The 126,107-nt window shown below is 38.9% G+C and overlaps 1 protein-coding gene and 1 pseudogene across 2 annotated transcripts; both read right to left on the reverse strand.

The window, feature by feature from the left end:
- Positions 1 to 28,401: 28,401 nt before the first annotated feature.
- Positions 28,402 to 34,812, reverse strand: LOC124982932 (nuclear envelope pore membrane protein POM 121-like; annotated as a pseudogene).
- A 20,815-nt stretch (positions 34,813 to 55,627) lies between these two features.
- Wif1 (WNT inhibitory factor 1) lies at positions 55,628 to 120,547 on the reverse strand. 2 transcript variants are annotated; one of them, XM_047547965.1, is made up of 10 exons: positions 119,983 to 120,542; positions 119,364 to 119,503; positions 83,254 to 83,362; positions 73,358 to 73,498; positions 72,379 to 72,474; positions 71,276 to 71,371; positions 66,343 to 66,438; positions 60,515 to 60,610; positions 59,457 to 59,552; positions 55,628 to 56,487 (listed from the first exon to the last, which is right to left on the reverse strand). In XM_047547965.1, exons 1-10 carry the CDS (start codon positions 120,128 to 120,130, stop codon positions 56,366 to 56,368), a joined length of 1,140 nt encoding a protein of 379 aa, XP_047403921.1. In that variant the 5' UTR covers positions 120,131 to 120,542; the 3' UTR covers positions 55,628 to 56,365. The 2 variants fall into 2 exon arrangements, with proteins under 2 accessions (XP_047403921.1, XP_047403922.1); XM_047547966.1 differs by lacking the exon at positions 71,276 to 71,371 and having other exon boundaries at positions 119,983 to 120,547.
- Between the last annotated feature and the right edge of the window lie 5,560 nt (positions 120,548 to 126,107).

Here is a 126,107-nt window from a genome sequence, read left to right on the forward strand (position 1 = left end):
GGAGGGGAAGGGTGGGAGGGGAGGGGGGGAAGGGAAAAAATGGCAGAATGAATCAAACAACATTACCCTATGTAAATTTATGATTACACAAATGGTATGCCTTTACGCCATGTACAAACAGAGAAACAACATGTATCCCATTTGTTTACAATAAAAAGAAAAAAAAAAAAAAAAAAAAAAAAAGAAAGGTTAAGAAACCTGCCTACCTTTGTGTGCATAGTAAGAGGTAGAGAGAACAGGTTCTGCCATCTAGTTTAAAGATAAAATGTGTCTCTTTCAAACAACACACACACACACACACACACACACACACACATACACACACTCCAAGCCAACAATTTCTGTCTTCGAACTGGCAATTTAGTCTATTTACACTTAGTATAAGTACTGATATGTTGAATTTATTGCTCTATCACTTTGGTTATTATTTCAATTCATTCCACTATTTCTATATTTCTTTTTCATCCTTTTTCCTTAAGAAAATAGACATCTATGTCTTCCCCCAACAAGATGAGAAGTCTACATACTTTCATGCTCTTAAAACTCTATTCTTACTGGGTGTGGTGGTGCACGCCTGTAATCCCAGGGGCTCAGGAGGCTGAGGCAGGAGGATCACAAGTTCAAAGTCAACCTCAGGAATTTAGCGAGGCCCTAAGCAACTTAGTGAGACCCTGTCTCAAAATAAAAAATAAAAAGAACTGGCGATATGGCTCTGTGCTGAGCACCTCTGGGTTTAATCCCTGGTATAACAACAATAACAACAACAACAACAACAACAAAAAGCAGAGAGAGCACTCCACTGACCAGGGATATAATATATACCCCAAGAGCACACCCGGTCAAAGACCCACCTCCTCTGGCTACACCCTACCTGCCTACAGTTACCCAGTAACCACCTAGTTAATCTCTGTCAGGGGATTAATGCAATGATTAGGTTAAGGCTCTCATAATCCAATCATTTCACCCATAAACTTTCTTGCATTGTCTCACACACGAGCTTTTGAGGGACACCTAATGTCTTAACTGTAACACCGAAGCAGAATCTCTCAGATTTTTTTCTCTTTAAAGTACTTCAAAACATTTCTTCAATGTGTCTTAGTGTATCCTTCCTTTGAGACTTTGAGTGGTTGAGCGTTTTTTATCTTGTCCCTATATCTGAAAAATAGGAAATTCTAGGGTCTTTTCCTTCAATATTTTGAAAAGTGTCCTCTATATGTCTTAATTGGTCTTTCAGTTCTTTTTTTTTTTTTTTCTTTTATCTTCAGGTTGAATTTAGATAATTTCTCGAGTTCTGGTTTCCAATCCATTAATTCTTTCTGTAGCTGTGTGTAATGTGCTGTTGAATCCACTTATTGCATTTATTTCAATTACTGAAACTTCCATCTACACAGGTTCTGTTTTGTTCTTTTTAAAATCTGCTTGCTGATTAATCATATCTTCCAGGCTGTTCTGTTTACTGAACTATATTAAATGCACTTATTTGATATTGTGATTCTTATGATTCCCGTATCTGAAGTCACTGAGGAGCTGATTATGCTGACTGTGGTTTCTTTTGGCTCTTGCTCATAGTTCCTTGTTTTGCGGGGTTTTTTTTATTTGTTTGTTTCTGTTTTGTTTTGTTTTTACTGGAAGCAGCCCAGTTTTATAGGATAAAGTTCTCTGAGGCTCTTCCAATGTGAAATCACACTTGTTTCTATCACATAATTGAGGGCACTACAAATCTGGTCTCCTGTAAACTAAATTCTTACTTTGAGGTTCTTGAGAAAATTTAGTTGGAATAAATTTGTACTCAATTTTACATGACTGACTTATATGGATGATTTCCCAAGAGATTTTTTCCCCTGTTCTCCCCCTCTACTTACACTACTGTTCAAAGGCAATTTCCCTTTCAGTGCTTTGGAGTGGGGTTTATTGTTTATGTTTCATCCTTATACCGAGGGTATGCCTTTGGCATCCTAGCTGGATGAGCAAGGTCTTCCATTGTCTCATCTGCCTTGGGAAGGCTCTAGGACTTGTGTTTTGTGGCCTCAGCCTCCTCTGGGCTTCGATAACAAATGCGCAGAGGGAGCTCATTTCCCTAAGCTCCATGGGGCTCTCATGACTAACACTGATTTGGTAAATGTTCTCAGGGTAAAAACCCTTAACTCTCTGGGATGCTACCTTCACTTCATTTCTGTCCTAAGTATGATTTACATTCTTGTTAGGTCATGAATGCACTTAAGGTATTTTTACTTGTTTTCCCCAAAGTTTTCATTCTGAGTGGGAACAATGAAAGTCTGAAAAAGATATTTTAATTCCTGTTGGTGGTGGTGTTTGGATTTACAGAGTGACCCCAATAAATTAGATGATTTTGCCCCCCTACACTTGAATTTAAGTTGTGCTGTGTCTGAAACACCGTTGATTACTCTTAGGACGTGTATGGTCTTTTGGTTCGAGCATATGCCCATCCAGGGGTCTGATCTTTGCATCAAATTGAACTGAAGGAAATTAAAATTAGCAATGTTGACTTTGGTATAGAGCTGCCAGAACCATTTTATTGGTGCTCTACACACAATGATATTTAGAACAGGAAACTCAGACTTTAGGAACTGTAAGGCGGTCTATTGTGAAAGTCTTACTGCAAGGGAGTGAGGTGATGTGTTTCTGGGGTTGGGCAAGATTGTAACTAAAGGTGATGGTTGTTCCTGCTCATTCCTCCTGGAATATAAAAGATGAGTGAACTGGGAGGGAAGGTTCTACCCCTGCCCCATCAATGTCGAGGAGAAGGAGTCCTGGGAAATATTGAGCTGTATTCAGAGAAAAGGAACAGTGATAGATTATTAATGCTCAGTTATTTTCTTTGCTTTTTAAAAAAAAATCTGGGTAGCAATAACCGCGATTATTTTGTACTTTGCTTAATGCTCAGTTTATCTGACTTACATATCTAAACATAATTTTTAAAATATATTGTAATTGTTTGGTTCTTGAGGTTGAACCCAGGATGCTTTAATATTGAACCACATCCCCAGTCCTTTTTGTGTTTTATTTTGAGATAGGGTCTCACTAAGTTGCTTAGGGGCTCACTAACTTGTCCAGGCTGGACTCAAAACTTGTGAACCTCCTGCCTCTGCCTCCTAAGTTTCTGGAATTAATGGCAGACACCACCTAAAAACATACTACAGCCATGCTGTGCTAAAAACATGGTACAATTTAAAAAACATTTTATTCAGTTTCTTATAACTTAGGGAAACCTTTAGAAGTTTCATCTCCTGGGAGATAAGACATGATTCTACAGTTTCCCCTCCTCTTTGAGACCTTGGATAATTTATCCTTTTGGAACACAGGGATGAATGTTCTTCGAACTTGGTTATTGTTTGTAATCTCCATGCTGATTAACTGTTAGCCTGTCTCTCTTCCTACCTAGCAGTAAAGAAACTTGACCATGAGAGAAACGTAGACTAAAAGGTGTGTGAAGGTTCAAACTTAGTTTATACTTGTACAAAAATAAGTGCATCTATCAACTGATTAATTGATGGCTTATGATATGACACTTATCATTGTAGTTTGGGTGTGAAATGTTCCCCAAGAGCTTGTGTGTTGAGGCTTGTTCCCCAGCGCTGCCATGTTTAAAGGTGGGGATATGGGAGAGTGATCCAATGATCACCAGGGCTGTGACTTCCTCAATGGCTTCATCCCTTGAGGATTCACAGCTAAGTGGACAGTTGGGAGGTGGTGGAAACTGCAGGAGGTAGAACTTCATTGGAAGGAGTGGGTCCTTGGGGGGTTGCCCTTGGGGACTGTGTGTTGTCCCTGGCTCCTTTGTCACTCTCTGCTTTCTGGTTGTCATAAGTTGATTCACTTTCCTCTGCCATGTCCTTCTACCATGATGTTCTGCCTCACCCCAGGCCCGAAGCAGAGGAGCCAGCTGGCTTCCGAGAGCAGAGACAGATGATGACCCACCTTGTTGTGATAAAGACATGGAAAGAGAGAAGCCCGTTTGCAGAAATCATAAAATCCAAGGGGTCAGCTGGCCCGGTGATCATGACTAGGTGTTTGGTGGAGGGATGTTGAAGATAGATTCTATCTGCTGCCCTGATGTCAGTTAAGCGTAGAGGGAGATTTTTCAAGTGCAGAAGGCAGAAGACAAAGGAGCTCAGGGCCTCGTTATGTGTAGCTGTGGACATTCTCATGCTGGCTGTGTTCTCTCAGGTCATGGCTCCCTGTGCCCAGAATGCTCTTTGTCCTTTCAGTTTCCTGGTGACTCCTGCTCTTCCTTCAAGATTGTTCAAAAGTGTCGGCTTTTTCCCCATCTGACACCTTTAGACAGTGCTAAATGTCCCCACCTCGCCCCCGACACACGTCTAGACCATGTGAAATCCTAGACAGTGGTTGTTGCAGAATTTCTTTCTTTTCTTCTCTCTCTTCAATTCTGGGGGTCAAACCCTTAGCCTTGTACATTCTAGGCAAATGCTCCACCACTGAGCTACATTCCCATCCCTGTGGCAGAATTTCTGTTTGAGAGGAGCAATAAATAGCTTGAAAAGAGGACTCCTCTCAAAGTTGTGTCGTTGTAGCAAAGGAAGGAGTTTTTACCAAGAATCATTGCTTGTTCAGAGGAAAATTCAAAGGATGACAGAATTTATGGGGTCAGTCCCTCTTTGGCACTCTCTTGGCCTCATGGGGAAGGATAGCATCTTAACCACATTTGGGTTCCATTGAATGAAAGAATTAATTATAGAACATATGAATAAGTGGGGGGAGTGCAGAGACCCAAGTGGGACAAAAAGGAAGAAACAAGTGTGTTAGTCAGACTTTGTCACTGGGACAATACCTGAGAAAAACAACTGAGAGGAAGATAGATTTTGACTTATAGTTTCAGAGGTTTCAAGCAATGGTCATCTGGCTCCATTGCTTTGGGCCTGAGGTGAGGCAGAACATCAGGGTAAAAGGACGTGGCGGAGAAATGCAGCTCAGCTTATGATAGCCAGGAAGCAGAGAGTGAGGAAGGGACTGGTGACAAGATATAGTCCCAAAGTTCATGCCCCTCCAAGGACCAGTCCTTCCAACTAGGTTCTTCCTCCTACAGTTTTACCACTTCCCAATCATTCATTAAATCGTTATTATGACAAGGGGTTCCACAGGCAATCACCAAAGGGTTGCATGACACAAAAAGCTTTCTATGCCAATTTCCACGTAGCTCTTCTTAGACCAGCTTCTTTCAACAAATCCGCTTGTTTCAGCTGCACCACCAGCTATTGACGAGAAAGGATCACTGTCTACATTGAAGCAAGAACATTTATCAAATGGATAGGAATATACCTGCTCCTTGCCGTCCCTCTGGGTGTGAGAGACTCTCAAAGGAAAGTGGATCTGGAAGAGGAGGGAATGCTAGAGGTTGCCTGGTCTTCTGTGCCTCCGACACAGAGATTGTCTCACAAAGATCATCTTATAAAAGATTTGAGTTTTTATTAAGGGAGGGGAAAATTTTCACTTAGTAACTCCACATCTCTCTCAGGAACTTAGTGGGGCAGGTTTTCCTGGAAGGGCTTTTTCCACTGTGAAATCTTCCACAGGGCCAGCATCACTAGGCAGTTGCAATTCTCTTTCCTACTGAGCATAGACTCTCTGCCTCCAGATGCCTTTCAGAGCAGGGCTCTGGGCAGAAGTCCACACTAATTGCACAGGGCTGGCCCGGCAGCTTGAGTGTTGGCCACCCTCTCCACAGCCTTTTCCTAACTTCCCTCCAGAGGGAGGAGACTAGTGCCCGGTTGGCTCCCTGAGTTGCTGTCTTCCCTAAGGTCTGCTGCTTGTTAAGCACCCTCATGTTTTCCTTCTAGGTAATATGTTTCTGTTTAATATGCAGAGATGGCTTCAATGTGGAGGAATGACCCTAGTGTTAGAAGTTTTAATAAGTCAAAGTGAACATGAAGGCAGCATAATATGACAGAGACACAAGTTTTGGCATGACAGACACTCAATAAATGTCAGTTCCACTTCCTGGGTTGAGTGCCTTCTGATTGCCTAGTACTGTGGTAAGTACCCGAGGAACTTGAAGACGTCTTTATAAAGGTTTCGCCAATACGGATGAGATGATGCGGAGCAATCTTCTGATTTTTCTGCAGATACTATGAAGTTGTCAGCAGCAATCTGGCTCATACAATTGATGTAAAATTTAGAAAAGTATAGCTTTCCTCTGCTGTGCTGTCTCTGCGATCCCAAAGTCACAGCGTGGAGTGTTTTGAGCTCTTCTGGGTATTGGAAGGCAGACTGAATACTTTACTTGCTGCTCAGCAACGTGAAGATGGAAAACACATCTTTTGATTAATTAAAAGCAAAAGGTTGGAACTACTTACCTTTCCATTCTTTAATTAACAAAGCCCACAGGCCACATGAGGAAGTAATAACACTCATTATGTTGTGATGAAGGACTGCGATGATGAGTTAAGTCAGATGGGACTCCGGGCACGATTCCCTTCAAGGCTTCCCCAAGATGTGCCCGAGTGTAGACAGATCCTTACTTGTTGAAGGACTCTCTCCCCAGTCCTGGCACATGCTCCTTTCAGAAAGTGTGTTTCCTTTTGCAAGGGAAAGAAGAGCCCTTGATACAAAGGGTTATATTTTAATTAAGCCTCAGCATCCTCTCTGGAATTTCCTTTATTGAAAGAACACCTCCTTTGATTTCTATCTGTTGGTGTCAGTGTTTGGCACAAAAAAGGATTGATCCCTCGCAGGCAGAACTGTCTCCTCCGAATGATCAAAAGGTACGTCAGCTGACTTACAAACCAACAAATCATTTCCTTATTGTCCCTCAAATCTCTCTGGAAGCACCTTTTGAAAGATACTCTTCATTCCTCAGACTTTGCTCACTATCTTCAGGCCTGAGGGTGGTCTCAATGAACTTGAGGAAGTGACAGACACCCACTCTACCTGTGGGTGGAAGTCCACTCTCCCCTCCACTACCACTACCTTCAGGGTCCTTGACTCTGGTGCCCAGAGTCTGAGGGTTCCCCTTCCTGCACCAACGCACCACTGAAATTTGTTAGTCAAATAGCTTCCCACTCATGGGGAAAGTGACATGACATGAAGAAGAATGAAATAGCAGGCTCACTTTCTGTCCTTACTTCCTCTTGGACAGGAATAGGAAATGACTGCATAGCATTAGTATATATGGTACATTGGGTGTCAAGATCTTTGCTCTCATTTCTCATTCTTTTGGGAATTCAAATCCAGCACCTCCATTATCTTTAAGAATCAGAGATGGGGATGGATTTTTTTCCCCCCAGAAAGAAAATAAGAACCTGTATAAAAGACTTTTTAATGCTTTCGTGGGAAACCCTGTATTGAGCAGCACTTGGGTTTTCAAGAAATTTTAAAAAATTATTATTATTTTTTTTCTGGTCCTCTGATGGACTGCCTGTAGAAAGCCCTGGCTTCTTCACGTGAAAAATTTCCTTCACCAAGTTTCATTGTATAATAGAGGTTATCCCTTCTTAAGTTAAATGAATGCTAAACAAACATACTTAGGTTTCCATTCTTGCTTTTTAAGAATGGAGTGATTGAGTCTTTGCAGGAAATTTAGAAAATTTTTGTGGCTGACTTTGCATGTCATGTTTCAGCATGTTGTAAGTTTTATAGCTCTTGAAATACGATGTTAGCAGTCGCAAGACTGACCCTTCTATCATTATAGTGGTACAAATAGCAATGCTATAATCTCTGTCACTGAAAAATCTCATGCTGCTAAAACCTTGAACATGAGCTGAATTATACAATGTTTTAAAACTAGCTGAAGGAAACTATCCTAAATTTGATGGTGTCAGTGCCTGTTTTCACCAACTTAGGTTAGCTGCAGATATGGAAGCCCTCCAAGTATACTTTCTGCTTCTTTTAGCTTCTGAGGTGCTTTGGTAGGCTGTAAGAAACTCTATCCCGAGCAATAGTCAGGTGGGATCTGAAACTTGAAATCCCTCCTTAAGTTTAGAATTGGTTGTGTTTAATATGAACCGGGGTTGACACACCCTGATACAAGCCACCACTAACTCTTACTGGTTTATCGATATTGCCTCCTATCTGGTCTTCCCAAATTTACTCTGATGCTTCTCTAATTTGTTTCCACACAGCATGCAGAGTGATCTTTCTAAAATGGCAATCCAAGTATGTTTACTAGTTGTGTTAGTGTAGATCTTCTGGGAAATACCTGCCATGGTAGGATTAGATATGCAAGGGATTTATTGCGGGGGAGAGAGGGAACTGAAGGGGATGGGGAGGATTTTCTGCAGAGATGCGGGTCTGGCTCTGGTGAAGGACAGAGGGAAGGAACACAGGTTGTGTGGGGAGAATCTCAAACTACAGTGTAGTTCTCCAAAAGTTCCGTGTTCCTACTTCTAGTTTCATCTTGGGTTTCCTCCTGACCATCTGAGCTCCAGTTGCATTGGTGACCCTTCAACTCTTGGAACTCTCCAAACTGCTTCCATGCTTCCCTATCTTCTTTTATTTGATTAGAACACATTCCTCCCCAGTTCTCCAAAAGGAGAACTTTCAATCTCTACTGTTGATTCTCCACTCTTGCTGCCTATTAGAATTACAAGGGAGAGATTTTAAAAATCCTGATGTCTAGACCACACCCCAAATATATTAAATATCAAATACTCTGGGGAGTGGTATTCAGGCTTTAGAAGTTTTTAAAGCTCAAAAGGAATATTTCAAGGCAAAGTATTATATATAAAACGTCTCCCTTGGTGGGGCCTGGTGCTGAACTGATCCGTGGCACTGTGGATTGAATATGTGTCACTCATTTAGCCAATCAACCCTGGATGCAATGCCGTGAGGGTGGGGTTACTAGCTGTTTAGTCTATTGCCACGGGGCCTTCCTCATAAGCATTTCTCAAGAAAGTTTTCTGTCTCATACACCATCCCTGGGTATTTTATTTGGTCTGTCTGCAACCTATCTTACTGCTCTGGCACAACTGGCTGTGTACATGACAATATCAAATCCTAATACAGCACTGTCCAATAGAACACTGTTGAACAGTTGAAAAATGGTTCTTGTAATGTAGGAAATGAATATAAATTTTATTTCTTTTTAATTAAATTGAAATGACCAAACATGACAGTATAGTGACTACTCTATTGATCAGCATAAATGTAGACTAAGTATTTTCATGCATTGTTTTATTACTATGGCATATGTAGCATTTAAAATTAGTACATTACTTAGATTCCCTGTCTCTCTTGTTCATTGATGGGTTGTTGATGCTTAGAGGAAAGTTTGTACTTAATAAATATTTGTTTGATAAGTGACTGAATACTTCAATCTTACTTTGACTTTCAAATTTAGATCTCTAGCATCCCTCTCTTTCACACAAACCTGCTTCATGTCAAAGAAATATGTAAGTATTTCCTTCTGAGGACCAGTCTTCCAGAGCAATAAAATCAGCAGGCAGGCTGTATCCCCAGCAGCTATAAAACAGAAACTGTCTTATAGAAAGTGACCAATGATTTGTATTGAATAAGTGAATGAATGGTCATCCTATGTTTTAATGGATGGAAAAAAATCTTTTGATCAGTAACACTGGCCAGCATATGTTGGTTGTTACTGTCAGACACTGTTCTATGCTCTTTACCAATAGTACCTCATTTCATTCTCACATCAGTCCTGTAAGGTGAGAAAACTGAGGCACAGAGTGGTTCAGTAGCTTGCCCAATTCGTCACAGTTGGTAAGAAGCAGTGTCAAGGTTTGATCCAGAAAATCCAGCTTTCAAGCTGAGATTGAATTGTCTCATAATGATGAGGGTCAATCATTACATCGTGTGGCACATGATAAGTACTCAAAGACATTTCCTTCCTTTTTTCCCTTCTTTTGCTATTTCTCCCTTTTGCTACTTTCTCCCTCTGTACCTTTCCAGTCTCCCCCTAAGGCCCCAGTCTGCACTTTAAGTAGGAGTTGGTTGCTCCACAGTGTCACCCCACTTCTGATGCCTCTGCTGGGAATGTAAGAGCTGATTCTTTACATAGCCTACACTCGCTATGTAAAGAGGCTGTCCAAGGGTCCCCTAAAGGAAAAAGGCACACTCGTACATTGCTGGTGGGGTTGAAAATTGGTGCAGCCACTCAGGAAAGCAGTGTGGAGATTCCTCAGAAAACTTGGAATGGACCCACCTTTTGACCCACTTATCCCACTCCTTGGTTTATACCCAAAGGACCTCAAATCAGCACACTACAGTCACGCAGCCACATCAATGTTTATAGCAGCTCAATTCACAATAGCTAGATTGTGGAACCAACCTAGATGCCCTTCAACTGATGAATGGGAAAAGAAACTGTGGTGTATAAACACAATGGAATATTATTCAGTCATAAAGAAGAATAATACTATGGCATTTGCAGATAAATGGATAGTATTGGAGAATATCATGCTAAGTGAAATAAGCCAATCCCCAAAAACCAAAGGTCGAATGTTTTCCCTGATAAGTGGATGATGATATATAATGGGGGTGGGAAGTGGGGAGTGAGAGAAGAATGGAGGAACTTTAGATGATGTAGAAGGAAATTATAGGGAGGGGGTATGAAAAATGATGAATGAGACAGACATCATTACCCTATGTACATGTATGATTACATGAATGGTATGAATCTACAGCATGTACCACCATAAAAATGAAATGGTGTACCCCATTTGTGTACAATGAATCAAAATGCTGTCTATAAAAAAAATAAATAATTAAAAAATAAAAAAATAGAAAAGGATAAAATAAAAAGGGTCCCATAAAAGGAGGTGCATGTCAGAGTTCCCATTTTGGATCAGACTGAACCAAGCCTTTCCTTCCCCTATTCTACAAACTGAAATGAAATTTACTAATCTCTCAATGATTCATTGAGCTTCTCTAGTTTTTAAGCATTTTCCAAAACTCTGAGAGGGACTTCTACCACTCGAGAGCCAGATATAGAACTTGACAGATCTAAATTTGGGAAGAGAGAAGAGTAGAAGTCGAGTGGTGGAGACAGCATAGGAAAAAAAGTTTAAATAGGTCACAAAATTTTGGTCCAGGAAATTTACAAATCTTAAACAAGTTATGTAAATCAAAAGAAAGGAAACATTGTTTCAGCACATAATGGACTGATTGAGAGCAAAAACCAAACCAACCAAGTGTCAAAGCATTTTATGAAACTTCACTGAAGTCCCTTTAAAGGGGAAGTGCTGTTCCCTTATTCTCCAGGTAGCAAAACTCTGCCAAAGAGCAGTCACTCTGTCCAAAGTCCTGAGTCCAGTCAGCTTCCTGCCATCGAAACAACCACTGGATTTCACACCCTATTGACATGGAATCCAGAAAGGAGAAACCATAAAATTCCACAATCTCCAGTGTAAGGCAGTATTTTCAGTCCTTAGCAATGAAATCATTGCCTTTGGTTATCTGTTAATTCCTCTGGCTAAGCATTAAGCCTGGAAAGTCATCAATTACAAAAGAGAAGGGGCTGTAGTAAGACATAAAAATAAATAGAACAGGAGAAGTTGAACAGGCATGAGGCAAAGCTCTCCAGAGCTCAGGATGCTGCTTCTATGTAGTAGCCAACTCTGGCCTGTAAAATCCAGTAATCAAATGTAAGAGACTTGGAGGAAATGCCAGATCAAGGATTGATCAGTGCCACGTGCACATTGCCACGCAACCGTCAATGTATGGGAACTGCATGAAGCTGCTTTCTGGCTAGAGTGGTCTATGGACAAAAACTCCTTTTGTTCAAATTGGAATACTCAAGGAGGAAAAGACCGCCACCTGCTTTTTGCAACGATGCTCAGGGGGCTGTGAAGTTGGTGGATTTGGTACATAGGACTTCTATGCTTCATGTCTTCTCAGTAGCTTCCCTCAAGATAAAGCACTCTACAATCTGAGCAACAGATCCAAGGGGACACAGGCATTTCTAGGTTTTTCCAGACTTGCCAGAGATGGTAGAAAGGTAACCTGAGAGTGGTGGAGCCTTGCAAGAGTTGTTAAAGGAAACACCAAATTCAGCATGAAAGAAAATATATATTAGGAACGACAATTAATTAAGGGGAAAATGAGTTCCAGAATCCATGGGTCACTCATTGAATTGACACTGGTTTGCTTTCTTGAATCTAATAAGTAGAGAATGATCTAGGAAACCAGACCATAATTGATCTACTGTCAATTATTATATAGAATTTAAGTTTAAGAACAGATTCCAATAAGAACAGAAGAATGACAAGCATTCTTAGGGCAACACTTAGCTCTTCTCCCATCTCTCTCCAGAACTCCACTTCCTGAAGAGAGAACCTCCGCTACAGCTTCCCTTTGGGGCCTTTTCAGACTCGGCCAGATTGAAGGAGTGGTGTGGAGGTTTCCCTGCATCCACCTTCCTTTCCACTGTCTCAGTATGTCTCCATAAAGTCAGCTGGTATGCAAAGGGCGAGGGAAGCAAGCACACCCATAGCTCTGGCTGGGCAAAGATTCCCTGAGTGCCTGTCCACTCTTCCCCATGTCTACCCTGCTCTGTGCCTTGGGAAGCTGTCATCTGTGGGCTCTGTCAAGCGAGCTTTCTTGCTCTGACATCTAGTTGAGTTCAGTGTCAGGAGCACTGTTTAGATGGTGGATGTGGGAAAAAAGAGGTTTTGAGGTATGTGTGCTCCTACTTTCTCTGTTGAAGGATATCAAAGGAGATATGGTCAGCCTAGTGTGGTCAGCACAGTGCCCCCAAGCAGAGAAAACCCCAGATCTTACATAGGGCTTTGAGAAAGCAAAGAACTCGGGATTGGCAGACTTTTAGGGGCTCACTGTAGGTTGGCAAGACTGTTGATGATTGGTGACTCTCAGAGGCATGTGTATAGGAGGGATTTCTGCTTGACTGTGAAAATGAAGGACTGATGGTAGTTGACTTGCAAGAAACATGTTCACTAATGTGAGTTTTTATTGATCATTTGATTAAGTTCTGATGTCCGTTTTTGTGTCAGGACTACAACAATTAGTCTTTTTCTAAGTTTGTGAGGACTTTTTAATTTTCATCTTTCTGATCTGCTGTGGTTTGCTTCTTCAAGTCTCTGTGGTGATAGCTTCCTCCAGTGGTTGGGCTACGGTGCTTTGTTACATCCTGGTCATTGAACTATGTTCAATGCTCTTGAGCGTGTTGTCTATTCCTTGGAGAGATCCTGATACGGTTTTTATCTTCCTCTCCTGCTAGAATGTAGGCTAACTCTAGAATTCATATAAGGTGGAGCCTCTTACTCATCCCCTATCTCCTCATTTCTCTTTCATATTTATTTTTTCTTTTGTTGGTGTCTGTGTAACATTTCTCTGTATTCTCTCTCCATTTCTATTTCTCTCTTAAACTTTATCCAACCTGGAATTTATGACATCTATTGACTTAATTCAATGACTGTATTTTCATTCCGTTTCTAACTGTTCTTTTTCTTATTCATTTGTCTGGTTTCATTTCTGGCCCCTTAAGAATAGTATAGGTCAACTGTGCACACTAATGAATCTCTTAAGTTTGTGGGATGTGGTGTTGGTGATTTACAAAGGATGTCATTTTACCCTCTAACTTGGTAGCAGTGACTTACAGTAAACTTCCCTTTTTCCTTTCTTTCTTCCTTCATTTCTCCCTCCTTTCCTTCCTTCCTTCCCTCCCCTCTTCTCTTCTTTCCTCCCTTTCTTCCTTTCCCAAACATCCACAGAACAGAACACCTTACTGAATAGTCTTGCACTTATCACCCCTGTTATCCTTTAGTCACAGATGGACAGTATCAAAAGTAGGCTCTGAAACTGGAGCATCTCCATCCTCCCTCCATATTATCTCTTTTTAGGATGAGAATGAAGGGCCTGTGTGGAGCTGTAATGGATTTTCTATCTAGTATTGTCAGTATTTCATATTCATACCTGATTCACTCAGGTCATGTCAAAAAATTGTTGTTAATTTAAAAAACCAATCCTATAATTTAGACCATGAAACAGTTAAACATGTGATTTGTTTTCTCTGTGGTATTGGAAAAAAGCATATTGAATTTAGAATCAAGTCAACTCATTTGGGAAATAATTCCATAATGGATAGGTGCTCTTGGGAAAGTCACTTGAACTTCTTTGAAATTCAGATTTTTCTTCTTTAAATTGGGATCATGTGACTTCAGAGATAGTAGAACTGAAGCATTTAAGAACAAGTGTACCCTTCTCCAATCTTTTAATAAGGGAATATTTATGTTCCAGATGGTGGAGCCTCCAGTAACCCATGTCCCCAAGTGAGGATGTTCCAATGGCCACAAAAAAGAAGTCCTTTCAAATTTGATCATTGAATTTGGGGGTTTGTTTGTTATTATGACATAACCTAGCCCATACTAACTAGTAGAGAGGGGAAAAATAAGGAAGAAAATGTAAGATTTAGGGAGAATGATTTCAGACACTTGAATCTATTTATAAGCCTGAATAAATAGAGTAAACAAAAAAATAAATTGAATGTGTAGGAGAGAGCGTGGAAGATCACTGAAAGATCAAGATCCAGATGCAAGAGGAGAGAGACTTTTCTTCTGAGTATGGATGAAAAGAAACAAGGATGAATGGATGGAATGCTTGTAGATTATGGAATGAAATGTTGAGGGGATTCATTCCTGACCACTCATTTTCCTTGGTTAATGCCATGTAAGTCTGTTTACTAAGGAGGAGGAAGATAGTTGAATCAAAAGTACTTGAGCAATTAGGCTTGGTGAAGTATGTGTCTTTATTCCCCTGCATTAGCAGCATCGAGCACAGTGACATACTAGAAAGGCTCAAGAAATTCTTGTCAAACACATGACTGCCAGTCATTGTTATTTGGCCCGTTGTTTTGGCATTAAATGACTGGGATTTTCCCCTTTCCCTTAAAATATCAGCTTGCCCTAGACCTACCCTTACTTGTTCCCTATAAAAGTTGTTATTAAAAGAAACAAAAACAAAATCCAGTTCCCTCTTGGAACACCAAATTCTAACACACCCAGGAAGCAAATGCACAAATATAATAAGACTTTGATTAGTTGGGTTTCTCCCGTTGGATCTCAAACTCTTTCATCGGTAGTGGCAACTTTCCAAAAGGAAATTTTTAAACTGCAAGCTTTCATCATGTTAAGTTCTCATCACAGGCAGGTAGCGGAGGAATGCCTCTGCAGTATGACCTACAGTTTATGTCCTAAAGAGACGTGTAAATTGCAAGGGTGGGTTGTGTGGCAATTAAGCTCTGGAGGAGTTAATAATATGACTCCTTTTTAGTAAACTGTATACATTTTTTAAAACTTTGAGAGAATCACCAAAATAATGTTTGCCTATTGTAACTAGTAAACCATGAAAAACAGGTAAAGGACAAGTTAAAGTTTTCTACCTTCTCAATCCCCATCCAATGGAGATGATGTTCATAGCTTGACATATATTCTTTTTATGCTTTTCTCTATGTTTGTAGAAATATCTGATGCCCATGAGGAGTTTTAGTTATTAGCTTTCATTTTACTAATACTACATGTGTTACTCCGCAACATGTTTATCTAATTGTGTAATGTATCATGGATATTTCCCCCAGATTGATGTCTATGAATCTAATTGTATACTCCAATGTATTAAACTATTCCTGAATTCATGAACATTCAGATTTACTCATTTTTTTGTTGCTTTAAAAAACATTGCAATAGATATGTCTTTTCACATTCTTTGGTTTATTTTTTTTTTTCATAGCATCCACAGATGTACTCTTTTGGAGGCTCTTATGAGAAAGCCCATTGTAGGTTATCAGGAGGAAAAATGTTTCCAACAAAAGAGAAAGTGTGGCATAATGCAGCAAACAGGAAACAAAGCGATGGGAGATCTTAAGTGGATTTGAAATCTTGTTTTGTATTTGCCATGTGTTGGGAAAACCTGTGATTTCATTCTTTCCTTGAAATAGAATTATTAATACTTTCCCTGCCATCAAGACAATGTCTCATTATTTCTGCTACACATCCTCTTAAGTTCACTGAATAAGATCTTGTTTATTATATAAACATGTATATTATGTGTATAATACAAATGACTGCTGGCTCAATAGACTCTATTCTCATTCCTCCATACGGTTGCTCTTTGGAATTTCCAAAGGGATGCTTCTTTTATGTCCAAAACATTGTCTGAAGAAGGTTTATGTTCACTATTAAGTATGAGGTAACAATATTCTTGCTAAAGTGTTGGCTCCAAATGCTTCACTTTCCAATCCTCTTGGGCTCCAAAAGGTCCCAAGTCCTGCCTCTACCTCTGGAGTCCCCAGATATCTCTGCTTATGTCCATAGTCCTGAAAAATTGTTCCTGAGTTGTCCCTCACTTTCTGGCCTCCTTCTCTCACCACAGAGAATCAAATTCCGTCCATGAGACTGGATGGGAAGCAGACGCTGAATAACCTGTGTCATTATCTACTTTTTAAAATGAGAGCTATGATCTTTTGAGTGGTCTTCTGATTACCCCTTCCCACATTCCCATTCCAAGACATGTTTGGACTAAAGTTTCCATGGATATGAGAGAAAGCAAATGGATCTATTTAGAGGAGGGGGCAGCCTGTTCCCAATGTTCTGCTACATCTGTACCTTTGAGGTATAGCTATATTCAATATCCTAAAACTCAGTATCTTGTTAATTGGGTGTGAGGGCCTCATCAATGAAGGATAATAAAGGAAAGAAAGAAAAAGATAAATTATGACTTTCATTGCACTTATACAGTGAAGGCCTCATTCTCAAATTTGTTGGCATTTCATATGAAAATACACATACAATAAGGAAAATGTAAAGAAAAAAGTATTAGTAACGAGTTTTTTTTTAATGAAAGTATCTTTTAAAAGACTGATCAGACTGTATTAATTATTAATCAGAGGGAAAGAAACATGTTTTCTAAGTTTTGTCTTTGGTCAAGTTTAAAGCACTTACAAAATTAAAGAAAAAATAATTCTATGTCCAAGCCTTGAGAAGAAGGAAAATTTGTATTTATACAGACAGTGACTCCTCAAAAAAGTTTAACACAATTTTCATTTGCATTCTAAAACTTAGATTTGTAGGGACATGATTATAGGGTTCAGGCATAAGTTTGAAAAATAAATGGGAAAGAAGCAGTCAACGTTGGAAAGCACTTTCCAAGACTCTTTGGGAAGCAGACCTATTTGGGAAGCACTGAGCTTACTGCCAGGACAGTTTTTTCTAGAAGCCCATCCTATACTCCATAAAACTCTATGAACACTGACCTTGGGTACTGGATGGGCGCTCCTTATATCTGGGCAGATGGGTTCTGTTTAGACTTCTCCCAGGAGTATGTTACGTTGGTTTTAAAAAGAGGCTAAGTTGAATCCAGTGCCCTCTTTACCCAACTTGCAACAGATATTTTCAATCTTTCACAGACAGAGTCCTTGGAAGAACACTGGGGTCACCGTACTTCTAGAATTGTAAGTTTGTTAAATAATAGAGTATGATACGTGTCCTTTCCCACACATGCGGATATACAAGGAGGTCATATGTCTTTATTTTATACATCAAATTAAGTCTAGCTCAGACATAGCACTTCCTCCCTAATATGTTGGATAAACAGGAAGTTTTCTTAGTCAAGTGGACTCCCACATACTTTCTCCAGGGTTGTGTGAGAGTTTTATGTGGTGCTCAGAAAATGGAAAATGTATCCCTAATGCGGAAGCCTGTCATTGCTACTAATATTTTCACCATCCAAATTGTCATGGTCTTTCAAGATGGGTGGCTTTGAAGGCGGGTAGAGAAAAATATGATGACAACAAAATACAAGCCAGTGTCTTAGTAAATGATCCTGTCACCACAGGGTGAGGACATGGTCTTGCTGATTCCACTGTCCTTACTGTTCCTGGCAGAGCAAGGATTGGAACTTAGGCAGTGAGTTCACAGCCCACTTGGAATGAATTTATTGATCCATTCACTACATTGTACGTATTGTGCTAGATGCTGGGAGTATGGCAATGTGCAGAATAGATATGGGCTTTTCCTCACGAGGCTTAAAGTCTAACTGTAAAGACAGACACAACCAAATGCAGCAGTTTTCACTTTACACTTAAGATGTGCCTCAGAAAACTTGGAATGGAGTCACCATTTGACCCAGCTCTCTCACTCCTTGGTTTATAGTCAAAGGGCTTAAAATCAGCGTACTACAGTGATGCAGCCACATCAATGTTTATAGCAGCTCCACTCACAATAGCTAAACTATGGATCCAACCTAGGGGCCCTTCAACAGATGAATGGATAAAGAAAATGTGGTGTATACATACAGTGGAATATTACTCATCCTTAAAGGAAAGTGAAATTATGGCATTGGCTGGTAAATGGATGGAGTTGGAGAATAGCATAATAGCATGCTAAACGAAATAAGCCAAACTCAAAAAACCAAAGGCTGAATGTTTTCTCTGATATGCAGATGCTAATTCACAATAAGAGGGACGGGCACTAGGGAAGAATAGAGTTACTTTAGATTAGGCAGAGGGGAGTGAAGGCAGGGCGGGGGATAGGGGTAGGGAGGAGAGTAGAGTGAAACAGACATTATTATCTCATATACATCTATGACTGCATGACCCATGTGACCCTACAATATGTACAATCAGAAAAACGAGAAACTATACTCCTTTTATGTACGATTTATCAAAATGCATAAATGTATTCTACTGTCATTTATAACTAATTAGAACAAATAAAAAATTAATTAAGAAAAAGTGTCAAAATTAAATTTGTTTATTTTTATGACAGGTCATATTTCTGCTGATAGAAAAATCCTTAAAGTTATCAATCGATAAAAATAACTCATGCATTTAAATGACTTTAAAATATCCCCTTTTGATCTACTTCAGTTTCTTTGGGGGTATTTGCATTATTTCTCAGCATTTCTTGCCCCTTCCCTTTCTCCTTCTTTAGGCATGGGGAGCCTAAGAAACATGAGAGGGTAGAAACATTGAGAGGCTAATTTCCTATGATCTGGGAATTGTCCTGGGATCTCTCCACCAGGCCTTCCACCTCCCCTTGTTCTCTTCTTCAGAGGGTTTCAATCCTGAGGGACAGCCAGGGTCCTCTGGTCTGACCTCTCTGCCTTGCTCCCCCTGTCTTTTCCCTGCAGGGAAGGGCTTCTACTTCCTGTTGGAAGAGAGCTCCTAAGAGATCGTATTTCCTCCTCTATGATTATCTCTAGTATGACTGTTTCCTGGGGCCATTTGCTTACACATTCAACAGATATTTATGGAACACCTATAATAGCCTAGGCACTATTCTATACCCTCAGAGCTGGCCACTTAGATTTCTTGGGGATGACCACTTGAGGCACAGGGACTAGCAATCACTAAGGCCACATGCCCGGAGTGGCATGAGACAGGGGGAACAGCATGACTGCAGTAAGAGAACTTAGGAAAGTGGAACAGCATCATGTAATAGTCAATATTTTTTTTTCAGTGCTGAAGATTGAGCCCAGGGTCTCATGCATGTTAAGCACGTAATCTACCACTGAGCTACCTCCTCAGCCCTGTAATTATTTTTTATGGATTGTTTTCCATCAAATTTTTAGCTCCTTTAGCCGAGATGTGTTTGATGCTTTTTTTTTTTTTTTCTTTTTGTCTTGGCATTGAAGGCACTGAATAATTACTGATTCAATTTTTTAAAAGAAAGAATTATTGTAAAACTTTTGGGGAGTTATTTGAACATGATTCTATCTAGTGACAAAGTGGTCAGCTAAACTCCTTTCTGTAATTCTCAATTCCTGACAATGATTGCACTTAGTCCTGAGTTGTGAAACATTTCCAGTTTACATTCAGATCTATGCATGTTCTGTTGGCAGAGTGTCAATCAGTCAGGTTGGAGCAGGTGATGTGCACCAGTTCAATAGAAGATCAAGTTCCAGGAGAGAAAAAAAAAAAAATCCTCAGGGTTAATCATAGAACTTAGTTCAAAAGCACAGGGCCTCATGGGTAACAGATGTTTATGGCTAGAACAATGGCATTCTGATTTAATATATAGGTTAAAGGGGCAATAGTAAATGGCCATCCTGGAAATGTATTGCGGGAATTTGTCTGATATACCCTGCAGAGGCACATCAACTCAGTGATAGATATTTTATTTCTTTGAACTTGAAGTTTTTATAGCAAATCTAACAAGGAGACACTGAACAGGGGCCGCTCCTGATCAATCAATTAATATAATCTTTGCCCCCAAATCTTATATCTTATAAACTTTATTCAAACAGAACTTATTTTCTGAAGGGGATCTGGATACGAAGCCGGGAGCTGAGCATCTAAGAAGTTACTTTTCTGTGAGCAACTAAAGAAATGTGAGGAGCCTGTTGAAAAAAAGAGACTGCTCTTCAGTGTCTGTTAAAAATTAGCTGTCTTTGTATTGTACACAAATACAATCTGTAAAATATCACATTCCTAGAAGGTGGATTAATGAAATTCTGAAACCATCTAAACATGATACACCTCTTGGGCAATCTCACATATGTTAAAATTGTTACAGACGTTTTCCCATCCCCACAATTACACATTTTGTGTGGGGTGGAGGGAAGGAAAAGAATTCCTGAAATTAAAGTAAGTCTTTCTTGACATGTGGCAAATCCATCAGATACATGATAAATCTTTCTTTCGGAACTGCATTCTACAAGAGTGTTTGTTCTCCTTCAGCATGTCCTGGACCCCAATAATTCATTAGCCAAGTGTATAACTAAACTTTGCATCAGAACAAAGTTCCAAAGGCCCCCAGTGAGCAGTTTACTTCTTGCTGAGCACATTTTAAGGTTGTATTTTGAGTTGTTTGCTTTTCCCCTCTTTGAATGCCATGAAGCCGTTTACTGGAGCAGAATTGCTTTTATGTGTCTTTCTCCCTTCTCTTTTCATGTCCATTTCTGGCTGGCTGTTCTGTAGTGTGGCCATTGGCATGAGCTGTACACTCCGGTAACTGGGTAAGCAATTAGGAGAGCTGGACAAATCTTCCCTTTTACAGCAGGAATTTCCTGGCTTCGCTACACACGGTCTGCCAAACAATGAAGATCATGGGAAGAAAACGAACAGTAAGACCCTTCTTTCTTGAAAAGAAACAAACTCAAAATATGACTTAAATAGTTGCCCTTTTTGCAGCTGAGGACAAGATGCTTCAGGAAGTAATGGCACCAGGATCATGCTGGAGGGGATGACTGGAAGCTGACCTAACCCAGCATCTCCAGCACGTAAGGGTGACTCTTTGTACCTCCCCACCTCTCTCGCAACACATCATTTTGGGAGCAAACATTCAGACTCTAGATCGATGCATGGTTGATGGCAGAAGCTCCTCTAAATCTCCATTGACATTCCAAGTCGCCAGCTTGCAGGATAAGAACTAAGTGAGACACCTCTTCAAACGTCTTGGAAACAAATGACAGATTAGTGATGGTACTGTAATTAGAGACGGAGATGAGATTTCTTCCATCCTGGAAATGAAACAAACTGAAAAAAAAAATCCAAATATAATTTATTGAAACAAAAGGGAACAATTGAATTAGTAAGACTAGGCAAAGGCTCAAAGGTAAATCTGAGCGTGAATTCTGTAGGCACAGGATCAGATGAAATATGTTTTTTAAGTCTCTCAAACTTCTGAATTTTGCTGCTCTTGAAATGCAGTTAAGAAATGGAAAAAGCAAGGCTGCAAGTTCTATTGAAGCCAGAGGAGGAGAAATTCATGGGTCTAGCAGGGCTGAACTCATCTCAGAGATGAGAAATAAAGAGCAAAAGGAGTCATGTTCCCACATCATCCCTGTAGAGAACACAAGAGCTGCGGCCTCACCCTTCATCTTTGTAGACACCATATGGGATCAATTTTGGTGACGATGATAAGTCCTTGGTGACTGTGATATTCCCCTTTAAGATCCTTTGGATTTGACGTGGGACTAGGGTGGGGTAAGAGGGTGGAGGAGGGAGAGGGAGAGAAAGGGATCATTGGGGATGAAAGAGGATAATGAATATCAAACAAACCACAAGAAGACAAAAAGATTGGATTCCTCAGAGAAGTTTCAACACTTTCAAAACAAGTAAGTTAGGGAAACCTCACTAAATGTGCCGCCCTTAATTTAAGGTAGTAGAGAAGAGGTTTCCTTTGTGCTTTCTGAAGGCTGGAATAAGTTCTGATGGATACTTTTGCAAATAATACTGTGATTCTTAATTTCTCAACTTGCTGGAGCTTGCCACTTAAGCAGGACACCTAAGATGAAGTTGGTATGTGTGTTATTCCAATTTACAAGAACAATCAAGAAAGAAAGAGTACAGTATTAGAAGACTGAGAGTGGGGCCCCTGCCACTGACCTTAGACAATCAAATAGCATCTCTGGACATGCTTTCTAACTTGTGAAATGTGCATATGGGTCAGATAATCTATTAGAATTCTCTGAGCTCTGCAAACTCAGATTTAACATTTTAGAGTTTTATATTTATGTTTATCTTTGTTAAGGTTTGGATAGGAGGTGTCTCCCCATCCCAAAGTTCATGTGAGACAGTGCAAGAATATTCAGAGGTGAAATGATTATGAGATATGTAACCTAATCAGTGGATTTATCCATTTGAATGAATTAATTGGATGGTAACTGTAGGTAGATAGGGTGTGGTTGGAGGAAATAAGTCACTGGGGATATACCTTTGGGGGTTTATTTTGTCTTTGCTTTCTGGTTGTCATGTCCTGAGCTACTTCCCTCTGCCATGCCCTTCCACCATGATGTTCTGCCTCTCCTTATGCCTCACCTGGTGTCCAACCATGGACTGAACTTCTGAAACCATCAGCCAAAATAAACTTTTCCTCCTCTAAGCTGCTCTTATGGGTGTATTGGTCACAGTATCAAAAAACTGACTGAAACAATCTTATTCTACCCCCACCCCCAAGCTAACTCTTAGTACTGCCTTCTGCCAACTTCCTCACAAATTCCCTTTAAAAGAAAAACCCCATGGAGAAAGCTTCCTGTGTAGCAATGCATGTCTCTTGTTTTCATTGATTTAAGGCATGCAGCAAACACTATCATGACTGAATCCTCCTCTTGTCCCTGCCTTTCTTCTGGGGATATATCTTCTTCATTTCTTTCTGTTATTCATTCATATGACTGCCAATGAGACCCAAATGGAGACCTTGAAATACAGTAAGGGGAAATAGGAAGGAAGGAAGGAGGGAAGGAATGAGAGAAGGGAAAGGAAGGGAAAAGAAGGGAGAAAGGAAGGAAGGAAAGAAGGGAGAAAGGAAGGAAGGAAGGAAGGAAGGAAGGAAGGAAGGAAGGAAGGAAGGAAGGAAGGAGAGAAGGGAAGGGAAGGGAAGGAAAGGGAAGGGAGGAAAGAAGGAAAGAAGGAAGGAAGGAAGGGAAGGGAAGGGAAGGGAGGAAAGAAGGAAAGAAGGAAGGAAGGAAGGAAGGAAGGAAGGAGAGAGACAAGAGAAAGGGATTCAGGTCAAAATGAGAGGAATATGAGGAGGATATGAAGAAGGAATTGGTGAGGGAAGAAATTACAAGCGTCAGCAAGAATGGACTTCACCCGTTGGGCAGCCCTCAATTCTGGGTTCAGCAGCTCTCCAATGGCTCAAAATTTCTAAAAGTCATGACGAATACTTTAGCTGGCCTAGGTGAGAATATATACCTACTTTTATTTCTTCTTTTTTTTTTTTCCATGACAATCTGCAGGGTACAACTGGAATCAATTGACACAAGTAAGCAACCCCAAGGGAGCAGCAGCACTATAAGAAATTGAAGAGGCATCCCTAAGGCCTCAAATGAAAGATCCAGGGACTGGGCTCCATTGGGGACTCCTAAGAAACATGAAAGTCCATAAATTGTCACTGGATCCATGGGTGAAACCCACAGTACCAGCATTTCACTCATTTTTCCAACTCAAATAACTCTCGTACTCAGGACTGCCACTAGGCCCTGGTGGGAGATGGACACACATAATCCCACCATGTTGCATCTATTCTGACAAAAGGGGTGAGGTTGGAGTTCAGTGGGGTCCACCTGCTGGCAACTGTATATGCAGCATCCCCGCTGAAATGCTTTCATACGGAATTACTGACCCGGTCTATACCACGTAAAGCTCAAACTGCCACCCATTAATCAGCAATTCAGCACTACAAAGAAACTGACGAGGTCAAGCTCGCAGAGATCACATTAGCGCTGTGTGATCCTAGCCACTCAGGAGGAGCAGTGCCATTCTGGAAGAAACAGTACTTAGCTTTCTCCATTAAATTATCTTTAAAAATGAACCACTTTCAGCAAACTTCAGCTTTGTTAAAAGTCAGGAGAATGGTTGACCTTGGCTGGAGTTGAGAAAAACAAGGAGGCTTCCAGGCACTGGTGAGGTACTCTTTTTTAAAATTTGAGTCCTGGTTACACAGGTGTGTTTGGTCTATGAAAATTTACCGAGCAGTATGATTATGATCTGTGTGCTGTGTGTGTGTGTGTGTGTGTGTGTGTGTGCGTGTGTGTGTGTGTCTACTATAGTTCCATTAAAAAGAGCAGTTTTCTTTAAAAAAGCACCTATCTTAAAGTGAGGAATTGTGCTTTTATTCACTGCTGTATCCTTGACCTGAGCACAAGTTCTGCCTCCTAATCACTGTCTTAGATCAAGGCACTGGCAGATTCAGCAGCTGGTGAGGGCTGACTTCCTGGATCACACACAGTCGACTTCTTGCTGTGTTATAACATAGAGAGGGGCGAGAACCCTAATTAGTATCCAAGGACACTAATCCTGTTCATGATGCCCTCACCTTCATGACCTAACCACTTCTCAAAGACCACACCTCCTAACACCATCAAACTGGGGATTTGGGTTTCACTGTGTGAATTTTGGGCAGACACAATCATTCAGTCCATCATGATTCTTAATATTTGTTGAATGGAGGAAAAGAGATAGAGAGAATTACTTTTCTGTGGTGTCCTGGCTCCAACCATCTGTCATTGTCCTTCAGAAATGTTGGCTTTCTGAATAAGGAGCCACAGGACACCCAGTTTACAGATATCAGCTGGTGACAATGTCTCAGTGTGTTTCCCTGACAAGGAAGCTCAGTGAACAGGTGCCTGGCCTTTTGTGTTTTAAATTCTCTTATGCATAGGATAAATTTTCAAACCTAGAGAAACCATTGCTAATGAAAAATGCGAATCATCTGGGCCAATGCTTCACGGTGGAGAAAAAGCAGAAGTAGTGGAAAGGCCCAGCTGTTCTTGGAAGGGCTGAAAGAACTGCCCAGATGGGGCTTTCTTACCACTGTGGAGAGAGCAGCCAGACACCCTGACATTTCCAGGGGCTCTGCTTTCGGTGTTCTCTTGTCACTGCTGGACATATTTGCCTTGATTTTTAAAATATGCTTAAATATTTTCCCCAATCAAAAACTTAGAGAAAAGAGGCTGTACTGGCACAAGACCTTTTTTCTGAATCATTTGAGGGTAAGTTGTTAACCTGATGGCCCCTCATCCTGAATACTCCAGTATGCATTGTACACAAGAAGGTCATTCTGCCACATGGCTATAGTACCACCATCAGATTCAAGAAATCAGCAGGGACACTCACTACCATCAAAACCTTAGCCCCACCCCCTTATGGTTCACCAGCTGTCCCAATAATGTCCTTTCCTGCAAACAAAGGTCCAACTGAGAATCATGCATTGCAATGAGTTCTCATGCTTCTGAGGCTTCCTTCAGTCTGCACCAGCTCTTGAGTCTTTCCTAGACTTTCATGACTTTCACACTTTAAAAGATCATAAGCCATTTTTTTAAAGTAAAATATCCCTCAGTTTGAGTTTCCTGCTGTTTTCTCATGATTAGAGTTTGGACATTCTTTTTTGGTAGGGAATCACAGAAGTGAGGCATGTTCCTCTTTGCATTCTCTCAGAGGACGCAGGATTTTAATTTGTGCCATGACTGGTAATGCTCACTGGGATGGCTTAATAAAAGTGAAATGTTTTTCCACTGTATCATTTTTTTAAGGTCACAGTTTTTTATTCTTAATGACACAAACAAGGAGAAAAATCTCTAATTCATACTAAAAAGTCCAACTAGACTCAACAGGAATTGTCCTTATTTGTAATGGAAAGTCCCAGCCTCCTGTTCTATCCAGTGCACAAACATGTACATGTACACACTCATTCCTAGGCTGTACTTTTCAAGGGGTTCCTGGGCTGAGTGACCTGTCTATGGAGCTAAGATGAACCAGCTCAAGTTAAAATTAAGAGGGTCCACTTTGCATCAGGCATAGGCAGAAGCTTCATTTCTAGGCCTGTGCCCACCCCCACCCCTCCAATCCTAACAGGTATTTTGGACTTTAGGGCCGGGTTCCTTCCTCAGCTCCACACACAGTCAAGCTAACACAGGTGCCCAGCTCTCCTTGGGGTGGGAGCAGTCTCCTGCCACAAGACATTCAACCTCAGTCACAAGGAGGGGACTGATCACATTATTTATAAACTAAGAGTTACATTTATGTAACAGGTCCAGAAGGAGCTCCAGCCCCTCAGGAAAGCTTCCTGGGATAGCATTTGAGCCCCTTCTTCACAGAGGCATAACCCAACTGTACAGTTAAGTCCTAGTCAACAGCATTTATTCTTAACGACCTCAATGAACCAAGCTTGAAGAATTTAAAAGGCAATTTAGCTTAAATACAAAAATAAATTTTTATCTTGTTAAAAATGTTTAAATATTTTATTTTAATTTAGACACACGCATTCATACTTCTTTCAAGGAGGATGAGCATGGCAGCAAGACTCTGGGGCCTGGGGAGTATGGTTTTGGAAACAGGAGAGAAAAGGGGAGGGAAGGGTTGGAGAGGGCCAGGTTTAGGAAAGAACTAAGGTACAACCTCAAGAAACAGTTCACTGGTGTAGATTGGACATATTGGGGGGCATCCTGCTTAGTGAGGTCAAGGAGGTGGGGGAGAAATGGTGGAAGGAAAGGGTCTTTGCTTCTTCAAGGTTACATCCCCCGGGCTGCCAGCCCTTATTCTAAACAGCATGGGAAAACTCAGGAGCCAGCATTGGGGCTCTCAAGTGGTGCCACTTTGAATTAGCCAGACCTGGAGACGGCACTACCAACATGCTGCCACACAGATAATTCAACTCTTCTTCCAAACTGGATTCAGAGAGCAACAGACATGGACTTCAGACAGAGTAACACAGGACAAGGCATGGGGCATACAATCTCGGAGAGGCAGACAATGGCCAGTGAGCCCAGCGGGTGGGAGGAGGCAGCTGAAGGCAGCAGTGGGCATCCTGCCCGCTCCAGGAGCTTCTCTCTCCTGGAGCAAGGGTCTTGCTTCTGACTCTGCCAGCCTAACGGTCGTGAACCACCAAGCTTTTAGGGGCCGAACTGGCAGAGCACTGGAGATGAAACTTGACTTAGGCTTGGAAGGGCGAAAGGGGGCAGTAGGAGCAACACCTACTGGGGTCTCCAAGGCAAAGCTAGATTCAAGGTCTTTTAAAAAATACATTCTGCAGGGTAGGAGTGAAGGACAAAGCAGCAAGAAATGGGGAAATAAGAGTCCCCAAAAGGCACCAGAGGAAGAGAACAATTTCTTACAGCCTAGCCAAGTAGGTAAAGCTTAGGGATAATCCATTTTCCCCAATCCTGCCAAATGTAACCAGATTCAAGTGGGTGTATCACCCACCCTCTGGTAAGAATGGCTCTCCAGGCAAAGGTGGGAAGGGAGGCTGCTGGTTAAAGGAGTCAGGGAAGTGAGCAGACAGTATGTACAGATGTTTCTTTAGTTCTCCAGTCTCACCAGTACAACTGTTAAGTACAGATATCTGGGCTTCAGCCCTTCCACCACCTGCCCCCTTCCTGAGGCCACTGCTTCCTCCTGAAGAGAGAGGCCCCAGGACTGCTGCCACCACCTGGTGGCTGAAGCCAGAAATCTGGGTTAGTTTTCTTTATGGAAACTGGGGGTTCAGAGGCTCTTCCTAGCAGGTGCGGAAGTCCAGATTTGAGCAAAGGCAGGGGTATGGAGACAGGGACAGGGACAGAGGCTATTTCTTGTGGGTGTGCTGCCTTTAGGCCCACAGTGCTGTCGAGTCCCTGGGGTCTTAAATCCAGCACCAATAGAAAAAGAAGGGGCTGCAACGGGTGTTGAGGATGCCCAAAGGAGAGGCTGCTGCCTGCTGTGCCCACTCCAGTGGTCAGAGGAAGCGGGGTCCAGCCCCAAGAAAGTGCCTATGGATTTTGAGTCTGAAGAGATGCCTGGAAGGGGCCCTGGTGATGAAGAGCCAAGAGAGGCCAGAAAGCTGGGTGTCTTCAGAGGTGAAGAGGCCATAGTTGCCACTCCAGCAGACTCTGGGAGGGACAGGTCCAGGAGACTCTGCATCTTCTTCAGGCTCCCTAACAATGGATTGGGTGGTGCCTGTGGTTCGTGGGGAGGCTGCTGAGGAAGTGGTGCCCGCCGCAGGCAGGGTGAAAGTGAAAGGATGCTGAGTGGCGGGTGGGTCACACTGAAGGAGTTCGGAGAAACTCGGAATTGTCCTCCAAGATCTTGTTGAACTACTGGAGCGAAGTTTTCTTCTCAGGTCAAGGTCCTCAGCAGTAACAGAATAACCGAGCTGAGGAGGCCAAGGAGAGGTCAGCTGGTCCCTGAGCCTGGGGGGCAGTGGCGGAACCTTCCCTTTCTGTTGCCTGTAGCCGCCAGGTAGTCGCCCAGGAGTTCTGAGTGATGGTGCAGCAACCCTCCCTCCCTGGGACTCCTTGTCCGCCACCAGGGGAGTCAAATAACTGGAATGCTGACATGGTTCCTCTTCTCTTGTTTTCTTGGCAGGCCTCTCTGGTGTCTGGGAACTGGAGGAAGCTGGGCTAGAGAAGGGGGGACTAAGTGGGACCACTCCCCTTCCACAGCTGTGAGATGCCTCCGGTGGAACTATAGGAACTGGTAATTGCGTTGCGGCTGGAGCTAGGTGTAATATAATATAAAGCTGCTCCCTCGCCCTTTACACTGCAGTCATTTCCCCACCTCCCAACTTCTTGTCAGTCTGTGAACATCCTAGCTAGCTATTGGTTCATCAGTCAGCTTGCAAGTATTCTTCTCCATCATTGGTCCCCTGTTAACCCGCGGAATTTGACTGCTTAAGGATAGCTCCCTGCCATTTTCTCTCTTCTTCCCCTCACATTCATGCTTTCTCTCTCCTACTCACTTTCTTTCTCTCTCCTCCTCGCTTTTCACACTCTCTTGTGCACGCTCTCTCTCTTTTCCTCTCATTTTCTCTCTTACCCTGCAGGGAGACACTCTGTTTGCTTAATAAACCCTCTTATGTGAGTTCCCCTGTCCAGCGTGGTTTTCTGGGTTCGTACATTGGTGCTGTGACTCGGATGGGCTCTTCCACTGTCTTTTAAGCAAGTGGAACCCCATCTGACGCCCCACTGCCCCCTGGACACAGCCTCACCTTCCATTCACCCAGACGCTTTGCTCTGCTCTGCTCTGCATCCATCACCGGACTTCAGATTGGTGAGTTCCCTAGGCGGGTTCCCCTAGGCCGACTTAAACACTCCTCTGCTGACCTGAGAAGCGACCGTTGAGTGTCCAGGGCCCTCAAGGCAGCTGAGGGGTGGGGGTACCCCCAGCCACAACTTTTATAGCTACGGCTGGCCCCCCTAGTCGGTCTCATCTGCCAGGTGAGTTCATGATTTTATTGTGGAGATTCTCCCTCAGGGTTGAGGCCCCTCTTTATACTCGCACACGCTCTTGAAAACCCTGATGTCAGGTCCTCAACCCACTTGGCTTTTGCCTAGCCCACATTGATGCTTGTGTGACGACACCATCGATGTGCTGCCTTCTCATCTCCAGCCGACTACTGTGGCTCAGGATGCCATGGCCACAGACTTGGCTGTATTAGTCTCCACCATGGGATCTGGGTCCTCCATTCCGGCAGATTCACCCCTGGGATTAGACAACTTTAGAACCCTTCACCTGACGCCTGGCTTAAAGCCATCAAAACTTAATGATATCTGGCCACAGTACCCTTTAGATTATCAATCCAAAATGGCCACATAATGGCACACAGCTTCTGTGAGCAAGTGGGCAGACGGAAAGGGATTCCTTATCTTTAAGTCTCTTCTTTCTTGCTTCTTGGCACTTCCTGCAAACTCAAACACTTACTTTTGGCTTCTTCTCCCCCTCTTAATCCCTCCTCCTCCTCCGACTTTGACTCAGCTCTGTTTCTGCTTCTATTCCCCTGCCCAGCCCACCTAGTCCTCCTGCCACAAGGTCCCGCATATGCCAGTGTGGAAGGAGTAACCAGCCCAACCATCAATGGTATGTCCCAGTAAGGAGTGTGATATAGCAGCCCCATTCTTCAAAAATAGTGGGAGATAATGTTTCACAATTTTCTGCATCCAAACCTGAATTAATTACTAAAAGGGTTAAAATGCCCTAGGCATCAAGTTTCTGCTAGAACCTGTTAACTCCTTTCAGATCTCAGTCAAGGCTTAAATTGAAATGTAAATAGAGGAAGCCAGAAGGCACAACGAGAGACAAGTCTCAAACCCAAGAAAAAAAAAAGTGTCCATTTTAAATTTCTTCTGGGCTGCAACACAGAACACTTTATCTCTCCCTTTTACTTCTTCTCTCTGCCCTTCTCTTTCTCACTCTCTCATGCTATAATTAATGTCCATTATAATTTTTCTCCTAGGATTCTTGTTTTTCTTAAATGCTATATTTTTTGAGCTCACAATTTTGATCCTACATACCTAGGTTAATGATTTTTGATCACTTCTTTTTATCCAACTCTAGAGTTATTTTTGAACATCTGTTACACTGCAATGGAGATAGACATCACACAGCCTTTGCTTTGGTGTTAAATATAAGTGTGCATAAAATTAAAATTTTAAAAATGTATCCAAATACTTTTAATTCACATGATTTAAAAAGGTTCAATTTAAATTGGGTGAACTAATAGAAGCAAAATGTCTTTAAAATTAACTCACAAGTCTCTAGGTGGTCAAACTAATAAAATGTTGATGCTTATAAAATGTCTAACATCAATTTTTCTAGGACTTTTCTTCAACAGGAAAGAGACGGCAAATACTGTTGGTACACTTGTCTGTTATCTTGTTTTTTTTTTACAATAAGATGAGTGAATTAGAGTTGACATGTATGGGATTACTCAAACGTGTTTGTTAGAGACATCTGATTAATTTACAAAGTTATTCCATGGAGTAACATACTTAAACATTATTCTTTGTATATTAAATGTGTTCATATTTTCCAGGTATATAAGTCTTTAAAGCATAAAATCTATCAAGCTATTCTCCAAATCAAATTTGTCTGTAATGGTAATTTTAAAAAAATTTAAATGTAAATGTATTTCTAAAAGTTAGTGAGAGCCTGATTTGTTTAAAGGTTAATATTGTGAAGCATGAAAGCTTTTTGCCACTTTGCCACACAAAAGGGAAGTTAAAAGCTCTCTCACCTTTCTTTAATTCATATTTTAGATATAATGTTAAATTGTGTTAACTAATGTTCATATAGACTCAGGAATCAATATATGTAAACTTTTTAAAATGACATTTAAGAAAGGAGTAAAGATCAACATCAGAATTAGAACACTTCACTTAAGATTTGTAAAGAGCCCCACCTTACCTGAGATAAGGTTCTGCCTCCCCTCCCACCCTGCTGCATGTTAGAATGGCTCCAAAGTAAGCCAGACTTTAACTCATTTAAAGCTGTGTTCAAAAGTTTGATGTTTGTTGTAAAGATTACTGTGATCTCAAACAGGGGATATAATGAATAACTCAGCCAAAATTCAAGATAGCTATTGCACAAACTGAATGTTTTACTGTTGGTGTCTATTTTGTATTTTCCTTGTAAACTCTAACTATTGCCTGATTAATATTTTGCAGAAGTACTGCTTCAAGAGCAAACACCATAAATTAACTTGAAATAGTAAGCCATCACCTGTAGGACAGATAATGTAGACCCCAATTAGATAAAAGGGGGTAAATAACTATAAAGTCATAGACATTGAAATTAAAGTCCAGCACTCTTACTTTATGACTGGTGAGACTGGCTTGCTGGATGGTTAAGATCAAACTTAGAGATTGAAATTAAATACAGAGGCCAAGAAAAACCAGTATCTTGCCCTCAAAGTCAGGCTGAACCCAGGGAACAAGAGGACTTCTCTAAGGAGCTTTGAAACTCTGGGTCACACGACCTGCCAATCAGCAAGGTTGATGAGACCACTAGAGGATAAAAAGCCAAGCAGTGTACCTGCTGCAGAGGAGGGTCATTGGAAAAGGGAGACATCCCTGATGCTTCCAAGGGAAGCCACCTCATCGAGGAGACCCTGCCTAACGAATGGCACTAAGGAGTTAAGAAGTTGCTCTCAAGTTCCCCATGAGTGACCCCTGTGGGAATTCAGCTGACTCTTTGTTTGTTATTTCCACAATCCCACAGTGCTGGGGACTTGAACCCGGGCCTCCAGCATGAGAGGCAGGCACTCTACGAAGTGGGCTATATGGCCTGCACTTTAGCTGACTCTTTAACAAGACAGGAACAGGTCAATTTGACCAGCATGATTTTGGACACCTAGCAAAACAGTTAAAACCAAAATATAAAGACTGGAAGCTACAAAAGAGAGATTCTTAGGCAAATGTGTCTGATAACTATCAAGAGAAACTGTTAGAGTCAGAAGTTTTTAGTCAGTTTAAGGCCTACAGACACAGGTAGGCTTAATCTGTGTTTGCTAGTAACAGAAATATAGAGATCTCTACTAAATGTTGTGTTTACATTCCTGATAACTTGGACAATGTTAAAGTTCCCAAATAAAGGCCTTGTCCTCTCCAGCCTTTGTTAGACCTTGTTATGGGAAAAACTTCTCAGTTCTTCCACCCCCTGGTGAGGGATTACTGACTTCTATCATCTTCATGATATTTATTGGCATGTTCCAGATTCTGCAATATTTATCTTGTACTAATCTCATTTCAGTACTCATGTCTTTTTGTTCTTCTCTCATAGAAGCACCCACCCCCAGATGCCTTTACAACCCGCTCTTCCCCAATAAGACTTCTACGATGAACCCCTTGATTGACCCAATTTCTAAAAAGGGAACTCCAAACTGCTTGCCCCATGCTGCCTGCTTCCAGCTTGAAGAAACCAGAGCAGTCATTGTCCCCCTTTCCCTACAGCAGTAAAGAGTTCCTAAAACTAGAGGGGGGAATGAAGCCAGAACTGGGGACAGGCAGTTAGTGTAGAAATAGGGGATCAATTAAATCAAGGAAATGAAGTCCATGAAAGCCATCTGCCTCTGGAAGTCTGGAAGTTGAAGATTGCCCCTGGGAGAATGGACTTTTCACATCTCACCTACAAAACCAGGCCTAGTCACGTAGGCAGGAAGGAGAGAGAAGGCAGGAAAGAACTGGAGAATAAAAGATCTTCTTAGAAAAACAGAAACAGGGGAATGTAATATAATATAAAGCTGCTCCCCCGCCCTTTACGCTGCAGTCATTTCCCCACCTCCCAACTTCTTGTCAGTCTGTGAACAGCCTAGCTAGCTATTGGTTCATCAGTCAGCTTGCAAGTATCCTTCTCTGTTATTGGTCCCCTGTTAACCCACGAAATTTGACTGCTTAAGGATAGCTCCCTGCCATTTTCTCTCTTCTCCTCACATTTCATGCTTTCTCTCTCCTACTCAATTTCTTTCTCTCTCCTCCTCGCTTTTCACACTCTCTCTTGTGCACACGCTCTCTCTCTTTTCCTCTCATTTTCTCTCTTACCCTGCAAGGAGACACTGTTTGCTTAATAAACCCTCTTATGTGAGTTCCCATGTCTGGAGTGGTTTCTGGGTTCTTATACTAGGGATGCCACCTGTGCACGTGCTTATCAGGGAGCTCACAGAAGAGGTGCATGAAAGCTTGTTAAAGTGGTTGTCTGAGCTCTGGGCCGTGAGATCTCTCTTCAGAGACCCAGGCTTAGGGACAAAGAAGTTGGGACTCCATTGGCCACCAGGGGCTCCCTGCTCTCATAGTGCCTTCTCTTAGTCTCCTGGCCATCAACAAATATTTGGTCTTCTGCCTCCACAGTCCGTTTCTTCCTCTCTTTGAAGGTGTTCAGTACAGTCTCCTTTGCACATGGGTCTGGGACATTGCTTGATGGTGAGGGTAGTGTTAAGTTGATAAACCCTCTGGTATTGGAGAACACGTTAGGAGGGGCAATCCTCAATCACTGGGCTACACCCCATCTTTGAGATCTGAGCAGAGAGCACAGTTTCTTGTGACAACCATTCCAGCACACTGCGGGTAGTACCTCCAGAAAGGAATATTGGGCCTGCTGAATTGGATAGAGTCTTCAAGGGAGTATTACAAACCAATTGGATAAAGTCCCACAATCCCTGTGCTTAGACCTCCTGGCGGGTTGGAAGAGAGGGGTGGGGAGAGAGGGACAAACGTGCTGGATGTGCTGCGCAGCCAGCAGGCAGGCGGCAGCCACAGGTCCCTGCCCTCCTGCACAGCGGCAAGCTGGAGCGGGCGGGCCTTGCCCAGGTAGCTGCCCCTGAGCAGCGGCCCGGCGGGGTCGGGTCTTTCCAGCAGGGTCAGAGGCTCTAGCAGGGTTCCATCTACTGCCGATTTGATAGGGGGCCAGAGAGCAGTGTTTGCTGTCTCCGCGCGCTAGGAGCGAGTGACAGCAAGGCGCGGGCCTCCGGGCTCCTGGCCCAGTCCCCACCAGGCCGCAGTAGCCCCCACGACCAGCCAGGCCCGCGCCGCTGCTTCAAGGCATCAGGTACAGCACCAGATGGAGCAGCGCCGCCCCCGCCAGCCCCCGCAGCTCTGGGCCGGTCCGGGTTGGTCCCCGGCGCTAGCTATGGGGGGCCGCCACCGTTTACCTCTTCCAGCCGCAGCAGCCACCAGAGACATCCTGTTTCATTGTTACTTGTAATAATAAGCATTTGGGGGGGGGGTAGACTGAAACTGTGAATATCCCATTATTGTCAAACTTCCACTTTATTCATCTATTAAATAAATCTGCATGGGCCATGGCTTCCTTCCTGCTTATTTGGTGGGCTCTCATGCATTGCTATCATGCACTGCTATCATTCTTTCTTGAGACGCTTTAATCATTGTGATGGTTCATCTTGTCAACTGGATTGGATTGAGAAATACCTAGGGAGCTGGTAAAGCACACTTCTGAGTGTGTTTATGAAGGTTTCCATAGGCGACTGGCATGTAGGTCAGTGAACTGAACGAGAAGATTGCCCCAAATGTGGATGGCACCATGCAAGAGTCTAGAGGTCGGGATGGAACCAAAAGCAAAAAGGGGGACCCCCACATCCACAAGCTCAATTCTTGAGCTGGTGCATTTTTTTGCTGCTGCCATTGTAGGGGAACAGCAGACTCCAGATTCTTCAGTCTTTGAACTTGAACTCCGATTGGTCCAGGTGACTTACAGGCCTTTTAGCCTTGGAGTAAGGTAGCATCATTGATCCCTCTTGCTCTGAGGTTTTTTGGACTGAGCAGCTACTGATTTCCCAGGGTCTCCAGCTTCTGACTGTGTAAACCAATCTAATAAGTCTCTCTCTCTCTCTCTCTCTCTCTCTCTCTCCCTCTCTCTCCTCACACATACAAAAGCATAATGCCCACGTGCACACATCCTTTAATCAGTTCTATTCTTCTAGAGAATCCTGATTAATACAGTTGTCCCCTAGTTTGGCTAGTGGCTCTCTTTTGGGTTGAATTCTGTGTCCTTTTGACACTTCCTCATCACTCTTGAAGTACGTCTTTGTTTTTCTGACAGAAGGTATTCCAGGCTTATCTTTTTTTTATTCCTGTTGGAATCGGTCATTTCTCCAAGAAGTCATATGCATGCACACGCACCTATGTTTATTTCTGTGTCTTGTTTTGTATATGGAAAACCTCAAGTTCACATCCATAACTCTGCTTCTAGGTTGATACCAACATCACAGGGTTCATATATGTAACTTCTTTATCTGACAGAGACTCAACTTCCATTAACTTTAATGTATTGCTTATTTTGATCTATTTGCCTATATGTAATGGATCTTATTCTCCACTGCCATCCCCTCCCCAGCATGGGCATCTTGCTCTGTCCTTGACTACCCTTCACATGGGTCCCCACATGTGGATGTCTTCTCACCCAGTTTGGGTGGCACTATGAGTTGGGCTGTCCTCACGTGTGAACAAGCCTTACCCTGCTCAGACCCTGACAACCCACTCTGAGTTCACCTTCATCTGAACAAACTCATCACCCTGCTAGGGCTCTGACATTCCCTCAAAGGTGCCCCCATGTATGGATTCCTTCTCATCATACTTGGGCTCTGACACCCAGTAGTTCCCTTCCCCTCCCTCTGCTAGTGTGAAAGCCCGCCCTCTGTCTGCCCTAACTCAAGACTTTAGGGCTGAATTCTTCAGAAAGAGAAGGGAAGAGACCAGAATGAAAAGAATAGGGGTAAGGAGAACTTCCTCCTTAATTTTGGCCCAGATAAATATGTTTGCCATAATTATTTTAAGAGCTCATGATTTTCTGTTTAGATGGTTCTTTCATACCTTTTGATTGATAATGAGAAAGAGATGTGTTCTCAAACCATTCGGGAGATATATCTGATCCTTCTTATCATAGTTTTTAGAAAAATGTTCACCACGTAAGTCTTCTTTCTGTTTCAAGCAACCCTGGCCAATCCATCTAGACTGAGAACAGTTGGAGATTTGGGTAACAATTTCAGGGATGGTAGCAGGAGGCTCTGGCTTTGGCTTGGACCTCCTCATCAGGAGGATCACTGGAACCTGAGTTGCCACTCTTCCTTTTACTCAAGGCATCATGGTTACACTCAAGGGCCTTGGCTACATTGCTAATGCGGTGGAGGGTGGGGTGAGGAAGGGGGTGGAGTTCTATGCCCATGGACCCCCAGGGAGGACTGCAGAACATTTCAGAGGCAGCTTCTCTCTATCACACCCACATTATCACTCCCTCCTTTTCCCAGTATTCTTGATCTTTTTTCTAGCTCAGAAAGACCCTCCACACCTGAAGGCTATTCCCCAGGAATTTGGGACTCACCTGGATCTCTCTTTCTAATTTAGACATTTAATCTAGATCCTAAGACAAAGCATCAATTTCAATACCATTATCAATTTTTCTTCCAGAGACCATTCATGCCCTAAGTTCTCCTGGAGGCTTGTCCTAGTAAACCAGAGGTTCCAGCTGTTTCTGTAATTGTCCCTACACTTAAGAATTAACAGTTGTGACTTCATCCATACTTATTAGTTTCTCTCCTTGAAGCCTAGACTTAAATAAAAATAGGATTCCTAACCATATTATGAACTATGCCCCTAACCCCCATCTTTAGCAAGGTTATAATTTGGCCCATCAATTTGGACTTTTGTAATATAGTGATTCCTCAGATCTAGTTAGTTGTCTAGTTGCTTAGTTAATGTCTGTACTTCCTACCATACCTTAGGCTCCAGAATTATATAAATTTTCTCAGATTTACTTACCACCTGTAATCTCAGAGTTTAATAGAGTGCCTTGTATACTATCAGAGCTTAAACAGATATTTGTTGGATCAAGGGTGGAGCCCAGTAGTGCTTGCCCATTCTACACAAGGCCCTGGACTTGACCCCCAGCACCAAAAAAAAAAAAAAAGAAAGAAAAGAAAAGAAAAAGAATAAAGAAAAAATTTTATTGAATAAATTTCTGAGGACCTATCATGACCTTATCAGCCTCATAATATTCAATCCTAATAACTGGGAGATACATTCTGGGAAATCTAGGAACTTGTGTAAGGGTACATAAGTTTTAAAGGTTAAAGCCCGAGTTCAAAATCATTTAGAGAAAAAAAAAAATAACTTATAGTGGTTAAGAGCACAGACTCTGAAATTAGACTGCCCAGATTTGGTGGTTTTATAGGTTGTATTGGGACCTGAAGGAGATTATACATACAAGTTCTTAGAAAAGAACCTGGCACTCAGTAGTCCCCCAGTAAATGTTAGAGGTTAATATATCTGTGCCTTTCAGCCTATGTCCTTTCCACTCTCTCATGCTTCCTCCTCTCATTAATCAACTGACCTTTATAATAGAGTCCCTGTTGTCTAAAATACTAATCAAAATTAATATACTGTATCAATCAGTTTTGTATTACTACAACAAGGTACCTGAGACAGTTAACTTGTAAAGAGAAAAAGTTTATCTAAATCACATTTTGGAGATTCAATGTCTGAGATAAGGAAGTCCCAGGCGTTTGACCTAAGGTGGAGGGTAGACCATCAGGGCAGGATCACATGTGGGAGTACACAGTTACATCTCCAATTAGAACAGAGAGAAGTGAGCAGGGCACCCCGGGTTTTTACAACAACACTTGAGAGAACTAGCAGGGAGTCCCACAAGAACTACCTTCCAAGGGTATGCCCCTAAAAACCTAAAGACATCCCAAAGGTTCAATCACCTCCCCACAGACCACTCCAGGGGCCAAGCTTTAACCGCATGCACCTTTGGGGGATATTCAACATCTAAACCATAGCGTATAACACTTGTGTACCATAATAAACAAAAATCAAAGTCTAGAGGGACAGCCAGAGGATGACAGAAGCTTTGGTCTCTAAGTCACTATGTGAAATTAACTTATATGAAATTATGTCTCCAAATGTGTGGGTTTGCTAGTTACAGCAGCTAGTAATACCCTAATACATCTTTTCTGAGGAAACAACTAGGTGTGTAGAGTACAGCTGCTTTGTAGAATTTATAATCTCTGTCTCTCTCTTTTTCTCTCCCTCGCTCTCTTTGTTGATTTCTTTCCTCTAGAAGCCACACTTGAACAATGTTTATGTTTTGAAGGGGACAGAAAAAGAGAACAGCAAGTCCAATGTAAGCCACCAAGTCCACACCAGTCCTATACTGAAGTGTCAGGGACTTGAATAGGTGTTAATAAAGTGAAATTTGGGTTTTAATTCATCTATTATTTCTTATCAGTTTGGTCACTTCAGAAATTCTGTGATGTGGAAAGTGCTTGGGAAAAATTTGAAATTCCTGGATCTCTATTAGTATAAAAAACTCACGATTTAACCCTTCAAAAGAAAAAAAAAAAGATTCTATTGTCTTTTTATTCAAAAGTGTGAATTTAATATAAAATTTCATTGTTTTCTGTTTCAGTTAACCACACCTATAAGAATCCTTGAACTTTTTTTTTTTTTGGTACTGGGGATCAAACTCAGGGCCTTGTGCTTTCGAGGCGAGCACGCTACCAGCTGAGCTACCTCCCCAGTCCCTAAAAATCCTGACTGTCTGAGAAAACCATGAAGTGATCCTACCCGCAGCTGAAACACAGATTAAGACCTTTGGAACATAAGACTTATTACCTCAAAGAACTTCATGGTCAGTATGCACAACATTATCGTTACAGGAAAAAGCTGTTTTCATAAAAACAAAAGGACACAACAATGACAATAAACACCAGTGGCATTGGGATGATTCTGTGGGACACTGTGAAAACTACTCTTATAGCCTTTTTCTCCACCTGTGTGACTCCTTTAGAAATTAACTTGAGGTATTTCCTGAAGACGGCAACTGTAACCACTTCCACCCTGGCTCAGGCCAGAATCAGGTGCCTCATCACTGTGTGCCCACAGTACCCTCTGGACCCTTGTATCCCACAGAATGCTGACAAATTATCTGCTTTTCCTCCTAAGTTATTCACTTTTTTTTTTTTTTTTTTTTTTTTGTAGCGCTTGAGACCAACCCAGGTCCTTGTGCATTCTGGGCAAACTCTCTACCACTGAACTACAGTTCTAGACCTTCTTATTTATTTTTACTTTTATTTTTGTGACACAGGGTCTTGTTAAATTTCCCAGGCTGGCCTCAAACTTGGAATTCTCCTATCTTAGCCTCCCAAGTAACCTGAGCCACTATATCTGGCTAAGCCTTTTATATCTTTGATGGATGGATAGATTGTAGTACCATGAATTGAACCCCAGTCCTTGAACATGTTCAGCAAGCACTCTCCCCTGAGCTACATCCCCAGCACTTTTTTTTATTTTGAGACAGAGTCTCACCAAATTGCCCAAGCCAGCCTCCAATTTGCATCCTCCTGCCTTGGCCTCCTGGGCCACTGGAATGATCGTGGTGTGCTACCATGCCTAGCACTAGTCACTTATTAATCCAGGTCCTCATTCATCTTCAGACTTGGCACATGGTAGGAACTTGATGACTATCAGTTACATGATTAAATAAATGAGCAACAATGTAATTTGGCAGCCACCTTGAAAGACACTTTGAGGATATAGTTGTCCAGGGCACCCCTCAGCTCCTCAGGGAAGAGTGAACTCAGAACCTTTCTTTCAGAGAGGAAAAGCAGATTTCTGAGTGGGAATCTCACTTTTGGTTCCCTTAAAGGGTGCTGTTGTTCATCACTCCCTATGCCTCATGGACTAAATTACCACATTTTTCTGGTGGTTCAACATGTTCTTGGCTACGGAAGGCTGAAATCCTGCTACAAATTGAGCCTTGTAGGAACTTACAAGGAGATGTTGTCTCGTGGGAAACCTGTCCTCCGGCATGCCTTAAGAGAGCCTCAGGCACTTGAAGACAACAGACCCAGACACCAAAATGAAATTAACAAGGAGCTTCCAGGAGGGGGATTGGGCGCCTCCCATCCCAGCACGTAGTCAGTTGAGTCCAGTGAGGGTGCTAATGAGCTGTTTTACGCGATTCTGGCTAACTTACACTGCACTCCTAATTTTCTCTCAAGGTATCATTAAAATCAAATGATTCTCTTATTTTGAGTATCCATTTACACTGTAATTATGTTGGTCTTTTGTAGTGACTTTTGTGGTTAAATTGGGCAATTCTTCTCCTGCCTGTGTAGATAATGTAATGACTTTTTAATCATTTGTTTTCTACCAGCCACATTGTTTCCATGATCCCATTAGAGATTCTTCTGTAGTGATTCCAGTGGATTCATTGAACTACTGGTGACAACCACGCTGATGACCTGCAGGCTGCCTGCTGCAGAACGCAGCCAATGAATACCAAAGACCTCCCATCGTCCCCGGAACCCAGAGAGCAGCTGATGATTCTGATCGGTGGGCACATTTCCTGACGTTCGCCGTCCAAGTCATAAAGCATGCCATGTGGGCACGGTAGCTTTTTAAAGAATCGAACTTATTATTTTTGTTCTGAAAAGGGAAGTCATACAATTATTATTATGGGAAATTCACATGTACACAAAGACATACAAAGTATTATCACAAATCACCCAGAATTTAACAACTTACTTAAAATCATTGTTTCAGTCAACTTTTTTGGTTGCTGTGACCAAAAAGATCTGACAAGAACAATTTACAGGAGGAAAATTTCATTTGGGCTCATGGTTTCAGAGGTCTCAGTCCATCAACGGTTGAGTCCTTAATTCTTGACCCGAGGTGAGGCAGAACATCATGGCGGAAGGGTGTGGCAGAGGAAAGCAGCTCAGGATGTGGCATCAGAAAGCAGAGAGAGCTCTGCTCACCAGGGACAAAATATAAATTCCTCCAATAACCTACTTCCTCCAGCTATACCATACCTGCCAACAGTTACTGCCCAGGTAATCCATATCAGTAATTAAATTAAGACTCTCACAACCCAATCATTTCACCTCTGAAGTCTCATACATGAGCTTTTGGGGACACCTCACTATCTAAACCATAACAACCATTTTGTATTTGATAGTATTTCCTTATAGTTTTTATCTATTTCTCTTCCTGTTGTCTTTTTTCTACCTTGACCTAGTTTGCTATCCAAAATTGAGGCTATTAGTTACATTTAATTTTTTAGCCAGAGTTTTTTCATTTAATAGGTATGAGAACACTGAATATTTTTGAAAGTTATAACTTTTGATGATTGCATACTAATCCATTATATTTATTTGTTCTCCTAATATTTTCTGAGCTCCTGCTATTTATCCATTTCCTATATTATTTGAACATTTAGATTCTTTAAAAATATGTCACATTGTGTCCTGCTCCGGCAAATGCTTTCCATTTTGGGAGGATGTTCAAGTCCTGACAATGGCCTTTGAGGCTTGTTCCCAGCCCTTGCCTTCTCAGGCATCATCTCCCACCCCTGCATCTCCTCCTTCACCGTCTCAGGGCATTCTAGCCACGCTGATCTCTCTCTTCTTTCTCTAATCATCAGCTGGGCTGGTGCCCCAGGGCCTTTGTACCAGCTGTTTCACTTGCCTCGAATTTCTAAGCACCCACTTTCAGATATCCTACCTCCTTCCAACCCTTGTTCAAGTGTCACCTCTATAGTGAGGCAAGCTGCTCCTCCCCATCTTGGCTCCTGCCACTCCTGATCTCTTTCCCTCTTTCTTTTTCATCTCATGTGAGTGTCACTTATTTGTGGTGAAAACACTGAAAATTTATTCTTTTAGCAATGCTCAAAAATATACTATATTGTTATTAACTGCAGTCATTATGTTGTCCAATAGAAATTAAAAAAAAAAACATTTTTAGTTGTCAATGAACATTTATTTTATTTGTTTATATGTGGTGTTGAGAATTGAACCCAGTGCCTCACACATGCTAGGCAGGTACTGTACCTCTGAGCTACAAACCCAGTCCACAACAGACATCTTGAACTTATTTTTCCTAACAGAAGTTTTCTTGCTTTGATTTTACTTTTTCTCATCTCATCTATTACTTTCTCCTTTCTCATGTCCTCTTTACTTTTTCTTTGTTGTTGTTGTTGTTATGGGGATTGAACTCAGGGGAACTTAAACACTGAGCAACATTCCCCAGCCATTTTTATATTTAATGTAGAGAGAGGGTCTCCCTCAGTTGCTCAGGGCCACACTAAGTTGCTGAGTCGAGGGTTGAACTAGCAATCCTCCTGCCCCAGCCTCCTGAGTCACTAGGATTAGAGGCATGTACCACCACACCTGCACTCCTCTTTACTTTTAACCAAGTTTATTGTATATTTTCTGTTCCTCCCACAATAATGTAAATTCCATGAGAGAGAGACTTTGGCCAATTTTGTTCATCAGTGTATTACGGGGCCCAAAACACTACTTGGAAGATAGTAGGTACTCAATAAATACTTCTTGAATGAATGAATAAATGTTTTGCATTTTTGGTTTTTAGGGATAATACTGCATTGAACCTAAATCTTTGGCTAAAGCTCTCATAATTTTTTAAGGATACATTCTTTTTTTATTTGTTCTTTCTAGATATACATGACAGTAGAGTGTTTTTTGGTGTATTATATGTACATGGAGTATTACTTATTCTAATTAGGATCCCATTCTTGTGGTTGTTCACTGTTAGGATGCATTCTTAAAAGTGGAGTTACTGAGTCAAAGAAACAAATTTTAAGACTTCATTTTATATCTATTGTTAAGCAGTTTTTTAGAAAAGTTATTCCAATTTACGCTTTTGGCAGTAGAGTATAACTGTTTATCTCACTGTATTAATACATACATTCAAAAGTATCTCTGCCACTCTGATTAATGAAAATGTGATTCATTTAAAATTTTATAATAAAATTTTAAAAATTAGTTGATTACTAGTAAATTTGAAGATCTTTAAGTTGATTTATCAGTCAATGGATCTTTTCTTTGGAGTACTGCATTTTGTAAAGGTTAGGATTTACTTTCACTTTTTATTAGAAATTATTTATGCATACAAGAGAATGTATTACAGAAGTAAACACTCATGAACCCGCCACCCAGTTAAAGAAATGAGACAAAACTGATTCTTTTAACACCCTGATGTGTGCCTCCCAATTTCATTCTTCCACATCTTTTCACTGCTTTTTTAATGTGTCCCTAAAAGTGTAATGTTTAGTTTTGCTTCCTTTTTAAAAGAGTCAAACTGCTTGGAGTGTCTATACTTCAACATTGAGTTGTAAAATCCATCAGTATTTGTTCCCCACAGTTGTTGTTCTTTTGTTTTTACTGCTGTATAGTATTCTTTTATGCCACCATTTGTTTATCCAGTGTCCTGTGGACACAGTACTATATTTTGCTTTTGATTCCTGGGACATGCAAAATCTCTCTGGGATAAATACTTAAGGGTGGAATTGCTGGGTCATAAAGGATGTTTGACTTTTCAAGTTAATATGAAGCTGCTGTTCACTCTGTTCTTATCAAGTCACATTCCTACTAGCGGCAGATGAGTGTTCTTATTACTCACATTTTTCTGAAGCTTTGTACTGTGTTGGAGTGACTGAAAAATGAGATCTCATTATGGTTCAAATTTGCATTTACTAATTACTGATTACTAATGAATAAGATTGAATACCCTTTCAAATGATTGTTGACTATCTCTCCACTTCTTTCTTTCATATTTAAAGAGTAATGACCACCATCACCACAATCACTTGTTGGGTACCATTTTCTGTGTGCCGGTCTCTACACATTGTGTGTTATTCCCTCATCAACTTGATGCAGTAGTTGCCATCAGATTTTGGGGCCCTACAGAGATTATTATCAGAGTATAGATTGCATTTCCCCAAAGGATGGGCTCCACGTCTTTGTAACACAAGACTGGAGACCCAAGACTAACCTGTAATCCCCTTAGTCTGTGATTTGACTATAGACGCTAAGACTGTCCTAAGATCTTTCCAAGACATTTTAACAGTCACTAATATTTATATGAAAAAATTTTCTAGAGTTTGTCTCTGGAGCCACTTCTTTGTTTTCTTAGCAGAAAGGATAAGGACAGTGGTATTTTTGCTTGGGTCTAGAATGATGTAAGAAATCATTTACATGTGAAACACCATCAGAAGAAGGTACAAGTCTCCTCTCAGAAGGATTGTCTCTTGAAGGAACCTCATCTAATTTATTCAATGAATGAATAAATCATTGATTAAAAACAGAGTTGACTGGTGATAATATGAGTCTGAGATTTTAACAAAGATAATGTAGTTATTGGTTCTTTTGATGAATCAATTCAACAAGTCTTTGATTTGAGTCTGCTTTATTGCAAGGCCCTAAGACAGAGATAGGAAAGAGCAAGAGGAATTGTGTCCATTCCCACTCTGTTCCTGTTCCTGTTTAGATGGAAGTTTTCATACTCTCAAAGATCTTCTTTTTAACTTGTTACAAGTAAATTTCCAGTAATTTATGTGTAACCCTGATATTTGGGTGGTTAAAATACAGTTAGGTTGGGGTATTTGGTTAGTTCCTAAATACATGGAAAGTTATCATTTAAGAAATGTTTTCTATAATGTTGATGGTATATGGGAGCCAACAAACATCCCAAGACTTCCTGTCAACTTTGCTGAGAGAATACCCATAGGAAATATTATGCGGAGGATACAAAGGGAAATGGATAGTTGTTATCATTCTGCTTTGGAAAGTTGTAGTAGACCACTGCAGAATAATAGTTGCTGTCTCCCAAACCCTCCCTCACCTGATGGAGGGGGCCACGTGGCAAGTCTAGCTGAAAGCTGTGTGTGCATTTTATCAAGGAGCCAAGTTAGGCTCAGAATCCATAGGACCCTTAGGCCTAGGCTGTTGACCAAGGGAGAGCAAGCAGCTGGTCAGTGGAGGGGGTGGGTCACAGAGGCTGGAGCTGAAGTTGACTTTTCTGGTATCCCTGGGAAGGTCTTCTCCCTATCTGTACTTGTCTACTAACTCAAGATCATACAATCTGATGACTTTATATTTTAGTAGAAGTTGGAATATAATAAACTCTTAGTTCTGACTCACACACATGCACACACACACACACACACACACACACACACACACACCACTTCACATTCAAATCTTTTCATTGACCTTTCTCTGTTTCACTTGACCCATAGCATATGTGGAGTTAGGCTCTTAGTCACTTAAAAAAATAACTTTGTTGAGGTATAATTTTCACAACATGAAATTCACCCATTTTAAGCATACATTTCAATATTTTTAAAGTTTACTGAATGGTACAATCATCACCAAAATCCAGTTTTGAAACAGTAGATCCCTCATGCCCATTTTCAGCCAATCCCTGCTCTCCCCATAACATATCCCTCTGCCATAGACCCATGTAACCACTAATTTGCTTTCTATTTCTGTAGATTTGCCTTTTTTGTACATTTTATATTAATGGAATCATACAAAGTATGGCCTTTAGCGTCTGCCTACTTTTATTTAAACATGAAGTTTCCCTTTGCTGTAGCATGTATCAGAATTTCATTCTTTTATTAAACTTTATTTTATTTATTTTTATGTGGTGCTGATGATCAAATTCAGTGCCTCACATGTGCTAGGCAAGTGCTCTACCACTGAGCCACTACCCCGGTCCTTCATTCCTTTTTAAGACTGAATAGCATTCCATTGCTATTCATTGGGTCTAGTATATTTTGTCTATCCATTCACCAGTTCATGGATATCCACTTTTTGGCTGTATGGATAATATTGCTATGAACATTCCTAAGCAAGTCTTTAAACAAACATAGGCTTCAATCTCTTTGGGGTATATACTGAAGAGTGGAATTGCTGGTTTACATCATAAATCATCTAACTTTTTAAGAATCTGCCACGATGTTTTTCAAAGTGGTTGTATCATTTTGTCTTTTCCCCAATGCACTTCTTGGTATGAGTTCTATTTTGGTATGAATTCTATTTTGATTCTCTCTCCCTCCATGAGCTGTAGGCTTCTTGAGGAATCAATGCTGCCTGAAGCCCTAACTCTCCTCATAGAACAGGTTTGTGGTTATTGAGGATGATGGTGACAGTGGGCTGAGTGGTGGCTCCAAAGATTGGTCCACATCATAAATTTATGGTAAATATCACCTCATAATGAAAGGATGTGGTTAAGGAGCTTGAGAGAAGGAGTTCTTTCTGGAATATGTGTGTGGGCCCTAAATGCCATCAATAATATCATTATATAAGAACAAAGGCAGAGGGAGGTTGTACACAAACACACCAAGGAGCAGGCCATGTGAACACCGAGTGGAGAGAGAAGTATCCATAAGCCATGCAGTGCCAATAGCTACCAGAAGCTGGGAGGGGCAAAGGACAGATTGCCCTCTAGATCCTCCAGAGGAAATACAACTCTCACGACACCTTGATTTCAACTCGGCGGCACCATTTTCAGACTTCTCACCTTCAAAGCTGTAAAAATAAATTACTGTTGTTTTAACTCTCCAAGTTTGTGGTCATTTCTTGCAGCAGCCACAGGAAACAAATACAAATGCTAAAAATGGTAGCTGGATGGAGCAAGAGTGAAAGTTGAAATGCAGCATGTCTGGAGGTGATAAACCTGGTCCTGGATCCTGGAGACAGAGAGGTTTTAAGTTACTCACTTGGTAGTTCATTTTCCACCATTCAACTCTAGCAGCTCTATTGACCCTTTCCATATTGTGGATGTGTTCTTTCCATCTGGAAGGAAATGACATAGGTCCTTTGCTTGATAAAACTTATTTTCTGTTGCGTATAAACCAGAGTTCCTACCTGTAATTATCAGGAGTACAAGGCTCTGGAAACAGACTGCCTGTATTCAAATACCAGTTTTGCCTCTCGTAAGACATGTGGCTCTGGGCATATCAATATACCTTATTGTGCATGGGGTCTCTTATCTACATAATGGGAATGATAATGATATGCATTCCATAATGTTTTGAAGATTGAATAGTTAACATTTAACAACTAGCAAATGAGAGTCTTAATTTTAACCTTTGCCAATTTCTGTGGTGTAAATACTTTCTCTGTGGTGCCATTTTAAGCTATCAGTGTAGCATCACTGAATGTAGAATTGGGAAACAATGCAGAGTAGCACACCATGTTATTTTCCTCTAGATAGATACAATAAATACAAATAACCTCAATAATGTGGATGATAGTAAAATGTCATAAAATAATTAGGAAGAGGTTAGTTTTAAGTATTTGTTATTCCTTTTAAAAATAATGAATTAAATTATGTTCACATAATTTTTAATATTTACTGTGTTTAACAATTTGTCCATTAGTTTCCTCCCCAAATTAACAATCAACTCTTTCCTGAGAGTTGGTATAAACTGAATCTTCTCATTTATATTACTGTGTATAAAGAACTTTAAACAAATCCTTGTAACCAGCAAATGGTGGGTATCCATTTATTACTGCTTCTACTACTGTTTTGATGAGTGAATTCCATTAAGGCAGAAAGTAGATAGATTTCCCTATTCTGGAAAGGCCTGGGATCAACCTAGACCACCCTGTCTTGTTCCCAAGGAAGATTAATTACTATTAGAAAATATTCAAATCGTAAGGTCATGAGCATCCCAGAACAACGCTGAATTGGTAACACAATGAAGGAAATGGTAGCTCCTCCATCTCCAGCAAAGTGCTTGATATATTCAGACTATTCAGGGGATGGGACTAAAGACAGGGCCCAAAGAAGGGGACAGGTAGGGTCATAACTTGCTTAAGAGGCACCATTTGGGGGATCTTGGATAAGAACCATTAGCAACTGAGTAGAAGAATTGAAGGTTGGGTCTCTTCAAGCCCACTCTACTGTTCCTCCCAGTACACTATGCCCCCTACTGTCTTTAGATGGTGAAATTTTGTTTTCTGCCCATGATTTTCATTCTTAATTTAAAGTTGAGTAACATTTGAGAAGCAATAGGGAGATCAAGAATTGATGAAATGACCATAAACACATTCCACAGGCAGTTGACAGAAGTGCTCTAGCCAGGCAATTCACATGACTCCTTAAATGCTGAATGTTACCTAAATGCCTGGAAAATGAACTTGTTATAAGGATCCATTTATCCTTTTGCTGATGAAGCCAATTCCATAAATTGTAAACTCACATCTAAGTTTTAAAGTTCTTAAAATAATTAAAGAGTTTTCTTTTGCTCCTAAACATGGCAAAGTAGAATAAAACAGATCGATTTATTTTGGAATACATGGAGGGAAAATAAGAAAATGACCTAAAACCAACTCATTTACAATTCAAACCAGAAGTTCTTTGTGTTATAAATTAACAAGATTCAGTTATCCTTGAATTAGCATCAAACAGGTAGTATAAAATTAAAAATTCTGGAGAAGAAAGTATACTAAGGACCCAGTTTTGGGGATTGCATACTACTTAACTAGGGGTGTGATCCCCAAAGTGGGTTGTGTGAAATTTTATTCCTTGGAAATACTTTAAATGTTTTAGGGGAAAAGATGCCTTTGATCAAATAAGTTTGGGTAATGTCGCACACCAGTCCTCTGTTGTACACGCACAGAGCACAATTGCATAACAAAATCTCTGGGAAGGGCTCCTCCTCAAAAACGCCCTAACTTAAGTGTGGCTCCTCATCCAGACATTTCTGACCCCAGAACCCTGATTTCACCTAACTCCTGTCTACTAACATTCGGAGCAAATGGTATTCTCCAGGACACAGTTTCACTCTCCACACCAGGGCTGCCCCTGCTTCTGCACTGTTTTGTGACTGCAGCAAACCTTAACTCTCCATTTCTCCTAAGGATTACTTAATCCCCTCAGAGAGAAGCTGTGAATCAAAATTTCCATAGAAAGTTTCTCTAAAAAAAAGTTTTTGAAAGCTGCTTTGTGCTGGGATAGCATTTGTTAGCTGAAAGTCACCTTATTAATTTTGTTCTTACTCCATTCTGCCAGGAATCTCAATCATGCACATCGGTGGAATGGCGGCCTCAGCTTGGCACCCGCGTAAAAGCATTGGTGGACACTGGGCCAAGCTGAAGAAGCACCAACTCGCTGCAATTTCCACCTGATGGTCTGCTTCAAAGGTCACTTTTTTCTTTGAAAGGCACAATGGCCACAGTCATTTCCTTTGTATATTACTAATTGCTACTATTTTTAGCCAGTTACTTGGAGACTCGTTGTCAGGGAATAACCTATGCTCCCATCATGGTTCCAGGGTAGCTTACATGTGGAGCCAGGATGCCTGCAGCCTAAGGCTCGCCTCGGCTCGTTACTCCCAAGCTGCCTAGTCAGTCTGGTTTTGGTTTAGAAACAAGGCGGTATGTAATCCAAATAAACAAGCAGGGGCAGAATATCCAAACCACTGAAAGCAAAGCAGCTTTGAAACCCCAGTAGAACACTTGGGGTTCAGTTCGTGTGGTACAAGCCAGGGACTAACTACTCAGCAAGGTGCCAGTGGACAAGGTGCCCAGGGCTGGCTTTGCTTCTGTAGAGGGAGCTCCTTCCCAAAGTTGGTCATGTTTTAGCCTCAAATGCAAACTCTCAGCAAATCGTCATCTTTAGAGAATGGTGTGGGGCGGAAAGTCTCAGACTTGCTTTTTAGTTTTGGGTGTTTCCTTAAAGTGAGGCAAGACTAATTTGGGCTTTGAGGACATTTGTTTTGGGGTTTCTGGAGAGTGTCATATGGCTCTTCATTAAATTAAGCTTCCATGGGTGGGGTTGAACTTATTTTCTGTCACAATGCATAAGATCCCAACTCAGCCAGGTTTCTGTGTTTTCTGTCTCCTAATAAAGAACAGCAGCCATAAGTTGGACTAACTCAAAATGATCTTTTTTGGTTATAACAGATTGTTCACAGGATTCTGAAAAATATCTTTCCCTTGTGAGCTATAAACTTAAAGCTACAAATTCTTTCTTTAACAGGAACTGAGGTTCAAAGAATTTGACTGGAATGAGACGTAAAGCAAACACATTTTTGTCCCCTTAATTTGCCCTCTGTGTCCTTTCCTAATTTTGTATTTGTAATATTAATTCAGAAGAAATTTGGTAAATGATCACTGACTCCACTGGTTTGCTGGTTAATGATTCTTCCCTTTCCAAGGACTGGGTTCCCACAGCCAGTCATGAAGTTGAGGGAACTGGTCATTTGACCAGGGCCTAAGTAGAGGAAGATATTTTGTATTTTACTTAAATTTCCTCATATGAACTGAGTATTCCTTATCCAAAATGCTTGGGATCAGTTTTCTGGATTTTTTTTTTTAGGTTTTGGAATATCCATAATGAGATATCTTAGCTAACTTTAACTTTAATATTAACTTTATGTTTCATATATACTTTATTCACATAGTCTTAAGGTACTTTTGTACGATATTTTTAGTGTACTTGTGTTTTGACTGAGACCTGTTACATGAGGTCACTTGTGGCATCCTTTGGTGCTCAAATAGTTTCATATTTTGGAGGATTTAAGATCTTGGATTTTTGGATTAGGGATGCTTGACCCATGCATGGCCCTGGACAGGGCCAGCTTCAAGAGTATGTGAACCATGCATTCACACAGGGAACTGTATTAAGAAGGATCCCCCTGATTGCTGCAATGTTCTGTTGTCACCATCTTGAAATTCTTAATACTTTTTGAACAAGGGATCCATATTTTCACCTCTCAAATTATATAGCCAGTTCTTTTCCTGGATTATAGTTGGTTAGCTCTCTCTGTTTTCGTTTTTTTCTTCTTTCCCAATCATAGCTCCAGGTCCAGGCTTTAGACCATGCTCAATGCTGGACTGCCCATTGTCATGGTCACTGCATCAGGAAGCCGACAATTTATGCTACACGGAATCAGTTTTCATTATCCTCCAGTGGATTTGGGGGATTATTTGTCATCTGAGTAGTTTTTTTCCTTGTCACTCATGGAGTTCCAAGAAATGCCAGGTAATTATAACAGCTGAACATGCTTAGAGAGGCAGATCTGTTACCCAGGAAAAATCTTGCAATGACAAGGCTTAATAAAAATTATTTTTCATTTGTAACTTCTATATACTTATCAACAATAAACCACGAACAGGTGCAAAATCAATTGAGATGTGGAGTTTACTTTAGGATTTTAACATCTTACCAAAAACCTGAATACTTTGTTTTATGATGTGAGTTTCCTGTGTATGGTTTCTAATTTTTTATGTTGAGCCATATGGAGGACATTTATATTCAATATGCTTATTAAATTTTTATATTTGTGCCACTTGCATAAGTTTATGGAACTTAAGAATTATTGCAACAAAACTCCTGTCTTTGGATAGTCATTTGTTTTCTTTTTCCTTTCCTTTTTACGACCTTAAGAAATCCTTTTGAAATGGCAACATTTCTTCTGTACCCAATTTAAAAATGGCTCACCTCACTATATACTCTTCCCATCTGCTACCTTGGTAGAAATGCTTTTATTAAACTCTACTTTATTGAAATTGTTCCTTCTTAAGAATATGAAAAGAAACAGGCATGTTATTTCTCTTTATATTATTGAGAGGATTGTGTATTAGATGACACTCTGACCTCTTCACGAGAATCCGTAGGAGGCAGTTTTCTCTGCTCTCAATTACAGCTGGCTGAAGGACTAGCTCATCTGGGGAAATGCCTTGCGTATCGAGCTAAAATTGTGCCATAAATACCACTGAATATGGATTGAGATGGGGAACATTTAGTTACTAACACTCCTTTTAGGAAGAGAATGATATATGGTTGATGGGAATACCCTGAGAAGCTATTTGGAATGGTGGTAAGAATTTCAAGGGACATGATCAAGTAATAAGATGCTCAAAAAACTTCCCTCCCAGTAGCTTGACTGGAATTAATTGGAGAACTTTTGTTTGCTAACAAGGGCACAGAATTTTAGGGTCACAAACAAATGACCTGGGATGGTAGATGAGAAACCAAAACTTGTCAGCAACCCTTCTTTTCCACCTTTTCTTTATGCAGTATTTCTATAAATAAATGCAGAACAGATATTTTAAAGATCGTCATCTTGAAGAAATGCCAAAATAGATCTACACCTCTTGATCCAGCCCCAATGGAAGCACCTTCTATGATTTAACTTCTGAGTAGCTAGTTTGTTTGGTGTTCATGGTCTTCCGGACTCATAACCAGCCATGGTTTCCTTGTTGAGGTGGTTAGCAGAGCCTAGAGCTGAAGTACGGTCCACCTCTCACAAACAAGTTAGAATTCATGTGCTTACCTCAGTCCTTAGCCCATGTTATTATCTAAGCTTTACTTCCTTTTCCTTAGCTACTTCATCTTGCTAAATGGTATGCATCTCTTTAGACTACCCTGACTCCTTACTAACTTAACTTTTAAATTTTTGTTTAGAGATACTTTTCGTATCTTCTTCCTCTTCCTTTCTTCCCTCCCCTTCCAACTATCTTTGTATAGTAACTTCATAAGAGTAACAATAATGATTTCATAGCCCATAAAGTAACAAGTATTGGCCTTTGTTTTAAGAGCTGGTTTCCACGGTTGTGGGCCTACATATATTAATAAAGTCATCAAAGGATGTATTTTGGATGAAGATTCCTAATACATCTGGTGACCAGGGGTGCTCAGCACTCAATCAATTTGCCAAATAATAAAGGCCACACTGTTGTATAAATAAACATAAGCCTTAAGTTAGTGGTAAAGGATGTTAACTGCATATAGAATCTAAAAACACAAAACACAAGTGAATTATATTATGCCTTACCAAATAAAATTCTTATGTGTATTTTTATTAAAAGTAGTTCAATCTATAATTAGTATTAGTCATTTATGATATGGTTAATGAACAAATTATCGGCCTTAGACTCCTAAATGTACTTCCTACCAGGAAGTTTCCAACAGGATATCCCTATGACATTTTAAACTTGACATCTTCACCCTCACCCCTGCCCTACATTTATTCTTCTTGCATTTCCCATTTCAGTCATCAGCATCACTGTCCAGACACATCTCTTTTCTGGACTCTACAAACAGCTGTTCATCTAGTTCCCTGCTTAGGTCAGTACTCTCTCTCCAGTCCAAATTCTCTTCTCTGACCCTAAAGTTATTTCAGATCCTGTCATCTCTCTCCTTTACCTGAGGTGTCCTATGGGTAGGCATAAAACCATCTTTTGGGTAAGTCAAGAAAATGTTAAATTTCTATAGATTGTATCTTTTCCTTTTAACATTTCTGGCTTTTACAATGCATATATTAGTACAATTACCTATATAAACAAATAGTCATCATATATAGGACTGTGTGCTCTCAAATTTCTAATGCAGTATGTAATTAAACGGTTTAGATTAATAACTAAAATAGGAAACACAAGGACAAATGTGGGGCAAGGGTGAGGGTGAAGATGTTGAGTTCCAAAGGCTATTAGGACACCCTGTTGGAAATGCCTGGTGGACACTTGGAAATACATTTAGGAGTCTAAGGCCAACAATTCATTATTAGCATATCATAAATGAAATACTAATTATATATTGACTTCTTTATTTTCGATACTGGGGATTGAATTCAGAGGCACTTTGCCACTGAGCCACATCCCAGATCTTTATTTATTTTTTATTTTGAGACAGAGTCTCACCAAGTTCAGGCCCTTGCTAAGTTGCTGAGGCTGGTTTTGAACTCAGGATCCTCCTACCTCAGCTTTCTGAGCCACTGGGATTATGGATGTGCACTACCATACCTGGCTGAATTACTTTTTATAAAAACACACATAAGCGTTCTATTTGGTAAGTTACAATTTGCTTGTGTTTTGTGATTTTAGAGTCTATATACAGTCAATCTAGATTATTGCTCTCTAACTTCCCCAACATTCTATTATTTATTTATTAGCTAATATTAATAAAGCACATAGAATAGAGTAAGCACTATGTAAGTGTTAGATCTTATTATTTTATTTCAAAGGTTTGAATAAACGCATTGGTTCTCCTATTGGGATCTCTAGGTTGGGTCCCTGGCCCCTGGCCTGCTTTGCCAACTCTGTATGCCCACAGGTTGGCACTGTGGGTTCCAATCAGGTGAGGAAGCTCACTGCGGTCCAGCACCACAACAAAAGACGCATCCACTATGCTCCCTCAATCACTTCTCACCATCATGTCATCTCACATCACACAACTGATTGCCACACCCTCGCAGAAGAAAACCTGTAGATCTTATTTCTAAAATACAGTCCACATTCCCTTGGGAGAATAGAGAAGAGAATATGTTGGGAAGTTGCTGTCTAGGATAGGTGGAGTTCTGTGTTCTGCATTTGCTGAGAAAGGGAATGAGGGAGAACAGGACAGTGTTAGTGCTTTGGATCCCATGACATAGATTCAAACTCTTATGTTGTCTTCAGTAAACTACCTAGTCTTTCCAAGCTTGTTTCCCAATGTGTAAAAGGGTACAGTAACACTGGCTTCACAGAATTGTAAAATAATGCCTATGATGTATTTAGGATCAATAGGTTTTTAATAAATGGTGGCACTTTTCATTTGTGACATTCTGACATCTCTGGAAAGACTTAGGACACTTTCCACTAATGGGATATTGCTTTGGTTTGAATGCGTCCCCAATGCAATAGTGTTGGGAGGCAGGACCTAAGAAGTAGTGATTTGTTCTGTCCTCATGAATGGATTCATATGATCGCAGGTGCAGGTTAGTTGTGACAAGGGTGGGCTGTTCTAAAGGCAAGTTCTGGCTGCCTGGCTCTCAAGCTCTCTTGCCCTTCTGCCTTCTGCCATGGGGCGATGCTACATGAAGGTCCTTGTCAGATGCTGGCATTCTCTTGGATTTTGCAGACTCCAGAACTGAAAGTCAAGTATATTTGTTTTCTTTATAAATTACTCAGTCTAAGGTATTCTATATAGCAGCGGAAAATGGACTATATAGTTATTTAACACATTCTAGTTAGAGAAAACTATTTGAAAGAAATGTCTACTCAGCTGTGATATAAATACGCAGTGAAAAGAGTCAGAGGGCTGGGAGGGAGGGATGAGGCTGAGGGCTGTGGTGGGGCAGAGAATGAAATCATAGTATCTCTTTTATGGTACTGAAAAGTATGAGCCACCACTACACTGCAACCAACCAGATCACACGTGCAAAGACCACTCCAGACAACACTCAGAAAACTAAAGCAGCACCTTTATTTTATACATACAAACAGTATAAAACGTTTATTATGTAAGAGCAGTGTTTTGTTTACAATATATTATGTTGCTTCGAGCCAATGCAAAGACTTCATACATTATATCCCCTATCTCGTTGTGTTTACAATATATTATATTGTTTAAATGCCACTACCACAGTGTAAATTTTTGGTTTTTCTTTTTTCAATACTGAACTCTCTGAAGTAATGGTAAAGTTAAAATGTATCGTATGAGAGCAAACAAATAAGAGCAGTTAAAAAATGTGACAAACGTCTAAATATGTGACAATAAAATTTGAAATGCTGTAACTTCAACACTATGAACTGCTTCATCTAAATCCTTGTGATTTATGCATTTTTGCCCAATTTAACCTCTCTAATGTGACCCAGTCCCTCAACACCATGAATGCACTGTAATTTTGCAAATATCTGCCAACTATACACCGAAAAGACACAATTTTAACCTGATCAACAGACATAATATAAAATCTGTCCCAAAGGACTGAAAGAAGAAAATCTATACCATCATGCTACAGACATACTTAGGAAACTTAAAAGGAAGAGTAAATATCAGCTCAGTGATTTATAATGAAGCTAATAAAATTCAGGCCAGTATTCTTAAGTGTAATGAACATTATTTGAACATTCAACACATGAAAGGTTAACAAAGGCTATGAACTTGGTGTAACTTAAAACGTTTCAGATGTCGGAGTTCACCAGATGTAATTGGATTCAGGTGGATCCTGCAGCTCCCCAGCCTTTTTAAGTGAAGGCGTGTGCTGCCTGAGACCGGCGCCTGCTGGCCTCAGGGCATGCATGAGGCTGGCTCTGTACCCTGCAAAATTATTCACAGCTTAAAAGCAAAGAAACTACAAAAACAGGCTCTTCAGATTCATCATTAACCATTCAAATGAAATCCATTTTCCCTTTTTAACCCAGAGTGGAAGACCACCGTGACCACAAAAAGCTACCTAAATGAAGAGATGTTACAGGTTCAAGATCTCTGTTGAAAGAAATCCATTTTACTAACTCCATCAAATTTGCCCTCCATTGGATCTCTTACTCACTATATATTTTGGCTGTTGTGTTCAAATGGAAGCAGTCTCCACCCGAGGGTTTGTTAGGATCTCACAATGAAGTCTCAAATGCTGTTATAGAGGATTTGGCCATTGATCCTTTCACTGCATTGCAGAAACATCAATCCAGTTGATGATCCAGTTCAATATGTAACAACCTCCACTCTTCACATAGATCCCATGATGGGGAGTGGCTACAACACTCATACATACAGGAATTTTGTAAGAATTGAGTGTTTCCATTATATGTATGAGAGAAAGGGTGGTGATTGGAACTGACTCCTCATCAATGGGGATTTGTGGGTTTTGGTCAGGTGGCATCTATCCATTTTCCACTTGGTGGTCAGTGGAATGTAACACTGAGTTACACAACTGGAGACCTCCCTCCCTTCTACTTGTGGAGGTGCTGGGAGCACGCGTTCATTTTTGGTTTCCCAAACTGATCCAAAACAGCAATTACATTTCAAAAATCTGCCACCATCTTCATGTGCATCAGAGTCAAGTTCAGCATTTCATTTGTTCCTTGTGGTTGTTAAATGCAAGCATGTTGTTAAACAACTAGTGAGAACAGAATATTTGTTCCTGAATGTGTTTCTTTGAATTGTCAGTATGTAGGCTGGTAGCTCATGGAATGGTCAAAACATGAGCCAACAATGCGCTGGAGTAACTCCCTACCATGCAGCTTGACTTGCCACCCATGAAGACGGAACCTCCCTGCTGGCGAGGGTGAGCCTGAACAAGGACGTCTGACTCCAGGATCCTCCTTGCTAGGATGCCTGGGTGCCTGGGACCTCCCAATGTGTCACCCCACTGGGAATCTGTTCTTAGCAGAATTCTGTGACTCAGAACTTCCCTGTCACCTCCCTCTAGTTAAAATAAACCCCACTCTTTCAACTCCATTCTCTTGAAGTACAGAACTGGCCGGGTGGCCTCTCCTGGAAAACTCACTTGCATTTGAATTAAGCACTGGGGCACCTTCCCAGCTTGCATTGTAGGAGGGACACTGACGGCAAAAGATTAAGCATGTGGTCTACAGCAGGGGTGATATTTGGAGGCTTCCAATTCTCCTTGATAGAACTGCTCATCTACTGCTCTATTCCAAAAGGCCCCTAACTTGCCTTCTTTTTGTAAGAGTGACCAGGTATATCGGTGAAACAGTGCCCTTGTGCTCCCCCACCTCCATCACTCTTGGTGATCACTGGTCTCCAGTTATAAGACCAGAGATCTTTGAAATTGAGTCCTGGGGTGTATAGTCTGACCTCAGATCATTCCTAGGCTCAAGGACTTCTGGAAAATCACTTTGATTCTGGACAAGCCATGGTGTTTGTATCCAGTTGAGAGGGGGCATAAAATATTTGACTTAGTCTTCACGAAAATGACTCAAGAAGTGGTTGGTCTTCTATAGGTGTGTTGTTAGTCCAAAGGTTTCCTAAAAGCATGTTCTAGAGGGGATATAGTCAACCATAACCACTGTGTGAAGAGCTATTCACCAGAGGAAGTGCACTTGTTCCCATACTGTGCCCGCCAGACACCAACCTACCTTAAAATAAACATGTATACCCACATAAAAGTTCAGTATTCATACATCAGAATAATATGTGAATATTGTAAGGTGTGCACAAAAATTAGAAAGTTTTCAATAAATATAAGAATTTATATATTAAATATATATGTAAATATGCATAAAATAAAATATTAAAAATATTTTAAAGGTAACACATTTCCTCAACACCTGAACTAATAATTTCCACACTCACTGGATGATATGCAACGCCCTTTGGAGGCCACTGATCTAGAAAATACTTGATGTGTAAGTGGTTTGTTCAAGTTGTATCTGTTATTTTGGAGATACAAATGGTAGCCACATTTGGACTTCTGCTATTGAAGAGTGTTGCATGACTGGAAACTTTCTTTTCTCCAAGTGGAGAGGACAGTGGCCCATGCTTAGGTGACTAAGTTCTAGGTGGCAGATATACATAGACTGTGTTATTTTCTTCACTTGCTTATCAACTCTCCCTCCACTGGAATCTGTACTCCATGAGGCAAGGTCCTTTTTTCCTGTTCATTGATGTGTCCCCCATTGTCTGGATTCTTGCTTAGCACAGGGGAGACACTAATCCAATAGTAAATAATTGGCTTTATCCAGCTTCATTTCATATATAAAATGTCCAGTGGTTTATCTACATATCTAGTTCATTTTCAATAGTCAGTAAATTTGAGAAAAACACAACTCCATTATAATATCTCTCTCATAGAGGGCTTCACAGATCTTTCCTTTCCTTCAAAGGAACTCATTAAAAATATATCTAGTTCAATTTAAAGATTTTAAAAAAGTAAAACTCTTCACATTTTATATGTGACTTGATAAATCTTGAATTGTAAAATCAGAGGTAAGTAGATACTAATTCTACCTTTGATTAAAATCTTAATTTAGATGATCACTTCTTTCATAGTTGACATACTATATTACTGTATCAGCCCGTATTAGCAATATAAGCTACAAAATATTTGTGTTGGTATTTTACAGATCTGATGACATTTTGCAATGATGCCTTACTTTTAAATTCTAAAGTTTAAAATCTAAGGGTAGAGAGAGGCATAGGGAGCATGGTGGACAGAGAAGAAGCTACTCTTCATGAAATAGCAGGTGGGGCTGAGTTGTGGGTCATCTATTAGTCCGGGAGCCAAGAAGTGAAAGAGGCTGACTTCTCAGATGGTTCCAACTCACTTTTATTGCAGTGTCTTCCATGCCAACCTTCTTGACATTGGCATTTGTTGGGTTCATGGCAGGTCCCGTGTGCACCACAGCCAGGCTCACAGACAGCTGGAAACAAAGGAGATAAAATCAGTTTTTCCTCAACTTTCTTTCTTTCTTTCTTTTTTTTTTTTTTTTTAGGGTGCAACTTTGCAGGCATAGGGAAAGCTCACTTCAGGGAATTAGAAACTTATTGTTACAGCAGGAGCATCCTGCATGTTGGCACCACCAAATCTTGGGAGCAAAGTGGGTATGAGGAGAAGAGATAATACCCAAAGTTTCATTGAAATTCATTCGTGAATCTTTCTCAGAAAAGGAACTTCAATTTCAGCTCTATTCAACCTGTATGTTACAGTTCTGCAACAGGAAAACATAAGGGGCTTGCCTAGAAAACTTGGAGGTAGAATGCTCAGATGTTGGGGGCAGAGTGGGAATGATGAAAAGAGAAAATACCCGAAGTTTCATGGAAATTCATTCATGCAATTTTCTCAGAAAACTGTATTAGTGTGCAGATTTACTCTGCATGCATAGGGAAAGCTCAATTCAGGGAATTAGAATCTTTTTTTTTTTTATTGTAAACAAATGGGGTACCTTTTGCAACAGAATTACACAACTACTTTTCCTGCAGTTCTTTAGAACCAGTTAGTTTGGGCTTCATCCCCTGATTTTTTTTTCCTAAACTATTCTCCAGGTAAAAGTCAGTTTTAGACTTACTTCAAAAGTTCTAAGAGTGACCCTCGAATAAGCATCATGTTTCTCTTTTACAAAAGACTCTCAGTAGGATTTTGAAACTTGTGAATAATGGAAGTTTATTTTCCTTAAGACAACCTCTAGTAAATTAAAAAAATTAAAATGTATGTGTGAGAGTATGTAAATTCTTTCGTATACATGGATTCCATACAATGTCTTTGGTCTACATAAAGGAATCCCGTATGTCAGTGAGGAAAGGTTAACTGTGATGTTTTGTAGTAGGAGAGTACAGCTAGCTCACTCATCCCATAACCCAGATTGATGAGGTGTGTGATACTTACGCTTAGAACAGAGGTCTCCTTGATAACCTTTGGAGCACTTACATTTGCTTCTACCAATGCATTTACCTCCATTTCTACAGGGTTGCGGGCATTTGCCTAAAATAGAGAGGAATGGAAGTGAGCAAGGAACCCAGTGTGCCATTCAGGAGAAATTGCATAAAGAACCACAAGGTTTTGAGGGAGTAAAAATGCAGTACTTTTCACTCATTTTGATCTACTCTGGCTTTCATATTGCTTGGCTTTTGTTTTTGAAATGATAGGTTAATACTTCTACTTATATTTTGGAAACATATCTTCTTTCACAATAAATGTGTTACCCAAAGGCCATAGTTCCATTTAGTTTTCATATAAAGAATAACCTTTTAACTGACTCATAAATACTTGTAATTTAAGATACAACTTACTAAAAGTTGACACATGCATGACCCACTAATTGATCTTTTCTCTGAGTAATGTTTTGGATTGTTTCTTGTTCTGAAAGCAGGTCTACACCCCAAGGGATAACTTCCTCACTCTTCCATACTGCAGATGCAGTATGTGATTTATAAGGACTCAGAGATGTTTCTGGGTGGAAAACAAAGGTGTGGAACAGATAAGATGAAGTGCAATCAGCTTACACCTGTGCAAAACCAGTTGCAGTAGCAATGACATGAGTTAAAGGTTGGCTGAGAGGATGTGAGGCAGGCCACAAAAAGTGCCCAACACCACAGCCATGCATTTTTGGGGAATGTCTTAGATCCTAAAGATATATCATTTTTCTTTTATCTCATACAAAATGAATATCGCTGATGTTTTCACAGATCACATAATTTTAGAGCTGCCAGAAGACTTTAGACGTAAAAATTATGCCATCGGTTGCTGCCTTCTTACTCCAGAGGCTATTTATTTTCTCCCTGCAATCTAGAATTTGCCATCCTCAGACTGAGTTTTTGAAGAAGTAAAAAGTAAAGTACTGTCCTTCCAGATGTGAAACCACATCCTGTCACTGGCCCAGTGATGTTCTAAGAGGGCAAACAGCTTGGGTTTTTGTAGGGGATGAGTTTGGAATTTTGTTGTTGTTCTTTTTCTTTCTTTTCATTTTAGCAGAACATTAATTACGAAGGTCTCTGAGTATATAAGAACAACTAATGAAACCTATTCCTAACCATCTAACTTTTAATTCTCTAAACACTTCTTCTTATGGTCAGAGAACTTTGAAAGAAGCGAACTAGCACATATTTTACCAACAAATACTATTTTTGAGAAATAAGAAAAGAATTCCACATGAATTCAACCATTTGATTAAAAACACTTTATTTTCCTTTTTACTTACCTAAAGAGCTTTATTTATATATAAATTGATGAAAGCAGCATTTAGTCATTGTGGAGATAATACAGACATAACAATACTGGGGTGTTAGTGTCTCTCACAAACCTGGAGTGCCATTAGACTTAGATTTTTTTCCTAAAACAAGTATGTTCCAGAAACAGGTATTAAAACAACCTTCATAATAGAATATCACCTTTTTGTTGACCATAGAAAGTCTAAAGAAGCCCTTTTTGCTAGGTTTGCACACAAGAACACCATTGTTATGGTTTGGATATGAGGTGTCCTACAAAAACTCCTGTGTTAATACAGGACATGAATGATTGTATTATGAGAGCTGTGACCTGATAAGTGGATTGATCCATTTGATAGATTAGTAATTTGAAATGGACAGATTGAAGTCCGGTAGGTTGTGGAAGTGGGTCACTGGAGTCATGCCCTTGGGGATTATATCTTGTTCCCTGGCTCCTCCTTCTCTGACTCTGTCTCTCTGTCTCTCCCTCTATCTCTCTGTCTCTGCTTCTCAGTCAGCCAGGCTTTCCTCCATGATGTGCTATCTTACCTCAGGCCCAGAACAATGGAGTCCACCGACCACGAACCTCTGAGACCATGGGCCCTAAATGAACTTTTCCTCCTCTAAATTGTTCTTGTCAGGTATTTTGAATGAAAAGCTGACTAATACAACAATTTACTGTTTAGTTAATATCTCAACGCTTACCCAAAAGAAAGGAATGTCTAACACAAATTTCTATTTGCATCAAAGAAACATCAGATCCCAAGACATACACAAAATTGAATAATATCACCATACTTTGCAATACACTGAGTTTTTTTCCAGGCAAACACTATGTGGGGTGATAATTATATGGCAAAGCAGACAGAATAATTTTATGTGAAATACGTGGTGAGCCCTAATTTCCCCATGCTCTAGGAGGAGTAAACTTGGTCAGCAGGAATAATGCAGAGATTGATCTATGATGAGAATCCTTTTATGGACTCAATGGATCTTTTCTTGTCTATTGAAAGACAGAAACAAAGACCCTTAGGTTTATCTCAGCCAGGAAGGAGGATGTTCTCTCCTGGTTCCTATACAACAGAAAGACAACTAACTGCAAGAGAGTCAGAAGGCCACAGTTAGTTCAAAGACTATAGGAACCAAACCTTGTGATCTGATTGTTTTAAATTTCAGGATTCTATAATTGTCTTTAATATTGATGTTTCCTTTTCCTGAAAATAATTTGTGGTCAAATTCTATACAATGGACAATGGAAAACTGAGTAGGCCTGAGAAATTATACATCTTTATCTAAAGAGACTAAGCATTGCTTATAGACCCCAGATTTGAATTTAAACAGCATTTTTAGTACAACCAGAGGATGAGTCCTTATGAGTACAATGTCATAAGATATTTACAAAACAAAGACATTAAACTTCTTCCACCCATGGGATGGTGGGATAAATTAACTTAAATTTGTGACTCTCATAGACAAGAAAAGATCAAAGGGGTTTACAACCTGTGCCAACACTCATCATCTCTGAATCCTAGAATGATGGGTGATTTTTAATTGTTTTTTCCAATATTCTAAAATGTTTTTACAAAGAACATTTTATACTGAAAACTTTAAAATAAACCACTAATTTATTTTTAAACTTTATTTATAACACAACATAAGTAAGCTGTGTGGTCTTTTTAAATGAAGATTCTTTTTTTTTTTTTTTTTTTTTTTTTGTGGTACTGGTGATCGAACTCAGGGCCTTGTGCTTGCGAGGCGAGCACTCTACCAGCTGAGCTGTCTTCCCAGCTCCATTGAAGATTCTTGAGAAATCTATGAGCCGTAAGTAACACAACCATCCAGTCAGATACCTCTGACCACAGTTTTATTTGACTACACAACCATCCAGTCAGATACCTCTGACCACAGTTTTATTTGACTACACAACCATCCAGTCAGATACCTCTGACCACAGTTTTATTTGTTAACTTACAAGTGTATCTCACAATCAAGTCAGAATGAAGTTTAAGAAGCCATCATTCCTGATTAAGGTTAGGAGAAATGAAAATAAATTGACATCAGATTATACATTTCATTTTAAAAAAGAAGAATGAGGATTGGTAAGGATGTGGGAAAATTGGAACTTTTATACATTGCTTCACTTTGATGGGAATGTAAAATTGTGCAGCTATTTTGGAAAATGGTCTGGCAATTCCTCAAAAAATTTGATACCACGTGATCTAGCAATTTCACTCATGTGTATATTTCCAAGAGAAATGAAAACTTGTGTCTAAAAAAAGAACTTATACAAAAATGTTCATTGCAGCATTGTTCATAATAGCCTTCATGTGGAAACAACCCAAATATTTACCAACTGATGAATGAACAAACAAAATGCAGCAAATATACCTTCAAGTGAATATTATTTAGCAATAAGAAGGACTGATGTCCTGATATATACTACACCATGTGTGAGCCTTGAGTACACTAGAATAAATCTAAGTGAAAGAAGCCAGATACAAAAGGTCATATGTTGTAGGATCCCATTTATATGAAATGTTCAGAACAGGCAAGTCTGAAGAGATAGAAAGTAGATTAGAGGTTGCCAGAGCTGGGGGCACAGGGGAATGTGGGGGGACTACTGGTAGGTATGGGCTTTCTTTTTGAGGTGATGAAATGTTCTGGATTTGCCAGAGGTGAAGGCTGCACAACTTTGTGCATATACTGAATGGTATACCCTTAAATGTTGGGTTTTATGGTATGTGAATTATATCTTAACTAAAAAACAAGAATCCATAGTTCAACTATCCTGTTTTGTCTGTATACTTTTAGAGGCACTTTTCAACTCCAGACCCATTTCCATTTTTTCCTGGTAATATGATTCCTTCAATAGAAACAGGAAATTTCCTGAAAGATTTTGAATAAAACTTGTGATCAGATTCATCAGGGGCTTTCAAAGACCCACATTTTTTATGCAGTCAGAAAAAAGATATCACACACATATATACACACAAAAATAAAGCAGTGCTTCTGCCAACAGAAAGTGTGTAAACCTAAGGCATGAAGAGGCATTCGTACATGAAATGAGCCTGTGAGCAAAAACTCACACACAAGCCAACAAAGTGTGCAACCTCTGGGGGTGAGGACGAGGAGAAAATTGAGGGGTGTTCATTCAGAGATATCTTTATCAGGGAAGGGTAATTAATAAGAATAGAAACCACATCCTGGCAATTAATTACATGTTCTATGGAAACTTCAGAAGTATTTCATTTGAACTCTATAAAAATGGTTACTTCACCTACTACTCATTAAAGTACAGAAACTCACAAATAAATTAGAGGTTGAAAGTTAAAGTCAGAACACTTAGTATTATTCAATTTTGAACCCACTACAACTTCACAAACTATGGCTGTACCAAACACAGTTGATGCTTTACAGACAACACAGCTGGAAACGAGAATGCTGAACAAGTCTCCCTCCACACACATCAAAAAGGCAGAGTCGCAGCAAACAAGCAGACGCCAGCCAGTTCCTTTAGCTCCTTCCTGGGCGTGCATTCCACTATCTGAGCAATCTACAGTGGGTTGCCTCATTCCTCAGTTTCACAGAGAGGTGAAGTGACTTGCTGAGGGCTACTTGGTGACTAGGTGTTAGAACCACGATAAGCAGTTTGGTATATTAATTCCCCAAATAATGGTTGTCTACCACATTCTATCCTTGAATTGTAACAAACATATGGCGAAGGCAGAATACTCACCAATCTTGTTTACCACTTGATTTTCTTTTACATAAACACTCATGTGACCCTTCACTAATCAAGATATAGACTATTTTCAGCACCCCAAGAAATTCTTTTGTGCCTCCAACAAGGATTCTCATTTCCATCATCACCCATTAGCTTTGCTTGTTCCTGAACTTCAAAAAATAAGGAATCATCAGGAGGCACTGGTCTGTGTCTGGCTCCTTTCACTGACCATGTCTGTGGGAGGCGCTCGTCTTGATGCTTGTGCTATTAGCTTGTTCTTTTTTTATTGCTGTGTACATGTCTGTGTTCCTTTTTAGGGTCTGCCCTTTTTTCTTAGGTGGGTAACAAGGCTCAGTCTATTCTAGGATATCTGGCAGCTATGGCAGCAGAAAGCCCCACCACGCCTGTAGGTGGGTGACAGATCTCTGCTGTTTCAGAGCTCTGGTCTTCATTTCAAGGCTGAAGCTGTGGGCACCGGGTAATGCGAAGTGGAAATGACCAACAAGAAATAATACAACACACTGAGTAATCCAAACCCAGACAGAACCGACTCAGAGACATTTGTTCTGAGTGCTCTGAGGCTCATGAGCCATGTCACTCTTTGCCTACCCTTTTGCCAAAATAAGTGTCAGATGAATGTAGCAAAAAGAAACCAATGCCTTAAGACCTTACACAAGCTATGTGTAAGGCTAATGCGCTTCGGATTCCTCTGGTAAATGGAAGGGATTCGATAAAATTGCCAAGGAACCCAGAGAACAAAGAGAATGCAGAAATTCAGTACTTACTTCTTTCACACTGCTCCCCTTCTAGACCTGGGGGGCAAATGCATTTTCCAGGGTAGAAACAGGTCCCTCCATTAAAACAGGTGGTTGAGCAGTTTGCTGTCAGAATGAACAACCAGGGGTTGCATTAGATTTAACCAGGGGTTGCAGGGGTTGCATTGATTTAACCAGGGATTAAACTTCACATAACGTGCATGATGTTTCTTAGGCATCTGTCCTTGCTCATTTACTTCATAAAGTAAGCCACTTAAGCCCACTTTACAAATACAAAAACTGTAACCCATTACTTCAGTTATTCACAGTAATTGATTCAAATTACAATTACAATCAAATTGCAATTACTTGATTTCAGAACATAATAGTATATAATAGGATATCACATACATTCTATTCCTCCCACTCCTAGAAGTTTACATCTTAATAAAAAAAATCATGGTGTGTAAAAAAACGGTCTTTTAATTTTTTAAATAAAATCTTCTTTCTTAAAAGGAGAAGAATGCTATGCTATAAATTCTAGAAGATTTTTTTAAAAATCTGGTTGGAGGATAAAGGAAGAGTAAAAGGTGAAAACTTATACTTTGGAATAGACAAAAAGAAGAGAAGTCATAAATACCAGGAGCCAACAAAGAAGAAAGCAATGTTCTTTCAGAAAAAGATGAACAGGGATTCATTTTACCTAACAGAATATTTTAAATAGGCTTAAATAGGCTTTTATGACATTTGGAAAAAGGCATAATTGTACTTGGAAAAAGACTGCAGACCCTTGTGAGGTCACATAGGTGGGAATATGGTGGCAACTGAGTTGGAGGGACAAAGCTGGATGTATTCCAGCAGGAGTCCAATTAGCTACATTAGCCAGGTAATAGTAGTCATACTGTGATTCAACCTAAACCCTCTCTCTTGGTGCAGTTTCTGGAATTTCACTGCTTGCTGGCACCTAAATAGAGGGAGGACAGAGAAGTGGGAATGGAGTGTCTAAAAGTAGACAAGCTGGCTCATTCTGTAAAGATGAAAATTAGAGTTTGGATTTTTAGCAATTTCGGTTATATATCCTATTTGTTTTTGTCCCACATAAAATGGGCCAAAATTGGCTCTAACTGAACAAAAGCTAAAGCAAGCTTCCAATAGGAAAATCAGAAAGGAAATCCAAAAGTTATATGTGTGCTTTCTTTGTGGAAAAGAATTCCAACTAAAATATTTTATGAATAACATGCCTCTGAAACGATAAATGCTGTGTTTAAAATCACAAGCATCTCCCAGTTCCAGACAGTGCTATACTTGTTCTGGCAAAACCAAGCATCCTGACTTACAGAGGAACAATAGCATTTTGGTAGAGGATTCAGGAGATCCATTCATGGGGCCCTCTTTTTTGCTACTTGGTGCCGGTATTTCTAGGACTGATTGTTTTTGTGAGTGTGTCCTGTCCCCCAACTCATCCTTGTTTCTCCTAAGGATAAGAGGAGATGAAACGTTGAGATCAATATTCATGTGGTTTTTCCCTATGGGAACTGCTCCTTTTTTATTTTTCCCGGTGCTGGGGATTGAACCCAGGGCCTTGTGCTTGCAAGGCAAGCACTCTACTGACTGAGCTATCTCCCCAACCCTACTGCTCCTTATTGATATGTAAAATGCAATGATCCTGGTAGCTTAATTGAAAGTAATAAAATTTGATAAACCTGATTATATAATTTAGCCATACTCTTAGTACTTGTGTAATAGTTTACTTCTCTGACCATACTTCTCCATATTTCTGCAATGGTTTGGATATGGTTTGAGTGTGTCCCTAAAAGGTTCGTGTGCAGGCAGCTTGGTTCCCAATGTGGCAGTGTTGTGGAGTGGTGGAATCTTTAAGAAATGGGTAACAGAAGACAGTTAAGTCACTGGGACTGCCACCCTCAGGAAGGATTGAGGTAATTCTATAGGACCTTGGTTAGTTCCTACAAGATCAAGTTGTTATGAAAACAGCACACCTGGCCCTTGAGTCTCCCTGGTTTCCTATCTGGCCATGGCGATGTTCTCTTTTCCAGGTATTCCCACCATAATGTCATCTACCATGATGTGATATAGCCAGAAGACCCTCACCAGAGCTGAGCAGATGCTAATGCCATGATCTTGAATTTCCAGAACCATAAGCTTAGTTAACCTCTTTTCTTTAGAAAGAACCCAGCTTCAGGTATTTTGTTATAACAACAAAAAACAGACTAATTTAAATTTCTATTGTACAATGAGCCAGAGACACTAACTTTCAATGAACCTGAGAGCATATTGGCCAATGATTAACAACTCACTTCCTAACTTTTGTGGCACATGTCCCAAGGGTCGATGAAAGTTGTTTTTTAATGTCTGTTCCAGAATATAGTGTTGAGATCTAGCTCTATGCCAATAACTACACCATTTTTTTCAGAAGCTCCATACTGTCTTCTGAATAATAAAAAACATTTTTTATTGTTGTTGAGGAAGTCAAAAATAATATTTAAAAAAATCCTCAGATCTCTAAGATCAAGTGGAATCTCAATAAGTTTTCCAAAAACAAAAAAATTTACTGGTGTCTAACAAGTAGGAAAACTTTCATTTGAAAGGCAAAATATTATAAAATATAAAGATACTGGAATAGAGATAGATATATTCCCTCATTAGTGACCATGAAGTGTTTGGGATGCTGTAGCATTAGTAAAACATTGCAATGGATACTCTACTGTGTAAACCACACCGATAATGGCCACATCTACCTAAGCAGGTCACACTGATGCATTCTTTAAATCTGTGAATATAAGAATTCTTCATTCAAATATCTGAAGGATTTGCTTTATTTCCTAACAGTTTCAATATAACTATAAAGTTTCTACTTTAAGAAATGCCCAGTTTTAGAGGGTGGGGATGTAGTTCAATGGTAGAGCACTTGCCTAACATGCACAAGGTCCTGGGTTCAATCCCCTGTACACTTAAAGAAAAAGAAAAATAAAGGATTAATACAAGAAGAAATGCTCAATTTAGAAATAGCGGAGATGCCAAATGCTAAATTTAGACAAAAAGAGGATTCACAATCAATAATTTTACTTGCTGTCATTATTATTAGTGTTATTAGGGCTTAATCTTTATGAATACTTTTTTTTTTTTTTTTTTTTTTTTTTTTTTTTTTTTGCGGTGCTGGGGATTGAACCCAGGGCCCTGTGCTTGCAAGGAAAGCACTTTACCAACTGAGCTATCTCCCCAGCCCTATGAATACATGTTTTCAAAAATGTTTTTAATCTAATGCCATGATTTTAAAAGACCACTTCTAAAAAATGTATCCTTGCTTTTTGATATTATCTCAGTTAAAATCAGGAGTTAGGTCAGGAAGGTCAATGACTTCATTCCAAATTTAGCAAAAGGAAAAACACTGTCCAAAGACAGGGTAAGTTATCTGCTGAATTCCAGAGTACCTCATGGGGAGCTGGGACCTGAATTAGGTAGCCTGGGTTGCAACATGGTACAGAGGAAGGAGTGAATTTAGCTCAAGCTGCTCAAGCACTATAAACCTCACCAAGCTTATCTGGGAATGAAATGGATAATACTTTCCATATATCAAAAGGCTGTTGAGAGTAAAATCAGACAATTATATGATGAATGTCATAAAATAGTAGACAACCATAAATTATTATTTTGACTCATGCTGAGGGCTCTTTACATAACTTTCCTTTCTTTAAAAAGAAAAAAAAAAGAAACTGTGCATTATAATCTTGGAACTAACTGAATGATCACTAAAGTGTCGCTTCTTCCAAATAATATTCGTCATTTTATTTCAAAACATTTTTATTAGCCAAAACAATGCTCTGTTCATATAATTAGCATTATATATGCAAAGATAACTCCACTAAATCCACACAGTGCAGAAAATTCTTAATGTTTTCCCACTTTCATGGTATGAAGTAGACAAAATAGACTGGTATCTCATGCAGAATATGAATTGTTCAGCAATTTTTTTAAGGTCAAGTCTGAATCCTGTCTCTGAGAACAAAATCTGACCATTGCTGCAATGCTAAGAAGGAGGCATGAAACCTCTCAGGGATGCAATTTTTGAGCAGAGTATTGAGTTGGAAGTCAGTTCATCTTTAGGTCAAGCAATGAACAGAAATCCATGATCCCCTCCCATAACAAGAGTGGTCAGTGGAAGACAGCTGTCCAGCCAGGATGACATTTCTGGCTACATTCAGGTAGGACCAGGAGGTTAATTCCTACCCATGGTATAGGTGTGGAAGTTTTGTGGGTCACTTCTTGGGGCTAGCATTGTTTTTTGTTTTTTGTTTTTTGTTTTTTGCGGTACTGGGGATCGAACTCAGGGCCTTGTGCTTGCAAGGCAAGCACTCTACCAGCTGAGCTATCTCCCCAGTCCTAGCATTGTTTTTTGAGGGGGATTGTTTCTGTTTTTTTCTTAGAGAACTGCCTACTCCAAACCCCCTTCTCTACTCTGTTGACTGGCCCTAGAAAGCTCCAACACTTCAGGCAGGACAACAAGATGAAAGGTGCCTGGTCCCCTGAATCACTGCATGGAGAAGAGCTGCACTATCCACAGACCTCCTAATCCTGCACTGGAGCATTCTGTGAATGAAATAAAATTCTGCTACACTTGAGTGTTAACATTTGAGTGTTAAGCTACACTCAAATGCGGGTTTCAATGATTACAGCAGTCATCTTTACCCTGAGGGTTATATCCTACTTACAGAGTGATGACATATTTAGTATACTTATTTGAATCAAATATTTAAAATGTAAAACTTGGGGACTGGGGTTGTAGTCAGTGGTAGAGTACTTGCCTAGCATGTGTGAGGCACTAGGTTTGATTTTCAGCACCACATATAAATAAATGAATAAAATAAAGGTCTATCAACATCCAAAAATATATATACTTGAAAAATAAAATAAATGTAAAACTTGTTTCTTAAAAAGAAAATGTTACCTTTATCACAATTGACTCCATAGAATCCAGGTGGACAGATGCAGAAACCAGGAGTAACACAAAGTCCACCATTCATGCATCGTGGTGTGCAAAGGGCTTATAGGGAGAGAGAATCCTGATTAAGGCCAAATGGGGATTTGGGGTAGAACCATTTTTAAATGTCAATAGCACAACAATTTCAAGCTTTGTAGGGTAGAACCATTTTTAAATGTCAATAGCACAACAATTTCAAGCTTTGTAGTCGATTCTAAAATGTGCACCCTTGTGAGATACAAATTTGCTATATTAAAAATTGTTTTGTGGTTTTTAATTAGGCTATTTTTCAACTTTGCAATTTCTTAGAAAATAATTTTGAATTTGTTTCACTTTGAATATCTGATTAATTATTTTCCAGAATCATCTTGACTAAGGTGTGGTTTTTTATTTTAACTGTAAATATTTTCTCTCTGCCCCTATATCCTTAATCTTCCAATTTCAAAATAAATGCAAAATAAGAAAACTAAGAAAATATTTTTATTTCTTAAAGATAAAAATATTTTGCTTACTCTGGTCAAATAAGCTCTTGGTATTTAAGCATCTTATAATTAATATTCATTTTCTTGCTTACCTCTTTTTTCACATAATTATCTTAAAAGTAATTTCCCTGAAATGGATATACTTCCTATACAATTTATTTTCATTCTTTTTCTCTTTTACTTGTAATAACTTCATAACTATGGTATGGACTGAATTGTGAATCATGCCACTTTAAATTGGAATAGATAATTTCAAATCAATGGTGATACTAGCTTTTTTAAGGCAACTTAAAGTGGAGAAAAATCAACTTCAAGACTTTGATAAGATTATGCTGAAGGACAGGGTGTCCAGTAGTTGGGGTGGGTGTAGACACTGTACAAATGTTCTCTCCCTGTGTCACCACATACTGGGTTTAACAGAAAACCACTCCCAGAAGAAATACTTTCCAATAGCTCTTTTGTGGCTTTTTACTTTTTATAATGTGACCAAAAAAATAATTTCAGGAGATGCATTAAAAACCCATGTGGGGCTCTGGGACATCATGTTCATCAGGAAGCAAACAAGAGATGCCAGTTTCTGATCTTTACCCTTCTCACAGTGAGGCCCGTAGAATCCATCAGGACACTCGCAGATTCTTCTTTCATTACAAAAGCCTCCGTTTCGACACCCTCCTGGGCACTCAGCTGCACCAAAGAGAAACAAGGTATTTGGGTACCCTTGGAATCATGATGGGTCACAGCCAATGTGATATATTAGTGATCATTTTTATTTTAGTGTACCATCACCATGATTGATTGAGTGCCCAGATACTTTTACTTCATTCTCCGTACACCATTTGGATTTCTCTAAATCTTTAAGATTTTGCCTCTTGCAATCCTGCTTCCAACGGTAGGGGCTCTTGGACAAAGTTAAAGCAAATTTTATCTTGCCTTCATCCCTACCTATCAACCTACCTTAAATTCACACTGTAGAAGAATGAATGCTATTGCCCTCAAGAGTCACTTTTAGAGAATGGCATGAATTTTTTGGTACATCTTAAGAGCACTGACAGGCTTCAGAGCTTAAATTTTGTACAGAAAACAGATGGAAAAGAAGTCAGACTTCCATGCTTAATGGATACCCAGGGCACTACAGGGAGGTTCTGAGTGAGCCTTGGTCCAGAGGGACACTGGAGTGATAGTGACATCCTGTCCTCCTTAGATGTGATTGGCATCAAGTTTTTGGCATGGGTATGGCTAGTGTTGCCTTTGACAGGTGAAAAGTGCTGGTAATGACTGGCCCTTACACTGAAGAAACAAAGAACAAAAGGGAAAAATACCACTGGAGACTCTCAAATGTATTATAAAAGCAGGAAAAAGGGAGGGCATTTTGAACCGGTATTGGAGTTGCTAAAATTGTTAAGTGACGTCAAAACCAGAGAAAAATCTGTCTTAGTACTGTCACTGAACCCTGTGTTTCCCATCCTCCCTCCTATTAGTGTGGTTATAATTATCAAAAAAAAGTGGAACAAATTTTTTGTCATAATCACACCTGGAATCCTTTTGAGCCTCTTGAGTCAATACTTACCTTGCTGACATGTTTTAAAGAAGATAGCATTTTGAGGTGTCTGGAGGATGGTGTTGCCTTCAGAATTCATTACAATCACATTCACTTCAAATGCTGCCACCCCATCTTGTTTCCCAAGACATGGGAAACCAACTTGAACGACTAAAAGAAAAAGAGGAAAAGAGTATCGGGAAACAGATGATTCCGGTTTTACAGAAATCTTGGGAAGAGACACAAAGAACAAAGCAAAAATGTTCACATTTTCATGACTTTCTTGTAACCTTACTGGAGTACAGACTGTATTTTGATCATCTGGGCATTCTTCACATAACTCGTGTACTATGCTGGGTGGAGAAAGGATGGATGACACTCATTAAATTGTACTCTACTAACGCAGAACTGGGGAATATTTTGTTGACAGTCTGAGCTTGTATTATCTTTGAAAAAGCAAAATATTTTCTCCAGAAATTAAGGGTACAAAAAGGAAGCATAAATTTATTAATTAGGGAGAAGAAATTTCGTGGGCACCTTCGTCATCCAAAAAGAGCTAGATTCCATAATTCAATAAAAAAACTCTGTGAGTGATACCCCCTAGTTTATTTTTAGGCTGTGTGATTGAAAGTCACAAATTATCTTCTTTGAACATTTTCTACAACTCAGATGAGACTCCAATCATTGGATGGAGTTAATGAAGTTCATATTTTCTCAGGCTAACTCGTTAATATGAAGAAGTGTTCGGTGTGATGAAATCATCTCCTGGATGGGCTTTTAATGAATGGTTCCTAATAAGGAGCCACTTCTTCCTTGTGGGTCTGTTGATCACTGGGCATGTGTAGGTGTTGACAACAGAGCTACAAAGCAGGGAGTGGAAAACAAAAACACTGCTGTACGTAGATGTGAGGAGGCCAGCAGTTGTGGAATAAGCATAAGTCATTGGGTGAAACTGGGCAAATCAGACATGAGTATTGGCTGAGAGACTGACTATGCAAATTTCCAGGATCCACTGGGTATCCTAACATCCACTGGAAATGACTGATCCAGCTGATCCACTAGACTCTAGGTTTTCCCTAGGAATAAGAAGAAATATTGCCAGTAGGTACATAGGTGAGATTTTGCTTCTTTTTGCTTCTGTGTGGCAGGTATGGTTATGACCATGCTTGGGCAAACCATACAAAACCAAGACAAATTCTCTCCCTTTAGAGGGTACATAAACCTTCCTCCAGGGTTTAAAAGGAGAACTGAGCTGGAAATTGGGCTGCACCAATTGGTATGACACAAGCTGGTCATACAATCTTTGCAGTGTACTCGACAATAGAAAACCCTCTGAAGACTTTGGCATTGTGAGTGCCCTTCACTGACTCATTCCCAAAGCAACACAGATTTCTAGTTCCTGAGTCTTGAGAATTGAGCCTTGCAAATAATTGAGTATATGATGAAAAGGAAATACAGACATTTTAACAGAAGTAAGAAGAGAGAGAAAAATAAAAATTGTGCCCAAAGTTCCAAAGTAAAATTGTATCCATTGAAAACCTTGGTTAAAGGAAATCCTACATGTGACAATGCCCATTTACAAAAATAAAAGAAACAAAAACAAAAGAAGCTACTAATAGAGATTTCTATTTCAGAAGGAAATAAAGGAGTCAATAAATAATTTTTTTTTTTTTTTTTGCTTTTCCAACTCATTTACACTAACCAGTTAGGAAGCTTTACCCTCTTTTGAATTTTCTGCATGCATCAGCAAACCAATAATTGCTCTGAGCTGTAAAAAGATGGAAGAACACAAAAGGATACTTAAGAACAGAGCTTGTAGAATCTTTCTCACCACAAACTTTACTGCCATCATCCAAATTTTTCTGGATTCCAGGTATATCTTTTTCCTGGTCCTTATTCAGCCTCCAATTTGCAGCCCACCAGATTCTTTTAGAAAGGCACCTGAATTTTATTTTGGGTTTCAGAATCTTGGTGTGGAAGAGAAGATGCTTGTACAGAAACTCATCTCATTTCTCCTTGTCAGCATAGTCAAACTTCAAAACATATCTTTGATGTCAAATATCAATAAAATTTCTTATTAGGTGTATGGGAAATAAATAAAAATTAGTAGTTCCTCTACATCTTCAGATATGCTCAAAGCAGACCATTTGCAAATCTGGTTAAATTGTAACTACATTCAGATGTTTTCAGATGTTGTCAGGGAACATCTAGAGGGTTTGAAGTGCTTGCTTGAAAGTGTGTGGTTGCTAACATTGCCTCTATGTCAATGAAAATAAAAAACATACTCAGAGAATTCCCTGCCCTTGCAGGGATGCTAAAAAATATGACTGTGTGGGTTGGGGTTGTGGCTCAGTGGTAGAGAACTTGCCTAGCACATGTGAGGCACTGGGTTCGATCCTCAACACCACATAAACAAATAGACAAATAAAATAAACTTATAAAAAATGACTTTATGACTTTAAAAAAATAAGGCTGTGCATAATCCCAGGGAAGAAAAACAAGGATGCAAAATAAAATAGAAAGTTCAATGAAGAAAATACATCATAAGTCATTTCCATTAGGGTTTTCAAGGTTAACCATTCCCTTTTCTAAGTACAAATTATAGAGTTTATCCATTCCAGAAATATTTATTGAATGTCTGCTATGTGCCAGTCATTACTTCAGTGAACAAAACAAAATTTAAAAACTCCTTGTGGAGTTTAAGTTTCAGCGATCTAATTTGAAGATAATAGAAAAATATTTCAATCACTTGAAAAGTTAGAAAAGTAAAGTGGAAATTGAGATGCGTTTAAAAATACAAACTTAAATTAGAATTAAAAGTGGTGGCAATGTTTGTTTTGGGTCTCTAACTACTGCATTCTTTGATTATAATCTCTTTGATAATCTCTCTACCTCTAACTTTCTATCTTAATATTACTGAATTTCCTATATTTTAATTTTACAATAGGTACATAAAGGTCAACTGGGAATACTGCCTAATGTTTAAAACAAAGATCAGGTAAAAATTGCTTCTGCTATAACCCACTGATTTTGGGTAGTTTAAATTCTTTGTGACCAAGTTTCCTCAGTCAGTCATAATATTAATAATAATGCTATTAAAAGAAGTTTTGGAAAATTTATGTGAAAAGTTCTTTTATTTGAATAAAGAAAAGTGTAAAAGTGTCTTTCATTTAAAAAGTCTTATCAAAGCATTTTACAGCTGGGTGCAGTGGCCTGTAATCCCAATGACTAGAGAGGCTAAGGCAGGAGGATTGCAAATTCAAAGCTATCCTCAACAATTGAGCAAGGCCCTAAACAACTTAGCAAGACTCTGTCTCAAAACAAAAAATAAAAAAGGGCTGGGGTGTAGTTAAGTAGTTAAGCACTTCACACATACAGCATAGTTATACCAGATTGTGCCTAATGTGGAAAAACAGCCTTTTATGTTTTTAAATAGAAAAACTGTAAGCAATTTTGGCAGATAACTAAAGATGTAGTACTTTCATCTTTTTAGTAAACCAAAAGAAATCATATCCCTCAGAATTTTTTTCCTAATCTAAAATCATATCCAATTACTACTAGTATTAACATGAAGTGTATGAAATACTTTCCTTCTTCATTATTTATTTATTTATTTATTTATTTATTTATTTACTTTTGCAGTGCTGGGGATTGAACCCAGGGCCTTGTACTTGCAAGGCAAGCACTCTACCAACTGAGCTATATCCCCAGTCCACTATTTATTTATTTTTGGTACCAGGGCACTTAACTACTGAGCCATATCCCCAACCTTTTTAAATTTATATTTTATTTTTTATTTTGAAACAGGGTCTCACTGTGCTGCTCAGGGCCTTGCTAAGCTGCAGAGGCTGGTTTTGAACTTGCAATCCTCCTGCCTCAGTCTCCAGAGCCGCTAGGATTACAGGCATGTGCAATGCACTCAGTTCTTCCTTTATCTTTTAAAGATCCAACACATTCCAGGCCTTAAATCTTTGTTTATCTTATTTATGTAGAATAATTTCAAACCTAGTAAAAATTAAACCCATTAAAAAGCCTACCAGCTCAAGTGGAAAAGTTTTATTTATACATATTTATCTCTTCTGATACAGGAAGTATATAAACATAGTTGTGATCTGAACCCTAATATGGAAAGATTTGAAAAGAACCAGGAAATAAACTTTAGAAGTTAAGAGGTATCTCGTCGATGGGTTTCAATGAACTCATTTTTAAGGCAAAAGCAAAAGTAAAAAAGACATGAAAATTATAGTAATTGCACTTGCCCATATTTTAATTGTAAAACATAAAATGGAAATTTTCTTTTCTGTTGTAGAAACTCTGCTTGCCCTCCTTTTGGCTTACATAAATTTGATGCATAAGAAAGGTTAGGTAATAAGAATTACAAGTATGTCTTCAAAGTTCTGAAAGAATTTCATTTTAAAAGAAAACAAAACAAAATTAGACTTTGTTAGCTTCATCTCCATTAATTGCCTTTTGTGAACCCTCTATGCTGCCCAGACTGTATTTCTCTGTTCCTCAAATATGTGGTACATGTCCACAGTGCGCTGCCTACATACCCAGCTGCCTGAGATGTTCTTTCTCTTCTTTTCTGCCCAGGGTCTGTCTACTCAACTTTCAAAATGAAATAATATTTGCTCTCTGTAGTCTTTCCAAACACCTCCTGCCTGAATAATTTCACTTAGATATTTCATGAATACCTCTATATAAAACTTCATTGTGGTACAAAGATTTCATTATGGTCTGTGGCTTTACTAAAGATGAAATTTTCAAAGGCAAGGACCATATCTAATTTTTATTTATTTTCTATCATCTTAGCCCCTAGCCTATTGTTTGTCCCAAACAAGTCACTGACAGAACCAATATAGGTTATGGGAGACACACTCCTTATGTACTCAGGCACACACACCACTCACACGCACAGAGACAGAAATTTACCATTGATGTTGGAAGGTACAGAGAACAAAATATTAGCAGCATGTATCTGAAAAGAAGCATACACCCAGAAGAAAGGCATCAAAGGTAGAAAAAGCATAGGCACTTTGCTTCCAAGGGGGGAAAAAAATGGAAAGTCATGGTGTGCTTTGCAACAGGCAAATGAGTACTGAACCACTTTTACTAAAGTAAATGAAATTAGCCAGATGTTGGGAATTCCAAGGCAGTCAAGGTTGTATGATCTAAACTGAATGAATTAAAAGAATTTAGGCAAACTAAAGCAGATTAAATTTAACTCACATGGCATTCAAGTACACAATGATGTACAATTGGTTGCACATAAACTGTTATTTGGAAGTAAGTGCAATTGTATTCTGATTGAATACCTCTTCCACAATGAGATGGGCACTGTGCTCATACTGCCTCAAACTTCAGTCATTTGAGTACTGCCTAGTAAGGGAAGAGATGAGAAAGGCAGGCGAGAGCTGGGTCTCAACACTGCAGGATTATAAACTACTCCATGGTTAGAATTTATCCAACATAAATGTCCATCAGTTCTTCAAGCTGCCCTGACAGTCATTCATTGTCTCAGCAAATACTGCTCATCTACTCTGGGCTACACATTCTGCTAAGAACAGGGGCCACCAACGAGACAGTCCCTCCAACATTAGCGCACTGGATTCCTGAAAGTTGTAGTTGAGAAACACCACTTGCTCTGTGGGTTTCATGTTATGACAGAGACAGTGTTCAAAGAGGCAAAGCCCTGGCTTTATGGAAACTGTTTTTTGTTATACAACTCAGTAATTTTACTGAACTACCCTGCAGTTTGTATTTCCTGTTTTTGTTCTTTTCAGATGCCAGAAGGCAGGCACTTCATAATTGTTAAAGATCAAGAGTTTTCTTTCTTTCTTTCCTTTTTTTTTTTTCAATGCAATGTTCAGGCATATAGGAGTCTGTGGGATAAAAGAACTGCTTAGCAGCTTGGGGGTATAAAATAGCCCCATGGAATAATGAATGCTACCTGGATGCTTAAGAGCAAAGACACACTGATTTGGTTACTTTTTAATAATTCAACGTACCTTCACCTCTCCTACTGTGGTGACTGCGCTAATGAGACTAATGAATAGCTACCCTGTGATCGTCTAAAATTCCCATAAACTTCTTGCACCCGCATTTTTGCAAACAAATCCTACATGTTCTTCTAAAAAAAGTGCATGTGTGTGTACACACCCAGGTGAGCACATCATCTGGTCCCAGAAGAAAGCTTAATCTCATCTTGCTCCAAGTATCATCCACTTTTTCCTCTAAATTTCACTATTTTTAATGAGTCTACATTTTCAGAATTATTAGAAATTGCCGTGTTTTTTTTTTGTTTGTTTTTTTGTTTTGTTTTTGCTACTGGGGATTGAACCCAGGGGTGCTTTACCACTGAGTCACATCCCCAGCCTTTTTTATATTGTATTTAGAGACAGGGTCTCACTGAGTTGCTTAGGACCTTGCTGAGTTACTGAGGTTGGCTTTGAGCTCACGATCCTCCTGCCTCAGCCTCCTGAGCTGGTGGGAGAAATTGATGTTTAATATAAACATGAGCTATTAAAACATTCTCACATCATGTTCAATGTGGAGAAGTAGAATTTTGGACTTCTTTTAACTAGGTTAAAAGCACTTAATTAGAAATCCAAAGATGCAAGATTTACTGGTAGCTTATCAGATATAACTGTAATTTAATTAATTCATTTTAATAGGTTGCATTGATCTTCAGTTCCTTTAATAATCAGAAAAAGACAAAAAAAATTTCAAAAATACAAATTGGAAATTGAGAGACATGCCATACATTTATTTTACTCCTGGCTCCTTAAAAAAAAGGTCAAAAATTATGATCAAGAAAAATTTTATATAAAATTATCTTTGACTAAAAAGGAACACCATGTGACAATGTAGGAGGCTAAGTAATGATCATATTCCAAGAACTTGGGAACTGGAGTGTCTTTCTTGTCTCCATGATGTAATAAAGCCCCATCAATGCCCTCTGAGTAGAATTGGGATATCCACACCTCTAGAATAGGATGTCTATGTCCTTGGGGTTACAAATGTCAGGTGAATAAATCTTCAGAACACAAGCACTCATTCCTTCATGCAGAATTCCAAATCCATCTAGATGGGTAGTAAATCCCCTGGGAAGGCTGCCAGTCACTACAGCATTGAGATGATCAGAGAGAACTAAAGTCATACTTTTCCTGACTACATTCATGATGGCACTTATGCCAGAAAACTAGAGAAACTGTTTATTTAGTTCTCAGCTCTTACAACACTGGAATGCAGCAATGCAGATCCACTGGGAGGACAGATCACAGCAACCTGAAAACATCCTTTGGGAAGGTGCCCGATTTCTGGGTCTTTATAGACTTAGCTCCTAAAGCGACTTTCATTTGATATCTGACAAAACTATTCTAACGTTCTTATAGAAGAATAAGATTAAAATTTTCTTCTAAAAAAAGGTTTATTACCAACTATTTTAAGACACTATAAAGTTGCAACTATTACAATACTAAAATAAACAGTAAGCTATAACTAAGTTCTTTCTATGTATAGAAGACCTTAAAGTGAACAAAGACACATATCATGAATCAGAAAAGCTGATGATCCAAAAATAAATCTGGGTGAGAGCCCTGCTTCATGCTATTGACAAAATAAATTTTTATAAAATAATAAAAGCATGTGTCAGGTATCACTTTATTGCTCCCTGGACTAGGAATTAAAAACTTGCAAAAGAAAATATACTTTTGGCAACACGGAATTTGATCCCTTCCTCCAAAAAATAAAATTAAAAAATATAAATGATAATTTGAAAAAGTTTGTTAAAGACAATCTATATATGACAAGCTTTGCCAACCAAGTAAGAGCATCATTATTCTAATATAAAAATAAGCCTGGTACATAGGTATCTTGTATTGTCTACTAGATTCAAGTAAGTATGTCCTATCTCAGAAATTTTTTAAATAGTCAAATTAAAAGTATGCTGTGAAAAAACTTCTTTTCACTTTCTAAATCAGCAAAGTGGTTAACATGATTAATGACCTATATTGATGAGATTACAGTAAGCCAGGCACTCTCTCACACTGTTAGCCACGGTACCAACAGGTACAACTTTTATGGAAAGTAATAATTGCATTGTGGCAATTTAAGAGCCTTTTAAAAAGTTCATGGTTCATGTCCTTTGACACAATAATTCTACTTCTAAGAATCTATTTGAACAAAATAATGAGATAAGCACCAAGATTTTGGTGTACACATTAATCTAACAATTACTTTCTGTGTGCCTGCTCTTTGCTGGGCCTCACGCTAAGTACCATGGTGAATAATGCAAATAGGGCTCCTGCCCTTTTGGAAGTTACCATCTATTACTTTTAAAAGTATGTTTATTGTGATATTTCTAGCATGCAAACTCTAAAAACAATCTCATTAGTAAATAATAAGGGAACCGTCAAATTATGGTATATCTGCAAAATAGAATATTGTAAAGGACACTTTAATGGCTTATAAGAACATCTAAAAAGAACTTTTGAAAAAATTTATAAATGAATGGAGTCACCATTTGACCCAGCTATCCCACTCCTTGGTCTATACCCAAAGGACTTAAAATCAGCACACTACAGTGACACAGCCACATCAATGTTTATAGCACCTCAATTCACAATAGCTACATTGTGGAATCAACCTATATGACCTTCAATAGATGAATGGATAAAGAAACTGTGGTATATATACACAATGGAATATTATTCAGTCATAAAGAAGAATAAAATTATGGCATTTGCAGGTAACTGGATGGAATTATCTCATGCTAAGTGAGATAAGCCAATCCCCAAAATCCAAAGGTTGAATGATTTCTCTGACAAGTGGATAATGATACATAATGGAGAGAAGGGAGGAGGTAAGGGAAGAATGGAGGAAGAATGGATTGTGTAGAGGGAAATGAGGGGTGAAGAGGAGTGGAGGAAAGATAATGAAATGAGACAAACATCATTACCTTATGTACATACACGATTACACAAATGTTGTGACTCTACTCGTGTATAATCAGAGGAATGAAAAGTTGTACCCCATTTGTGTATAATGAATCAAAAAATAAAAATATGTATATATAAAAATGTATAAATGACATGGGAAAATGCTTATGACAAAATGTTAAAAGGAAAAAAATCATGATGCAAAACTATATATTTCTATAATTATACAAAAATATACATTCATTAAATAAGACTAGAAGGAAATACAAAATGTGTTCACATGCATGATCTCCATCTCTTTCTAAAAATCTGAAATCCTGGGTTTTATTCTCAACTCCCACTATTTATTACTAATATTTGAATTTGGGAAAGTCAGTTAAACCTCATAGGTATTCATTTCCTAATTTATAAAATGAAGCTATAATTCTGGTCTTAAAGTACTCAGATTAGAGAATGCATGACTGGGTATCACATAAGATGAAAAACTGAAAACAAATATTATAAACTATTATTTTCTTAGTAAAGAAGGATGATGGAATCTGAATCCCTTTTTTCCACTTTTCCTTGTCTCTTCTTTCATTCAAATTCCTATTTAATACCATGCAAACTTTCTGGAAGGTGCCTCCAGTCATTTACTTTGAATTTTTGCCACGTTATGTGTAGTACATGAAACCATACTTACTGGCTGAATGAATCTCACTAGGTGTGTTTATTTTCTTAGTTCTTCCTTCCTTTTCGTTGTCAATCTGGAGTTGTTTATGAGCTCGGTATGGGCTGAGACTATTCTGAGGTTTTAGAAAACTATAAAACCATCATTTCTTCACTCTCATCCTAATCCTTACCTGAACAATCACAGTTGGGTTGACCTGAACTCAATAGCTCTCTTCAGGACCTTCCCTCTGATGGATGACATTTGGGTTCTGAATATTACTCTCATCACCATTACATTTTAAGTGTAAAGTTTTCTCCAAGGCAAAGATCACCCACCTGATGCCTTGTGAGGCACTGTTCCCAGCAGAGGGACATTGACAGTTGGATCTGCCATGATGCCTTTGTCCAGGGAACGTAAGGACAGGAATTCATAGAAGTATTCTGCCTACAACAAAAGGTAAGGACAGTGAGAACCATGGAAACCAGAGAGAATGAGAAGGCACTTCCAACACATTATTCATCTAATGGAAGAGTGATAATTGTCCCCATGTGAGCTCTGGAGCCTCTGACATCTAAGATGCTGTACAGACATAACTCACTCTCTGTGTTTTGTAGCTACCAAATTTGACCCTGTGTTTGGAAAGATGATTTATTTAAAACATTGAGAATGTTCATCTAGAACGTCCACAAAAGATGGTCTTTTAACAGTCTTATTTTGTTGCTGTCTAATGAAAGAATTGAGGGGAAAATGCTCTTAAGGAAATAAGTGATGTCAAAACAACTATTGGTTCACCCTTAGAAAATCCGTTTCAGCTTTTTGGATCAGTTTTTAATTCTTTTAAAATCTGAAATGTGTCTTTAAAAATATTTTTAGTTGTAGATGGGCACAATACCTTTATTTTATTTATTTATTTTTATGTAGTGCTGAGGATCAAACCCAGTGCCTCACATGTGCTAGACAAACGCTCTACCATCAAACCACAATCCCAGCCCCAAGCAACAACCCCAGTCCCTGAAATGCGTCTTTTGATCAGAATCTGTAGATCTGTAATACAGGGATAAGGAAAACAGCAACCTATTGGCAAAAGAAGATGTTAAAGGTCAAAATTAATGATCTTGCTGTTAACATTTATTTTCCTCTTTCATTCCCTTGAGAAGTTTATATTTAAAGTCTCGGTTTAATTATAGAGCAAAAAGCCTGAAAATGCAAAAAAACACCAATACAATATGACAAGCCATAAAACTTTATGATGTAAATATTTTCATTTTTCCATTAAGTCACTAGTTGAGACTCACAGGACCATGAATGATGAAGGTAGTGATACATAATCTCACTACAGAGTTTTGATGCTTAAATGATTCTAAATCCTTTTATTAAAAGGGTTTGTACTGGAGACAACATGTTCTTGCTTAGGAACAGAACAATCAATCAAGAACACAAATGTCAACATGACAGGCAAGTTGAGTGGTTTTGCAGTCATCTATGCAGATATCCAGAATTTGGATGGGTTAATTAAAGTAATTAATTACATAAACATAGGCTAAAAGAAGGTTTAAAAGGAATAGGATCTTTCCTACATACCGTATAAATTTTATTTTCCAACATGGAAGATATTAAAAGATGCATGGTGGACATCCAAATGACTTTCTGCTTTAAATCATGGTATCTAAGGCAGTAGGCATTAAGGACTTCATAGGAGGCTAATAATGCAAAGAGGGAAATCTCAGTTGTTATGGGGATATTGTCTACAACTGCACTAAACCCAAAGGAACAACGTCATTGACCAAATCCCCCACTGCATCCCCGTCTGAGTTGTGGCAATGGTTCCAGAAGACCACTGTGAACCATTCCCTTGGTAGCAACAGTTTCATAAATTAGTTTATTAGTTCATCCACTAGGAGGGACCCGAGGAAAAAGGGTCATAAGACAGATATGATTCCTACTCTAAGGAAAGGCCGAGATCCGAAGAAAATTTGATGAAATTAATGTAAGAAAAGGTAATTCAATTTGTAATAAAGTCCTTTGAAAAAGAGAATGGATAGTATTTCTGGCCCTGCAGGAAAATTAATGCTTGAATTAAAAGTGGACTCATTTTCATGAATACAGGTGTTTTAAAAACTTCTATCAGCTGTTATTTCCCTCTATACTAGATAATATTTATCATTTAATAATTTGCTCTAAAACACAATTTAACTGCCACTATGAAAGAACTTAATGTGGGATGCCATTATAATTCATTACACTTGCATTATTTATATTACCAAGTACAGTAATAATAGTAACAAGAAGCAACAATAACACGACTAACACAGGTGTAATAAACACTATGTGCCCAACTTCTTCTGAACATTTTATTAATGATACATGTAATAACTGTGAAAAACTGAGTAGGTAGAACACAAAAACTCTGAAACCCCAACTTCAAATACCATATATTGTTACCATTGCTACCTCGTAATCGTATCTTTGAGTAGCTTTGTCTCATTATAAATTAAATCTACCTTTCTATGGATGACACTTTTAAATTACATTTATAAAAACTAAGATAATTCAATAAGAAATCTGATTTTAGTTAAAAATTTATTAATAAGAAAAAGATGAATCACCAAAATTAAAACAATTAAATAGAATTAATAGTTGTTGGGGTTTTATTCCCTTTCTCTCTTTTTCAGATTTTCTATATGTGGTTTTATACCTTTTATAGTGAAATTAATGCATTTATTTAAAAATAAGCATTCATCATGTACCCTGCTATTAAGTCTGCATAGCTGATGATAATCACTGATTCTGTTTAATTCTCAACCCTTCTATTTAGGGCAGCTATGCTCATGTGACAATTTTATTTAAATCTCTTGCAGTGTGCTTCAAGATAATGATCAGATTAAAGTAGTTTCCAAATGTCTCTTTCAAAAGTTTCATATATCGATCCACAAGACACTAATAAAAGAAAGTAAATAGCAAAGAGATCAGTAGAGTTGAGGAAAGGGAACAAGGGGAGGGAGGAAAAGAGGGAAGGGATAAATAATAGAGACTGAATTAGAACAAATTATATTCTATGCTTTCATAATTTTGTCAAAATGAATCCTAATGTAATATATGACTAAAAAGAACCAATTAAAAAAGTTTTGGTGTTCAAAGAATTTAGAACTGAAAGAATTTCACTGAGAGCCCAGAAATATAACTTTAAGGAAACCTCAGGTCTTCATATGGTCACATAAAGTAGACTAGGAAGCATTAAATCCATCATATTCAGTGTCTGAAAGTTTATCGGTAACAGTGACATGACACTAAAACATTATGCAGCCAGGTTTAATGGATTTTTCTGGATGGTCAGTATTCTAATCTTATCAATAACAAGTTTCCACAGGTTTTAGTATGTCTCTTTGGTTTCTTTGAGAAGCAGCACACATCAAGATTTTTCTAATGCAGTTCTAAGACTATCAAAGACTGTTCCAGGCAAAAACTGGTCAAACTGTTTCTTCTTTAGATAATTTTTATAGCAGGAAAAATGGACATTTATTAGCTGAATTTCAGTTAGCAATAACAAAATTATTGTTAAAAAACAAACTCCTGAACCTTTGCATTATCAGAGGACAGAGTTAAAAACTGAGGAAATCAGGACAATGATGACCTTTTCTCATTTAGGTATTCTTCCTTGTATCTTATCAGCAAAGAGTAGTTACTGGAATAAACTTGAGTGAATTAATTAATTTATTAATTATTTATGTTTAATTTATTAAAACATAAGGTCACTGGGCAGTCAATAAAAAGTAAATAGTTGTTATACACACAATTTAAAAAATCTCCACAGTTTTTATTGGTGCTTTATAGTTGTATGTAAAGATGGAATTTGTTGTTACATGTTCATACATGCACACAATAAAACAATATAATTTGGCCAATACCCCCCGCTTCCCTCTTCCTACCCGAGGGGCCCTTTGACTTTCATGGGATCCCATCCCCCACCTTTCTTTTCCTTTTTCCTCTCTAGCTTCTATATATGAGAGAAAACATACAACCCTTGACCTTCTCAGTATGGCTTATTTCACTTAACATAATGGTATCAAGTTCCATCTACTTTCCTAAAAAAATGACATAATTCTGTTTTTATTTATGGTTGAAAAAACTTCATTGGGTATATATATTACATTTTCTTTATCCATTTATCCTTGATGGATACCTAGGCTGGTTCCATAGTCTGGCTATTGTGAATTGTGCTGCTGTAAACATGGGTGTGCATGTATTGCTATAGTATGCTGACTTTCATTCTTTAGGATAAATACTGAGGAGTGGTATAATTGGGTCATTATGGTGGTTCCATGCCTAATCTTTTGAGGACCCTCCATATTGATTTCCATAATAGTTGTACTAATTTACAATCCCACAAAAAGTGTAAAAGTGTTCCTTTCTTCCACAACTTCTCCAGCATGTATTATTGTTTGTATTCTTGATGACTGACATTCCTAAGGGCATGAGATAAAATCTCAGTGTGGTTTTGATTTCCATTTCCTACTTGCTAATGATGTTGAACATTTTTTCATATATGTGTCGACCATTTGTATTATTTTTTTCTTTTGAGAATTGTCTGTTTCATTCATTTTCCCACTTATTAATTGGGTTTTTGCTTTTTTTTGCTTTATATATTCTAGATATTAATCCTTCATCCATCAAAAGAGTAGCTAACAATATTTATCCAGTGCTGGGGATTGAACCCAGGGCCTTGTGCATGCAAGGCAAGCACTCTACCAACTGAGCTACCTCCCCAGCCCTTACTAAAGGTGGTAATGGGACTTGAATCTTTGAAATACATAATCCCCTTTACACTTGTTATATATTTTCTCAAAGTTTTGTCCATGTGCTGTTTTTACTGCTTCTTAAAAATTCTAACTTGAAAGCCACTTAGAAACAGACCAATCTTTTGCCTCTGATGTTCATTTGCCAATGTACAAAGATCTACCCAAACCATCGACACCATGTAATGCTATCATTGCCACAACATAGAGAATAAATACATTCTTAATTTAACTTATGGGTTTAAGTAAAAAGTCATAAAATTGGCCAATGAAATGAATGATCAATTTATACTGTATTCTAACTTCTAGACAGAACTTTCCATTTTTACTTCCTTTATAATGAAATAAATGTTCCTAGACCCCATGTCTCCATTGGAAAAACTTATTTGGAGGCAAATAAAACCTAAATTCTAAGCCAAGGAGAACAGAAAACTAGCTTTAAAGTTTGGGAACAAGTTGTACAAATTGCAGATTTATTACTTAGATAAAAGGAACTCAGAGCATAAAATGTAGTAGAGAAGTTATATTGGAGAGTCTAAAACATCCATTAGGAAAAAGTACATTTTGTTATATTAAATGACATTTGTGGAAACTCAGGTAGAGGCAAGCAGGGTGATTATTTGGGAAATGCATGAAAAGATTGCTTTGTATTCAAACAAAGAATAGGCCTATTCAGGAGAATAATTCACTCCTAAATTAAGTTGCTGAAAAATTTTGCTGGCCTGGTTTGCCATGCAGTAAATTTTCTGTTCATGGAGAAGTATAAAAGACACCCAAATGTTATCAAGTGGAGAGTGCTGGAGGCCACTTATCTTCCTTCCAATTGACTAGGCTGAAATTAAGGTTGTTTCTTCCAGAATAGATGAAGACATCATTTAAACAGCAAAACAAGACAATCCTGAGGCCTTAGCTCTAGCGCTCTATTGTGGAGTAGACATGGAGAAAGGAGCATCACATTAACCATCAGGAGGAATGAAGAGATTCCAGTGTTTCTTTTCCACCTTCGAAGTTCTGAGTTCATGCTCTATAGTTGATCCAATCAACAGAATAACTGAAGGAACCTCTCTGAGTTTAAGACTCAGTCTTTCATAAAACCATGACTCTCAAATCTCTTTTAACTTCACATATCAGGTTGTTGACCTAAGTGTTCATGGGAGGATAGTCAAACATCAAAGGTGCCATCTTTGGTCAAAGGAAATTTCAGGCATTTATAGATAGAAAAAATATATAGAAACCAGATGATTTGAAAATTTAAATAATTTTTGTTAAGTGTTTACTATTCTCTAGTCACTTCATCTAATCTCACAACTGTCTACTATTATTATACCATACAAGTGAACTCAGATTATTAGGGTACTGAGTATAAGAAGTACTAAAAGAATATAAAATAGCTTCTACACTGTATGTGGAGGGCAAGAAGAAATTTTCTAAAATAAACAACAAAGGAAAATAAGGCAATGTTAAAGCCCCAGAATAAATGAATAAACATGCCCAATGCTTAAGATAATCTGATGCCTGGATATTTGGACCAAAAATTGCCAGATCTCACATTCTTCTTCAGCATTCTTCTTACCTCTCTGCAAAATTTCATCCTTCAAATTCAAAACTCATCAACTTTGGATAGTATGATGCTCTGCTGATTCTTATCCCCTTTCTTGGTTTTCCAAGAAAGGAAATTCCTCCTCTTAGCCCACAATCAGAGAAAATTACTAAGCTCTAGCCATGACTAAGTTATTGCCATATCTATATTCCAGTGATTTTACCTTTACTGACCTTCATTAGACTTCTCAGGCCTTTGTCCATCTCTCTTCATATTGTCATAACACTCAAACACTTACAGGTTATCCTTTTGAGCAAGGATGTTTGTTATGGTTGGAAACCCTCAAAGGACCATGTAATTAGGCTTGGTCCCCAGGGTGGTACTGCTGTGAGATGACAGAAACACTATGAGGTGGATCCTTGTGAATGTCCCTTAGGTTACTGGGAACATGACTTCGAAGAAGATTGTGGGACCCTGATCTGTCTTTCTATGTCTGCTTTTGACTCATAATTTGAACAATCAAGCAGATGTACCTGCTCCTACAAGGTATGTGCCCTTTCCTGAAGTCCAGTCCCATGAGGCCACTCAATCTTAAACTTTATTGAGCTAAATAAGAACATTTTTCTAATAAGTTAGTTGTCTTTGTTATTTCATTGTAGTAATTCAAAGCTTACTAACAATGTTTAACATGAACTATTCACACCCTTCTTCTAAAGTACGGACTCTTGTCTTCTGCCTTGTGTGCATGCTCACACTCACAGAGCCTAGTTCATTGTCTTCTAAGACCTGCTGATTTCTTTATATCTATCAACAGTAATGTTATTTTTCTAAGAACAAAGTTACTGAACTTCAAGAGTCATTTTGTTTCTTGCCTCTGTCTCATGTCTTCATAATCAGGCACCAAAATCTGATCCTTTTCCTTTTCATGTTATCTTTTGATTATGTCCTGTCCTTTCACCCCCACTGTTTCAACCCTAACCTACCCTTTACTTCTTTTTTTTTATTGTAAACAAATGGGATACATGTGGTTTCTCTGTTTGTACATGGCGTAAAGGCATGCCATTTGTGTAATCATAAATTTACATAGGGTAATGTTGTTTGATTCATTCTGTTATTTTTTTCCCTTCCCCCCCACCCCTCCCACCCCTCTTTTCCCTCTATACAGTCCTTCCTTCCTCCATTCTTGCCCCCCTCCCTAAACCTAACTCTAACCCTAACACTAACCCCTCCCACCCCCCATTATGTGTCATCATTCACTTATTAGCGATATCATTTGTCCTTTGGTTTTTTGAGATTGGCTTATCTCACTTAGCATGATATTCTCCAATTTCATCCATTTGCCTGCAAATGCCATAATTTTATCATTCTTTATGGCTGAGTAATATTCCATTGTATATATATACCACAGTTTCTTTATCCATTCATCAATTGAAGGACATCTAGGCTGGTTCCACAATCTGGCTATTGTGAACTGAGCAGTTATGAACATTGATGTGGCTGTATCTCTGTAGTATGCTGATTTTAAGTCCTTTGGGTATAGGCCGAGGAGTGGGATAGCTGGGTCAAATGGTGGTTCCATTCCAAGTTTTCTAAGGAATCTCCACACTGCTTTCCAGAGTGGCTGCACTAATTTGCAGCCCCACCAGCAATGTATGAGTGTACCTTTCTCCCCACATCCTCACCAACACCTGTTGTTGCTTGTATTCTTGATAATCGCCATTCTAATTGGGGTGAGATGGAATCTTAGGGTGGTTTTGATTTGCATTTCTCTTATTACTAGAGATGTTGAACATTTTTCCATATGTTTGTTGATTGCTTGTAGATCTTCTTCTGTGAAGTGTCTATTCATTTCCTTAGCCCATTTGTCGATTGGATTATTTGCATTCTTGGTGTAGAATTTTTTGAGTTCTTTATAGATTCTGGAGATTAGTGCTCTATCTGAAGTATGATTGGCAAAGATTTTCTCCCACTCTGTAGGCTCTTTCTTCGCATTGCTGATAGTTTCCTTTGCTGAGAGAAAGCTTTTTAGTTTGAATCTATCCCAGTTATTAATTCTTGCTTTTATTTCTTGTGCTATGGGAGTCCTGTTGAGGAACTCTGGTCCTAAGCTGACATGTTGAAGCTCTGGACCTACTTTTTCTTCTATAAGATGCAAGGTCTCTGATCTGATTCTGAGGTCCTTAATCCATTTTGAGTTTAGTTTCGTGCATGGTGAGAGATATGGGTTTAGTTTCATTCTGTTGCATATGGATTTCCAATTCTCCCAGCACCATTTGTTGAAGAGGCTATCTTTTCTCCATTGCATATTTCTGGCTCCTTTGTCTAGTATGAGAAAATTGTATTTATTTGGGTTTGTGTCCGTGTCCTCTATACTGTACCATTGATCCACCTTTCTATTTTGGTACCAATACCATGCCATTTTTGTTACTATTGCTTTGTAGTAGAGTTGAAGATCTGGTATTGCAATACCCCCTGCTTCACTCTTTCTGCCAAGGATTGCTTTAGCTATTCTGGGTTTTTTATTCTTCCGGATGAATTTCATAATTGCTTGTTCTATTTCTGTAAGGTACATCATTGGGATTTTAATTGGAATTGCATTGAATCTGTATAGCACTTTTGGTAGTATGGCCATTTTGACAATATTAATTCTGCCTATCCAAGAACATTGGAGATCTTTCCATCTTCTAAGGTTTTCTTTAATTTCTTTCTTTAGTGTTCTGTAGTTCTCATTGTAGAGGTCTTTCACCTCTTTTGTGAGATTGATTCCCAAGTATTTTGTTTTTTTTGATGCTATTGTGAATGGGGTAGTTTTCCTAACTTCTCTTTCTGAAGATTCATCACTTATGTATAAAAATGCATTAGATTTATGTGCATTGATCTTATATCCTGCTACTTTACTGAATTCACTTATGAGTTCTAAAAGTTTTCTGGTGGAATTTCCTGGTTCCTCTAAGTATATAATCATATCATCAGCAAATAGGGATAGTTTGAGTTCTTCTTTTCCTATTCGTATCCCTTTAATTTACCCTTTACTTCTTCATATGGCATTTTTATAAAATGTTTTAAAGTAACTGCTTGCCTTTCTTATTAAAATATCTGTCATAATATAAAACAATAAATCTAATTAAAACATCACTTTGCCATGTCACAGTTTTTTCCTATCTCCTCTTATCTCTAGAATAAGGCATTTAGCTTGGTAAGTGTATCCATAGTCTGGCTTCAAGTTTTCTTTATCCCTTACTACTCCCCAACAGGGATCATCCTGCAGAGCTTAGCTGGCCTGCTTGATGCCATAGCACACCTACCTCCAGTGATTTCACCTCTGCAGAACTTCACTGAACATACAGCAGCTTGGTCCTTAAACATATACCACCAAATATAATTATTCAAGTTTGTGTATGTGTATATTATATATTCTCATCTAAATTTTGGATTCCTTATGGAAAAGAATGGGATTATATTTTTTTCCAACACATTAATGAAGTCTCACTTAACACTGTGCACAAGCAAGGGATCTGAAAAGTGTGTGCTGAATGAATGAACGAATGGCCCACTGAGAAGCATCCAGAAGCATAAACCCAGTGCTTTCGAGAACACATTGTTGTGATGAAATGGCATTAGCTTCTGATTCTACTGACAGGGAGAAGTTTATGATTGGCAATTGTATATTTATTTTTATGGGTCAAAAGATTCTCTTTTGCTTTGCTGTGTGGCCAGTTTCTACTGTGCACAAAGAAAATACAGAACAATTTGGGGGGAAAAAAATCAAATGAACATTGATATTTAATACAAGTCAATTTGTGTGTCATTTGTAACTGTTCTATGCTTGTTGTGGGACAAAAACCTTAGAAATGAGGCTCCTAGGAAGAATGTAAGCAGATAATGTAAACAAAGTCCAGTTTAGAAACATAACTTTGTCCAATGTTCTTCTAGCTCATATTCCCCACTTGAGTCTCTCGACATTTTGTATTCTATAAATTACAGTATATAGTTGCAATATTACTGTGTGATATCAACAATAGCTTTTTCCCTTTGTCTTCTTTTGTGACTAGCTTTAAGGAGAATTTTAAAAGAAAAGAAAAATCACCTTCTCATTCAGAGTAGTTATTTTATTATCTCACAGGTCTTGGCTTAAATTGGCATAGAAAAGAGCATTGCTTATGGAGAGAATATCAGTGAGCCAAGTTCTTCTGTTCTAGTAATCATTTTTATACACACTAAACCAGACCACAGCCAATGGTCTAGATTAAGGGAGTGAAGTTATTGGCATATAACAGTGACATTAAAACTTAAAGTTCAAGTACACACATCCGGGACCATGAGAGTTTTGTAAACTAAAATTGGCAGAAGATCATACAGTTTGGCTTCACAAAAATCTGAAATTTCTGAAACATTTTCCACTTTTTCCTCCTAGGGTTTGGAATCACCATTGCTCATGCAAACCAGAAACAGACCTGGCTGACAAATAGTTGGCTAGTCGCTCTTTTTCAAAATTATTATACAGGGAAGCAACAGAGGGCTATATTCTCTTTTCTATTAAATAAAACCAAAAGTTAAGATCTTTTATATTTTTGAGGGAGGGGTAACAGTGAAGTAGAAAAACAAAGTATTTTGAGACAGATTTTTTTTTCCAGTTTGTCTCAGGATTGAGAAAAGAATGTAGGCATAAATATAATCTTTAAAGCATTTTTAGTTCTACTTTAAAAAGAACTACATATGGTGGATTGCCAACATTTTGAATGGAAAGGGCAATGTAAGCAGGAGGCTTCTTCTCCCCTTTATTCCTTACCCTCCTAGGACATACACCTTACAGTACTACTGCTCCAACTCAAGCAGTTGCAAAGTCATGAGTCAATGCCAACCTAAAATCTAGACACTGTAAGGAAGAACGGCTTGAGCAATTATGGCAGGGCAAGGTAAGGAACTAAGGGGAAAAAAAGTCATTACGAGTATACACCTGGTACAACAGGAGTTGTGGGAAAAGAAACAACATAAGAAGCATGGGTACACAGTTATGAGTTTCTCTGAGATACAAGGATAATGATTATTCGAGAATACAGATGGGCTGAGTAAACCTGAGTAAACACCTGTAAGAGGCAAGTGTTTTGGAGGAGATGAGAGGGAGACATCAGTTTGGAAAAAAGAAAAGGAATCCCAATTGTGGTTTTTTTTTTTTCTTTTCATCTCAAGACATATTTAAATATTTCTTTTCTTAATGTTTCAGAAGCAGTCATTGAACATTCATTCACTTGGGGGTGGGAATTGTGCTAAGAGCTATTTCTTCTATAATAACTACAGAAACAACTGAGCAACTAGCTGTCCACCCTAAGCAGTCCATTTGTTCAACACCCATATCTCACTGCCTTGCTGGCTCCTTCCTGCAGTTAGGTAGTGGTATCTTTCAGCACCTCACCTATTTTAGAACAGAAGGCATACAAAATGTACATGCAAACTCGGGTAGCACAGATAAGCAGCGCCAAAGAGGCAAAATGAATGTTCCATTTCTTTCAGTTCTTTATGGTGTCGAGTTATCTCGGAAGGTATATGTTTATCTTGTTCCAGTGATAAAAAGAAAGAGCATCTGAAAAGTTTTAATTTAGAAATCTCCAGAGACATTCTCTGTGATGGCTTTCAAAATATTTAAAGTAAAGCATGTTTTTCTTAGTTTTAGTTCCAGGTAGTTTTCTTAAATTCTTTAATATATTTTTATTGAATCCACATGGACAATATTAACTTACTTCTTTTATAAAAAATTATTTTTTAGAAAAACAGACTTTTCCCCTTAACCTAATGTTTTGAAAAAATGCGTTCAAGTTACTTCGGTAAAGGTTATGAGATGTGCCTTAATTTGACTGTTTTATTCATGTAATTGTAATTTCATGTGTCAGAATACTGTGCTACAAGACATCCTCTGGCGATTAGTTTGTTCTGTTTCTGAGTCAAACAAAAAAAGAAAAAGGTCTGTAACTTTGATGGTTACAGTTTTTCGAAGTCCAAAATTTAGACGACTACTCTTAGTAGCATACAAAGATTCAAAGAATAGACATTTATTCTATACATTTTGTTTTACACTTCAGAAAAAGTCACTGCCTTTCTAGAAAATATAATTGTCCCTTTTAATATTCTAAGTTTCTCTACTCATTTGCTATTTTAAAAAATGTTGTTCATACAAGCACTGTTAATCCTATTGAGAAAAAAAGAAACTGAAGTAATTTACTGAGTATCACTGACAATAAAAACCCACAATCTGGGGTCTGACTTGATCTTTGTGGACAGCCTGAGGACAAAACAATGAAGAGTATTTAAAAGTGCAGACGAAACCAGAGCATTGATCACCTACATTGTCTCATACAGCACTGGCCACAGCAAGAGTTTCGGAAGAGGTGTCTGTCTCTTTGAGCAACCCTGATAATCATTAATCATATTGTTTGTCAGGGCTAAGGGTGTAACAGCTCAGTGGTTGAGTGCTTGCCTAGTATGCATGAGGCCCTGGGTTCAAACCCTTTCACTCCAAAAAAAAAAAAAAAAAAAAAAAAAAGACGACTAAAAAACCCCAAAATAACTATGTGTCTGAATTCACTTAAAGAAATAAAAGTATCTGCTTCTGTTTGAAATGAATTCAATATTTTATTCCCATGCAACCAATTTCCTGCATTACAATTTCAGTAGAAAGGAATCACATGCCAGGTCAAATATTCTTGTAGTTAAATTATGCTGTGCTTATTTTTCCAAACACATGTTTGTTTTACATTAATCTTGCTTTTTATCCTGAAATTGATCATGACAAAGATATTAAAGTAAATCCATTTTAATTAATAACAAAACGTTTCCAAATTGAGATATTAAGCACATCACAGTGACAAGATCAGTTCTAAACATCCCCTGAGGCCAAAGGAAATACTGTTGTGACATCAATGCCCTGCCCCTTACCACTTGGTCCCCTTTGCCATGCCCTCCACTGGCACCTGAGTCTTTCGGCCCTGAAGGAGCCAGAGGAGAACTAGTGAGAAGAGCCCGCCATGCTGCCTTCCAGGCTGCAGCCCAGGGAGGGGAGAATTCTGAACTTTAGAGATCCGAACTTGAGCCACTATACAGAAGTGGATACTTTAATTCTTGAAATGAGAATAATTGTAGCAGTGAAGTAATCAGAGGACAATTTTATTATTTGACTAGAGAAATTCCAGGATTCATCCAAAGAACCAGGGAGAAAGCCGCCCACACAGGAGTTAGCAGGGCTGCTGGGACAAAGAGGGACAGTTGCTCTGTGTGATGACACAAAATGGCATTTTGCTTATTTGGTGTAATATTTTTAAGTTCCTTACTTTCAGAGTCAAAAGGAGGCAGCATATCGTCCATTTTCCATGTTAGCCAACCTCCTAGTCTTTGCTGTTATTTAAAGCATGCCAAAATATTAGGACAACCAGTCACCCTTCTTTATTACTTCGTGTTACATTGTTATGCATCAACTTTTTCATTTCTAGGAGTTCTTTTCTGTAAATTCCTTAGTACCTGCAATTCCTTTTCTGAGGTGTGTCCCCTGCTAGTGATAATCACCCTCTGGAAGCACAGCGAATGACAGACTTTACAGTCAAAATAAATGGGTCTGAGGCAAATACAGGCAGACACCACAGTTAGTCAAGCTGATTCATTAAAAACAAAAAGAAAAAGGCACATTAAAGCTGGATCAACTGTCATCTTTTAGTGATGACTGTTGATCTGATGTGATGAGAGAAAGTTCATGCACGTGGATGGGTTGATCCGGCTCCCGGATGGTCTGGAACGTCGTTAACTCATACAGACTGATTCTGGCCTCGATTCAAACTTCTCAGCCTTTGTTCTCAGGGCTCGGAGGATGGCTTTGAAGTTCAGGATAAAGCTCTTCTAACACACCATTACCAAAGAATAACCTTTTGATTATGATCTCATGAAAGTATAATCCATAACTTACATAAGTTAAGACTGCAGCAAACAGTGACGGTCCTGTAATTGGACCTTTATGAATTCCATATGTTACAATCTCTGCATTAGCTAGCAGTCCTGCATAATACATACATCTCTTCCCCAAACACACCCACAGAACTTTCTTAAAAGGCTATGAAACTTCTCACAGCTACTGTCAGCCTTGAACTCTTCAGACCCCTAGGCTTGGGTGTGGGTACCTAAAGGGCAGGACTTTTGGAAAGCTTAAAAGGATAATAAATATTTCCCCCTTGTCCAATAAACACTCATTGGTGAAACACAGTGTAATCAAAGCCAGTAACGCACTGCTTAATTGTGTGACTTGTGTGCCTTAAAAAAAAAAATCAGGAGAAAAAAGACTTTTCCAAAAAATAATTAGAAATATAAATGAAGATATATTTATTTAGCAAAGGTATTCTCTCATCTGAAGTTCTCAAATGATTGGGTCTTGGTTAGGAAGCCATTATGTCATTATTTACATTATCTATGATTTATGTTTATCCCCCTTCTCATTAAATTAAATTCCATTATTTTAGCAAATTAGAAATGTGAGTGTTCAGCATAGCTTAAACGCCATCATTGAAGGAGGAAGGGCAGTAAGCATGAGAGAGAAGATTTGGGAGGAACAGTACTCAACCCAGGTCCACAACAGTGAAAAAACAAAACCAATAAGGTTTCTGATCTGTCTAAAGAGAAAAATAAGTCCAAATTAAAGGAACAATTAATGATCAAATAATAGATATCTAAGGGAAGATTAGTCTGTCGCTTGGGATTTAAAAAGAGGTTAAGTATACAAAACTAACAGCAACATATAGAGGACATATCAAAGAGTTACCTTTCCATTTGTCCCCTTCCCTTATGATAACTTTAACTATCCCCTCCACCCCACCTGCAGTGTCCTTGTTTTGTTATTTTTCCCTATTATCATGAATCTCCCCCCCCCCCACTTTGGAACCTATGTGAAAGTTCCCAAAAATAATTCCCAGCAAGCTGACACACCTCTAGATTCCTTGGTTCAAAATAACATTGCTAACACTCTCTCTGGGGCCCTACCGCCATCGTACCTGTCCACTTGTAAATATGTTAGTAGCTTCCAAATTAAGACTGGAAGAATTAACACACAAGGCATGCCTCATACTCATTTGAATCAAAATATCTGAAGCTTGATCCCATATTTCCTCTATGTAACTCTTAAGAGGCCATAATTTTTCATCAATCCATTTTCAATGGTCTGGTTTATTTTATAAAAGTAAGTCTTATAAACCTACAAGCAAATGATGATCAAAGAAGACCAGTTACAATAAAGGGGAGAAGGATCAGGCTTTTAAATATCTTTAGTTGGGAAGTTTTTAAAGAAAATATAAGTGAGCTTCTTAGAGTCCCCAATTGTGACAGGCCACACGGGACAAGAAAGAGATCAATAGATCACCTAGATGTACACAAGGCTGGGTGTACAGCAAGGTTGACGAGATCTGAATCAAGATTTGGTGAATATATGGGAACTCAAAGGACCCGAGAGCCAAGTCTCTTTTAATTACCTTTAAAAAAAAAAAAAGATGATGAGAAACTATGAACTGGCAGCTTTAATATCTGTTGAAATAACCTAGACATCAACATAAATTCATAAGAAGCACAAAGTGCCAGACTCAATCGATGTCCTTCCTCAAAAGAGGAATAAAGCAATAGCAAGGGCCTATATTTGCTTCAAAATTGATACTGCTTCCTCTCCACGTGGCATATTTACTGAGAAAATGGAAGGTCTGGACTCCACCAGGGAGTCTACTGGGAAGCCTAACAATCCATTAAAGAGCCATACTCAAAAGCGTAAACCTCTGCCAGGCAGGTGACACCCGGAAGACTCTTATACATTTATGAGAAGTTTCCTTGTCAACTTTCCCTCCTGCTCTGGGGGTGACATTGCTTACTTCTGTTTCCTACTTTTTCCACTCCTCAGCCTTATCATGTGCTTATGCAATTCTATATTACTCTTCCCAATCTCTTCAAAATCACTTTCTTTCAAAAAACAAAATCCTTTCTTCACATTTATTTTGAATTATGTCCTCCCTCAAGAGTCTTTACACAGGGCCATTCTGTAAGCCTTTCTTCGGGTCATCTCAGCCTTCTCTCTTCTGTTTTTCTGTCATTAGTGTCCTTCCTCAGTTTTTGGTTGTGCCATACCACTTTGGACAATTTTTAAAGGAAATTTCAGTTCCAATAGTTCTAGTATCAATGGGGGACAAAACATGTTCACAACATGGAAGAAGAAGGAAAGGAGGAGGGAGTTCTAGGACTGGTGGATTCTGGAATGAACTCATCGCCTAGAAAGAGCCAAAATTCCAAAACAGATTAAGAGAAAGACAATGACAATAAGGGTTAGTACACACTGTGCGTTAATAATGTCTTTCTTCCTAGGCAGAGGATAAAACACAAAGTCAATCTAGGAACACAGGCTTTAAGAAATAGGTTTATACAGGGTTAGGGCAACTTTTCCATCATGCGAGAACAGTGCCATTTTTAAAGAAATAGAATATCTATTAAACACTTTTTGACTCTGAAAACTATCTGTAGTTCTTTGGATGCTATTGTAATTTTCATGATAAGGTATTGCAGAGAATTTTATAAACAGGTGAGGATTCACAAAGCCCTCAAGATAAAAATGGCAGATCATGACACTTTAAAGTTGATGTGGAGATGATGTGGGAGAGCTGAGAATCAGAGAAAGTGAGTTATATTTCCAAAGCCCACACAGTCAGAACTTGGCCAGCACACCTTTCATGATACCACGCTGCCTTCCTACCATCCATTTCCATCAGTCTTTGTTAAATACCTACCATGTCCTGAGTACTGCACTGGGTGATAGGTATCATGGTGCCTGTATCAGCCTACCCATCTAGTGCTTCAAAATTGAACATTAAACTCTGTGTGTGTGTGTGTGTGAGTGTGTGTGTGTGTGTTGGACTGGATAACATAAAAAAAGAATAATGAACTTTCCCCTTCTCCATACCAACAGAGAAACTACAAGCAACTTTTTTTCCATCCACATGTCACAGAACTGAATTATAAAGTAGTGATGTTGTTGTGCCTCCTCACAACCTAAAGTTTCAGTTGGAAACAAAGTGCAAAGTTCTGCTCTCCCTGTCAGGAAACACAGCTTTTTCCCAAGCTCTCTTGCTTTCTCTCTCTCTCTCTCTAGAATTTTTAGAAGTCCAGCATCATGTTTGACCTTCAGTTTTTCTCATCTGAAAAAAATAAAGTGGTCAAACTCATCTTTATGATTTCTTCTCTTCTGAGAGTCTATAATTATAAGGCAGCCTTTGTCAATTCCTCCTGCGGTTTAATATAGAGCATTTGGGAAGAATAAAGTACCTTCTGCATATAAATCTATGTAGAAAATTCATAAGCTCAATAGTTAGTTCTTAAAATCTGAGCTCTTAATGACCTAAGATCTAATGAGTAATCTTCTCAGAAACACAGGGAAATTCGTGTACAAGTATCCCCACTTTTGCCTTTACCAGTTCCTGATGTTTTCCAGATATCTTTTGATAACCAAATTATGAGATTGCATAGAGCAAGCCACTGAGGTGAGAATGGTTACCCTCTGCCAGACCTGCCTCTTTCCATGTGTGCCACGAGCTCACTGCAGATTTTGTTCAAAGAAGCTGTGCGATGGTCCTGCCTTGAAGAGCATCTTCTGCAGCAGAGAGGCTAACAATTTATGAACAATAATTTGTATCTACCTACTAGGCTTCCTCCCCCTTCCCAGGGTCTTTTTATTCCACAAAGAGTAAATTTGGCACAAGAGGCATTTCAGCCTCTGAAATGTATTTATTCAGGTATCAAGATTGCTGGTTCAAGTGATATGAGCTCTTTGGCTACGTGAATACTTTCTCTAAAGGCTCTTCTAGATCTATTCCTTTTTCTCCTTTCACTCAGATATACAGCTCTAGGAACTCCAACTAGCAAACTAATATTTCTTTTCTTTTTTTTTTTTCTTTTCTTTTCTTTTTTTTTTTTTTGCAGGGCGGGGAGAGTTTCTGGGGAACCCAGAAAGAGAAGCATGAGGTCTATCACTGAGCTACACCCCCAGCCTCCTTCCTTCCTTCTTTCCCTCCCTTTTTGTAGTACTGGGACTTGAACTCAGAGCCTTGTGCATGGTGGCAACACTTTACCACTTAGCTGCACCCCCAGTCCTTTTTATTTATTTTGAGACAGGGCCTCACTAAGTTGCTGAGGCTGGCCTTGAACTTGTGATCCTTGTACCACAGCCTCCAGAGTCATTGGGATAACAGACATGCACCAACACACCTAGCTCCTGTCTTTTCTTTTATGAACACCCATAAGAATTTATTTGCTTAGAGTTCCCTCATTTTTAAAAGATATTTTGTTTTTAATTGTAGGTGGGAAAAATACCTTTATTTTTTTATTTTTATGTGGCGCTGAGTATCGAACCCAGGGCCTCACGCATGCTAGGAAAGCGCTCTACCACTGAGACACAATCCCAGTCCGAGAGTTCCCTCATTTTGACAAAATGTAACATATATGCCTCTTTAAAGGGCTGTCTTCTACCCACTAATGACAATGACTCTCTGAATTTTGAAAATGATCTACCTGCTGATCCCACACTGCTCCATCCCTAAAAAAACAAGAACTAACACCCTTGCATGTGGCAGAGTAAACTACTTAATATATAAAAAATTTTAAAGAGTAAATATGCAAAATAAATATTGTAATCACTATTATTTCAAAATATTATGAGTAAATGTATCTACATATGTATATGAAATATATAAAGAAATTCATAAATGTTTATTCCAATTCATTTAATATTAGTAGAAAATGTGCTTTCTTGCTATGTTCAAAAGGAATGACCTATTTTATTTAGAAATTATCCACTGGTTTTGTATTTGAAGACTAGAAGTATAGTGTCTAATGTGCTATATAGCTGATGAATACTGTGTTCACAATTAATATCCCTATGCAAAACCTCTTACCTTGAGGGATCTTCACAGTCTGATATGAAAAAAGAGAATTACTAACTTCCCATGTACTGGTCCCCCACCGCCCCCTACAGTATGAAATTCCCACTGGGTTAAATTTGCTATAATTGAACAAAAATGCAGACACAAATCAACAGCCATGGGCACCACTTAGAAAACTTCATTTGGAGGATGTTTTTAAGCCACAAAAGAATATTAAAAGGAAATTTTTGCATAATTGTGCTGGAAGTATCGAGTAGCCATTACAAGCCATTCAGTAATAATGTATGTGCCAAAAGCCTGCACAACGGTCCAAAGTTTTGACTCAGAAATTCCACTTCTGGGATTTGCTCCTAAGGAAGTAATCCTACTATGGAAAAAATTTTATACATCAAGTTGCTCTTCATGGTGTTATTTATAGTAGTAAAATGTTAGAAATAATCTAAATAGGAAAATTTTGACATATACCACAGAATATTATGTAACTTAAAAATCAAGTTTGCAGAAGACATGGGAAACTGTCCTACCATTCTTAAGCCAATGACAAACAAAAAAAGGTTTGTTACTTCAATAGAAAAACTACTAAGTGGAAAAACACCAACATGCTAACATTTTCTTAGGCCAGTTAACATTTGCATATGACTCCTCTTCGCTCTTCTTTCTCCTTTTCTGTATTTTCCAAAAGTTTTTAGAAAGTGTACTAGTTTATGATGGAAAATGGTAATGAATTTGAATAAAATACTGTGTTAAGATTCATAAAAAGAAATAGCTATACCCAGGAAATTAAGTATGGCATACTCTAATGAAGTCCAGTTGATGTTCCTGAGTAATGAATTTTGCAAATTATAATTGCTACAAATACAACTAGCAATGTGAAAATCTCAGTTTGTAATAGACAGACAAATCTCAGAGTGGATTTCTCAGTTCTTTGTAAAGAGCCAAACCAGGATTAAACATTTTGAATATCCAAAAAGGGGTTACCATTTGGGGATAACCTTAAAGGCCTAATATTAGTCATATAGCAGTCCTTCCTACCTGTCTCAGAGTTTAACTCCTAAAGCTCCTAAAGGCCTTTGTTAGCTAAATTGAATGACTTGAAACCAAACTAACAGAAAAACAAGACAAGAACTGCCTAAAATAGAGTTCAGCAGGTTTTATTCACATTATTTAGGCAAACAGTATTTTGAAAAATTTTAATTCTGCTCCAAGTTCATTTTATTTTTGTTACAAGTAATCACACTGTACAAACTGCTTTTCTTACTGTGATTTGAATTAAAAAACAAAGTTACTAACAATGCAGAAATGATAATGACAAATAACAAGTCACAGACATCATGGAACTGAAAGAAACCTCCTTATTTTACACATGAGAAATAAAGTGCAATGCTTGTCTGAGGTCCCAACAGGGCTGGTGTGTAAGCTGGGCTGGAAGCCAGATCTCCCGAGGCCAGCTCCGTGTGACACTCCAAGTTCAGAGAGTGGGCGCCATTCACTTATGGTGAAATTTGGGCACTGTGCCAGCGTGCTCCCTGCTTAGGGTCTGGCAAACCGCCTCTTTCTAGCCTTATAACTCCCACCTAGCACTAACAGCTCATGAATACAAAGGGAAGAAATGACCCTATTTTTTTCAGTGTCTACTGTATGCCAAGGGCTTTGTACACATTAAGCAACTGCATTTTGCTGCCACTGTAAAATGTAAGTTAATGATGTCTTTTTTGTACTTGAAGAAACTGAGACCCCAAGAGTTCAAGTTGATCAAGATTTAACATGTGCTACTGACTTTAGTCTTTGGTGTATTGGTCCAGGTTCTCCAGAGACACCAAACTAATAAGAGATACAGCTCTAGATAGACAGGTAGATAGAATTATAGACATATTAAGAGAGACAGAGAGATGGTAAGGAATTGCCCCACATGATTATGGTGACTGACAAAACCCAAGATCTACAGTTGGTGGGTTGGTGTCCCCAAAGAGCCCCTACTATATTTCCAGGCTGAATGCCAGCTGATTAGGGACTCAGGAAGAAAAGACGTCCCTATCTGAAGGCAATCAGGCAAAAGGAGTTTTCTCTATTCACAGAGAGGTCAGTCTTTTGTTCTATTCAGGCCGTCACCCGACATTAGGCAGGCCAATCTGCTTTTCTCAGTCTACTGATTTAAATGTTAATCTCATCTGGAATCACCCTCACAGACACACCCACCACAACGTGTGACCAAATATCTGGGCAACTGATGGCCCAGTCAAGTGGACACAGGACAAGCTGGGCCTCCAGGATGTAAATTTACAAGATGCTCATCCCCTAGGCTCCCACAAGGACCCTGAGGGCCTCACTTGCCCTGTCTGGTTCTGGTCTTGTGTCCCAGAAAAAAGGGTGGATTCAGTCATCTCTCTGAACTTGTAACATTTTATACTACAGAGACAACCTTCTACAATCAAGTAAATTCCATTCTAGAAAAGTCTTGGGTATAGAGAATTTCTCCAAAAAATTGATGGCAAAAAAATATCTGAAACATCAACTATAAAAACAGATGAAGGATCATTATTTCTATGCTTACTTTGGAATGGAATGGAAATCCACTTATATTTTCAGCTGAAAGGGGCTCTTACAAAATCATGAACACATATATCTTTTGTGTATTATAGAAAATGTACAACTATTTGAGGTTTGAAGTCTTCTACTTTTGGTTAAAGGCTACTCATTGCAAATTATTCCTCACATTTAGCTATCTAAAATTTCATTAATGCATGGCTAAAGACAGTTATTGGGAGGACTGAATGAACTTAGTGAGATAATATAAGTGGAAGTATGTTTTAAACTATTATGCACAACATAAATGAAAGGTGTCTAATACTATTCATTGAATGATAGAACAACCTCTTCTCTCAATTCAGAACAGCACCAAGTTACTCTTCCCTCCTCAGTTATGAGGAAATGAATCCTGAAGTCCTGGACAACACAGGGCATTCAGTAATAATTCTTTGAACTCAAGCCTGCAGCTATCCAAGAAACCAGGGAAGCTGAATGCTCAACCTTTGGGAATTAAAGATGATCAATCAATTTGGAGTCAAGTGAGTTTGTGTTTGTTCTCTTTGGCTTCTGACCTAGAGCTTGAATAACATGATTGGATATTTGCCTTTTAGAGTACTACAAATGAAACTGCTTTTTAAAAAAAGTGGCAGGTTGGCCTAACCTGTATAATATAGAGGTGAAATAAGGTACAGATAATCTTGGCAACTGACTGTCAGGGTTCAAACTCAAGCTCTGCAGGTGACTAAGGTGTGACCTTGGGCAAGTTACTTAATCTCTCTGGGCTTCTGTCTTCTCAAATGTTGAATGAGATTTAAAAAAAAAAAAAAAATAGTACTTTAGCTCATAGAATTGATCCAAGGGTTAAATGAAATAATACATGTAAATTACTTAGCAAAGCTACTGGCTCACAATAAACACCCAATAAATGTCAGTTCTTATTATTAGGTTAAATTCCATGAAATTCAATCATTTCAAACTATTTGAAGTGACAGCTTCAAAAAAATCTGAAGCCATGATAATTTAATCTCCTCTAAAATTGTAACTTTTCTTGGTCAGGGTCTTTATTCAAAATCATGCTCCACAACACATATCAGGGTACCCATCATATGCATGCAACTAAATATCTAAATAACAAAGATAAAGATTCAGAAGAATCTTGATTTCAAAGATTTCAAGTTGCAATTTCATCATGGGTTCTGGAGTCAGACTGCTGGAGTGTAAATCCTGGTTTCACTCCCTCCTAGTTGTATGATCTCAGGCAAGTCACTTAACCTTTTAGTGACTCAGTTGCCATTTTTGTAAAATGGTATCTTTTTTTTTTATTTATACCAGGGATTGAATCTAGGGGTGCTTAAACACAGAACCACATCCCCAGTCCTTAAAAAAAAATTTTTTTTTGAGACAGGGTCTCGCTAAGTTGCTTAAGGCCTTGCTAAGTTGCTGAGGCTGGCCTTGAACTTGCAATCCTCCTACCTTGGTCTCCCAAGTCACCGGGACTATAGTCATGAACCACCATGCCTGGATTTATCTCATCAGGTTATTATGAGAATTAAATTACATAACAATACAAGTGACCAGCATGACTGGCAAAGAGAAAACACCTAAGTGTTAGTTATTTCCCTCTATTTTCTCCTCTTCCTTCTCCTCCTCCATTTTCTTCTCCTTGTGCTCCATCTCTTCTTCTTTAATTTATTAAACAAGGTGTATAGACCAAGAAACAATTTCAAAATTCTCTAATCGCCAACTCTAGCAACGAACTTTTACCATCACAGTATAAAGTGCCATAAAATTACATCTGTGAGAATTTTATACTCTCGATCAGTATCTAGGAGTCAAGGGTGAAAATCTGCAAAGCAGCCAGGTGCTTGTAATCCTAGCAGCTCAGGAGGCAGGAGGATCTTGAGTTCAAAGTCAGCCTCAGCAACTCAGCAAGGCCCTAAGCAACTTAGTGAGACCCTGTCTCTAAATAAAATACAAAAAAAGGACTGGGGATGTGACTCAGTGGTTAAGTGGCCTGAGTTCAATATCCAGTACTAAATAAATAAATAAATAAATAAAATGAAATGAAAATAAAAAAAGAACTGCAAAGTTGACAAAATGTGAAGTAACTGAAGAAACTGGGAGTGTTTAGTGTACAGAAAAGATAATTTGAAGGGGATGAGAGCCATCCTCATATGCCTATGGTCTGGATTCCACTGAGAGAAGGGTCAAAACATGACTGTTGGTCTAGATAACAGGCAGAGGGTTGAAGCAGGAATTTCAGATGTAAGCAGGCATCCCAGAGGAGTCTCAATTAAGATTTGGGGTTCCACTGTCTCTGGTTTTCTGTGGCATCCTCTGGCATGCATGGGATAGAGGGAACCCGCTAATTGGGAATTTCTTATTCAGTTAAGTGGAAAATAAGGGATGGGTAAAAATACGGGAGAGACATTGGTAATGAAAGATTCTAAGGTTTGACCCTAAAGATGGCGGCCTGACATCTATACAAACATGAGTTGCAGGAACAGAGTCTTATGGTACCAAGTGACACAGCTCAAAGCCAGACTGAGGAAAGGGGCAGCATCCCCATTTCTTCACAGAATACCAAGCTGCAATAAGACCCTGAGATGACCTGTGGAGAATATAGCCCAGCTTGGCCCTCTGGGTGATTATAGCTCTTGGAGCAAGTGCAGATTGCATCTGGACCTGAAAAGCAGCCTTCTTACTTGTGGCACCGTGGCAGCAGCAAAGGTCAAGGTATTTGTCCAAGATGGCCTGTGTGGAGCCTTTCTTAGAACTCAGAATAGCTGCTCTTTGCTGGGGAATGAGTTGGAGTAAATGAACCAGAGGTCCTACATGAGCAAATAGAAGAAACAAGGCAGCAATCTTGAGGATATAAATGCAAGTGGGAGTCTCCAAATGAAAGCCCATAGACCCGCAGAGACCATGGACATTCACGTTACATTGGGAAGACAGAGCATGGCTCCTTATAAAGAACAACTTTCTATGATTAACACAATAAAATATATTTAAACCCTGACTTAATTAATTTCTAGCCACTGGATATGATCATTCAGAGGCCAAGAAACCACAATTTGTGAATGCTTTGGAGAAAGGTTGGGTCATTGAGTTGGATGAGCTCTGTAATCTCTTCAAACTCTGCTATTCTGCATCTTTTAAATATATAGGAAAGAGTACTTTGAATAAATGTGGGAAGATAACCCAAAATTTGACTCTTCCCTGAATTTGAGCAATTGTTTAAACGAAAGAAATATATAGTCAGTATGTCATGAAATCATTCACATTTTTATTGATGGTGAGTTCTCAAACATGAGTTTTAATGTTATTGGTGCCACAAATTTCAGAAAACTTATCTTCCAACCCGCTGAATATATTAATGGTCTATTTACATGAATAACATAAAGAGCACAATACCTCATATGGGTCTGTTAGACAGATGGCACCTGAAGTTTCAAAAAACATTCAGGTGGAAAATTCTCTGAAGTAACTTTTACATTGCCATCTGCTGGCTAGTGCTGAAAGTGACAGCAGTATAAATAAAATCTCAAACCATAATCAAATACTAACTGGAAACAGGAATATTAACGAAACCTTCGAAGGGTAGGACTCAAATGACCTCACTAAGTCCACTAAAATCAAATACCAGAATAATCCACAAGTCTATTGGGGTCCATCCGGGGACTGCCTTAAGTATGAGATATTCCACATGGACTCCACTTCAGATGTGAATTCTTCCAATGGTACATCCACGAATGATACTGAAATAGTCTTGGAAACCCAGGGCATCTTACCAAGCCCTACAGTATAAGTTTATTCAAGGTTATCTTCAGCCCTCACAAACTAGTTTCCCCAAGAGGGTTTTAGATGTTTCATATGTAAGAGTTGGTTTGCTCTGTCACCTAGTGATACAGTGACATTTGTCATATCCATCTCCAAAAAAACGAATGCATGTGGGGGGCAGAATTCATTAGGCTCAATTATCTCAAGTGCATACAAGTTAAGCCAGGGTCAAAGTTATTTCAGTTGTGTGTATCTTACTATTATGGGCCTTGTGGTACATCCTGAACGACACCAAAGCCCTATCAGATACTCACTCCTCCTCCAATTCAGCTCCTTCCTCAGTAATTTTCACAGCAGCTGGTTCATATTGCAATTATAAAATAATTCATGTATTATTGTTATTTTGAGTCCTATGTTTCCACTTTGGGCAATAATCTCCTTGAAGGCAAGCTTCATATCCAATTTACATTTGTCTTTTTAGCATTCAGGATAAGCTTTGGCATTAGAAAGGACCTTAATAAATATCTGAGTTGAGATCAAAAGAAGGAAGGGAGGAAAGAAGAACAAGAAGAAAGATTTAATCTTCATAATAAATAATTTTCTATTTTCAACTTCACGTCTTATGTCTAGACTCAAAGTTTTTCAACTGCCTATCGAACTTTGCCATCTGGTAGAAAATGTGTTGAGCAATTCCCAAATAGACCCCATTGTCATTGTGCCCCAAATGGTTCTTCTCTTGCTCCTATAATTACTTTTTCAGTTAAGATATCACTATGCAGCTACCTGAGTCATTCTCAATTACCTCATTTCCATTAACACCCATGTCTATATCCAATAAGTCCTGTCAATTACACCTCCCTCCCTCCCTCTCTTCTTCCCTCTCCACAAATTGTTCAGGCCTTTCTTACCTTTTTGTAGTACTTCATGTAACTTCATAATTGACTCCTGGTCAGGCAACTCATCTTCCACCTCCATCTGTCACCAAAGTTACACCTCACACAGACACAACATGCTTACCTACTTTTAAACTTTCAATGATTCCCCACTGTCTTTGAGACAAATCCAACTGTGACTTATGAAGTTATCATCGTCTTTCCCAAACTTACTTTTTTAGGTCCACATTCCTCAGTTCCTGTTCCATTAAGGCTAACCATTTTAAATAATTGTTATTCTCCCATGATACCAATGATTCTCACTTCTGCATACCTGTCTTTGGGTTACTCAGTATAGCTACCTAGAATGCCGACCTCAGCCCCTTTCTGCCTTTCTATATATCTTTTGAGATACAGCTCAGATGTTACCTCCAGTATCGTCTCTAAAATCTAAGTAATTGCAAATGCACCTGAACAGTGGCAAAATCCTCTGGCTTTATACTTTCACAGCACTTTCCTTAGGCATTCATGGGAACCACAGCTAGCCCATATATAGTCTCTTTGCAAATTAAATAAAAGTGTCCCCTCTGTACCAGGGTATAAAAACCAGAGAAGTGAAATGTGGGTTGGCTTTCAGCTCCCACCTATCCTTTAGTTAGATTCCCATGTGCAATGTAAAACCTGATCTGTGTTGGCCTTGAGAACTTATAACAATTATTATCATAGCCTTATTGATACTTAATAAGCATTCTTCTTCCCTGGCTGGTGACTTCCTGAGGCAGTTAACATCAACTAAATTTTGCATTTTCAGGAACTATGATGTGGTAAGCATTGATAAATGTTCTCTGAATTATTATTTTTTGGAGCAAAAATATATTCGAGTTATCAGTTATGTGAGGAAGATCTCTGAAGTACAAAGATGTATGCAGAAGTATTCTTAGCTGTGTGGTCTTGTGCAAGTCAATTAACTTTCTTATGTCCTAGTTTGCTTGACTATAACTCAAGGTTGTGAGGATTCAGAGAGAGATAGATGAGCTATGGAGTTCCCAAAGACTGGCTGGCCTAGAGTATGTCCTATGTCAGTATTGACCATTATTATTAACATAGTATAAATGCTTTCAAATCTGGCAACAAATAAGATCATTTTGGGGAAATGAATCTTTGTGCCTTGATTTTAAAAATCTAGAGACAGATCTTGCATTTTGCATGAAGATATTGCCATTAATTTTCAATAATTTAATATGTCTTACTTGAGAGACATCTTGATTTTAGTTTACTTTAGAGTTAAAATAGTAATATTTTAGAATTTGGAAGGAATTTAGAGGTAACCCAAAACATATTTCATATAAAGCATTGGAGCTCAAATGGTTAAGTGACATTTCCACAAGCTCTCTGTGGTTTTTCATCTGGTCTTGACCAAATGTTCAGCCCCTCAGGTCTTTATCTCCCCCTTACCCAGACCCTAGTGTTCTCCCTTCCACACACCCAGCCCCAGCCTCAGGCACCACTGATCTCTCCCACAAAGCACTCCCACAACTGGTGTGTCTCTGCCTCTGCCAGCCCTTCTTCTCAGGCCTTCCTTCCATCTCAGCTGCTTAAGGAATTCATGAACTCCCTTCAAGTCCCAGTCCCATTGTCATTGATATTCCCCAGGGAAGCCTCCTTCCCTTTATGGCCCCAGTCAAAATAAGCTGCTTCTTCCTCTGTGTTCCTGGAGCACTTAGAGTAAGGGCTCTGGATGCCAACTGCCTAGCTTTGACTCCAAGCTTCGCCACTTACCAGCAGTGTGGTCTTCACTCCTCGGTGCCTCAGTTGCCTTATCTGTCCAACAGGAGTAATAATGGGACCTGACTCATTTATTTATTCATTCAGTCAAGAGTTATCAACAGCGTCCTAGGTGCTAGGAGCTGTCCAGCACATGGAGATGTATGGTGAACAGGACAAAGTCCTTGCTCGCATGAACTGACGTAGAATGGGAGAGTCAGACAAAATCAAAGATAATTAAGTATTCTCTTACCCTGAGTATAGCAGAAAAGGACAATCAGAGTGGCAAATGGGATGGTGGCTGTTTTAGAGAAGGGTGTTAGGAAAAGTATCTCAGAGGAGGTCACACTTGATCAGAAACAAAAAGAAAGTGAGGGAGGGAGACATGCAGAAATCTAAAGGGAATGGATTTTAGGCAGAGGGAACTTCCTGTGCAAAGGCTCTGAGGCAGGAAAGGTGAACCTGGGGTAGAGGAGAAAAAAGCTAAAAGGGCCACTGAGTGAGTGAGGCAGAGCTGAGAAAACCAAGCACCAAGACTTTCAGAGTCTAGCTCCTAAAAATTTCTCCTATTTCCCTCCTTTTCATCTGTATCCCAGATTTCTCTCCTTGTAGTTGAGCAGGATGATCTGAGGATGTAACTCTGACCTTGCTCTCTTCCACTTTACACTTTTTCAATGTCCGACCTGCCACTGCCAAATGGAACAAGTCCCACAGGCTGTTGCATGATGGGCAGCGCCCTCTGGGACCTATTTGCCGCCTACCTCTCTACTTCTAATGTCACACCATCCTCTTCAGACACGCCAATACCAGTTACCCAGACAACCATCTGTCTGGTCTCTGTGCCTTGCCTCAAGCTGTTTCCTTTCCCTAAAGGCCATCCTGTCTGCCCCATTGCTGCTTGGCTAACTTAACAGTCAGACTCAGCTCTGGAGCTACTTGCCTGTGTTCTCACTTTAGTCTGGGAACAAACACCTCAGAGCTTCTATAATATCACACCCCAGGAATTATTAAAATAATCTGTTTATATTTCTGTCTTTACAACTAGCTGCTAATTTTCTTAAGGGCAAAGAATGGTTCTTAATCATGTTTTACTTCCAGAGCAAGATCTAAGGTCTGGACAAGAGCGGCAATGCAAGACTGTTCTCATGTTGCCAGCTGAACCACTTACCCTCTAAAGTGTCCCTTTGTCCCAGACCCTTTAACACACAGCTGCCCTGTGAGACTTTATTCAGGTGAATGGGTTTTAAAAGATGCCTGACAATTTCCAAGATTCTTTCATCACATTCATCTATAAAATCCCCAAAGAAGATAAACGTATAGCTCAGAAGATAAACATCCATACTGTTCTTCCATGGAAGAACAATAATTATCCTAGGACTTCAGAATTTTAAATATTAATAAATTTTAAAAGCAAATCAAACATTTGAAGAAGCAGGCTTATTTCAAATAAATCCAGGACCCGCGTCAACTTCTCATTCTTTAAACTGAAGGAAAACCTGCCAAGCTGAATTTCTATACCTGTATTGTACCTTTCTTGCTGTTTTAAAAGGTAGTGTGGTAGTTTAAATGAGAAGTTAAGTCAATTCTTTTTAAAAATCAACATACTGTTTTCCTTATTTAAGTTCCCTTTTATATTACATTCAAAGTTCTAGACTCCATTAGAAAATAAAATTGCTTTTGTTGTTGATGTTGTTATTATTCTATGCACTCACAGAAAGCTTTTTTTTTTTTTTTTTTTTTTTAGTTTTATGCTCTAATCAGGGAGAAAGAAAGAAAAAGAGGAGGAGGAGGAGGAGAAAAATCATCATAAATCCTTCCAAAAGCTTATTAAGAAAAAAGAACTGAATGAGGGCTGTGGCAAAGCCACTGTCCACCCAACACATAATCAAGGATTAACTCAATACATCCCTAGGATAAACTTGCAAGAGGTTGAGTCCATTCTCTTCACAGCAAAGAAGGGTGAATCCCTGCCTCCAGACCCTTTCTCCATTGTTTGACCCTGACCTTGATTCCCATTGCCTCTCAATTGATATTCAAGGCCCCTCATCATCACCTAGACCATGTATCTGAACATCCTGAGCCCTCTCTATGGAAGGTAATGTCCTCCCTGGATGACCTGATTCATCCTTCCAGAATTAATTTGAACATTACCTGCTCAGAAAGCTCAGTGAAGTACCCCTGGCGCCCTTTCTCCCTCAGGAGGAAGAAGAGTGGCTTTCTTTGTGCTCTCAGTCAGTCCTGTACTTTCCAAGCTCCTTTGGTGAGTGTGATGAGTATTTGTTTCCTAGCCTATGAGCATCCTCTGGGCAGCACTGAGTTTACTCCTTTTTGTATGCTCTGTGCCTCGCTTGGTAATGGAGTTGATGGAGTGCTTGAGTCAGAACTGCCGCATGGGAGAACAACTCCCATCTACCCAGGGTCCATGGGAATGGAACCAAGTCACTTCCATGTAACAATAGTCTGTTGGCTAAATTATTACGGCAAAATAAGCCCTGATCTCACAAGGCCTCCTCCAGAGCTCCAGCAACAGAATGAAGGACATTTTCACTAAACGCCTAATCCCCCAAATTGTTCCCTCAAAATGTCCATTTTATTTACCAAGGAAAGTTAAGCTAAATGAGTTTAATCCCAAACAAAATGCTTTATTGGATATCATGCCTTTCTGCTTCACCACAACAATTAAAGACTTTTATTTGTGTGAGTAATTTAAGTTCAGGAATAAGCAGGGAGAATACTGGTGGAGGGTTTGTTTACACACTTTTACACCACCATGGGAGGAAGACATAACAGAGTTTACATTTATGCCATGTAAATCGCTATAGAACCAGATGTGGCTTACAAGTTACCTTGTAACTCATCTCCTCTAAGCAATAAAGCCTTTTTTTTTTTTTTCTGGCAAAAGTTTGAGAAACTAACCGCTGTTTTCTATCAGCAGATAGAACAGATGGCTGGCACATGCCTGCTTTGCTAAATGAAATGGGCTCTCTGCAGAATTACTCTTTGATCCCTAGTGGCATGTCCACAACACCACACTGCAAAATACCACAGTAGAGCAGAATCTAAACATGAAAAGTTTAAAGCTGTCCTTTTGACATGAGTCCCTCCTTTAAAAAATCATGCCCACAGCATGTAAACATATTCACATTCCCATTCAGAAACCATGAACAGAAACAAGGTATTTCCTTCATTTGGTGACATTAAACCATGCCGAGGTATGATGGCAAAACCCAGGAGTGCAAAGGTACAAAACCACTTGGGTTCTAACTATCCAAACAATCATAACTTCATTAGGAAAAAATGTGGACAGTACCCATTCAGGGATTTAAATAATAGTGCTAAGTATTGTCACAACTTCAGGTTGGAAAGGGTGTTTGGCAGTTCCTTTGAAGATCTAGAGAAGAAGTACCTGAATTAAAATTCACCCTGAATTGTTATTGTTTGATTTGTGTAAAGGAAGGAACAAGAAAAACATTTTATACACATCCTCTGAACTTAACCAGTCCAATGGGAAGCAAGAGAAGGCAAAATTAATTGGGACCATCATATCAAATGCCACATTGAAAAAACAAGTACTCTGGAGTTGGGGGTATTTTGATGATGAAATTGGATTATCTAGTTGCTATTACACGAACATGTCAGTAAAATGATTCTGTTTTTTTAAAAAATTGCAAAAATGTGAGTCAATTGTCAAAAAAAAACAAAACAAAACCTGTTTTTATTTCCTTTCTAGCCAATGGTACTTTTCTCACTTTCCAGCTATACTGGGGAGGAACGAACTGTTCACAGAGGAACAACTATCCAGGCAAAGTTGTCAAGTGTTCTTTATATTTGATTTTTAATTTTTATTGTTATCATTTCTGGCAGTTTTCTGTAATTCAAGATTTTTTTAATTGAAAGGGAGCTAGTGAGGGTCATGGACTCATTAATAATTAACCTTAGATGTTAGAAAATGTTTCACTTGATACACTACATCTTCAATGTACTTAATATTTTCTACTTTAGATGACCATTCAGAAAAACAAGGGAGCACATTATTGCAGTTTAACCCAATAAAGTCACTACTTCTGTAATACGAACATCCCCAAGGCAGTCAAATTCTCCTCTTCCTGTCCTATAGTTACAGCAACACTTTAAAGATTTGTTTTTAAACATCCTGAAACAGAAAAATGAAGCTACACCACTGACTTCTAGTGGTTACAGGAATTCTATATACTATATATGATAAAAATTTACTCTAAGATCTCAACCTGTTGGTACAGATGGCCAGGGCCTGCTTGGTAATCCAACTGGTAGATTTGAAGTCAATATTGGCTGGTTATCTTTGCCCAGAGAATTCCTGTTTCACAGATACCAATTTCACCCCAACCTTTGCCATCCATCTCAGCAATCCAGGCCTTTGGTCACAAAGAGATTGGAAAATTAGTACAGTTGGCTCAGCATAAATCTATTACCACTATTAAAAAGGCAACATCAAAAGAGATGCCTCGTTAACTAGGTACCAGATTCATAGTATCCTAGCATGTTTTTGCAGGTGATAGAACATATTATAGTTATTAAGATCAAGTCTGTATGATCTTCAGAAATGAATATCTGTTTATAAGAACTACATAAATAAAACCTTTTGGCCTTACACCAAACCGGTTCATATGGAAATCAGTACTGTTGTCCTAATGTTAGAATTCAGATTTTTCTAACAAAACCTCTCATTAAATTTTTACTCAAAAACCATTGGGTTTAGGAAGTGTTATTTTCCAAATAAAATGTTTAATTAGTACCTAATTTAGAGAACCAAAATGGTTGCTCATGGCCCCTGCCTGTCTCAAATTTAGGGGAAAAATGTTTGCCTCATTGAAAAATATCAACTATTAAAAAGTTATATATAATAATAAAGAGTATTTCCTCCTTAATGATTGAAAGTCCTTTAAGCTACACCCTCTTCAGTGGAAAATCTTCTCTCATCTAAAAACCTTGAGAAGAGGCATACTAGAAAACAAGTATTTTATATAGGAAATAAGATGGAGGCAAAGTTATTCAAGGAAAATAAGAATTTTAGGGAGAGAGAAGAATCAGGTAGTAAGATTTCAGGCAGAAAAGCTATAAAGAAGATTTTTTGGAGACCACCAAAAAAAAAAAAAAAAGAAAAGAAAAGAAAAAACTGGTGAGAATCAGATGCACATTAGTTAATTCTTTGATATCTAGAGATATCAAACGGCAACCATTTATCATTTTGTTGAGTAAGGTGTAGTGGGAAAATGATACCAGATAATAAACATGGATGAAATATTTATAATCTAGAACATCATACAATTCTAAATGCATGATTTTTTTCATATTTTAATATAATTTTTTATACATTATACACCAATAAATACTCATTGTGGAAGAACTAAAACATAATAGATGCAGATGTAATCCATGTATACACTTTGAAGGATCAGATGTTGATCAGAGGGTTTTTCCTTTCTCTGCCAGTTATTTCATAATGGAATAAAACAGAAGATGCTATGTAGCAGACTTCTTAATTTGTCATGAACATGTTTCCATGGCCTCAAATGGATGCTTAGAATATACTTATTGCTTCATTATGTTCTGTTACTATTGTTGGACCTGTAGGTTGTGTCCATGCTTTTACTTGTATAAAAAGAAAGGTATGGAACATTTCTGGATCTAAATTTTATTCATGTTTATGATTACTTCCTGAGTATGAATTATGGAAGTAAAATTTCCCACTTAAGTGGCCTTTAGCCATTCAGTTTGATTTGTCCCGCCAAAAGATTAACACAAACATCAGCAAAATATGAGTATGTACAAACTCTCCATATACCAAGAGGGAAAAACCCACAAAGTTTTAAAAGAATGGAACAACTCGATATGGGGAAAGGAACCTCATTGTAATTTTTATTTGCATCTGTCTAAAGTAGACCATGAAATGTATTTTATATAACTCCAAGAACACTTTTGTTTACCAGACTAATAATTTATAGGAAATAGGTAACACTTTATTGCCTCTATTAGGTCTTCCATCCTAAGGTGACTTTAATTTTTGTTCACATTGCTTAAACACTTAAAGTTTAAAATTTCATTAATCAGGATGTGTTTTATTTATGTATTACTGAAACCTAAGTGTTTGATATTATTTGGATGAAATAAGTAGGTAATGGAAAGAACTTTTCATTTTCCATGTAAATGTTTTGATGTAGTTTGGTTTTAGCCATAGATGCCTTTCAAACTACTTAATTGGTATTGAAGTCATTATTTTTCCCATCTTCTAAAAGTCCTTGCATTTGAACACTTAAGGTGCTGAAATCACACAACTTTAGTGAATAAAATTGGTCTATTTTAAATAATGTTTTAAAACATGTTGCTGTTTGACATTGTGTAGATCATCCCCTGACACATCCATAAGGAAAACAGACATCAAATTTCAGGTAGTTGCCTAGGGTAACCTATCTCAGAGCAGACTGAATGTGGAGAGCAAGGTAACTTAATTGAGTTGTTAACATTGTCCTGCCAAATTAGATAATCCATCTAGATGATCAAGACCTAAGCAGGAGAGGAAAATGCTAGAAGCTTCATCTTTATGCCAGTTTCACTATTTCCCTAATCTTCCACAAGACATATTCCTGAGGCTATTTAATATGTCAATCCATTTTATACTCAACAATATGCCCATATTTGCTAGTATGTACTGTTATTAAGCAATAGGGGAGATCATATGGAATTGAAGCCTTTGCTTCCATGAGGTGCAGTCAAGCTACCTTTTAATGGTTCAGAGAGATCCATAAAGATACAGGTCAAAATGTCTTTCTTTAAAATATAGAATTAATATTGAGTCCATCTGCCAAGTGGTCAATCACCAGTAAACAGATTCAGATAAAAAGAAGAGAATAAAAAGTCATTCCTTGATTTATTATAAATTCACAATATTATGAAATTAATTGCCCAGAAAGGATCTTTAAAGAGGGAATTGCAGGGAAAAAAGGAATATTCTCCCTATAGAACAATAGAAGCCTCAGTGAATTTATCTGCACAATGGAGTATTAGACTACATGACCTTCCTGTTATGAACATCAGTGGATCCAAAGCATTATTATTATTTTTTAATCACATAGCAATGAAAGTGTTGAATGGTCTGGATTTGATCTATTTTAGAATAATTTTTTTTAAAAAAAGAGAACAAACTTGAGGGAAAAAAGACAGCTAAAATGATCATGCCTATACTATAATAGGCAATTAGAGAAAACCAAAGTGGTTTTCAATTTAAAATAGTTACTTTTATAAAGTGTTCCTTCATTCACATTCTTCTTGAAAATAGCCATTTTAGTAGTTGTAGAATAAAAAGACCAAAAATGTGATTTTAATTATAATCACAATGATTTTCATAGTAGACATATTTTAACAACTAATGAGCAAAATAATTTATTACTTACTATTTGTTCTCTAGAGTATATTCTCCAATTGCACCACAGAAATTAAACTCCCATAAGCATTTTTATTCTCCCTTTCTTCCCAAAATAAGAGGCCACTTGTATTATACTGAAAAATGTATAAAAGGTATCATACAAAAGACACTCGGGTGCTAAGGAATAAAAGGAATGCTTCATAAAAATAGACTGCAGTTTTCTTTTTCCACAGGAAAGTATTTAATGGGAACTTTAAAAATCAGTAGGCTGAAGTGTTTTATAACGTTCTTATGCGACTGACACTTTTTGATTCTATGAACTTCTACCAGAAATATACAGCATTCACATTCCAGTGAAAAACATTTAGCACGTCAGCTTTTAAAAATGCACTATATCAAAAATACTTAAAGACCTTCAATTTTTGTGTAAAGTATAAATATGTCCAAGTGATTAGCACGTTAAGGAAAAATGAGTGTTTTAAATATTATGTTAAATTTTAATGTCAATGGTTAGAGAAACACAGTGATGCTAGCTAATATTTGAGGTCTTTATATTTCCAGCAGCCTAAAGACACCGTGTGGTATCAAAATAGTGAGCTTGGGGGGCATTGCTTGTCCTTTTCTTTTGAGAATCTCTAATTTATGTGGTAACTTAAAATATTTAAATAAATAAATGGGAATCATCTATTTTTGACTACCAGATGAGAAAATATTCTTCAAAATGTAAAATGTACCAAACTACACAGTTTGTAATATTATTCCCATTTACCATCAGGTGGTAGAAATATTAAAGGGCATTTTTTCCACACTTTCTAGTTATCAGAACTTACCTGCCCTGCAGCTTGCCAGGTAAAATTCATGGAATGGATATTGACAGGAATCGCTGGCATTCTCTGTTGTGCTTTTCTGAAATCATGTGTAAAGGGGGCCATTTTGCCCTCGGAAACAATCAGGATATCTTCTTCAAATCCTGTTTTTTAAATAATAAACAAAACTATCAAACTAGGCGGACTTGAAAGAATCCAAATCAGAAGTTTCATACAAAAATAAACCCAAAGAATTACTAGCGGTCACTTCTTTTCACAAAGCACCTGCTTTTGGTACCCAAAACGCGACTGAGATTACTTTTCCTCTGTAGGGTTAGGAATGATGGGAACAGACACATGCTTTGCGGGGCGGGGAGGGACATGGAGTTAATTGATACAAACAAACGCTGAGTGCACCTAAAAAACGTTGGGCTGTAACTTGCTGCTGCATGATCACATCATTTGATCAGCCTTGGTTTCTTGAGAGAAAAGTATTAGCTTTCAGATGGAAAATATCTAATTAAAATGCGGGGGGCGATGACCCTCGGGCATAAAGTTTTAAACATATTAAATGCACGTATTCCTCCATAAATGGACAGAGCGAGGACACAGGCAGGGAAGGTGTCAGACGTGGGGCCCTTACCTATGAGCACTCTTGCCTGGTGAGCATCGATCCACAGGTATAGGCTCTCCTCCCGCGGCTGCCCGGCCTCCGCCCTCAGCACCAGCAGGCACTGGAGGATGCTCCAGAGCCGGAGCGCAGCGGCAGGGAAGGCGCTTCTCAGGGCCATGCTGCTTCCGACCTCCTGGCGGGTGGCGAAACTCCTGCAGCACCTACCCGACCTGCGCTCGTTAAGTTTTCAGCTCGGCTTCAGCCCACTCACCCGGAGCTGCTCCCACTTGGAGGGCTGGGTGTGGAGCCTCCCGGCTCCGGTGAGAGTAAGCCTGGGAGGGAGGTTGAGGGGAGGGAGGCTGCCGGGAGGGAGGGGGCAAAGGAGGGGATGAGCGGGAGCGATCCGAGAGGAGATGGCAGAGACGCAAGCCTGGCAGAGCCGGAGATGCCAGCACACCCGGCAGCACCAACAGTCAGAGGATCAAATACAGCCGGAGAGGAAGAGCAGGAAGAGCTGACCAGAGCGAGGTGCGAGCCAGGAGTGGGGTCTGCGAGGCTGAGCCTGTGGCCGCCGGGGGGCGCTCGGGCCGCGGGGGGCGGGGCGGCGCAGGACCCGGGAGTTCGCGTTCACGCCCCCGGAGCGCCGGGTGGAGCGCGCACCAAGGTGTGTGTGGTCCCGACGCCCAAGGAGAAGCACACTCAAAGGGACCCCTGGGACGTCACGCGCCCCCCTCTTCTGGTCAGAAGAGGCAGGGGGTGGGGAAATGGGGTGAACCGAAAATGGGCTTTCTACCCGGTGCTACCTGAAGGCACAGATTTTACCCTCTCTCCCTCTCAGTGTATTCCCTCTCTTCTCTCTTCACTTTCTCTCTCCTCCTTCGTTTTCCAAACTGTCTTCTCCGAACCCCTTCCAGTTAAAACTCGAGTCTTGACTGCCCAGTGGTGTTGATCACAGGCGCTCGGCTTGGTTTAGGGCTTTCAATCTGCACGTAAGCGACACCCAACAGGTGGCGGGCAAGGTTTGTCTTCCTGCTAACGCTGCAGTGCCTAGATGAGTTCCCTGGGTTCTGGATGATAGCTATATCTGACCCTTGGGGGTCGTGATTATTTTCACGTTTGGCAGTGGTTTCTAAAAAGCGGGAGGTTCATGTTCAGTTACTGAAAAATCAGGCAGTTGGGGCTGAGACCAAGGCTCTGCCCTGCCTATGGGAATTGTACTGTCAGGCAGTGGCCAACAGCATCACCCATCCAGTGAAATCACAGCACAAAGGATTTATGCCTCTTGCCTAATTCCCTGAATGTGCAAAGAACACAGAAGCAAAAGGTTTTTCAAAAACTTAGAAAGTTTTCAAGACTCAGGAAAGCTTTGTTTACTTCTTTTTGTTCTTTAGCACCCTGATGCTGAGACAAATGTCTCAAGGATCGAGTGTCTGGGGTTGGGCGTGGTGTTTTACTCAGTCCTTTGTAGAGAATGGGCACCTCACGAGGGAAAAGCAAACAGAAACCATAGAGAAGAAGCTGGACATGGGCATGAGTTAAGTTAAATAAATGTTAGGCTATGAGACATTAGGAAAAAGAACAGAATATACATTTCCGATTATGAAATATGTCCAGTTATCCAACTGATAGGACAAAAGTGGGGGCAAAAGAATTAGACAAGAACTCTAAGTATGAGTGATTTGAACTTAAAGTGTCTTAATTTTAAAGCACTTTTCAGTGCTTACTTAATCCTCACAAATCTTTGAAGTATATACTATTATTATTCCGAAGGTTCCAAAAGTCTAGTAAGTTAACAATGGATATCCAGTTGGACAGTCGGGATGCATATCCCAAGCATCTGATTCCAAAACCCATTCTCTTATTCTGATAAGGAAATCATAATTAGGTCTCTTTGCATCCAAAGCTTCCTAGCCATTCTTCCTTTAAAACATTTTATTACTTTTTGTTTTTATTTATTTATAATGTAGTAGTACATTAGGCAACCTTGGAAGCACTTTAACACAGTAATGCCAGTGTCACTCAGTTTAAGAAAATTTCACAACAAAGGAGACATTTTCTTTTGACTGGGGAAGTATTGTTTTGATTGAGGATTTTCCCCCTTAGTAATTCTTAAATCTTTATGGCTCCTGGTACAAGGACGCCCTCTACAGGTTGTTATAATCAAATACGAATTGAGAACCATTCATGTGATTTACTTTTAGTTGAGAGAAATAGGGACTAAATGCCCTCCTAATTCAATTTTCTCTGAGTGAAACTCTTCTGCAGAGTTGGATTTGATGTTGATGATAATAGTTATCTATTTTATTGTAAGTAAATTTTCCTCTTCCAGAATGCTTTTTTTCTGTTTACTTCTCCCCAGGAAAGGACACTTAGAAACATTCTATTTTTTTGTAGGTAAATAGATAAAAATGCTACTTAAGAAATCTCAGACCTAAGACATTTTGGCTTTAGAAAGGAAGGAAGGAATGTGTTATGTGTCATAAAACAGTCAGCTATTTTTTAAGAGTAATAGGTCATATATTTTTGTGGGAAGATTCATCCAAGAGCTGAATCAGGCTTGTTTCTTCTTTTTATTGTTAAAAAGAAATAATTTTCATTTATAATAGAGTTATGTTTGTAACTCTATTTCTCTACTCAAAGAAAAATGTGACAACAGTTATTTGCACATAATAAAAATTTAGAAACACTGTACTAGAGGCATTACAGATCAACTTTGTTTAGTTTGAAAATTCTACCATTTATTTTCCAGTACATTACGCTTCCTTTCCTTGTGTGATTCATGCTCATCAATTACGTTTGCAGCTTCATTTATTTGTTCATTAACTCATTCACTCACTGAACAAAGATTTATTAAGTATTCATTATATCCAGGATACTGACCTAGAAACTACAGGAAAAACAAAATATGACCCCTTCACTCAAAGAGCATTGGAGCTGGTCAAATAACAAGCATCTAAACAATTATTGTATAAGGCAGAAAATGGTGATTTGATAAGACAGAAACATTGGAAACAAACAAGAAATCTCATAACTGAAACTATGTTTTTATTTATTCATTCAAAACACATTTACTAAGTGCCTGACGTATGCACTGCACAGACACAGAGGATAGAAAAGCAAGTGAAAAGACAGCCCTGCTCTTGAAAAATTCTCATACTAACAGGGAAGTGTTGAGAATGAACAATAGAGAAGGATGAATGTCCTGGTAGGGACATGCGCAGTATATTTTGGGACCCACAGAAATGTCACTTAATGCAGGTTGGGTTCTAGAAAGACCTCCCTAGTGTGGAGGGTACTTGCACTCCTGAAGGTCAAAGTGAAAATAAGCATGCAAGGAGACAGACAGAATGTCTGCACATAGAAAGCGGCAGTAGTGAGAGCAAAAAGACAGGATCAAGAATGGCACTCTGCAAACGTGCAGGTGCTGATCTGTACATGATGAGTCTGTAGTGAGAGGGAGGGAGGTAGCTGCTGGAGGTGAAGCCACAAAAGTAGGTAGGAGCTGGTTACAGAAGATTATGCTGAGAAGAATTCCAAATCAGTTCTCCTTTGGACATCTGGAACTGCAGATGGTACCAAACCCTGTCTTTTTTCCTATATCCATATATTTATGATAAAATTTAACTCATAAATTAGGCACGGTAAGAGATTAAAAATGAAAAACAACCAAAGTAACAATTATTAAATAGAACAATTATTATAATATGCCACAATAAATGTAATGTGAATGTACTATCCACCCCCTTCAAAATATCTGACTTTACTATCTTCATTCTTTTCTTGCAAACATATGGGATGAGGTGAAGTAAATGATGCAGGCCTGTGACATAATTGTAGGCTACTTCGTAAGGGTTACTTGAACATAAACACTATAATACTGTGACAATCAACTAATAACTGAGTCAACTGCTAAGTAACTAAAGGGTAAGTAGGATATACAGTGAGTTTATACATCTAGTCCTGGGCTAGATGGAGTGGAATCGTGTGAGATTTCGCCCTGCTACTCATTATGCAATTTAAAACCATTACGTTGTTTATTTCTGGAATTTTTCACTCAATATTTTTGGGCTGCAGTTAACCACAGGTAACTGTAACTGCAGAAAGTAAAGTCACAGATAAGAGCAGAGAGGGTTATTGGAAATATGTAGAGACACTGTCTTACATAACTCCCCCCTCCTTAATTATGGATGCGCAGTGATATCCTTTCATAGAGATCTGTATGGAAAACAGGGCAAAAGTAAATTTATAATGGAAAAACCTGACAGTCCCTCCTCCAGGTGACCAGGGTCAAGGGCAACAGCAGTGAAGTCAAGTTGATATTATGTACCCTTGATGAGATGTGATGAGAAGGGGATGTCATCTCTTTGGTTTTCCTCCTGAAAACAACCACAGTTCAATCCTGAGAAAAATGTCAGAAATATCCAACTGAGAGACATTCTGCAAAATACCTAACCAGTACTTCTTGAAATTTTCAAGGTCATCAAAAACAAAGAAAGTTTGAGAAACTGTCACAGCCAAGAGGAATCTAAGGATACATCACAATCAAATGTAACATGATATCCTGGTTTAGATCTGGTAACAGAAAAGGGACATTAGGTAAAAACTAAGGACTCTAAATAAATGATTGATAGTAGTATATTAATATCGGCTCATCAACTGTAATAAATATGTCACCGTAATGTAAGATGTTAATAACATTTTTGGTGTAAAGTTTTTTAAGTTCTTTATAAACTTTGGAGATGAGTGCTCTCTCTGAAGTGTGTGTGGAAAAGATTTTCTCCCACTCTGTAGGTTCTCTTTTCACACTATTGATTGTTTCCTGAGCTGAGAAAAACTTTTTGGTTTGAATCTATCCCATTTATTGATTCTTGCTTTTATTTCTTGTGCTATGGGGGTCTTGTTAAGGAAGTCTGGTGCTAAGCCAACGTGATGGAGATTCAGGCCTACTTTTTCTTCTATTTGGTGAAGGGTCTCAGGCCTAATTCCTAGATCCTTGATCCATTTCGAGTTGAGTTTTGTACAGGGTGAGAGATAGGGGTTTAATTTCATTTTACTGCATATGGATTTCCAGTTTTGTCAGCACCATTTGTTAAAGAGGCTATCTTTTCTCCATTGTAAGTTTTTGGCACCTTTGTCTAGTATGAGATAACTGTACTTATGTGGGTATATCTCCATGTCTTAAAAAACTTTACACCAAAAATACAAAGAACCCAATCAATAAATGAGCTAAGGAAATGGGCAGACATTTCACAGAAGAAGATATACAAATGATCAACAAATTTATGAAAAAGTGCTCATCATTCCTAGTAATTAGAGAAATGCAAATAATTAAAACCACCCTAAGAGTTCATCTAACTCCACTTAGAATGGCTATTATCAAGAACACAAGCAATAATAAGTGTTGGCATGGTTGTGGGGAAAAAGGCACACTCATACATTGCTGGTGGAGTTGCAAATTGGTACAGCCACTCTGGAAAGCATTGCGGAGATTCCTTAGAAAACTTGGAATGGACCCACCATTTGACCCAGCTATCCCACTCCTCAGTTTATACCCAAAGGACTTAAAATCAGCATTCTACAGTGACACAACCACATCAATGTTCATAGCAACTCAATTCACAATAGCTAGATTGTGGAACCAACCTAGATGCCCTTCAATTGACAAATGGATAAAGAAACTGTGGTATATATACACAATGAAATATTACTCAGCCATAAAGAAGAATAAAATTATGGCATTTGCTGGTAAATGGATGAAGTTGGAAAATATCATGCTAAGTGAAATAGGCCAAACCCAAAAAACCAAAGGTCAAATGTTTTCTCTGATAAATGCATGACAATATATAATGACGTGGGGGTAGCAGCAGGGAAGAGAAGAATGAAGGAACTTTGGATGGTATAGAGGAAAAAGGGGTGGGAGGGGGTGGGAGACAGAAAGATAGTAGAATGAAGCAGACAGTATTACCCTATGAATATGTATGATTACATGAATGGTATGAATCTACATTGTGCACAACCATAGAATTGAAAAGTTGTACCCCATTTGTGTACAATGAATCAAAATGCAGTCTGTAAAAATAAAAAAGATTTTAATTAAAAAAAGATGTTAATAACAGAGACTATGAGGCATGGGGTATAGTGGAACTCTGTGCTAT

The sequence above is a fragment of the Sciurus carolinensis genome, chromosome 4, assembly GCF_902686445.1.
Source record: "Sciurus carolinensis chromosome 4, mSciCar1.2, whole genome shotgun sequence".
Lineage (NCBI taxonomy): Eukaryota > Metazoa > Chordata > Mammalia > Rodentia > Sciuridae > Sciurus > Sciurus carolinensis.

Excerpts from the sequence above, each read along its gene's own strand:
- Wif1 (XM_047547965.1), bottom strand. The coding sequence starts at position 120,130 with ATGGCCCTGAGAAGCGCCTTCCCTGCCGCTGCGCTCCGGCTCTGGAGC. Across the intron at positions 66,439-71,275 it reads TGGAGTCAATTGTGATAAAG|CAAACTGCTCAACCACCTGT; the intron begins GTAACATTTTCT and ends TCATTCTGACAG. Across the intron at positions 60,611-66,342 it reads AGGGGAGCAGTGTGAAAGAA|GCAAATGCCCGCAACCCTGT; the intron begins GTAAGTACTGAA and ends TCTCTATTTTAG.